This window comes from Neltuma alba, unplaced genomic scaffold (assembly GCF_004799145.2).
Source record: "Neltuma alba isolate B1F8T4 unplaced genomic scaffold, ASM479914v2 tig00012579_pilon, whole genome shotgun sequence".
NCBI classification, from domain to species: Eukaryota; Viridiplantae; Streptophyta; class Magnoliopsida; order Fabales; family Fabaceae; genus Neltuma; species Neltuma alba.
In genome coordinates this window covers 1-127173 of record NW_021637031.1, presented here as the reverse complement: position 1 = coordinate 127173, position 127173 = coordinate 1, and the positions used below count along the sequence as shown (strand labels likewise).

Here is a 127173-nt window from a genome sequence, read left to right as displayed (position 1 = left end):
CAAACACGTGCCACGTTAGTAATTTTTACAAAAGCAACAATTTTTAAAAAAACACCTAACTAATTTTTTAAATATTTATAAATTGGCCATGTAATTATTATATTTAGTGCAGAAAAAAAATTTTTTAAGCATATATTTTTTAGCCGTCGTTCTTGGGAGAAATGTACTTGAGTTTGGAGAACCACAAGAAGACATTTTGAGACTTGAGAGAGAGTTTTGATATAGCTCACCAGCTTCTGAATTTGGGAACTCAAGCTTTTTGACTAATTAATGAGGTGGTTGGCTCTTTACCTTCAAATTAAACTAATATTCCATACTTAAAAAAATAGATCAAATCTAAAATTTTACAAAAAATTACTAACGAGAACAGGATATATTGCTTAGTTGTTCTTTATGGGAGAATGACACTTGAAGATTTTGTAAGTAATTTAAGATAACCAAATACCTTAATTTTTGGCAAAATGATACTTCAGGACTCACCAAGAATATAATTTAGGAAGGAATCACTCTAGAATATAAATGTAGTGTAAATTCTAAATACATTTATTGATGCAAAGTATTTTGTATTCTTTATAAGATGAATAACAATGCCAAAAAAAATACTTTCATTCAATGGTATTTTCTTTTGCCTCTATAAAATCTATACATTTTTTAATTATAAATATAAATTAAAGCATTCATTGGGACCATATAAATTAAGAAGACAACAAAATATTTGTATTTATAGTGAGTTGATATGTGCAGAAAAAGTATATTTTGGTTACTAATATTTTACTAAGGATAGAGTTTTATATATATATATATATATATATATATTATCTATAGTATTTTTAGGATAATATAAAACTGTATCTTCCAAATTAATTCAAACATAAATCAATTTATCAAATTGTTAAGTCGATATATCTATGATTCAAATGATAGGGTGCTTGAAGATTTTAACACGCACAGTCACACACACAAGATTGGTGGATTAGTTTTTGGTCCTTAACAAATTGGAGACTTAAATACAATATATATTTTATTATTTTTTTAAAATCAATAGAAAAGTCAATATCGTCGGGGATTATCTCTCAGTCCTCAATTAATTAAAAAGAGAGGCTGATACTTATAGATTTATATTATCTCTGTACATCCAAATGTTATAATCTATCAAGATTTTAATTGATATCATTATTGGCGAGATTTTCTAATTAATATCTTATATTAACAAACCCTAAGTTTAGGATCTCCATAAATATCATATCAAGAAAACAGAATTTCTATAAATAAAGGTCAAGGGAGTGCGACAAGAGAAAAAGAGAGTCTTAGAACAATATAGAGAATAAAGTCAGAATTTGCTAAAAGGAAAACAATAAAGGTATAGTCGCCATCTTTATATTATTTTCTTAGTTGATTTCGTGTGTGTACTCGCAAGCCGCAAGTCATGCGCAATATTATGCTTAGAGAAGAAATTGTGTTAGTTGAAAATATGTGGAAATTTTTATTGCAACCCAGAAACTTGATCGTCTTTAAAGAATTATATTCTTAGAATTCATGATCCTTAAAAATATTAGAAGCCATAGAAGGTCCTCAAATATTATTTTTTCTTCCCTTTTGTTTAATACTTGCTAAAATGACGCATATCAATTAATAGTTTTTATCAGATATTTGATCATGCATAATAAATATAAGATTTTAACACGCAAATCTATTCTCTGCTTTGATTTTCCGTACAAGGTATGGATTTCTTCCCCTGGATTTTGAAAACTAATAAAGGATTTTAGGATTTTCATCTAGAATTTTTTTTTTATCATCAATTTTCATCTAGAAGTTACAATATGATATTATTTTCTTTATTAGGCATGATCAAAGTGATTTGTACTTGGTTATAAGGTATCATATCATTTTTTTTTTTTTTGATAAACATATATGGTGACAAATGTTATTTGTTTACCAATACTTTCTTAATAACTTGGTGTTTATTATCTACTAGTACGCTTTGGATAAAATAAAGTAACACCTTACAAAAATTTAACAAAATCTAAAACAATTTAAAACCAATAAATTTGAGAGGATTTACAAAACTGTAAAATTTAATTGTACAATTTCTTAGTCTTAAATATACTGTATTGCTTGGCTTAGGTTCCTTCTACAGTTGTTTTTCTTCATGTCCGTTTTATTTTTTGGGCTCTTACGTTCTATCTTGTTTTATCTTAAGTAAAGCTCAGTTATTAATTAGTGTATGTATCTTTTTATCAGGTTTAATAAAATTTACCTTTTATAAAATAAAAAAAACCTAATCTTCTTTTATATATTGAGCCAGATTGTTTGCCATACATCAACAAGTAATCAAATAACTATATCAGAGAATAAGAAAATGATTTCATCATATAAGATGCCAACTGGGTGGAGATTCTGTCCAGAAGATCATGAACTCATCAGAGATTATTTACAATAAAGTCATCCAACAACAATTACCTTTCGAAGGCTTAATCGCAGAGTGTGATCTTTATGGAAATGAGAATCCCTGGGAAATCTGGAGAAGGTTTCAGTGAATATGTGGTTAAATCAGTTCACTATGAAGATCTGTACGTATTCACAAAATTGAAGAGAAAGAATGCTGGAGCTAAGAACGTAGAGAGGAAGGTAGGATTAGGGTCTTGGGAAGGAGAAGCTATTGCCAAAGAGATCATAATCAACAATTCTAATAATATGAATCAAAGTGTGGTTTTGGATTCATGAAGAGGTTTCGGTTTGAGAAAGTGGAACTCATCAAGATGGAAATGGATCATGCACGAATATTCTCTTCATCCATCGCTATTTCCTTCTAATTACCTCCATGTGAGTCTTTTCTCATTCAAAGTTTCATTCTCTTAAATATTATTCACTGATCAGCAAAGCTATATTTTTAATCTTTTAACTTTACACAAATTAAAATTCTGTTTTGATGCCTTAATTTTAACGTGAGACAAAGTTTTATATATACTTGCCTCCTTTTTATTTATCATGCCATACTTCAATTTTATATTTCTGTTTCTATTGGAGTTTATACTAACTAATAACATTCTTTTTTTTTGTAATTTACAGATGAAAGATTATGTTGTCTGCAGGATAAGACAAAATTATAGAAATATTAAATTACAAAAGAGAAGAAAAGAGTCTGAAGAAAACCAACAAAAATATCACGAAGAGCAAAAGGATCATAATCAAACAAACAAGAAGATAAGAACAGAGCCAAAAGAAAATATTCAAAGACCAATTTCTACAGGAAAGAAAGATAATCAGAGAATTCCACCGGCCAAGAGCAGGAAGAAGAGACAAACACGTCCATAGATGACTTCTCTTCGTGGTTAGAGGCAAACTTAAGGTATGAAGAATAATAAGGATAATTATTTTGTTATAGAAGTATAAATAGTTAAATTAACTAAATTGTTGGATTTAATTGTAGAAGTTTCAAATTCTCACACACTCTTTTATACATAATTTTAAAAAAATTACTCATATCCAAGATTCTGTGTGCTCTCTCCTTCTTTTTGATTATATTTCCATAATTGTTTTTGCTTATATTATATATATAATATATATATATTTACATAGGTTTTTCTCAAAACAATCATTTCTACATGTAATATTCAGGCACATGCACTTATCGTATTTTTATGATGGAACTTGATGAAAATAATGAAAAAAAATCAAATACGATTTATGGAAAAATCATATCTTTTTATTTATTGAAGTCTCACTTATAAGTTTCCTTAGATAATAAGTTTGAGTATTGATTTAAATTGTTCATGAAAAAATTTTCTTGCGATGTAGTTCTGACGATGATCCGGAAGGGCAGAAAGAAGGAAATTCCTCTCCAACAAATTTGAGTGATGATAAATATTTTAATTTATCAATATCGAATACATTGGATAACGTAGAACTTTTGTGGAAAAGACCCAAGTCTGATGATTTTTTTTCCTGGGCTGACAAATTTTTTAGGTTTGTATATTTATAAAATCATTTTCCCCTACTGCATGTTTTAATATTTATATTTAAAAAATTATCAAAAATCATCTACAGATTTTTTAATTTTATATATTATTATTCGAATTCATGTTGTAAAATTATTACGCACAAACACCATGTTATATTTTTATCTATATATTGTTATTGAATTAATAATGTTTTTTATATGTGATTTTTACAGTGTTGTAAGCTAGGAACAGAATGACACGAGATGTTGCCAGTGTAAAGCACAAGAAGCAGAATTTAAATGTGAATGAATGTGTTGTAACATTATTTTAAGTGAATTTATAGATAATTAGATTATTGAATCTCATGTTGCCTACATTGATTATTGTAAGCCAAATTATTTATAGTATCAAAATATATATTGAAAATTTTCCTCATTTTATATAACATGCTCTCCTTATGATCATAATTTTTACTTAAAAAGCCACATGTAATTCAATTTAAAAAAAAAACAAGAGCCACTTGTAGTTACGAGAGATTCATGTGGCGGAATAAAATTGGAGTCTTACTTTTACTTATATATATAGGCTTTTTTAAAAAAAAAAAAATACAACCAATTTTGCCTGTAATATTCAAGGCAAAAGATTATGCATTCATATTTTTATCATACAACTTGAAGAGAAGTTACAATGAAAAGAATATTTTATAATTTCTTTATTTTTATTTATTTAAATCTCATATATAAGTTTCTTAAATAATACGACTTGAGTATTCCAATAAGATCAAATATTATAATAAATCAATTAAATATATATATATTGAAAATTTCCTCATAATTTTCACGAAAAGATCCACATGTAATTGTGTCCCAGAAAACAAAGAGCCACTGCCCGCTTGTAATTACAGGAGATATACATGTGGCGCAATAAAATTGGAGTTTGGAGTCTTACTTTTACTTATATAATAAACAAAATACATAAACTAACAACAACTAAGTAAGATAGAGGATAATGACAGAACACATATCACTTCAAAATACTTAATTAGCTTGTTAGTAATTCTGTTCAAAAGTTTCAAAATTCATTAAGCAAAAAATTTGTCAAAGGACTTGTAATGTTGGAGAAAATAAGTTTGTAAGTGAATTAGCTACATATCTCACTATATATTTTGCAGGGGGGAAAAACAGTTTTGATGAGAAAAGACAAGGAATTTTCGCCCACCAACTAATTTCGGTGATGAAGAATATTTAAACTTGCATATATCAAGCTGTTCTCAAAACAGAGACTAGTCTTCATGGATAAATTTTTCATTTGACCAAACGGATTTTGCAGGGATAATATGCTTTTAAAGTCATTTGTTTTCTGAAAAACATAGGTTTGGATATTTATTATTTAAGTACCACGAAAATAATCATATGAACATTTTGTATATATTATTATTCAAGTTCATGTTATAAAATTTTTAACATTTACACAACCCCATCCGCATGAATGAATTAGGTTATAAGATTACAATGAAATTTTGAGAATTCTAAAATAGTTAAATGACAATCAACAATAAAAATTGATGTACTGCTTTAAGGTGTGAACTACTTACATGTTTGACCAATATAAATTGATGTTTTACAACACACGTATACATTATTAAATGTCAAGCTCCATACATTGAATATTGTAAGAATAATCATTTGTAATATCAAAATTACATCACTTAAATAAGGGAAAAAATTTAAGTTAAATATATACAAATGATATGTGTGTGTATTTCAGGCTGCTTGTTATGATTTTTTTAATAAAAAACTGATATTATACTTCCAGTCATATTTGAGCAATGTGGAACCTAAACAAAGGCAATTTGCATAATTCTTTTCTTTCTATAATATTAATACTGACAAATATTTATTAGGGTTATTCATGCTCTCTACTCAACCCAACATAATAATAAGTAAATGTATAGATTATACAATTACCTCACTTGGAAGTATTTATTTTACAGAGCAATAAAATCCACTACTAAGGAAAACAAAAGCAAAAGTTTAGCACCAAACCACTCTGTCTTTCACTACTAACACATCAGTTCCTTCTGTTTTCATTTTCATGTAATCCACAGTCCATTTCTCAAATGAGCATTCAACAAAATCATAATAACCGCCATGAATGAGCAGTTCTCCATTGGACACCCTTTCTTCTATCCATGGATAAGTAAGTAGGTTCAATAAGGAATGGTTGAGTGATTCCTGCATAAAATCCACTTGAATCCTTCAGGCTCCATCCGTTTCTTAAGAATTAACATTTTGCAAAGGCTCATTCTATATCACTCAAGAAGTTGATGGAAAACAGAAAACTGTGATGTATAATACGAAAAACAAAGTAATACATTAGCAGATAAACAATTAGACAAATAAATTAAGTCATTCACCTCAACATGCAAGAGCAAATAAATATATGACAACAATAATAAGATTAATCTCACTACTATGTGAGGTTCGTTAATTGTACAACGTCATTAAGATCTATCATCAACTAACTATTAAGATATATCATTCATCAGGGAATGAAGATATTAGACATTATGAATACATTAGCAGAAAAAATATTAGAAATTATAAATTAGGTGATTCACCTAAAGCACATGAAATGTACCTTCTCACAATGCCTGCACCGCTGATCAAAGTCAAGGCCAGAAGCAGCAGTCTCAGTTTTTATTCTAGCATTTTTTCCAGCAACAACCCAGCTTTCTAAGAGGCTAAGGAATAAAAATAACCAAGTAAGAAAATGAAACGTAATTTTGTTTATCACAGAAAGGAAAACAATATTTATATTTATCTAAGTTCAACCTTCCATTTGCATCGTCTTGCATACCCATAAGAGCACGAATTCCCCCGCAGCAGCTGTGACCAATGACTAAGATGTTCTCCACCTACAGTGAGAATAAGTTTTTATCTTTCAGATCAAACAAATATAAAACTATATGTTGTCAGAACAGAAGGTTATATATCTAAAAGCTGAAAAGTCCTCCATGTACATAACACAAAGTCACAAAACCAAGCTACAAGTTTTATTGCAACGTATGGCTTAATGTTATTGCTCAAATCCATTTATGTCGCAAATTTAATAATCATACGCAGATGACCTAACATTGCTGCTACTGTGATATATGTTTCCCCTGCTTCCTTTCACATATTGAGCTCAAAACTTGTCACCCAAGCAGTTCATTGAAGATATAACACAAGATCAACCAGTATTATAACTACGATAATTTTATTTCTCTCATCCTAGGTTGTGAATGGTCCATGAGAATAAAATGAACTCATAATCATAGTTACTCTACATAGCGGATTTCAAGGTTCTCATTGAATTTTGTAATGAACTTAGATAGCTTTACGGCTGGTTTAAGAAATGGAAAAGTAAATAATTAACAGACCAAAGAAACAAAATGTACAGAGATAAATGAATAACACCATTAAAGCTCCCGAATTTATTGGTAATAATGTCTTACTTTCAGTGTGGTCACAGCAAATTCTAGAGCAGCATTTGTCTCCGATGGTCCATTCTGCATCAAGGAATATGGGTAAGACTTTGAGGGAAGGCAGGGTCTACCTCCCAGTGCAACAACAATAATAGTTTCGATGACGTAGGCGTATACCTCGAATGAAGTTACCAAATTAGCAACATTCCGAATCATGAAAGCTTCACCTGGTTGAAATCCCAGAATATATGATGGGCAAACCCTAGAGTCTGCACAAGCAATGACCATGAACTGTTCTTGCAAATGTTAGTCAAGAAAAATTAATTTCACCACAAGACAAATTAAAGCACTTGCCCAAAAAGATAAAGCAAAACACAGTTGAATGCTTAGTCAAAAGGGTGGGGAAAGACACAAGAGTAATTACCTTTGGAAATTGAGCCTGGGCAAGATTTTGGAAATGTTCTAAGTTTCCCCTGCCAGAAAGCAGAAACCAATCTTGAAGAATTTTATTCCATTTATCACTATTAGAAGCAAAACGCTTGTGAACAAGGCAATACTGAAACTTACATGTATTTATTCTTTTTAAAACTTAAGAACCTGTCCTTCAGATCATTAAATAGATCAAGCCCCTTTTCTGCTTCTGTCATAGTTTCTGGATTCTTGTTTTCCTGTTGCTGGTTAAATCCAGGAGGACCCATGGAGGCCTTCAAATCTGAAGTTTTGTTGCTCCTACAAACATAAGAACAATGCAAAAAACGGTTTTACTGGATTTCATCACAATAAGAACAAATCGCTTTGTTATTCTAACTTTGACTTCAAAGTGTTGATACAAAATCCAGAGTAGAATTATAGGTTCAATTAAACCACAAAGAATTAAAATCGAACAATGAAACACCATGGGATCACATTACACACATCAGTATTCAATATAGAATAGTGATTAAGGGTTTTGGTGTTATCATACAGGCATAGATCGCTCAAGTTAAGCGTATCCACATATAAGACACGCCAAGATCAAAAGTCTTATATTCCTTTTCAATCTATGTAATTTACCCATTGTTGAGGGGAGCTTCAAAGTTTTTACAATTTAAGATGAAAAAATGGTAAACAACAACCGATCCATCTACTAATAATTTCCCTCCCGAATGATTTTAACTCAGAGCTATTCTTATAATCAGACAGGTATAAAGATCGTCACCACCAAAGAACCAGGGGATTAGTTAAGAACAACCATTCTAGACATTCCTGTTAAAGTAGATAAAAGGAAGTCAACAGTAAGCAATCTAATAGTAATAATTTCACTTTAAGCAGATACCGAGGGGAAGTTAACCACTAACCTCAAACCCTTCAACAATCTCAAATGGGTGAGCTCGGTTTTCCTTATTTCCAGCTTAAACCTAAAGATCTGCCACAGCAATAGTCGTACAATGAGCTCATTCAGAACAAAAGAGCATCCAGGAGGTAAATCATATAACACAACAGAAATACCCTTGAAGCCCTCAATGTAGCTCCATGAAGCACAATGCAGGAAGAATTGAAGGGTAAGGGTAAAGCAAGGGGCTTGGAGATGGAAACGAAGGGGTCACCTGAAACCGAAATTGGAGCAGCAGAAGCGGTCATATCAGAGAGCCCAAACAAAAATGGGTTCGCTTCTCCTTCAGTACGAATTGAGAATTGAGTGAAATAGTCATGGCAGGGGAATTATTTTAAAGGGTGGATAAAGTAAAGTTTGGATCAGGACGCATCTCCGAGTCGAGTCGTCTCCAACAAAAACGGAGAAATCTAAATTAAGAGGGAAAAGAAGAGAAAAAGTGAGAAAGAAAGACACTTTTGCACCGTAGCTACTTCATTCACCACAAGTTCACCAGAATACCGTGAAGGTGAAGCTTTTTCCTTTTTAGGGTAGTCATTCTCAAATTCGGATTGTCTCTCTCGTCCCACCCTCCTGAGGTACGCGACAAACAATTCAGTTTTCCACCAATCTACCAGTATGTTTCAGTTTCCACTGTTACACTAGTTGATCAGTTTTAATTTTTGATTCGAAGTTGATCAGCAGTATTTTAAAGTACCTTAAATTTGTTTTGGATTCAGATGCAACATATTTTCTGATAGCTCTTCCCCCACCCCCCCCAATGCATATGTATAACCTATTTCTAACCATGTTAAAAAAGTATATTTTTTAATTACATTTTAACAATAAATTTTACAACGAAGGATTAAATTTTTTTAGGCTAAAGTTGAGGCCAAAAAAATTGATGCTATCTTTCCATTTAAAAAATAATTTTTTGTCATTAAAAAATAACAAATAAAAAAACTTAAAATTTAAGGTGTCCAAAAGTTACTGTTACAAAAAAGTAAGTATTTCGTATAAAAAGATGAACCTGTCTTTGGAATATACAGATCAGCACGGCACTATAAGAGGATCACAAGTTCCCATTTGACATTTTGAAAACAACACGCACACAAAGTGACCTTGACTTTTTGTCACAAAATGTAGGCCCCACCCTTTTTTATAATAAAATATAAGCCTTCCAAATGAAAAAAAAGAAGAAGAAAAAACAAAAAGAGTTCAATGGGATAACATTGAATTATTGGGTCATCACCTTTATTAAGTGATTCATATAAAAATAAAACAAAAGTAATAATTTTAGCTTTGGTTAAATGTTACTATTATTAAAGTATCCTTTGATTAAAGACAATCTTATTTACTAATTTACTAATATTGTAATGTGCAGTTGAAGCGCAAGAACATGATATACTATTTATGTAGATTAAAATTGGACTAAGCTACTAAAAGGGATTAAGTTTAATAAAAAAAACTTATTCCACACAATGTGACCAACTAAAATTTTTTATTGTAAGAAGTACTCATATCCAATACTTAATAATATCTCGGATGTCATTGGCTTTAATAAGAGATATCTGTGCTTGGTTTAAAAAAAAAAAAAAAAGACCAAGCTTTCTCTTGCTTTCCTTTTTTTTTTTTTTTGGCTTGTACAAGGTCTAAGTAATACCCAAAAGATATTTAAATAAAAACCAAACCATAATTTTAAAAATAATTTTACGGTATGCGAAATAAATATGTGAAGGAATTTGTCTCAATTTACAGGAAAAAAAAAAAGCTTTTAAAAAGCCCTTTTTATACCTTTTTTTTTCAGTTTCACCAATTTATGCTTCTTCTTGTTTTTTTTTTTTTAAAGGTTCACCAATCCTAAGAGGCACATTCAAATTTTAAGCTTGCATCACGTTTTTATAGGATTACTCAGAACCATTATTCATGCGGCCCGAGATGTGCATTCTGAAACTGACAACTGTGTGACAGTGAAAAACTGAGTACAAGAAAATCCCCCTAATCAAAACAATTAGACAAAAATAACATTAATAGTTACAGACTAAACGAAACTGAAAAATATTTGGAGAGAGAGAGAGCAAACTCTCTCACGTTGAGAGGGTTTGGACCCTGATTATGATCACTGTGCTTCCAACATAAAAGAAGCAGCAATGAACAGATAGAAACAAAGAATCAACTTCCCTAGACAATGAGATTCTGAAACAGGAAGCAATAATTTTCACATCAAGTGATTGTTGGAGAAAATAGTCTTTCAAACAATCAACTCCCAAACTGATTCATTTTCTGCTAATTTTTCCTTTTGATCAAATAAAGGGGACACAATCAGCATTGGGACCTCCTTTCCGATTCATGTACCCAAGTCTCCATTCAACATATTGACAGAAGAAAGCGAATTTTCATGTGATGAAAATAAAAGATATATACAGTACTTTCTAGAGTCATGGGCTCTCTTCTGTTTTTATAAATAATCCCATTACTTAGATCTAATACTTCAGAACTCACTACATGACTATATATCATAAATGCATAGGTAATAATTCAGAATGCAGAACCACCATTAACACATCAACATTTTCTAGAGACCAACAAATAATCCAATCTTGAAAGCGTGTAGCTAGGCCTCAATCAGAACATAAACCCTACAACGTGAATGGAGCTATAAAGTCAATAACATTTATCAACAAATCAGACAATCTCTGGAAGCAAAAAAGAGCACAGAGAAATCAGTGCACAGCATCTCGGGTCATCAATTCACACGTAAACTGAAAAATGCTTCACAAAATGACCAAAGAAACAACACACATAATGAACTCATGATGGATCTAGTAAGTAGCTTTTTGGGTCAGCTAAAGCAAGTAGACCAGTCAAGACATAAGAAAATATGATTCTCCCTTTAGCCATGAGCATTGCGTAACTAACCGAGTACTTAACCTTGGAATAGTCCTAACAGGCCTGGAGGTAGATAATGAGGCAAAGGTAAGAGCATATAATACAATGGAAAAGCATTATATTTAGTAGTAAACCAAGAAATTGCTTCTTCCAATCTTTTCAGTTTCAGGGCATCCATAACTCATCAGACAGATATAAGCAAGATACAGGTCATTTGCATCTCTCAAGAAAACAAAAGCAAAACCTGCAGCCAAGAATACTTCTACAACCACAGAGACGCAGAGAGGGGGGCAGAGAAACACATGTATGCATTAGAAAAATAATTTATAAACTAGATTAGTTAGCACCATCAATATACCAATAAATAATACCTAAATAATCACCAAAAAAATATATATAAGACAATACATAGATGTATCAAGACTGTGATGGTTACATACCGGAGCTAAGAGAATGTGTTATTACAAATTGATGTTTGCATGTAGATACATTCGAAACATAGAATACTTAAGTTGTCATCGGCTATTGAAGCAGATAATGATGGTTCTCGAGGAGAATGGCAATCTAGTATTTCAAAGCACCAATAAGGCTATCAACCAGCTAATATAAACATATAAATTAACTTGTAATGTAAAGGATAATAAAGTTAGATTTTTATCTTCACATGAAGCCCCCATAGTTTATTAGGGAGTGTGTGACTATTAAACTTCAATCACTGATATATATATATATATATATATATTTTTTTTTTTTTTTCCTTTCTGAAAGGTGCAACCTACCTCAGAAAAGGCAACCCAAAAATATTTCAAGAAGTATGCACAAATTGCCGCAAATTATTATAAGATTAACTGGAAGATGATTTGCAGTACTTCTTACTACAGCACTTACAAGCATGCATACAACTACAAATAGCAAAATCTACAACAGTGAACCAAAATACAGGCGGCTTTAAATACTAGTGGCCCTTAACCTTGTCATCTGCCACAACATTGAGAATGGGCAAGCTGTTAAGGAATTCATCAAGACCCTCAAAAAATGCATTCCCTTCTATATTCTCCTCAGCATTTCCAGCCACATTACCATCTCTTACTGCCGGGGCCGGCTCTTCCACCTCATTACTAAACTCCACATTCAAATCCAATTTCCCCAGATTCCCTGCACCCCTTCTTCTCGAGCTATTTGCAGCTTTTTTACTCAACTCCGCCCTCACAGTATTTGGCGCACCAGACCCACCGTCTCCAACCACACCATTTTCTAAATTGGCATGTCCGGACCCACTCTGGCTCCCTCTCCTAGTTCTTTCAGAAAATGCCCTTCTTGCATCACCACCACTAGCATTACCAGAGCTTCTTGCTTTGTTCTTAGCCCTCTTCCTCGCCCTCTCATCCCTCTCTCCCCAGTCAGCATCATCCGAATCATCATCACTTGGCTCAGAAAATTCAATGAATGCAGCAGCAGCTTCATCATCATGATAAACCCAAGGTCCTTTCTGAGATCCCCTTCCTCCTCCTCCTCCTCTCAAAGGGCATGCAAACATTGCAGAAAATGGGTTCCACTTGGAATTAGTCCCACTTATGTCTTTGAAATCCCCTGAAAACCCTAACGGGAAAAACCCCCAACAGCAATAATACGAATCTTTCCCCGCCACCGGCGGCGTCCGCACCTTCACCGCATGAAATCCCCTTCTACAGCTCTGGCACCTTAGAGTACAGTCCTCGTACAACGTCGGGTACTCATACATAACGTAACAGTACGGGCACGCCGTCCAGAAACTCGAACCGGTTTCAGACTCAACCGGGTCGCTCGTCCGAGCTTGCGAGGTCGTCCCCGTCGTCGCAATGTTAGGACTCGGCCTTTGTTCTCCGGCACCAGCCCTCTCTTTGGGCTTCGGGCCCCTCTTCGCCGGAGTTCGCTGCTGCTGCTGTTGCCGCTGAACAAAGGGTGGATTAGGCATCGGAGTTGGGTTCGGAGTCGGAACCGGGTCCGGTGCATGAACCGTTGCCACCGGAACAGTCTGCGGGGGAGGGGCCGCAGGAGGAGGGGCGGTGACCAATCGCAGCTCGTTATCGTACATAGCCTTCTTAGCTGGATTGGAGAGTACAGACCACGCGTCATGAACGAGCGTGAACGCATGGCTAGAAAACGCAAAAGGGTTACGATGAGGGTCAAGGAGGAGAGCGAGACGACGGTACTGGGAGGCGATGTACTCGATATTGTGAGTATAAGGCAGAATCTGAAGGATGCTATACCAATCATGGAGGCCATTGATCTGAGTCTCACCGGCAAGGAGGGTATCGATGACAGCGAGCAGCAACTCAGAAGCGTCAAATGTGGGATCGGACTCACGGGCTCGAACCGCGAAAGACCTAGCCCCGTGCAGATCACGTGCACTGAGGAGCTTATTGGCGGTGTAGAGCCACCGTTCGGCTTCGGCTCTGCTGCCACTATTGTCCATTTCTCGCGGTGGTTTTGCGCTTCGATTGACGGTGTTGTGAGTGCTGATTGTGTGGGGTTTGGGAAGAGATGGGCGAAACTGGAGAGAGAGGAGGGAGGGGTGGGAAGAGAGAGGGTGAGAGCTCGGTTCCGAAATGACGAGGAAGGACAGATAGGAAGGAGGAATTTACTGGGCAGAAAGAAGGGAGGAAGGGTAGGATCCAAGGGTATAATGGTAAATGAAGTGGGGGAGATAGGCGTTGCTGATGCAAAACACTGCCACATTTACAACATGAGGATCTGTGCAAGTGAAGGGAAGGACGAGAGTTGGATACTTCGGTTCAGTGCTCAGTGTTGTGACCGTTGACTTAGGTGTTACTGTGTTGGAATGAAAAGTGTATTTACTATGAAATATTATTATCCTTTACGTATTTTATGACATAAGGGGCATATCCCTTATTCGATTTTAATTATAAAAGATATTTTGACAAATTTATATTGTTTTTTTTTATATAACAAATTTAGATTTGTTTCTATGGATAATATTTTTTTTCTAATTTTTATCACATTTATTTATTTTTTTAACGTGAATGCCTCTTTGCATTCTAATACTCCTTCAGTTCTAAATGTAAGACCCTTATACTAGTGTGTATAAGGGTCTTATATTTAGGGTCGGAAGAGTATTACATTATTAGAAAGTGGGACAAGATGTTTAAGAGTATTTATACTACCTCCCATCATATTTATAAGTTCCAAAGTTAGAGAAAAATGTGATCTATTTTATAAATTTTACTTTTAGTTGTTTTAATATTTAATGAACTTTTTAAAAATTTTATTCTTAATTATTTGTTCTGGGACAAGATCACAACATGTTTAAGAGTATTTATGCTGCCTCCCATCATATTTATAAGTTCCAAAGTTAGAAGAGAATGTGATTCATTTTATCAGTTTTAATTTGAGTTTGTTTTAATATTTGAATTTTTTATAATTTTATTCTTAATTATTTGTTCTATTTTTGTCACATTCTCTCTCATTCCATTTCTCTATATATTATTTTTCATTTTTTCCTCGGTTACTTTAAGGATGGATATAATTAAAAAAAGAAATATATTTTTTACTTATTTATTTTTATTAATTTTTGTTTACACAGATTATTTATTTAAAACTTATAATAAGAATAAGAAAAAGTAATAAAATGATGGTAGCTACAAGTTTATTACTTTTAACTATAATAACTATATTTTTTCTCCAAGGTGTTTTCTATTGTTTTATCAATCAAAGTTGGTTTACTTAATTTTTAATTGAGTAAAAGTTTTAAATTAAATATGAACAAAATTAATGCTTTTAGGATAAAGTTAATAACTTATGGGGACCTGATAAAAAAAAAATTTATAGGAACCTAATTAAAAATCAAATGAAACTATAAAAACTTAGAGATTAATTATCTTTTTTGTAATTAACAACTATCATTCTTTTCTCTTTCCTAGATATAAGCAAATATTTACAAGTTGTTTTAATTTTTATAGCAAATTTCTTATTTTACCCATATTAATTACTTATTCTAATACTAAATATATTTATTATCTCATTTTCCAAACAATTATCTTTTTTCATCACACATTCTCTCTCTTTCATAACTCTATTTATTATAATAATTTTTTGTTCACTTTTTTATACATTCTCTCTTTCATAAATAAGGAGATTTTCGGAAAAAAATTTTCAATTTCTACACATTTAATTATTTTTAACTATTTTTTTTATTTACGTGAGTCTAAGATTAATTATAAAAAGGGAAGCAGGTCGTATAAAAGATAGGGTTAATTAATCTACAAGTCCTTATAGTTTCAATAAATTTTGAATCAGGTCTCTATAGTTTTTTTTCTTTTTATTAGATCCTTATACTTTTACCTTTTTTTAATTAGGTCTTTGTATTTATTTTTTTTTTAATTAAGTCCTTATAATTTCATTAGATTTTTAATCAAGTCCATGTAGTTTTAATTTTTATTTATTAATTAAATATAAGCTTAATTAAATAGATTAATAATGAAATATAAAATATTAATAATTAAATTAAATTAATACTTATGTAATAAAAAAGTAATGGAATTAATTAATTCAGGAAAATTTTTTAGAACAATTAATTTTTTTGCAGAAAAAATTAAAATCATTATAATAATTCAATATCTTTAGAATATTATTGTTTATAAACTAATATTAAATAATATATACTATTTTATGTTTATATAATAGTATTATTAGAATTTATAAAATAAAGAATAAAAAATTCAAGGACTTAATTAAAAATAAGATGAACTTATAAGGACTTGATAAAAAGAAAAATAAATACAAGGACCTAATTAAAAACAGGTAAAAGTATAAGGACCTGATAAAAAGAAAAAAAACTATAAGGACTTAATTTAAAATTTGTTGAAACTATAAGGACTTGCGGATTAATTATCTCTAAAAGATATTTTGACAAATTTAGATTTTTTTAGAGATAATTAATCTCTAGGTCCTTATAATTTCATTTGATTTTTAATTAGGTCTTTATAAAAAAATTTTTATCATGTCTTTTTACTTTCAGGTGTTTTTAATTAGGCCCTTTCATTTTTTTTTTTACCAAGTCCTTATAGTTTACCTTATTTTTTAATTAGGTCCTTTCTAATTTTAAAAAATTTATTTATAAAATTTATTCTTGAAAATTAATTTCATTTTAAATTAATAATTATATAATTGGGCAAAATAATTAATAGAATGATTTTTTTAATTAATAATTAATTAGAATAATCAATTCTAATTGAATATAAATATTTTATACAAAATAGTTAATATAATCATTTAATAATTAATAATTAATTATAGTAATCAATTATAATAAAATGTAATTTATTTATAATTATATTCTAATTTTAAATAATTTTATTATTATAATTTGAATTTTATAATTATAAAAATTAGAATTGAAAAATAATACATATGTTTAACTAAAAATTTAAAAGAATACTAACATAAGATTATTATAATAATTTATTATTTATAAAATATTATTATTTATAGAATAAAGAATAAAAACTACAAGGACCTAATTAAAAATATGATAAAACAAGGACCTGATAAGAAAAAAAATTATAAAGACCTAATTCAAAACATGTGAAATTACAAGGACTTAATAAAAAGAAAAAAAATTTATAAGAACCTGATTAAAAATCAGTTGAAATTATAAAGACTTGAATATTAACTATCCTTTTTTGTTATATGACAAATTTTGACCTAATTCACATTTATTTTTTTACGTGAGTGCCTCCATTTTCACATTACATTATTAGAAGGTGGGACAAGATCACAAGATGTTTAAGAGTATTTATATTGCCTCCCATCATATTTATAAGTTTCAAAGTCAGGAGAAAATGTTATTTATTTTATAAGCTTTAATTTGAGTTTGTTTCAATATTTCATGAATTTTTTTTTACAATTTTATTCTTAATTATTTGTTCTATTTTTTTTGTCACATTCTCTCCCATTTTATTTTCTTATATATTATTTCTCATTTTTTCCTCATTTACTGTAAAAATATATTTGAAAACAGAAATATATTTCTTATTTATTTATTGTTTTACTAATTTTTTGGTTACACAGATTATTTATTTGAAACTTATAATAAAAATAAAAAAGAGCTATAAAATTATGGTAACTACAAATTCATTACTTTTAACTACAATAGCTACACTTTTTCTCCAAGGTGTTTTCTGTTGTTTTATCATTCAATGTTAGTTTACTCAATTAAAAATTGAGTAAAAGTGTTTATTTCATATTCTTGATACTTTTAGGATAAAGTCAATAACTTAAACATTTTCATCTTTTTCTGGTTTTATTAAAGTAGTTAGAAATGCTTTATAATAAAGATGCTTGGAATGTAAATGTATGTCAACGTTGCAGTGCTTATTTATTGAAATTAAAAATTCCTTTTCAAACCATCTATTAAAAAATATGACAAAACTCCATACTTATTCAATCCTCGTTCTAAATTACTTTCGGTATATTTTATCAAAAAAAAATCTTAAATATAATCAACTCTTTATAAAAATTTAATAACTTTTAATTTTAATTTTATATAATATAATAAATTCTCAAAAAATAATTGTATACACCATAATAAATGAAATATAAGATAGTATATTTATATGAAAAATATAGTAATGTAACTTATAGATAAAAGAACAAACATCATCTCTCCTTGACTTATATATAAGACCAAAATAATTATTATCGTTAGGAAAAGAGTGATTAATAAGCAATAAATTGTGATAAGATTCTTTTTCGTCATTATATAATTATTATAGATTTATTGCATAAATGAATAATAAAATACATTTAGTGTTAGCTATTAGCTAAATTATAAATTTGTGCTCTGAACGAGTTTGGTTATTTTTAATTTATAAATAATATAGTTTCATATTATATATGGAGTTAAAAAAGATATCTAGATTTTGTGCCTTGCAAAAGAATAATGCTAATTAGTTAATGAATTATTAATCAATCTTAAAACCTCATTTCAATTGTTTTGCCCCTTAATTAAAAGTAGATTTGGCCACAAATCAGCTCAAATGACGATGATATTGATATTGTTAAAAAAAAAAAAAAAAGTATAAAGTATATTTCAATATTATCATTGTAAAAAAAATTATATTGTCATGATACATGCTAATGAGGTAATTTAGAAAATAAGTCCCTTAAATATCGAGTGCGCATTTGATATAGTAAATTCAAATTAAATTTACAAGGTAAATGCTAGTAAGATTTTTCAAAACTAAATATTTTTAAGAGAAAATAAGACAAAAATGATACTTGAATTTGGAAATGACAAAATAATCATTTGAATTTGTAAAATTCCAATTTAGTCATAAAGTAACCAATTTGACATTTATAAATTTGTTAGAATAACCATATTGCCCTTTATTTTATTTATTATTTTTTTAAAAAAACCAAAACTCCCACTGGCCAGTCACCGGAGCTTCGATGACTGGCCAAAAATTAATCGTCGGAGATCCGATGGCCGAAAACAATTTTTTAAATTTTTTTTACAATTTCAGTATAATGATTAACAACTTTTATAACATTATTAACAATTTTAGTATAACAGTTAATAACAAATTTTTCAGAAAATTCAAAAAGTAGTATTTTTACAACTTCAATAATGCCATTAATAAGTTCTATAACTCTATTAACAATTTTGGTATAACATTTAACAACAAATTTTTTAAAAAATTAAAAAAAATGGCATTCTTACAACTTAAGCAACTATTTTTTTTTTGAAAAATTTTTACAACTTCAATATAACAGTTAATAAGTTTTGTAATACTATTAATAATTTCAATATAGCGGTTAACATGTTAACCGCTAAAGTTGTAAAAACACCAGAGCTCTGACAACCAGCCAGCCAGTGGGGACTTTGGATTTTTTTAAAAATTAATAAATAAAATAAAGGGTAATATAGTCATTTCAGTAAATTTATAAATGTGAAATTGGTCACTTGTAACTAAATTGAGATTTTACAAATTCAAGTGACCATTTTAGTATTTTCAAATTCAAGTGTTATTTTTGTGTCATTTTCTCTATTTTTAATTAAAAAATTGGACAGCTTAGATGTAATTTGAGTTTTATTAAATGTTTATATTTTAGTATTGGTAAGAAATATAAAATGTTAATATAATTTTTAGTTACTTAATTTTGTCTTCATTTTAATTTTGATCTCTCAAGTTTCGAATCATAAGTTTTGGTCTCTTAAATTTTTTCCATTTAAAAATATTGGCTCCTATAACTTAATAAAACCTAGACCATTTTGTCATTTAAGGGATCAAAATCTTTTGAGGAACTAAAACCAAAATAAGAATACGTTTGAGAAATTAAAGATTATATTAACCCAAGTATAAAATATAAACTAAATACAAAATTTTAGTTAAATTCAAATAGAGAACTTTTATTTTTGTTAATAAATAACAAATACACCAATTTAGAGGGTGTTTGGATATAACCAAACCGTGGTTTGGAGAATAGTTTCTGGAGAATAGATTTTGGGGAGAATAGATTTTTGGAAAAATAGATTTTGTGAAAAAGTGATTCTGAGAAGTGAGAATATTTGGATAGTTGTTACCAAAAGCACTTTTTATATGTACAAATTACTAAAAAAGGCATAAGTTACTATGATAATTACAGAAAAAATATATTTTATGATATATTTTAATTTGAAGGAATAAAATTGTTAATAATATATTTTTTTATTAACATAACTAATAATACATTAGATAATATAATTAATAATTAATTAATATGTATATATATTTATAAGATATAAGATTAAATATATTTATAAAAAAATATGTTTATAAAAAAACAACAAGATACATATCCTATAGGCTCTCACACTCTTCCTTTTTTTTCCAAAAACAAAAATTTTTTGCTTTTCCCAAAACATTAGGGTGTGTTTGGGTGACACCCCAAACCATGGTTTGAGGAATAAATCACCCAAAAACCCACCCAAAAACCAAAACCATGGTTTTGGAAAAAGCAAAATTTTTTTGCTTTTGGGAAAAAATGGGAGAGTGTGAGAACCTATAGGATATGTATCTTATTATTTTTTTATAAACATATTTAATTTTATATTTTATAAATATATATACATATTAATTATTTATTAATTATATTATCTTATGTATTATTAATTATGTTGGTAAAAATATATTATTAATAATTTTATTCCTTCAAATTAAAATATATCATAAAATCTATTTTCTGTAATTATCATATTAACTTATGTCTTTTTTTTTAGTAATTTGTATATATAAAAAGTGCTTCTGATAACAATTATCCAAACACTTTCACTTCTCAGAATCTCTTTTTTATAAAATCTATTCTTCACAGAATCTATTCTCCCTAGAATTTATTTTTCAAAATCACTTTTCCAAACCACAATTTGGTTTCATCCAAACACACCCTTAGGGGGTGTTTGGGTTCCAATCCAAACCGTGGTTTGGGGACCCAAACCATGGTTTGGGGACCCAAACCATGGTTTGGAAAAAAATCTCCCAAACACCGTTAAAAAAACTAAAACCATGGTTTTGAGTCAAAACGATGGTTTTGGGAAAAGTAAATTTTTTTTGCTTTTGAAAAAAAAGGGAGTGTGAATTTTTTTGCTTTTGGAAAAGTCAAAACCATATATTATCTTATGTATTATTAATTATGTTCTCCCCCACCCCCTACATATGGTTTTTTTTTTGTTGAAAATAATTATTTAGTTTTCTAAAAACATAATCTTATATTTTATAATTATATATACACATATCAACAATTACCACATCTTGTTTTTAATATAAGACCTCATTTGATTTGTATTTGGTCAAATATAAAACCCCAATCTACTTTATTTCTTATATTTGTCTATCGTTTTTTAAGTTATAACCAATAAACTTGATTAATAGGGATATTGTAGGAAAGGTAACACCTGTTTATTACAAATAACTAACTTAACTTATTTTTTTAATTTACTCAAATTAGTCAACTAACTCTTACATTTACAACTGGATATAGTAATTAATATATGTTTTTATACATTGTTTATTATGTTGGCAAAAAAAAATTAATAAATTTATTATTTCGGTATTTAATGTAGGACTTAATTGGAGATTTAATATTGGTCTTAAATGTAAGATTATTGTTCTGGTCATTAATGTAAAACCTAATTAAAGAGTTAATATATAGACAAGGTCTTAATACCTTCATCAGTAGAATCTTCGTTTCACATGGCTCGACTTTGTGACTCCATAAGAGATCAAATTATTCACTATATACAAGAATAATCATGTCCCTTTTATTTTCTTTTTTCTTTTCAGATAATGTAATGTGTTGTTAAAAAAAAACTATTTGGACAAATATATTTCGTTGCAACCTCTATTATTAAGACAATTAATATGAAATTTTTTTGTGTGGTTATTTAATTTTGTGAAAAAAAATATGGGATTTCATCTTTAAAATTTTTAAGAAATAATAATATTTTTTTGGCAAAGTAAGAACATATTTAATTATTTTATTAATATATATTCACTTTAATTTTTTATTAATTATATTATTTATGTCTTATTTATTATGTGGCCAAAATATATATTATTAACAAATTTATTACTTTAAATAAATATATATTATGAAATATATCTTACATGTAATTATCATTTAAACTTATGTCCTTTTTAATAATTTCTACATATCAAAAAGCACTTCTGACAACAATTATCCAAACACTCTCACTTTATCAGACTCACTTTTTCAGTTCTCTCAAAATCTATTCTCCCCAGAATCTATTCTCCAAAAGTTATTCTCCAAACCATGATTTTGCCTCATCCAAACACCATGGTTTTGGTTTTTTTAAGGGTGTTTGGGTGATTTTTTTCCCAAACCATGGTTTGGGGGGTTATCACCCAAACACCCCCTTAGTTTTACATGAACAAAGCATATGCTTTCATTCTTTAAGCAAGGTGTCAGAGATTTGATTTTTAACCCTCGACTATAAATTTGGGAGGATGGGATTTGCTATTTACCTTTCTATTTGTGGGAGATCACTCTTTTATTATGACCAAGGATATCTCACAAAAAAAAAAAGAAGAAAAATTGTTAAAAAAAATCTCTCATTACAAAATTTATGGTCCAAAAATAATCAAAGGCTTGAGTCGATAAGTGTATGCGATTCATAACACGCACAAAGATATCTAAAACCTCATCCAAGTATAGTAAATAATGTTGCTACTGGGACAACTAGTGATTAATATCTAAACTCTATACATAACTACATATAACAAGATCAAGCCATAGTATTCCCTGTCCTGGACATAGTTGGGAAAATGATATTGAGATCTTGTGAAACACAAAAATACTGTAAAAAAGAAGTCCCATCAAACTTATTAATTAATTAAAAGTCTCAAAATACCTGATTGCAATAAGAAAAAACACGAAAAGACTATATTTTCCCTACCAAAACACATTAGAAAAACAGTGAAAATTGATTTTGAGCCTTATCCCTTTTGCTATTGGCTAGCTCACTCTCCTCCCCAAAATTGGTGCTCCATCTTTGTTCACCATCGTCGTAATTTGTCCGCTGCCGCCCGACCCCTGCGTACCCAATCTTCACTTCAACTGTTTTTCCGATTCTATGTTCTGCTGGTATCAAAGAGCAACCATTTTGGACTGGGCCTGGAATTAAGGGAAGGCTCATGCTCTTTCATCGATCTTAGCTTCGTTTGACACAAGGAATTCTCTCAGGTAGAACTAATGCAATACGAGATTATCACTGATTTGCTGATTTTCGGAGGCACATCTATCTACTGTCCATTAGTGTTTTGATGTAAATAAAAATTGTAATATGTTATCTCCTGTCTTGTCTTTAATATAAGAACTTGTTTGATTTTTATTTTGGTCCTGAATATGAGATCTCAATCTATTTTATTTCTCATATTTATCTATTTTTTTCTCAAGATAGTTATTGTAATAATAGTAGTTCTAGCTAATAATACACTTAATTAGTAAGGATATTTTAGAAAAGACAATAATTAGTTACTACCTCCGGTCCTAATTATAAGACCTAGTTGACTTATTTGAGGAGATTAAGGAAGTAAGTTAAGTTAGTTATTTGTAATAAATAAGTGTTGTCATTCCTAAAATATTCTTACTAATTAAGTTTTTTTGGCTACAACTATCATTATTAGAAGGACTATCTTGGAAAAAAATACAAATATGAGAAACAAAATGGATTGGAGTCTTATAATTAGGACCAAACAAAAAGTCAAACGGGTCTTATATTAAGGATCGGAGGTAGTATTACAAATAACTAACTTAACTGGTTTTCTTAATCTACTCAAATTAGTCAACTAATTTTTATATGAAGCACCGGAGGTAGTATAGGCAGATTATGATGAAGACATTGTTTCTCTAGTGGATGAGGTGTAAAACTAATTATTTAATCGGATGCAAAATGGCAACGGGTAAGGGATTATGAAGTCAGGTTTGAAGGTGTGTGATTGTGTACCTGACTTTTGGCTGCTATGGCTGCTGTTAGGATAACTTCCATCGGAAGATTCTTGCCCCTGATACCATTTAAATATTATTCCATTGATAGTGCTTATGGTTGATGCTGGTTTGATCTTATTTTTCTTTTGCATCGTTATCAGAATTGTTCTCTTGGAATAGCAGCTTGCATATGAATCCCCTGTCTCTACAATCGTGAAGGACTATAGAGTCTATTTCTTTCTATTCTGTGCGCTGTGATTTGCTGACGTTGAGAACAATGTCACCAATTTGTACATAGATTTTTTTTTCATATCAAAAGGCCCATCATCCGTAAATAGGAGAAAGAACTCAATGATTATATTCTACTGCATCCGATTCTAATTAAAAGACTTCGTTTGTAAACTATAAATGAGGTCTTATAATTAGGATCGGAAGTAGTATATCATAATAAATATTAACAATAGTAATGGAGGAAGATCTTCTCCTTAAACTTGGTTGTGAATATTATATCATACTTTTAGTAACAAGACATTGAGAGGTGAAAATGTTTACATTAATAAGTAAAAGTAGCAAAAATGATAACTCATTTTATATCATAATATCATATAAGATTATATCACATTATAATCAAAATGTACTCCTCTGGCTCTTAATATAAGATCCATTTAACTAATTTGATTAGATTAAGGAAGTTAGGTAAGTTAGTTAATTATAAGAAACATGACACGTTTTTCTTAAAATACCATAATCATCTTTCTTAATATTCCTTCTTCCTCTTCTACTTGATTATGGTTGAGGAAGTATTTATAAGGATAATTTAGAGAAAACTGATAAATATGAGAAATGAGTCTTATATTTAGAATCAAAAGCAACTCAATAATTAGGTCATATATTAAGGGTCGAAAGAGTATTATATAGACACATCTAATTTAAAATCATGTCATGACAAATGAGGGTATTTGTAATTAATAACATTATGTTTTTGTCTGCATGTGATAAAGTAAGTATTGACAAATGAAGAGGCAATGAGAATAATTAATAACATTATTCTCAAGAGACTTGAAGATACCAAATTTCTATTCTCAATAATCCCACAATGTCTATTCTCAAGCACTAAGACTCCATCTGGCTATGTAAGAAATCGTAAGTCACAAGAATCCCATGATTTCTGTTTTGGGGTAATAGGAGCTGAGCCCACTTCAGATATTCTGAGCTCCTGGAATTCCTCAGTTTGGCATCTTCATCTCGTCTGCTCTTTCCAAGCGCTTAAATATCCCTTCGATCAGCTCCTTCCTTATTCTTGTGTGAGACTGGTTCAGCATCAAAAGAACGGTTTTTCCTGAGGCTTATTGTGCTTCTCTTTATAGCCCTGTGAATGAATTTCTGAAGTGGTAGCCAGAGTGGAAATCCGTGATGGATTTAAACCATCAGTCACACCATTGCCTTCTGTATTTGACCTCTTCTTCCCCGTTAAATTTTGGCTGACCTTCCTCTCCTGATTGAGTTAAACAGAGTTGTCTCCTCCAGATTCGGAAGAATCATCAATCCCTATTGAGGTCTTTAGCTCCATTCCTTTCTGCCTTGGCTTTGATTCTGGTGGCTCTGATCAATCCCTATTTTATTGTACAATTATATATCTATTTTAGAGGTTTTTGTGATAATAATTGGGTAAAATTGCTGTAAATATATGAAAGATACAATAAAAATAATTAAATGAAATAAATGATAAGAGGAGCTTATTTGCCTATTGTTTTCATAATATTTTTTAAATGGGCTTATCCAGGCGGATGAAAGGTACTTGTGTTTACCCTGATTGCAAGACACTTTGAAGAAATTCGTAGGCCGAAGGTGAAAACATTGATATAAGGCCCAAATATTATTGCTAAGATTGATGGTATGGGAGATTCACGAAGCTTAGAACCTTGAGACTGCAGCTGGGCCAACTTATAACATAGTTACGGCCCATTTAATGATTTTTGAGATTCATATTTTGAGACTCTTGAGTATTCAGTTTAATAATACTTGTAAACAAATTATTGTATTTCAATTTATATTTTGTGTTTGGTGTTTTGCATTCATATATTTTATTCCTCTTATAATTGATTTATATTTTTCTTCAATAGTATTATTTAAGATGCATGGATTATTATATTTTTGGATTGTTCAATAATTATTCTTTTTAGAGAACAAATTATGAAATTAATTTAATTAAATGCTCAACAGTGACTTAATAATTATTCCAGAAGTAACTATAATTTAGAATTCTAGTTATAATTATAATTTAAATAATTAAACTTAAGTAGTGCTTAAGGTTTATATTTAGACCAAGTTAAATCAACTCTATATCTATTTAAACTGTGATAACCACTGATATCTTCCCAAGAAGATTCACCATCATCTTTATTTCTTTCTTTATTTTCATTCTTTATAAAATAAAAATAGAAAAAATATTTCTTTTAATTCCTTTATTTTCTTTAATTGATTTTTTAATACTTAATTGGGAAATCAAATTTGATCCGACTCCACACAAGACAAAACGACCTAAGTTGTACCGTTGTACTATATTAATCTAGAATTAATTTGAATGCGGGGCGCATCACGCTCTCGTCGCAATTGCTGACTGAAACAGATTCTAATTGCCCCCATGGGGAGTCTTTCCAGTTTCCAACAATCATCTTCACAGCATGAATCATGCAACTCATTATCTGAACAGTGGTCCTCTACATCGCTTAATTTTGTCTCCAGTTTTGAAAGTTTCATTACCAGAAGCACATATGCCACAGTTTGCAACAAAGAAATTAGAAGCTGTTCTCACTCCAGGCGGACCTGTGTGAGGGATGACAAGTTATCATAACCAAGCTTCCCAACATCTAAATAGCATACTTCTGAAGAAAGAGAATTGGTATCTGACCCATATTGCACCCATCCGGGTGTTCCCTCAATATCTTTCAAATTTCTGAAACATCTGTTGACACGTCAATTCTAGACTTCTCAGTATGCTCTTTTTGAGTGGCAGGTGAAGAAGCCACAGTCCGAGGAATACTCCGTTTTTTTAATTAACTTCACATTCTGATGATTTTTGCAAGTTACTTTGTGTTGTTTTGCTTGGAATGACACGGAAAGGAAAAGTCTGAGAAGGCCTTTCCTCCACTCATTTTTTCTCAGATATTAACAAATCCACCAATAGAAGGAGGTCATTTTCATTGAGAGAGTGGAGAACCTGGGTTCCATACTTTCGAAAACTGAGAGCCATATCCTCCCTGTCAAACTCAAACTAACTCGTATTATTTACTTAAAGACTCTTTCCCCGCATGGCCATATAATGAATATCATAAAAAGTGGAGAAAAGCTTATAACTATCTACATAAACACTACTCACTTAGTGCATAGCGAATGTGACATTTTTCAAATGAGCTGTAAGGGACTATTGTCTTAACAAACCTGCTTCTCCTTTGGAAGTGAAAACAAAAGATTCTATTTCCTCCCAGAAGGAACTACAAGAAAATGACTTCGGCTCTCCAGAATGGTTCCCTGTCTGTCTCAGTTCAGATCACTCAGGCTCCTTCAATTTACTAGCTCTTTGTCTCCGTTCTAATGACTGAAGCTGTTCAGAATGACTAGCCCTCTATTTCAGATTTGATAACTCAGGCTTTTTATAATGACTAACTGTTTGATCCAAACTCAATAACTCAGGCTCCTTAGCATTAATAACGATCTCATTCCCATGAGCAGTCAAATTATGCGTGTTTCCAACTTTTGCCCTAAATGGCCACCAACTATCAACCCAACCCAGGGAAGTTAGACGTTTCCTGGAAGTATAGCTTTGAGTTTCCCTGCTTCCACCACTGCTGTTTTCGATCACAGATTCAGTGCTTCCACCAGTGTGACAAACTGAATTTTCTGCAACAGTTTGACTTGCATCGCTAGAGCAAAGAATTTCATTCTCCTTAGGAGGCAATTGACTCTTGCTCTTAGCCATATCCTCGGCTTGTTGGACCTCTGGAATCTCTTCCCCACTAAGTTCATGAGATGAGGACATTGAAGCCACGTGATTCAACTCCTTATTATCAACTAATTCCATTGATGGTGCAAAACTGCTTTCAACGGGCGGAGGAGATTTTTTGGGGATGTAACGTGCAAGAAGTCCTTTATCAGGCACTTTCTGAAGCTGTACACGTACCGCTGATAAAAGAAAATGGGTAAACTTTTTATATCCATAGTAATCCTTAGGCAAGCAAATACCAGCTTTTTCCAACTCCGTTCTAAGACATGATAAAGAGATGCCATTCGGATGTGAATTCAATATTTGACGAACCTGCCTCACAACTGCCTTTGGACTAGGATTTAAGTTCAAACCTGAGATGGGTTTTGGGAATTTCTCAATTTGTGAACGTATTCCATCTGAGAAATGGTCTTCAAGAGGTGCATCATGGTGACCGTACCAAGCACCATACAAACCATCAGGAGGATGATTGAAATGTTTCCCATCAAGATTTTCTCCTTTAAGTAATGAATTCCAGCTCCACACTATAGTTGCTACACTGGAGAGAACATTAGAAGTCTTTAAACCAGCGATTAGGATATTGTAGTTATTCATTCTCAGACGATGTAATAATTCAGCAAAATCCCCATCACCAGAAATTAGAAACAAATGTGCCGGAGGAGGATTTTGGGAAACCCAATACATAAGGTCAACAATAAGAGATCTATCCGCCTTATTCTTTCTACCTGCAATCATGTAGTTAGGGGCAAAATAATTTTGAAATGTGAACAAATAATGAACGACAAAAAAAGCACATCCTCATGAGAGCTGCAAGCATAACAGGAGAGATGCAGACAAGGACCAAAACTCCCCTCCTATCTCATTCTCTGACAGCCAAAAGCATGCTATTGTACATTACTTTTTCAATTCAAACTTATGTTTAGCCTCTAAATCAAGACGGGTCAAGAGACTTGTAGGGGGAATCAGCCTGCCAGCTTCAGAATAGCGGAATATCAAAATGATGGATGATTGCCAACTTTTCAATTAAACACAAAGTACAACAACGTACACACCATCTAGATAGTTACATGAAATGATCAGCGTTGAAATATTTATGCTGTGTGTTTCCCACACCCAAATTAAGTTAGGCCAAAAAAAAAAAATGCCAACAAATAAAAGAAACAAGACCAACCTGGTGGAACATGGATGATTTTGATACCAGTAGACGTGAGAGCATCCTGGTTGGCCCTTGTGAGCTGATAAACGTCACCAAATGCCTTAATTTGAAGAGGCCCCATGATCCCTTGGGCTCTAACTGCTTCCATTATGAAGTGAGTAATTCTGAAGGCATTCACATCAGATGGTGGGCTGCAATTCTCAAAATCCCACCATACTGGAACTGGTATATTTCGGGATTTATGATAATGGCGTCTAAGTAGTAATGAGTTATTCAATGAGTGAGGGAAGTGAAAAAATTGACAGAGAAGAGGACGAACTGACAATGAAGGAGAAATGGATGAGAAAATGAAGATACTTTTGGAAAGCATACGTCTGACCATGGCAGGTAAAATCAGAATCAAAATCTTAGAACCTCAAATCATAAAGGAGATAAGTGTGAAAGTGAGAAATAATGAACCAAGTGGGAAGAGTTTGCCCATCCAATCTTCCACCTCGTTCAAAAGATCTTGGCGTCCATGTGAAGCTTTCCTCAAAGAGCCAAGGCTACCTCTGAACTTACATATAGAATCTACCCACGCGGCATAGCAACCATATAAGTGAATTATTAAGTCAACAATCAGAGTAATGAACGGCCATGGTTTAGAAGCACCAAAGAAAGGAAGAAGTCAATGGAGAATGGGAACATAAACATGCGATGAAGAATGTTACCAGTAATAGTTTCTAATAGAATCATCTTCCTGCTCTTCGGTTTTTCATCATGGGTTGGTGTCTCGGGGTTTACCTTGACAAGGACGAAATTGTTTGTAAATTTAGGGGCAAACATATTGGATGCATGACACAACCATACAGAACTTGTAATTATAATAAAAATTTTCAAAAATCTAAATTACTTAGAAAGTCTATTGCCATTAAGACTTTAGTTGATCCAAAGTTTTATAAAACATCCAAAAAAATAGAAAGGTGTACTTCACATTGTCTAGAGTGTTACTGAACAGACACGGAAAGAAAATCTGAAACAGGGGAAGCAGTGCACGGAATTTGTTCCTTACCTCTCCGTGCACAAAGAGGGTAGAGAAGAGGAAGAACAAAGACGCCGAAGTTGATGGAGCCAGTCACCGCCCATGCCGGAGGATGATGATGAACGGAAAACGGCGGGAAGAGTCGGCGTAGAGTGCCCTAGGCCTTATTGCAAGTTCACATTAAAACGCTTATAAATTCCCATTACCTCAATATCACTCTTTTTAATTATATTAAATTTTAAATTTACATTAATTTATATCTTCTCTTATTATTTTTATTAAATATAAGTGCATATAAAAAATATTTAATATTCTTCCGGTCTTAAATATAAAATCTATTTTGTAGTATAATTTACATTACAAAATGAATCTCATATTTAGGACTGGAGGAATACTTTTTTTGCCAACAAATATTTAATACTTTAAAAAATATATTATTGGTGTTTATGAAATAATTTTATGTCCATGGTAATTTTCATTGGACAAATTAATAAAAAGTATTATATTAAACATTTTTACAGCTCTTCGAAAATCCAATACGAACGCCATTTGTTTATCTTTTTTTCCCCAAAAAAAAATATTTTTTTGGTTTTTTTAAAAAAATCAAAACATATATGAAAAAAGAGTTGCTTTTTAATTATTTTGACAAGCTACTTTGGGTGAAAAAAGAAAGAAGTAGGAGAGTGAAGAGAGAAGATGATAGACAAAATATCACATTTTGTGTAAATAACTAAAGAGCAAGAGATTGGGCAGGGAATTGATAAGCAAATACTTAATTTAAGTTTGTTATCTATTTTGTCAAATTTTTCAATCACACATAAGCATGTGCTTTAATATCTTATATAAATATATAATTAAATTTTATTAAATACTCATATTTCAAAAATAATACATATGGCCATATGAGATTGAAGAATTCCAATCTTAACATAATAGATATAAAAAAAAAAACTTGACGTAAATATCATTCAATTAATAACATGCACTTGTCAACCTGAGAGGGAAAATCCCACGGTTAAATCAGTGAAGTAATAAATTAATTTTCTTAATAAATTTAGTCAAAAATTTTAGATGATTTGACTGTTTTTTTTTTTTTTTTTACTAAACCGAGAACCATTTTGAGTTTAAAAGAAATAATAGTCCATTAAATTTATATTTTTTGAACTTGGATTATAAATGACTTGTACATCAATATTCTATATTTATGATTTGAATCGCTGTATTGATCAGTCTGTTTTTAACACCTTAATATGCACTAAATGAATAATTCCAAGCCCAAAGTCCAATTGTCACAAAATTAATAAAGATGTGTGCGTATTTTTTTTATTTTATAATTTAAACAATTTAACAAGAAAAAATTGTAAATAAAGACTCCCAATATATGAAATGATGATTTGGGACTCTCAATTTGAAAAATAACAAATAAAGACCCAATATTATTGCAAATATGAAATCTTAATGAAATGTCTGCAATACTCTTCGGTCAAATTGTAATTTGATTTACTAAAATTTAACATATTGGGAGTTTTTATTTATCATTTTCTCATTTAACAGTTAACACCACTTTAAAGAGACCCCAATCTCTCTGCCTCCTTTATCATCCACTTTCTTATTGTCATCATTAAATCAGTTTAAACAGTTGAGATTTAATTTATATAAAGGTATCATTTTAATATAAATTAAAAAAATAGTATGTAATTAAATAAATTTAAATTAAAAATATTTATCTAAATATTTTCATATTTTATACTTTTATTACAGGAAAAAATTGTAGAAAACAACATTCATAATACTACCCATTTCATGATTATTGTTAAGGCTGTTAATTATGATTATAAGCCATTTTAAAACCTTGATCGTCTTCTAAGACCTCACTCAATTGTTTTTTTCCAGAACAAAGAACAAGAAAAAATGGTATACCAAACTGCCAATTGCTAATAACCGGAAGTTGGATGTTCCTAGGTTCTCCATATCCTCCACGTGATCTCTCTATAAATAAAGTATAATAGTACCTCGGGTTCTAATTACAAGAGCCAGTTGACTAATTTGAAAAAATTAAGAAAGTAAGTTGAGTTAGTTATTTGTCATAAATAGATGTTGTCTTTCCTATAATATCATTGCTAATCAAGTGTATTGACTAGAACTATCATTGTTAAAAGAACTACTTTGGAAAAAAATGTATAAATATAAGAGACAAAGTGGATCGGGGTTTATATTTAGGACTAAAATAAAAGTCAAACAGGATCTTATATTAAGAACTACAGGTAATATATTTTTGCAGATTCAATTCATATTCATAATTTAAAAATAAAAAGGAAAAAATTTAATTAATTATAAATACATACATACAAATCGATTCGAATGAAAAAAATGTATTGGCATATGCATACTCCTAATTAACGCAGTGATACATGTTTAGAAAACAAATGTTTAAATAATTACCTATTCTATTTTTTAATGTAAGTCACTTATAATATATTCTCATACATTAAGAAATTTATTAAATTGAAATTCTTTCTAATAAAAATTAGATAAAAGAAAAATTGAAAAACAAACATTAAATGTACTACAAATGATCTACATTAAGAGTAGAACTTCTCCTTACAGATGACTTGCATTTAAGACCGGGTAATAATTTTATTTGTTGTCCATCACCCAACTCAAAAAACTTACACACATTATACTTATACAAAAGGTTAAACTCACAACTTCTTATATAAATCGAAATTTTTAAAGAGGCATTTAGTGTCAATTAGATCAAGTGACTTTGACATATAAATAACTAATTTGATAGAAAATTTAAAATGAGGTATAGTGCCTCTTTGTTTTTTTTTTTTTGCCTAAAAATGAGTTATATTAATTAATAAGAATCATTTTACAGTACATGCCTATATACAATAATTTATATAATTGATTAGATGCGTGGATTTATTTAATTATATGAAAAGAAATGCACCTAATAATTCCTGCAGCATTAATGCATGCTGCACATTAGAGATTCACGTGGCAACTCAACCCTAACCTAACGCATAAATATATAGGACCAGCTCAGTAATACGTATACTGTCCTCCAACAATAATTTCAAGCTCTTAAATTTATTATTCCCCTCGTTTTTTCCTTTAAAAAAAAAAAAAGCTTCTTATGCCATGACGCTTAATTCTCTTAAATTTGTATCATGCCCTATATTGATTAAGTTAGCCCATTACCACAAAAAACAAAAGGCTTTCTATGTCCTTAATGTATGTTTGTTAAGATAGAAATATGAAAAAAAAAAAGAAGTAATGATTCAAGTGCATTTAAAAATTTTTTAAATAAAAATATTATGTCAAGTTCTAATCAATATGGAAACTTACTTCCGTGATATACATTGTTTTTCATACAAAATTAACGTAGTTATGCTATTCCATGTTGGTTAGAACTTGGAATAACGATTGACATAGATATCAAGCAAATCTATGTTAATTGGAATGGTGATCGACATGGATATTGAGCAAATCTATATCAATTTTTAAAGGAGCCAATATAACTCTGACATTTTATGTTAATTATTGTTAAAAATAATGTAGAAAGAGTCAACCATAGAGTAATGTTTCTATTAAATAAGTTATAACATATTTATAATATATTATCTAAGTTCATTATAGAGACATCCTACATAAATACTCTAATAAGTGCATCAGTAAGAGTTGAGAAATTTATTTTTCCCACTATTCAAGTAACATGGTATCAGAGGCTTCTAAACTTTTCTCTTTTCTTTCCTATCCTTTGCTTTCTTCCTTTCTTCACTCTCTCTCTCGCTTCCTTTCCTTCTACCATGGCCGATGCCTCTTCTTCGTCATCTTCTTCTTCCTCTACCATTGATCAAGCCATTACTTCTATATCCATCCCAATGAGAACCCAGCCTTCATCCTGGTTGTGCCCTCTCTTGATGGTACCAATTACCATAGTTGGGCATGAAGATGGCCTTGTTATCTAAAAGCAAAGTCAAGTTTGTTGACGGTATGATTAGTGCACTGATGTCCACCAATTCTCTCTTTCCAGCATGGGAGTGCTATAACAACCTCATCCAAGGCTGGCTTACGAAGTCTCTGTCACTAACTATAGCCAAAAGTATTCTCTAGTTGGACCGTGCCTCTAAGATTTGGGACAATATCAAATCACGCTATCCTTAGTCATATGTTTTTCAAATTGTTGATCTCCAAGAGGAGATATATAGCTTGAAACAAGGAAGTATGAGTGTGACTGAATATTACATTTAACTCAAGATCTTCTGGGATGAATTGTCAAATGTTAGTCCTTTGAAAGCTTATGATTGTGGATCTACATCTATTGCTCTTCATCATCAAGAAGAATATCACATTACCTGATTCCTTAATGGCTTGAATGAACAATTTTCAGGGATCAAATATTAGATTCTTCTTCTTTCTCTCTTACCATCAGTTAATCATGTTTTTTCACTAGTACTCTAATAAGAAAGGGAGTTTTATCTTGGTTCTGAGTCCAAGATATTATTGACTAAGGGTCCATGACCTTTTCCTTCATCTGGATCAAAGTCGAACAAATAGTGTACCTACTATGGCAAACCACATCACACTGAAAGAACATGCTATCGCAAGCATGGATTCCCACCAGGATTTAAGTTTGGCTTCTCTGGTCACACTATAATGGTGAATCAAATTTCATCCCAAGACTTTGTTTCTGCTTAAGAAATCACTACTACCAAGCCTTTCCCTCTATTAATACAATCAACGGCTTCTATTTTGCCTTAGTTGTCACCAAGATCAATATCAATGTCTTCTTACCTATTGGCTCCTTCTTAAACTTTCTCTTCTATTAATCACTTGTTTACCAATTTTTCTCCTATAATAGGTAACTATAATTCTATTGCCTCTAAAAGTCTGGCTACCTAGATCATTGATCGAGGTGCTACTAACCATGTCTGTTGTTCCTTAGAATTATTTTCTTCTTACAATTCCATTCCTACTATAGGGATAATTGTTCTTTCTTCTGATCTTGTTTTGACAAATATGTTTTATCTTCCTGACTTCTTCTGTAATATCATTTCAGTTTCTAGAATTACTATATCTTTGTATTGTTTTCTAGTTTATGGTGCTTATTTTGTCAAATTCTCTTGTCCGATCCACTGCAGATGATTAGTTTAGCTAAACTCTTTGAAGTGCTTTATCTTCTAAATGCAGAAATGATTGGTTCAACCACACCTTCTCAAATCAATATGACTTCTTCTACCCTAAATTCTACTTCAGCTTCGATCCTATGGTATCTCCTATTGGGCTGCTTTGCCAATTCTACTTTAATTTTACATAAAGTTGTTTCTAAAATTCATTGTATTACTGATTCAGCTATTTGTGATACTTGTCACTTTGCTGAGCAAAAGTGTCTTTCCTTTCTTGTAAGCTCAAGTATTAGCAATAAAATTTTTGATTTTATATATGTTGACATTTGGAACCCATTTCTATACCTTCTGTTTAGAGTCACATATTTTTAAAAATTGTAGATGACTATTCAAGATTTACGTGGTTATTTTTAATGTAATCTAAGTCTGATACTCGTTCGAAACTTAAGAACTTTATTGCTCTTGTTGGGAACTAATTCTCTACTTCTGTGAAAATTCTTAGATCGGATAATGTACTATAATAGATTTTTATAATTCTAAAGGCATTATTCATCAAAAGTCCTATGTTGAGACTCCTCAACATAATGGACTTGCGGAACATAAAATATCAACACATTTTAAATGTGTCTAAAGCTTTGCTTTTTCAATCAAATATTTTGTCTATTGGCGTTTTGTGGTCTTGCATGCTACATAAGATCATCAATAGGTTACCTTCTCTGATATTGCAAAATCATACCCCTTTTGAAAAATTATACACTCAACCTCCCTCTTATTCAGATTTTAAGACTTTTGGTTCTCTTTATTTTGCCCCTACTTTACAACATAGTCGTTCTAAATTTGATTCAAGATCTCAAAAGTGTGTTTTCTTTTGTTTTCCATTTGGTTTTAAAGTCTATATTCTTTTGGATTTGTCCACTAATCAAATTTTCTCTCTCTCAGGATGTTATCTTTTATGAGTTACAATTTCCCTTCAAAGATCTTACAACTTCTTCTGCTGCTCAACCTCATGAACCCATAATCCAATCATTTCCTAGTTTCTTGGATGACATTTCTCCTTCCTTATCTTCCACACAAATTGTTTTGCCTGTTTCTTTATCATCAAATGTTTTCTCCTCACCAAATGTTTCTTCTTTACCACCTATTTTCCCTGCACCTATTTCTCCTATTACACAACCTGCTACCCCTCTTAAACGATCTACAAGACCTCATAATCCCCATCATATCTGCAAGATTATCATTATACTCTAATTTTTGCCACTAATCAATTATCTAGCAAAGGTAATCTTAGCTATGCTCTTTCTTTGGTTCTAACTTATTCTTCTTTTCCTCCCTCCAATAAAAATTTTGTATTGCTTGTTTCTTCTGTCCCTGATCCAAAAACTTATTCATAAAGCTATTAAACATTTACGCTGAAGGGATGCTATGAATGCGAAAATTAAAGCCATTGAGCAAAACCAAACCTATGTTTTAACTCAATCCCTACCTGGTAAAAAAACTATTGGATGCAAATGGGTTTATAAGACCAAGTTTAAAGCCAATAGAGAAATAGAGGTATAAGGCTACGTTAGTTGCCAAAGGCTATACTCAAACTGAAGGCATTGACTATTTTGATGCTTTTTTCCTAGTTGCTAAGCTGACTACATTACATTTATTACTATCTATTGTTGCTACTAAACACTGGTTTTTACATGACTAGATGTGAATAATGCCTTCCTTCATGGGGATTTGTATAAGGAGGTCTATATGGATCTTCCTAAAGGATTTACCTCAACTCAACCAAACCTAGTGTGTAAGTTGTAGAAGTCACTTTATGATCTCACATATGCTAGTCGGCAGTGGTATTCCAAGTTGTCCTTTGCTCTGATCTCATATAGGTACTCTCAATTGGCCTCTAATAACTCTTTATTCTTTAAAGCTTCCTCTGAATCATTCACTATTGTTTTGGTATATGTAGATGATGTGGTTCTTATTGGTAATAATTTGGTAGAGACTAATTTTGTAAAGCAGTAGTTAGATGATGCTTTCACCATTAAGGATTTGGGTTATCCTTGCTAATTACTTGGTTTGGAGCTTGCTAGGACCAAGGATGCTATCTTCTTAAGCCAAAGAAAATTTGCCTTAGAAAAACTCAAAGACAGTGGTTATCTAGCATGTAAGCCAGCATCTTGTCCAATGGATTCCCACCTTAAACTTTCAAAACAAAGGCCAAATACTAGACGATCCCTAAGTTTACAGGAAATTAGTTAGGAGACTACAATATTTGACCACCACACGGCTTGATCTTAGCTTTGCAACCCAACTTATGTTGGCCCCAAGAGATATTCATCTTCAAGCACGACATCGACTTCTTCGTTACATCAAATCACCTCTAGGAGTTGGTATCTTCTTCTCTTCCATTCTAGTTTGAAGTTTCAAAGTTTCAGTGACTCAGACTGGGCTAGCTATATCAATTTAGGGAGATCAGTCACTGGGTTTGCAGTGTTTCTTGGCTCTTCATTAATCTCGTGAAAAGCTAAAAAGCAAGCCATAGCATCTCTGTCTTCCTCAAAAGCAGAATATCATGCTCTAGCTACCACTACTTGTGAATTACAGTGGCTTTTTTATCTCTTGACTGATTTTCATCTTTCTCATATAGAGCCAACCTTGTTGTATTATGACAATCAGTCTACCATTTAGATAGCAGCAAATCCTACTTTCCATGAACGAACCAAGCACATAGAGCTGGATTGCCACCTGGTTCAAAATAAACTATAGGCTAAAGTAATCAAATTGCTCCTTGTCCACTCTATTGATCAGCTCGCAAATGTTTTTACCAAACTATTACATCCCACATTTTTTCATGAGTTAATATCCAAGATTGGCATGAAAAATATTCATGCTCCAACTTGCGGGGTGTCAACCATAGAGTAATGTTTAATGTTCAAATACCCTAAACAAGATTTTATAAAAATGACCAAACTAATTTAAATTATGAGAAGATGCTGAAATTGCTGGGGTCACTTGATTTTGTTGTGGAAGATTTTAATTAGGGTTAGTTGTTTAGGGTGATAATGGTACATACTCACTTTCCTTATTGGGTACTTGCTTCATTTGGTTTCGTAGTTTATACCATGACAAAGACGCTTACTTCGCCTTAATTATTTTGCATCTTTTTTCTGACCAGCAACTTAATTATTTTACATTTGCTTGCATATATAGTTATACCAAAAATTTCATTTTCATTATCTAACCATTTATTACATGCATACCCCACGATAAAGTTTATAATATACGTGCCAACATATTAGCAATTTATATATCACACCAGAAAATTAAATTAAAATAATTAGTTTACATTTCACCAAAAATTAGATAAAACATGAAACTAAAATAGAAGGGTAAATTATACATAACTTCCATGAAGTTTTGTTTTATATGTAAATAACTTCCACGACTTTATAAATTTATAATAAATCCCCTAATATTTTATTCTTTCAAAATAAATTTTACGCCCTTAATTTGTCTGTTATTTTATTTAAAGAGAGGTATTTTAAAAAAAAACACATATTTTATACATAACATTGATAAATAAACAACTTGACTATTTTTTTTAATTTTCATAAATTAGTTAACTAAATTTAATATTTAAAGGATTACAAAATAAGTAGAATAATTTACTGTAAAGTTTTCAAGATTGAAAGGAAAATTATTTTCAGGCTACCCCAATTTTGAGCTGATATTTTCTCTTTCTAGACCCTTCAAGTGTTTGGAGGCAAGTAAGCAACCTACGTGGGGACAATCCAGAAACAGAGGTCTAACTAGAAAGATTAGAAAGCCAAGGACCATATTAAGTGAATGAGCATGAAAGTGGGTCAGTTTTCCAACTGTTTCTGACGATGTAACTATTTGGCAGTGAATAAGAATAATAACACTACGTACCCACCGATACTCTCAACTGCATTTGACGCCATTTATAACTTGTGCTGCTGAGCGGCACCTTTATTGATGAAGTAAAAGTTCCATCATTCTTTTGTGAGGCATTTCCCGGGAAAAGGTAAGTCATAAACCCTCCAGTTTATTTTTTTTTTTTTCATGTTTTACTTGATGCATAGAGAGAGTTTTGTAATTATTGAAAAAGAAAGAAAGATAATTTTTAAGATATTTGGTGACAATTGTATTAGATTCAATTAATTCTAGAAAGATATAAAAATGCATCGAATCTACTTTTACCAAAAAGTGAACTTGATAGATAAGTTCTTGAGGACACCCAAATTGCAAATATTAATAGATCAAATCAATTGTGAAGTAGACATATAACATAAGCATACAAGATATTTTGACATTCTTGGATGATTATTTATAATTGACTCAATTTATCATCATCATTATCATCTTCATCATATTCTTTGAATCAGGCATATCTAAAAGTTTTCATTATTCAATATGCATTAAGTGCTGTCTTTACAATTAATTTAGACGACATATCATTAATAATGCAAATTTTTCTTGGCAAACCTCTCCTATGTTAGCCTATAAAACCAAAGGGCAGGGTTCTTGCCTCACCACCATACCCAATCCTCAGACTTTCCATTTGGCTTAACTTTCTTCCCGTTTCCCATACCCAAAATGGCTGCTTCTTCTTCTTCTACTCGTTTGCTTATCATAGCTCTCTTCGTTGCTGTGTCTTTCTGCAGCATCTGCAGAGTGGAAGCCATTGGCAACAGAAAACTTCTGGCTCCATCAATTCCTGGCTTTGGTAACACCCCCCTAAATTTTCCTCCTTTTCCACCAATCACTGAGTGGCCCGAGTACAGATTGCCGCCGCCAATTTTCACGCTTCCCAACACACCCTTTGTTCCCAATGTTCCTTCCTCCTCCCGACCTGCCTCAACCACTACTACCCCCTGAGGTTAATTTGGTAACTCTGCGTTCCTCTGTGGACTTTCCATGGCATTCTCTAGCTTGCATGCATGCTAATGGGTAGCAAAATAAAGGCTCTCGTACAAGCTTGCTCTTCATGTCTACTTCTCTGTTTGCTTTTCTTTCTCTCTTTCTGGTGCAGCTCTTGGAGTTGATCTTGCAGAACCTGGTTGTGTCCAATCTGTTTTCCGTTTCTCGTGAACATTGTATGAGCATGAGAAGAAATATTACTGATGATATATTTATATATTTAGTAGATTTCATGCGCGTGTGAAGTACCAGTCTTATAAAGTGCCAGGTCTAGAAGATATAATCACATACTCTAATTCTCAAATCTCTAAAAGGGATTGAAAGGAATAGCTGAGAGTATTTGCCTATAATTTTATACAGAAATAATCTTATGGCCAGGACGAACACATTCTATGAAGGCTTGCATATATAATACATAGATAGACATACAGAAGCATGACCCAGTCTAAAATCACAGATAGCTCTGCATTTTCGCAGCCAGGACTTGGATCCCGATGCGAGAAAAAAAAAAAAAAGAAAGAAAAGAAAAGAAAGGAAGCTTAAACTTATTGCCGTATGCAAAATCCAGCTTGACTGGTGCTCAAGCTGAGCATCACAAATGCAAGATGGCCATTCATTTTTTGTTTTCGTTTTTCCTGTGGTTTTCATGCTGAGATGCAGAGAACACTCTATAGTGTGGACAGGCATACACATTATTAACAATAACAGAACTTGAACATACCTAAGCTTAACACTGCAATTATAGGCCGCAACTTGCCAACAATTCAAGCATTTACATTGTGGACAGACACCCCACACATCAGCAGTTTATTGCACACTTCTTTGCTATAAAGCCTGGTTTAATGTCCTGCTATTACTTTTTCAATTTAGAGAAAAATGTTATGTTCACGCTTCTACCCTTCTAGTATATCAGTCTTTTTCAAAATAGATACCCAACTTCAGCTTGCAGCTCGTGCTCCGGATGGCTTATTTGTTATAAAAAGTCAGAATCCAGAGTGTAACGAGCCGAGCTTATTGCAATTCTGGCAAGTGGCAATAAAGGCAGAATATACACAGACGCAACAGGAGAACCGTGCAATTCCACTAGAGACAGAACAGAGCATATCATGCAGGGAAATGGATACTTCAATTTCATAGTTATTATAACTGACTTCACAGTGCAGAGCATTTTGTGCAGGGCAATCAAATTTTCCCATAACCAAAATTGGCATATAGTGATGGAATGATGCTCAAGATCTGTAGAAACAAGGAAAGGAAAACATACATAGATATAGAAGGCCTAAGATATAAAAATTCAAAATTTATTCTTCAATATTAAGTTTATATAAACTGATCTAATATATCAGTCTACAAACTCCAACCATCTCTCTTATTACATCACAAAATTCAAGGTATCTAGCTGCCTTCATATTTTGGGTCAGCTGTAACCAAATGATATGCTATAACCAATGCAAAAATGAAAATGCCAATGTAGTTGGCAATAAATCCCAAGGCTTGATCATCAATCATCTCTTACTTCCTGGAGGAGATACAAATAATTTAATCAGAAAGAATTAATCACCAGAATCAGTAGCATGATAAATACAAATAATATTACATTTTCACGTATCATGGCGTGATTTTCAATTCTTGCTACATAAAAAATTGCCCAAAACAAACAGGATACCCGAGTCAAGAAAGTACACATCAAACATCAAGGTCTAAAAGGAAAGAGAGTATTTCGCTTTGAATGGACATGTTAAAGATATTGTAACAAATAGCCAGTACAAGGTTAATCCAAAATTATGGCTTCACAAAGACTAATAAATAACTAGATATCATTTTCTCAAGCAATATACAGGAGGAATAATAACATAAAAGTTACTCAAATATTATATTAATCTTTCTAGCATTGAAATCCTATTAAAATATGACAAATATTTTTAAAAAATAAATAATAAAGTTGCCAGGAACCAGAGAAGAACCATAAACTTTTGCATAGCGCAACACTCTACAGATTTTATATTTACACTGATGAATGTAAGATGCAAAAACAGAGTAGTAGGGCAGGGGGTAAGCGACATTTGGGTGGGAAAAACAAAGAAAGGAAAATCCAGAGAAAGGGGTAGGAAAAAAATAATAAATATGAAGTGCAAAGTGAACATTAGCAGAACCCTACTCACCCAAGGCTGCTGGAAACCCACAAATCATCTAAAATGACCCAAGAATTTAGCATTATTAATACAAATATTATATCCCCCCCCCAAAAAAAAAAAAAACACACACACACACACCCACCAAAAAAAAAAAACTTACAACTAGATTTCTCAATAATAAGTTCATGAATCTCCACTTCCATTCAGGTTACACTACATCAGTTAACCGTATTTAATACTCATCGGTTGCTTTCTAGTGAGAGTAAATTAGTAGGCCGCGCAAGTCATAACAGATAAAATATAACCATGAATCCAAACAACAAGGCAGTTCTGTAGCAATACTTCACATCACACAATTATTGATCCCAATGCAAGCAGAGCATTAAAAAGGGTGAGAAACTGAACAAGAAAGTTACAGATTTTTCAGATGCATCAATGTTCCTCAGAATTTATCAGCAATAACGAATTTGATCTACTCCCGAAAGCAATCATAATTAAAACCCTAGAAATTGTTTGGCAAAATGCCCAAAATTCTTTATGGAAACAAAATGCCCAAAATTCTTTGTGGAAACAGACTACAAAGATCAGGAACCGAAAGAATGACAGTGAATAACAATGTGGGGAGGATTGTTGAAAGATGTCACCTTTAGTCCTTGAACAGATTTCTTCTGTGAGATCTGGAGTTTCCGCTGTCGTGTTTTCAGCACTGGGACTGGATCTTCAGCTTTAGGAAGTGTGACGAACACGAACTTACCATGTGTTTAACGCAGGTGACAAATAAAACGTCGTCGTTAGCTTGGAAAGTTGAGAATTATTTGTGAAAACTAATTTGCACGTCCATGATTAAACATGTTAGGGTGGAAAAAAATACTATCAAAGACATTAGTCCTTAATTAATACTAAAATCTTTTAATACGCTAATCTTTTTTTCGTGATGGATCCAACACCTTAATCTTTATTTTATTTTTTTTCATATTTTCAGTATCTTAATATTATTTTTTTTAGTTGGATCCATCACCCTCATTTGTAGATAATGTACTAAAAATAAGATTACAATACTGATATACCTGGAGAATAAGATATAGGGAAAATGCAAGTTCCGTCAAAAATATATTTTACTACCTCCGGTCTTAATTATAAGAGACAGTTGACTAATTTGAGGAGATTAAGGAAGTAAGTTGAGTTAGTTATTTGTCCTAAATAGGTGTTGTCTTTCCTAAAATATCCTTGCTAATCAAGTGTATTGACTAGAACTATAATTATTAGAAGGACTATTTTGAAAAAAATTGAATAAATATGAGAGATAAAGCGAATTGGGATATTATATTTATAACTAAAATAAAAATCAAACAGAGTCTTATATTAAAGACCGGAGGTAATATTTTAAACACTGTCACGGGGACCATAATTTAGTGTTGAAGCCCGGAAACGCTGAACAAGGGGAAGTCAAATCGTCGGTGGAGCAAGATTCACTCTTCCCATTTTCTGAACTACCAGCATCCAAGGGCCCTAATCTTCCAAGTGGCAGAGTTCATTTGTCCTCCAAATCTCTAGTACTCGATTCTAGGCAGAGTTTTTCATTTATTTGTTCTCAAATTCCTTATATGTTAATGTTATGTGTGTGTGTTTATATTTGTATATAGTGAGGAATTCTATCCCTGGATACTAAGAAGGAAAATATTTTTATTTGCAATTCTCTTTAAAGTATTTTTACTATTGAGCTTCACATCATTAATTAATTCTTTTAAAAATATCACATCATATCTTGATAACATACAAAAATGACAAACCAAAATATATAAGACTTGTCCTTATTGTAATCCAACAAAAAAAAAACCAACACTATTATTGGTTTCTCTTCTACTTTTTCATGTCCACCGCTTCAGTTGATGTGACCGAAGCACCTTTCGCTGGATCAGCATGGAAATATCATCATCAAAAAGAAAGCAAGAACTATAAAGAAAGAAGAGGGGCCAAAAAAAAAAAAAAAAGGATCCTTTTTATTTATTTATAAGACTTGTCACATCATTTTTTGCGCCATTACATAACACAGACAATAGAACAAGGTCAACTACATCCACATTACACTCCTAATTATCCCCCACCCACAACTTCAAATTCAAACCCCAGAAACATAAACAAACACAGAACAATAACCAACAAACCCCCCATGTAAATATTGCAAAATTCATATCAGAGAAACACCCCATTCTGCAGGTTAATACTAATCAAGCCCCGTTCATACATAAATATGACAATTTGGTCACATACTCATGTTGCATCATGTTATGTTCTGTGCTTCTGATATGGTATCTGAGTCTTTGGATTAGTCTGTCAACCCCACCATTGATGGACTGCAACTCCTTCATCTCTCAGTCTTCCGTACAAAGCTAAGCACTCCCAATATGCTCTGTGATTATTCTTCCTCCTCCCAGACTTCCACCACTCATTCTTACACTCTAGAAACAACTCATCCGCTATGCAAATTGTTCTCTTTTTTATCATCTCCTCCACTACCTCTGCTTCTGCCTTCATCACCACAAAGTTTTCCTCCTCCACATTCTTAGTTAACCAAGCAGAAACATCAGTTTGGGAAACAGACTGGTCTTTTGGTTTGATTTCCAGACTGTGAATCTCGAAATGCTGACTCTTTGGGTAGTTCTTTTTGAACCATTCAATTGTGACTTTGTTTTCTTGAGGCAGACCTACACCGATGAAGACTCTTCGCTTGTAGCCGTCAAGAGAATTACCCATCAAGTTGGGTAGGTACTTGATTTTCTTCAAGTACTTGTTGGATTTCACTAGAGATTTTTTTGGCGGCTCAAGAAAGACATCTTCAAGACCATTTAGAACCACCTTCTTGGAAACTGTTTCCAATTGGCAAAGCTTTCTCTTTGATGAAGGTTCAGGGCCAGTTTTCTTCAATACAACTATGATAGAACTGTAGGTACGGAGATACACAACTCTGTAATTTGGTTTCTCTTTGAAAGCATTTGACGGGTTAGTGCCTAATGGAAGAGCCACAATGCCATCAGATTTCAGAATGCGATCGACGAATTCAGCATCTTCAGAGGCAGAAATGAACACAAAATCATATGACTCATTTGGGATTGAGATTTTTCTCTCCAAATCAGAGTCCAAAACCACTTCAACTTCATTGTTGAATGGAATAACATCAACAAATCCATTTGGAGGGGTTATAACAAGAGCCTTATCGTCCTTTCTGAGAAGGCCTTCATCAGCCAAATCATTAAGGAGGAAGTTCAGTAGCACACCATTGATCGAAGGAGGCTCAGTATCAAACTTAGGATAGACTGATGAATGCGAAAAATCTGATGGAGAAGAAGACAATCCCTTGAGAACGGAACCCAAGAAAGGCAACGTGACAAGAGCCATAGCCAAAAACAGTGAACGAGACATAATGCGCAAGATCTGTACATCAGGAATCTTTACCACTAACACAGTATCAGAATTCAAAGGAATTCTTGGTCCAACACGAGAGCACTTGATCTTACTCCCATTCTTGGGTTTATTATACCCATAAACCATCTCCATTTCCTTCATGCGACGATTAACTCCTAACCCACCGAACAAAACCCTTTTAAAAAAATTGCGAGTATGGATGTACAAGAAGTTCAAGATAGGGTCAATTCGCAGCAAAAGGGACAGCCCAGATGCAGAAATCGAAAGAAATTGCCACAAACGAAGGAAAAAGAAACTAAGCCTACGATTCCTCAAAATTTATCGAACCTTTTTATCGAGTGCAAAATCCAGAGGCTGTGTGGTTCCCACCCACGAGTGCGACTCTTGCACTTTGCTTTCTACACCACAAGAACATCAATTGCTTCATCCTCTCGACGTCCATTAACCCTCCAAATCCAGATCAGGTTGGGATTCCAGACTCACCAAAGAAGAAGAAGAAGAAGAAGAAGACAATTATGTGAATACTGGTTCGTGAAGGATTGTGACGGAGACAATTATACGAAAAGACGAAACGGATCAAAATTCGAAAGGAACGCACTGGTGAGGTTACGGGTTGGGGTGTTGCAAGAAAATATTTGCTTAATATAGCCATTAATTAATAATTAATTACGTGTAAAATATAATTTTGGTTTACATATTGAGGCCGTTAAGGAGGAAATTTATCACAACTGCTTTTCCGTGTTTTCTTTTAAGCCCAAAGCGTAATTATTTTTAAGTACTCTTCTAATATAGGGTGGAGGGAGAGTTTGTTTTTCTCATCGCATGTTATTAAATTTTTTATATGAACATATAATTATTTATTATTTATGTAAACAAACCATTAAAATATACTCTCTTAATATATGACCTAATTCTTTAGTTGGTTTTGATCCTAAATATAAGACTTATTTCTCATATTTATCAATTTTTTCTAAATTACCCCTATAGATACTCCCTCAACCATAATTAAATAGAAGAGGGAGATGGGGTATTAAAAAAGATGATTATAGTGTTTTAGGAAAAATATGTCACTTTTCTTATAATTAACTAACTTACCTAACTTTCTTAATCTAATCAAGTTAGTTAAATGGGTCTTATATTAAGGATCGGAGGAGTAGTATATAAGTTTAAGTACAAAGTTAAGAAGTTACTAAATTTTAAGTTAATGAAATTTATGAGTTTGCTTGGTTCAATTTCAGTCAAATATATTGAAAATGCTTTATATATAATATTAAAGTAATTCTTAAGTGTTCGTGATTAATTTTAGGAAAAAATAATGTTTTGATTTCTATAATGTTGACTTAGTTATTTCATTTTGACATGGTACAATTTAATTTTTTAGTTTTGGTTTGGTTAAAGGTGAATTCTTGAACTTTAACTTATTTATTTATTTTTTTGGTCTATTTAAATCTAATAACAAATGGCATTATGGAAGGATGAATCATTAATATTATGCTTATAATGAAATCACATTAAAATATAAAATTGAAAAAGTAAATTCACAAGATCAAATTAAACCAATTAAAAATAACGTATAACAATGAGTGGATTAAATCATTATTCATGTCTCTTATAATGATCTGGAGGTGAAACTCCTGTTTTTGGTATTATGTTGCTTTCATCATAATTATTCAACGTATAACTATTCAAAAACATGCTCATGATTCATGATAATCCTTTTGCTTTTGATTTATCCTCATGGGTCAGCATCAGTTGGTTCCTTAACCTAACTATTTCAACCCTTAAATCTCTAGGTTGCTGAGTTTCACTTCATTATGCTTTATTTTATCTTATAAACAAATCATTTTCTAAAAAAAAAAACATAATATATAATTTTATAATGATTTAACTAAGTTTTATACATTATTTGCACCCAAATGGACTCTAAGATGGAATAAATTGACTTAAAGGCTAAATCTATTATTTTGTAACGCCAATTGTGCCAGATACTTCTCCAGTCCTTAATATAATACCCACTTAACTAATTTGAATAGATTAAGGATGTTAGTTAAATTAGTTAATATGATTTTTTTTCTAAAACACCCTAAGCATCTTTTTTATTTTCTTCCTCTCTCTCCTACTTGATTAGTATTGAGAGACCCTTAAATATAGTTAATTTGGGAAAAAAAAAGTTGCTAATTATATAAAATAAGTCTTACATTTAGGACCAACATCAACTCTCTAATTAAGTCCTATATTAAGAATCGGATGAGTACTCTATAAACTTATTAGTGTTAACCTTATGCAGAATTCATTAATGTGACAAATTTATTGATGTAGCGAATTAGGCTTGTTGGATTAAGTGGTAAAAGACTCAACACTTCTTAAATAAACTAAAAAATACAATCCTAGTAGCTAGAGAAAACTATGTTAGGAGAGCTCAAATCTAAATTAGTCAATTACCACACTCAAATCTTCGTTTTTTTTTTCTGCTCTGTTTTAGGAATTAATTAAATTACTTTAGAGAATTTTGGTTGCAAACACTAATTGTTCTATTCTCTTTTTTAATGTTGAGCCTCATATCTAGTTTTATTTAAGCTCAGTGGCTTGATCACATTGGACTACTTGGTGCTTGTTAGGTGCACCCATCGCATTTAGATTGATTGTGTAGTTTGGTAAGCATTCAAAGAGGACATTACGGTCTGCCAAGCAACAAGTCAGCAATTCAGACAAATGGCATTGATTGAAGGTGAATCAAACAATTGTTATCAGATCAGTAACATGTTGTTTGTTGTTGCACTTGTTTTCTTTGTGCTATTTCCATGTTCAAGATACCTCTGCTTGATTAAAAAAGGGATCTTTATCTGTTTTTTTCTTTTTTGGGGGGTTACCTGTAACTTTTCAGTCTGCTGATTTCTGCGTCCTATATTATTCAATGGAGATGCTTGTTAAATCCTGAGAAATACTTGTTTTAAAGAGGAAATATCATCAATCAAGCTTCAACCCTATTCTTTATAGTTCTCTTCTCCTAAATTTTTTACTTTTCAGGCTGGATTTTTTGGTGATATGTTTAAGCATGTAAGTAGATTGATTCTGCAGCATTTTGCTTAGTAGTTGTCCGTTTTAATCCTTTGTTCCTGAATATCTGATATCAGAATATGCCATATAACATATCCTGGTTTGTATTTTAAAATGACCAAATCCTCTATTACAGTAGAAAGTAGAAACACATACAAGTGGAGCCATCCAAATTCTATGTTTTGCAGAACAAAATTACTTCTTTTTTCCCCCCACTTTAACCACTAAGGTGATGACTGATAAGACAGGGGTGTTATACAGGCTTGGCTTCCCTCTTGATCAGGGTCCAGTTTCTGCTGCTAAGTTCACTTAAGCTTGAGACGTTAACGTGGGATTAATTTGATATGGGTCAAGTCTACTGAATTAAAACATAGTTTAGCAGAAGAGTATCGTGAGAATCAAACAGTTGATGAAGTTAAAAGAAACCTGCGAGTATGTCATTGACATAATGTGTTCTGATACGAAAACTCTGAAAAAAAGTGAATTCAATGGCCGATGACATTCAAATTTCGTAGAAAAAAGCATTTCAAAAAAAGCAGACATTGTTGGTCACTTGGTTGCCAATGAGGAAGTGATCTGAAAAGGTTTTGTTCAATTCAACTCAGTTATTATGGCAGAAAATTTTGAATTCTTCAAAGATTATTGTTTTTTTTTTTTTTAATTTTTTTTCTCTCATCATCATCATCCTCAAGGAACAAAAGCAGTGACAGATCTTAGAAAGGGGGACCATAATCATTATCTCTCAACTTTGGTGAGGAAAAAGATTATAAAGTTCACGGATGGATCATATTGAAGATGACAATGGTGGGGCTAGAACATAGCGTATGCAAATGGGAGGACACGTTGAAAGATCTGTTGATTGAAATGCATTCTTGTTAGGTAAGGGGTCCCACTTTTCACCCTTTCATTTCATTCTTGATTTTGTGGCACTTGTATTCTTAACCTGCATCCCCCTCCAGAGAAAGAAGAGGTGGGAGGTGGGTCCCTTATCCCTCCATGGGAAAAGAGGATCCAATGAGCAATGAAGAGAGAGAAGAAGCAGGGGGTGTGCTTCATTGGAGTGTAAAAATTTCATAAGCATGACATTAGAGAGAGATAGAAAGATAAAAGTGGATTCACCTTTGTTTGCATATAATATTACCCATGTCAACTCAGAGAGTGTTTAGATAGAAATCAAACCATGATTTTTAAAAATAATTTTACAGTATACAAAGTAAACATGTGGAAAAATTTATCTCGATTTATGAAAAAATAATTTTTAAAAAAACTTTTGTCTAATACCAAACGCCTTTTTAGTCTCATTTACATATTGTATTTCCTTACATGGATTTAATCAAATTGGTTTCATATCGGGATGCCATTTATAAGTTTATAGAGCTCTCTCTTCTAATAAACTGACCTTTTAAAATAAAATGTTCCTTTGAATTTGTGTGCTCATTAGACTATACTAGGTTAGTTGGGCTATCAAGTTACTCGAACATCCTTAATTCTCATGAAAGGAAGCCTCACTCTTCTTTTCTTTTTAGTTTTTATCTCTCACTCATTTTTCTAGTTGTGGGGCTAGTGCCATGCTGGCATAAATTCAAAAGCACAAGAGTTTTTGGGGCACGTTTCTACATGAGATGAAGGGGCCTCTTCATGGTTTGCAATATCAAGTTAAGGCGACTTTGATTTAATGTCAAGGGTGAATTAAAGGGATTTTGTGCTTTCTAGGTCTCATTTTCCAGTTGTTTTTTTTTTCATGCAATGAATAGTACGTATGGATAATTAGGATGTAAATGCTAGGCTATCTCTCTTATTTTAGTTTACCTCATTCCAATCGAAGTTACAAAAGATGTCTACTAAAAGCAAAAGAAAAATGATAAAAAAAGGTGAAAATTATTAAATCGCAAATCAGGTTTTATTTAGTATTGATAACACTGAATTTGGCATTTAGTAATTTTCAGCTTCTTTTTTGTTATTATTGCAAAAACAAATTAATTGTGGATTAAAAATTTTGAAATTCAATTGTGAAAGAAATTTATTCATCTCTCGAAAGACTTTTTCATAAAAAAAATTTTTTTTTTCCGAATTTGCAGTCATATTTAATTAAAAATCGGAAGAAAGACGCATAAATGTATCCCAGAGCTATGACAGAATCTCAAAATGACATAAACGCTCACTAATGCAAAAAATAAAAAATGATTTAGATCAATTGAAATAGATTTCTAGACTGATTTTAAAACTAATATAGATGAGATCGATTTAAAAAGTATAACAAGTATTTTCTAGATTGATTCCTAAGTCAAGTTTAGAAAGTCATATTTTTTTAGACTTTGGTGTTGCCACAAGTGTAAAAATTATGATTTAGACCAGATGTGATCATATGAGTCTGATTTTAGACAGATTGTGGTCATAACTGGTCCAAAATGCCATAGTTTTTAGTTTTTAATTAAACTTTGTAGCAAAATTATTTAATTTTGAAATCTGAAAAATAAAAAAATGAAATGACAACCATAATTTACCAAGTAACAATTTTAACTCATGAAATAACAATAACATAACTAATTTAATAAACATTGCTTCCATGACAAAAATAATTTAACAAGTAACAATTTCAACTTATTAAATGACAAGTATATATGATAGTGAGAGCAATTTTGAGAGTAATTAGATTATTTCACAAAAAAAGAAATTTAATTTCAGAAGAGTTTCTAGAAAGTTTATAAAATGAGTCCATTTTAAAAATGCCCAAATGTCATTTTCGCAGTTTCATAATCTGAGTGCACGATTGTGATGATTTGGTCAAATATTTGTGTCGTGGTCTGGCTGCTTTCCCTTACACACATGACGGGGAATTTAAGTGACAAGATTTTTTTTTTTTTTTACTAGGCATGCACGCGCGCACACACATATATGTGTGTGTACGCGCGGGCTTTTGACAATTTTATTTAAGGTCGGGAAGAAGGGGAGGGTGAGAAAAAAATTTAATGAGTTTGATTTAAAAAATTTAAAAAAATAGGTTAAAAGCTTTTAATTAATTATTATTACTCTTTTATATTATATCTTTTCTTTATTAAAATTTTAAAACCCTGTTTCTTTAATTTTTTAAATCCAGCTTATTAAAATCTTTCCTCTCCTCCTCTCCCTCTACTTCCTTCAAACCAAACAAGCACTTAAGATAATATCTGAGGGACTAACTCTTCCTGTCAGGCCCAATCATTATTGGTTAAGTAATACAATTTTGAATTAAATAAATTATATGAAAATAAAATACAACTTACTGATCAACAAAAAAAAAAAATTCCTCCTGTTTGCCATTTGTTAATATACTGTGGGATGAATTGACTAATCCTGAATTATTAGTTTCTTAGGGGCAATAATTTTGTTTGGCCAATAGGTACAATTATTATAATGTAGGGTCTACCAAGTCTTCACTTTTTTTTTCTTTTTCTTTTTTGAGAGCTTTGGAATAACATAAGTAATGGGGTCTTATAATGTGAACATATAATTATGAAGAATTATTTGGCATTTAGCATGATAATAAACAGTATTTGGTGCTTCTTGAAAAATTGATTTGAAGGCCCTCCTATGTTCTATCTTTCATTGCATAGGAATAACAAAGGAAATTTAGTTGCACCTTTTCAAAAGTTTATGCAAATTTTTTTTGTTATTATACATACAAATTTTGAGATAAGTCGATAATGAAAAGAGAAGTTCAATTTTCTAAAAAGTCAAACTGTTGTGAATCAAAACTCACTCACTAGAAAAGGGGCAGAGGTTGACGAATAAAAATATTAATAATATTAACAAGTACATTTTAAAATGTTTATTAAATCAAAATAATATAACTTTATTAAAGTTAAAATTTTGAGAATATAGTAACATTAAAACCATAATAACATTGAGGTGGAGTTAATTTCTTTTGACGTATCTAAAAGTTTTAAGAAAATTACTATTACTTGTACATATATAATTAAAGTACACCAAAAAAAAATATGACAAATGGAATATATTTTCCTCCGCAAGGCACGTTTGGCAGGAGGGAAAGGAACTTCAAGAAAAGAAGAAAGAAAAAAAATGTCTATTAATATGCTTGTTAAGACATAATATCTCTTTTATTGAAATGACCATTTTCACCAAATATGCGATGTCTTTCCTTGATATAGCTAAGGAAAGATCACTCCCTTCTATTAGGAATTATAATGTGAAAGATGAATATAATACTACTATACTATTAATCTTAAAATCTCATTTGTAGACTATAAATGAGGTCTTATGCTACAAACGAAGTCTTATATTTAAAACCAGAGGTAATACTTTTTATGTAGTTTATGACCATATATCTCTTTTGTTATAAAAGATATTTGTGTCATTTAGATATTTGCCTTCCATTTTTTATGTTCAAATATTTTTGTTTTTCATCCACTTCAAACACGTAAATTGCTTCTAAGGAAAGCCCATTTTTCATTTTTCATTCCGATTCCTAACTTAAAAACACTGCCATTGTCCCAAGTGCAAACTATATTTCAATTTTTTAACTTCAATTCCTCTTCATATTTTCTTTTTTGTCACCAAGCACATTGTCAAAAGCCAGACTCAACCATTTTGCTTCTCTTAATTAATGCACATTTTGTCATATGGAAGGCCACACTCTGCAAAATTATACAGTGATTCAAGTATAATTGGAAAACATGAAGAAGATATAATTTACATTTATGGTAAATCACAATGATCCTATGATTCAGCTATAAGAATTCAAAGAAGCCACTATGAAAGAAAAAGGAATCAGATGTGACAGAAGGGAAGAAAAGGATCCAAAACCCAGAGAGACCATAAGAATCATCATATAATAAAACTGAGAATTCTCGTCTTTCAGGATATTGAGTTTCTCCACCTTCTATGAACCTTTATGTTGTTTGGTTCTGGTGGAGCTGGAATCTGCTGTCCAACATCATGACTCTCAGCATTTGACAATCTCGTAAGCTTGCTCAGCTTTTTCCAACCACTGCTCCAAGCTGAACTTTGTTTTGGCTTCACCATCTTATCATACTGTTTCTGCAGATTTTCCATGTCATTTTGAAGCTCCAAGTACTTGGCTTTCATGCTCTCAAGCTCAAACTTCAGCGCGTTAATGTCCTTTTTCGCAGCTGTCCATCCTTCTTGGAATGATTGTGGTGTCCCTTCTAGAAGTGTTTTTCGGTTCATGATCATTGGCTGGTAGTAGTGAGGTTCCATGTCATCTCCGAGAGATGTATGGGCTAATGCATTGCTTATCTTTACCTGTTCACAGAATAAGACTTGCACCACTACCCTTAATGGAAGCCTTTCGTTTTGTGCAGCATGCATACAGGCATCAATGGAGAGTTTCTGACAGTCCATTATGCGACAGAGCCGCTTCCTTTCGTGCTCAGAAAGTGCTGGATGTGCCTGTTAATTCCCCCCCCCCCAACAGATAAGCAGTTCAGTATATAAAAGCCATATTGCAATTATGAGCAAACACAAATCAATTAAAAGTTCCTCAAAATCTCAGCTTCTCATGATGATAGTCATTAGCTAACCGTGGAATGACCTATGAAGCATCAAAACTTCAGAAAAAGAATAGTTGGATCTGTGTCTGCCGCATGCTTCGTCTATAAAACAACGTGACACTTTACACTGCGTTTGGAAGCTTTAAAATTAGTTCTGTAGCCTTGTTTATGTTCATGTTTAGGTCAATGCTTCTCAAGAAATGACTGTTTATGTCTCAAATCAATAACAGTTTTATTCTCAAAGTGATGTATAAATTTACTTATCAAACTTGAATGGTAAGATGCATATAGTTTGTTGGTTTACTGAAATTTGATGTCCAAAGAGTAAGTATAGGCTCCTTGTCTGATTTCTCATGGAAACAAGAATTAATTACCTTAAGATAGGAATCAATTGCTCTGTAAAGTCCATCATCACAGGTCCTTGCTGACTCAGGCAAGGCTTCTGCAAGTGCCTGAAATTTTGTGAGGGAAAGGTTTCTATCTTTGGATACCTCTGTAAGATAACTATCAACAAGTCTTGCCACTCTTGTCTTGGCATTGATGTTACCAGCCGCATTCTTGTTTGAAAATGACAGCCGAGGGGGACTCGAATTCTCAGTTACTTCTTGAACAAGAAAATGCTCTAGTAACCTCTGAACAAGATCCACATCATACATGGTCTCACTTTTACCATAAGAAGGAATCAGAAGATCAGCCAGTGTAGCTTGCTCAAATTGCATTCCCACTCTTTTCTCTAATTCAGTTATTAATGCTGGTGCAACTTTTAGCATGTTTGCTATGTTCAATAGCCTAAGAAGGAAGCTGCATGAAACACTGTCCTTCTGTGGTGGAATTATGCTGATGAGGCTCTCAATGATCATCCTTTGATCTTTAGCCTGAAGACTGCTTGAAGAGTCATCCCTGGCTCCGGCCACAATCATATGAAGTCCGCCTTTCCAGCTACCGCCGCCACCAACACTACTACTATCACTTACACTGTAGTTGCTTGATTCATCTCCAGCTGTTGTTATGTCACTTATCAATCCTGGTAGCCATTTGGTACCATAATGCATTATTGCAGCTCCAATCAATTCAAATCTCATACCCTTTACCTTGATAGCAGTGATGACTCTAACAAAGTGATCAATCCTAAGGATTGAAACATCTTCAAACCACCAATCAGGAGGAACCTGATGATTCCCACTAGGGCTTGAATCTTTCATGCCATTCCATTTTGGGCTAGTAACCTTAGGGTGTCTTCCAGTATATGCCCACCTTATTCCTTTTGGGTTGGCACAAGCTTTCCAAGCTATGGACTCGCTGCATCTTCGAACAATCTGAAGGTTCTCCGCCCATGGCGAGAGCTTCTCACAGCTCTTCAGCACAACTATGGAATCTCTCCAAGAAGACAAAACCACATAGCTAAGAAATGCTTCAGTTTTGAATATGAGATTGCCTTCTTCTAGGTCCTCAGTCATTTCTAGATACTCAGCAGCACATCTTAGGCCTGAAATATTGCCTGCTGTTAATTCAACAGCAATTCCATAGCAGAATTTAGCTGCAAGTGCAAAAGCCTCAGCTCCACCAGGCAAATCTTCCATAGTTATCTTATTCAAGTCCGGATCGCGCCATTCATTCACGATTCTGTTTAGCTTTCCGCATCTTGACAGCAAAGGATACTTCCACAGAGCCAAAAAGGAGAGAGAGAGAGAAAAGGTCTCAGAATTTGACAGCAACAAATCGTCACTATATTTATTTACTTTTCTACTTTGTCTTCCAAGTAGTATTTGATCTATTTGCATAAAAACAAAGAATAAAAGGATTTAAAGTTGTTCAAAGTTGAAAAAAACAAGCTACCTTGTGTAAGTGGAAGTTAACTTCTCCAATTAGAACAAGAAAGTCACTTGGTACATCAGTATCAACATACCTACAAACAAAATGAAGACACTAAATGTTCAAACAGCTATTTATGATCATCAAAATCTTCTGTAGTCCTTCTCAACCCGAGTTGTTCAAGATTGAAAGGTGGATAAATCAATGGTTTTGACAATACACCACAAAGCTAGAAAAAAAAACACAGAAGATTTTGCAGATTGACACACCAAGAGTGGCCTCTTCGCTGAATCCCATCAGTCTTGACCCGTTGATTGGTTGAAGTGAGAAGGCCAGACCCATATTCCCTTGCTGAAGCTGACTCGCTCTCCGATTCCCACATGCTGAAACCGAGATTTTCCCAGAATGTTACTGTGCTGGATTTTCCAGGGGAAGCAGCTCTGAATCAGGAAAAGTGAACGGAGACAATCAAGAGTAAGAAGAAGATAGAAGAGGAAACAAAACCCACATGGGGTGGTGGTTGGAATTATCTTGAAATTGTCGGCTTCTTGAAGCAAATTTGAAGATCTATCTTGGACATGTTCCTGGGGATAAAACTTGGGTTTGTGATTTCTTTCAACTCTGAAAATTCATGGAATAACCAGAAGATATCATTTCGTTTGAGTAAGATGACAGTTTGTTATAATGATATGACCCATACATGTCTATAAAAGAAAAAGCACCTTCCTTTTTACCTTGTTTTTCTTTTCTTTTGTTTTTCTTCCCTAATTTATTGCAATCCCGATGCTTTCTTCCATGAACAGAATCAGTGAAAGCCGATTTCCAATGACATGTTTGGCCCTTTTGGTTTCTTTTTTGATGAAAACCATAATCAGGAATTTATCACTCCATCATCAATGAAGTCACTATCAAGTGGTAAAACAGAAAAAGTACTCATAAGTAGCTTGATCTCACTATCAGTATTAGAGCAAGGGGCCAAATTTTGAGAAATTAAGTACATCTAATTTAAATTTATTTTGTAAGAAACTTAAAAATTCAATTTTTAAAAAAAAAGACTCTAAGTAAAAGTTATCATTTACATTTCATGAAGTTACAATTTGATCTTATAAATGTTGTACAAATATTTACTCTTTTATTTTTTATAAATACCAATTCATTTTTGCGACGTGTATTGGACTTGACCAATCTAGTAGTTAAAATTTGTTAACATAAGTTTTCTAATCCACAAGACTCGAAGTTGAGATAGTATTAAGAAAGGAAAGGAACATACAACCACGAAAAAGTTGACCTTTTTTTTTTTTTAAAAGGTGTTTTTATCCAAAAAGTATTTATAAATAAAAAAATACGCAGTGAAATAAAGACATTAATATCTCATGCTCAATTCGGTAAAGATTTTCAACATATTTTATAATATAATACGCTCTACCTATAGCATTAATTTTTTTCACCTGGCATCCGTAACTAACTATAAAACTTTTTATGCTGGTCAAAACTATAAAACTTTTTAACTAGTTAACTAAACTTTTCTAATTAAATTTATGAATTTTATTGAGGATTACTTTTTACAATAAATAAATAATTTTAATTAACTTTATTAATCGATGTAAAATTGCTATTAGATGTTTATATATAACAACAGGGGGGAGTATATAATTTATTAAAAAAAAAAAGACGTTACTAATGATGCCATCGGGAGCTCAATTTTTTTAATCAAAATTTGCCTTCTTTTTTAGCCCATAATTAAAATAAGCCTTCTTTAAACGGAAATGGTTTTTTTTTTTTTTTTGCCAACAAATGTGCATGGGGAATAGACGATATTAATGAAGCAGAAAAATGCAAACCAAGTGATTTAAAATTATATACTAAAAATATTTTTTTAAAAAAAGCTTTGTTTTATTTAAAATTATGGATTATTTCCAACTCGTTTTCTGGGACATTTTTCACAGAGAAATTAATGCAAGCAATCTGAAACAAGTATAAAATCTATCTGGACTGCTATTTCATTGAAGACTGTAGTTATCACATCAACGTACGTGCATGAGGGCCATGGAATATGGAATATTGCAAATAGAATTATTAATTATTAATATTATTATTCTTATTAAATGAAATAAAAAATACAAACGAAAAAAAGGTTACCATCCCATTTATTGCATGTGGACTCTCCCCTCCAGTAGTTACGCGACAATCTCATTTAATTTGATGTAACACTTCAATTAATTTTCCATACCTCATCCTCATCCTGCTAAAAATAAAAATATATAAAAAAACCCTCATTATATTTTGGATAAATATATACCATTTCAGTATTATTTATAGGTGTCTTCCAATATATTTTATCAGAATCAATAAAAGTCTTAACATTTATTAAATCTATCTAAAAATTTAATATGCCTCCAACTTTTTTCTTTTATTCAGGTAAAAAAACATTTTTCTTTTATCAAAATAAGTTTGCAACTTTGCAACTATCAAATATACCTATTTTGAATCAAATAATATATACCAACGATGAAGGGTAAAATGAGAAGCTAGTGATAAAAATAATTAATGACATGCCTTATAATTAATTTATTCAAGGTACTTCTGTATGAAATAAAAATTAAATAATATAAGATATTTTTGTTCTCCCTTTGACATGTCACCCTTTAGAGGTAATTTGGGGTCCCTTTGTTTTTTTTTTTTTGGGACACATTTTGATATGTGTTACACAAGGTACCAAAAACTGAACCAATTATATATCACCGAAAGCAATAATTCAAGGGTCAGCCATCCAAATTAAGATTAATTTTGAATTAAATCGGTAATTTAGAATAATATAATATAATTTAAAATTTACAAAAATAATTTATGTATAACTTTGAAAAAAGTAATGTCTAAATAAAAAGATATTAATTAACAAATAATAGAATATTTATATCTAAACCACACATAATCAATCAAAAGATTTAATAAAGCACAAATATAATGAGCTACTGTTTTTTTAAATTTAAAATAATATTGTTTTAAGCTTAATAGCGGAAGAGAAAAATAAATAAAATCCAATTCGATCAAGTGATCGAAAATCCTCAGTCAGTAGAAAACCAATTCACTGGTTTAACCAGCCAAACCAGGTTGGGTTTGGCTACCATGACATTACACCAAGAGAGTTGTATTTCTTTCTATATACAGACATGTTTCTACACGAATTCTTAAGGGAAAAAAAAAATTCAATTGTATGTTACTCCTCCGGTCCTTATTATAAGACCCAATTTGACTTTTTATTTGGTCCTAATTATAAGACCCAATCCATTTTGTCTCTTAAATTTATGCATTTTTTTCTAAGATAATCCTTCTAATAATGATAGTTTTAGCCAATATACTTAATTAGCAAGGATATTTTAGGAATAACAACACTTATTTATTATAAATAACCAACTTAACTTGCTTCCTTAATCTCCTCAAATAAGTCAATTGGGTCTTATAATTAGGACCGGAAGAGTATATAGTAATATATTGACATTTAATATTGATTGATATAACACATGGTTTTCTGGTATTGCATATACGATTTGATGTAAAGATAAAAATCACCATCTACGACTCTGTATTTTTTATCCAAATTTATTTTTAAATTTCACTTTAATTTGTTTTCAGACATTTTGGAACCGAGGTTTTCTTTGAATTATACATATAAATATAAAATCTCAAAATAATTTACAAGTTTTATATTTCCTTGCCCAGAATATATGAATGATTAGTAGACCAGTACCAATATTGGACCTCCATTTTAACTTTTCATGAGCCATGAGCCTAGGCTTAGCCATGTCCTATTGTCCTTTGCCTTTGATGTGTGATGCAATTATCCCCACATGTCTGGTCGCCGTGAGCCACACCCTTATGAATTGTATAACCAAGCTTGGATCTTTCTGTGCCATTTGTTGTTTTTGTATGCCAAAAGAGACGTATCATCCGGCATGTATGCCTTTAATATAGAGAAAATGACACAAAAAAGATCGCAGAAATAGAAAAACTACGTACAGAGACCGGTTTATAAAAATTATTATCAAAATCCACATTATTATTGTTAAAACCTATACTAATGTTGTCAACGGTCCTTATTTATAATTTTCCTATTTTGCGGTCCTTTTTTTTTGCCATTTTCCCTTTAATATGGTTTTATATATTAAAGTTAGATACTTAATAATACCCCATGTCTTTAATATAAAAATTAGTTTGACATTTAATTTGATTATAAATATAAGATCCCAATTTACTGTATCTCTCATATTTATCCATTTTTCTCAAAGTAGTTCTTGTAGTAGTTACACATGGTAAATATTTCATCAAATAGTAATTCTAGTTAATACATATCATTAGCAAGAGTATTTTAAGAAAGACAACACGTATTTATCACAAATAATTAACTTAACTAATCTTGTTAATCTATTTAAATTAGTCAACTAACTCTTATATTAAGAACAGGAGCTAACATATAGAAATAATGAAAATTTAATTTACAAAGACAACGAAAAATAGTTCGGCTCATTACTTGTAAAAAAAAAATTATATGTTGCTTTTCCTACAACAGTCCCTTTAATAATTTGCATTAGGATTACCTTCATTGATTCAAATCATCTTTAATATATACAATTAATAAGATAATCTAGGCAGAAAATATAAATTTAAAAAACAAAGTGAATTAGTATTTTATATTTGGAATTAAAACAAACTTCTCAGTTAACTTTTATATTTAAGATTAAAAGATGTATCATGTATAGGTCCGATTGATTTTTTTTTTAAAAAAAAAAATCTTGGGAACCAAAATGAAGGCACATATTATTCCCTTTCATTTCTATAAGAGAAAAAAAGGCCACGGTCCGCACGAGTGCCAAAAAGTTGAATTATTGTGTAATTGACTGGAATTTGGAAGCAAACTAAACATCAATCTTTTTTGAAATATCGGCGTACGTAAAGAAAGCCAAGGAACGCAAGTCTTATACACTAACATAAACCGGCGTTTTTGAGATATAAATTGGACGGTTCAGATTTGACTGGAGAGATAATTGCAAGTTACGAGCTGCAGAGGATCCAATTCCAGTCATCAATGGAGAAGGAAAAAGGCAACATGCATTAAGATCCAAAAGAATTTATTCCGGTTAATACTATTGCTAGTCCTTATAATTTAATTAAATTTTAGTTTTAATTCCTGTAATTTCAAATAATTGATTTTGATCTTTATAATTCCACAATCTTTTGGCCTGAGTTTAATGAACAGTCCATATATTTTTAATAAGTCAAAATATATGTAAAGACCAACAATTATATTAAGCCAAATAATTCTAAATGCTACTTCTGAATTATCATAAAAATATGAAAAATTTGAAGGCTCTCCACATGCAAGATGACAGTTGGCAGCAGCAGCATAAAATTGAGGAGCAATGGAAGCTTACATCTCAACAAATCAATGCAAAACTGTCACCCAATTCCAACCCGTAGGATACATGTTGAAGATGGATCAATGAACTGCAAATGAAAATAATATATAAATACATTCTCTTCTTCATGTCAGCACAAGATTAATCTGAAATCTACAAACTGTTTGACGCTCGGATCACATTTATTAATGTCAACAGAACTATCAATTTAGTCAATTATTTTCCGAATTGAGCTTCTTCTGGATGAGAATTCTATTGAAGTTGTCAGCTATTTCAGTCAACCCCATGTCTGTAAATGCACCTATAAGCTTTTCACAGGCATGCACGTCAAAATCTGTGTCTGTAGATTGCGTCCATTGATCAATAACTTCTGCTGCTTCTTCCATGTGACCTAGCATCAGATATGAAGAAAGAATGCATATATAATTCCTGCTAAGCATTTTCTGTTTAGTCATTCTGAGGGATTTCCATATCTGATCGATTTTATCCTTACTTCCCAATCCGGCATATTGTATGATTAGGAAGTCATAGGTAATCCATTCTCTTTGGGTGATCCTTTTCTCAGGTTCGACAAGTGAGTTGGAGCTTGCATTATCAAGATGCCCCACAGTAACGTATACATTGGCGAGGTCAGCATATCTCTTCCAACTTTCATTAGAACCAGCATCATGACTCATTTCATGGAGTATCCTTTTAACTTCATCAATATTAAGAGTAGCAGCACAAGAACTAATCCACAAATTGTAAGTGAAGATATCTGGTAAAACCTTCTGCTGTTTTAGATCTTCAACAACCAATGGGACCTTTTCAACCTGCCCAACTGACATGTATAGAGTCATCATTTCATTGTACATGAGGGCATTAAAAGACAGGTTTGAATTTTTTATCCTTTGATAAAGCTCCTCAGCCTTTTCAGTGAATTTGGCTCCTGCATATGAATGAAGGAGGGCAGTATAGGTTTCGCTTGTCTTTGCAGAGAGAGGTAGGCCCTCAAAATAGCGCTCCGCAGCATCAATGCCAAAAACTTTGGTCATAAGGTCTATGCGGATTGCATAGTCGGAGTCTGATAACTCGTATTCTTCATGGGTAACCATCCATTCAGATATCTGCAATCATCAATAGTCAGTAAGTACTCAGTCAGTTAGCATTCAGATCATATTCCAAAACTAAAACATTATAGAAAATCAGATCTGTGATCTCCAATTGCCAAGTCAGATTTCATGACATCTGGTAATCATGAAAAGAAGCTGATGATACAAATTTGGAAAGACCCTGAAAACTCACAACTTAACTACCAGCCTTTGGAGGATTTGACCCTGAAAAGCCAGAACTTAACTACCAGCCTTTGGAGGATTTGAGGTTGAGAAGAACAGAGATAATGCACGGAAGAGAGCTTGACACAGAGACAAATCAGGTATTTTTTCTTTTCTTTTTTGGATTTCAAGCTAGTATAGTTCTAAAATTCTTGCCCCTCCTGATAGTTATATAGTTTATTCATATATTTCCTTTCTCTTCAGTGTTGTGTTTCTCCTTATACTTACCTTGCTGCAGGACTTGAACAACTTAGAAGTTTATACATGGTAAAAGCTATAATCATGAAGATGTAGAACTCAACATGCCATATCTTTGGCAGAGTCAATATGGGGAGGAAAAAAGGGTTCTTTCTTGGGTTACACTGATGTGTAATTGTAAATAAATTTATATATTTTAAAGAGTAGGTAAACGGTTACTAGACGTTAGTCATTTAGGACAAAGTTTCTGTTGTATTTCTATTTAAGTTTGTAAGGATAGCATTATGAGTTGACCTATGGCATTATAAATACACAACAAGGATACCCAAATGTATGACTGATTACCGTATTAATGAAAGTGCACTATTCAGCCTATGTACTCTTGTCCCCTTCTGTTCCTCTACAATTCTACAGTTTCTGTTTCCTTCTGGTTTTCCTAATTTCCATCTTCTGCTACCTACCTTCTGTTCCCCCTAAAACTCTTTCTTTCTCCTCAAAATATTATTTTTCAACTACATACACATGGAATGCCTAGAGTTAGGCATGACAATTAGGTCATATTTATAGTTCCTGCCAGAGGAATGTGGAGGAGGAAAATGAGAAAAGAATGCAAATTACTAAACCTGAGATCCTAAATCATTACTATTTCATGGTTTTGCCAGAAAACAGCATCAACATATAAACATTACTATCAATCCAATCACAAATGGGAGGATTGAACACGAATACGAGATAGCATAACTCAACTATACTAATTAAAGACCACTTAAAATCTAAGGCTTTTCTCATAAATATACCCGCCATATTGAAAATTTGGTCATCAAAGTCTCCAGAATCACATCTGGAATCTTCTTTCGTGCTAACATAGGAAATAAAACTAGATAGTGAAACGGCCCAGGCATTATATGTAACAAATCAGACAGTTTCAAGAATATTCATTGAAGGAAGTTAACAAGATGGAGTAAAAGATTCATGCACGAATCTTCCAAAAGCCTTGGACCCATACCAAGGCTAGGGCAAACCAAGAGCCTACATGAGCGGGAGTGTGTTGGCACTTGGCATGGAGCCGCGATAGCAAAATAGATTGGCCATTTATTTAGACTATTGTAGACATTAAACACCTGTATGGGAGAGGAAGGGAGGAGTGTTGGTGTGGAGGTGGGTATATTGACACGAGACGTGGGCAATACAAATACAAAATTCTGATAAAAAGACTGACCCTTAATTCAAAAGTGACAATCATACCCGGGAAATCCACAAAACGATTTCTAAGTGCCCCTAATAGACCTATAGTGCCCATGTAGAGCTTCTGAAGATTAAACCTATAAAACCCAGTTCTTCATTATTATTAAATTCCCCCCAGTTTCATGACAGATATGTATCATACTAGAAAATGATCCGGAGAAGGACCAAACCTCCAATGCGTGTTTGTAACGTTGAGATTTTCTGAGTTCTCTGGAAATTTCCCGAAGCTCGGACCCCGAAATGTGATTGCCTTCGCTGACCCATTTCTGAAGAACATTGGTGGCGCTTCGCTTTGGTAGCCTCAGCCTGAACAGTCTGCTCCTCAGGTCGTCGTCACCCTCCGAAGAGTTTGAAGTCTCTTCCACAAGATCAGTTCCCAACGCTCGCGAAGAGAGAAATCTAGAGATATTCGCTCCACTGACGATAGACAGTGAACGATAATTGCCACTGACAATCCCATTATTTCGAAACCACCTATAACAAACACCCGTTGGGTGAGTTCGATAGGGAATCTAGAGAAAAATCCCAATCAGTTTGGTCAATTAGAAAATTCAATCAGACAATCGAAGTTCAGAAGTTTAGAACTTGCATATTCCTGAGTCCAAGGATTGGAAGACTCAGCTTTGCGAAATATATGAATTGGGAAAAACCCGGGGGGGGGGGGGCTTCGAAATCGAATAGATACATAGGTGAAGACCCAGGGAAATTGTGAGTTATACTTCATTCATCGTCTTTTTTATGCGAACCAAACAGAGCATCTGGGAAAATTGAGTGCTGAGTACAAGCAGTATTGCTTACTGTCTGAGAGTGAAGGCCATGGAGCGAGAAGCCATTGGCGCTGTTCCTTCTCGGTTGAGCTTGATGCAGCCCAGTGATGTAAAAGACCGTGCTGCTATGTGCGCGTAATTTCTAGGACTCTTTTTTTTTTTTTAAGAAGTTGAAATTGTTGCCCAAAAAAAAAAGTTGAAATAGGGAATGGAAGAAAAGAGGACAGAAATAGGGGAGGGAAGAACATGGCTTCATTGGCTTGTTTATGGGATGTTTGGATAGAAACTAAACTATGGTTTCAGAAGTGTTTTTACGGATTACGAAGTAAATATGTAGATAAGGTTATCTCATTTTGCAGAAAAATATTTCTGAAACCGCAGTTTTGAGAATGCTAAACACCTCCTAATTAGTTTGTTACAATAATTCCATGAGAGAGAGTTATGACAGTAATAACTTTCATTTGTGCCCCATGAAGTCGGCCGAAAGAATTTTGTGCCCCATAAAAAATTATATTTTCTCCTATTAAAAATTACACTGCCATACAAGTTAATATATCTATTAAATTAAATGTTATTTATAGAGATAATGCCGATTCAAAAAGTAAGCCTGTTTGGGACTTGATAGAACCTGTACAAGACCGCACTCGGGGGCCAAAATCGGGCCAAATGCGTAATTCACTTTAAGCTGGGGGAGGTAGTTTTTTCAAGTGGCAGTTGGGTTCAGGATCGTTGGAAATTGTCAGAATAATAATTTTCTCTCATTCTTCCCATTATTCTCTCATTATTTAATGAAACTCATGCACATTTTGACAATTTTACAATCTAAACTTACTTTTATTCAATCATAATCTAAACAATTTTTTACCTAATCTAACTTTTACAAAACAATTTTTATAAAATTCAATCCAAACATAATTCATATTACCTAATTTAATTTTTACCCAATCTCACTTTTCTAAAAATCAAATTGTAAATAAGTTACTTTTCTATTACTAATCCAAACAAACCCTGTATAAGTTTTGTAGTGTTTCTTTAGTATTTAATTTTATAAATTTCATTATCATATTAATTTAATAAATATTTATAATTGTATTTTTTAAAAAAGTTATGTTATCTTTTCTTAAATATAAGAACTAGATAATTAATTTATAAAAATTAAAAAAATTAGTTAAATTAATTATTTGTAATAAATGTACATTGATTTTTATAAAATCATCTATTTAATCATTTGTGGTATCAACTATCTTTATTAATGAAAATTCCTTTTAGTACGTGCAATTAACATGATCATTTGGAGATAAAGCAAGAACAAGGCATTACATTTAAGATTAAAGTAAACCCTTCAATCAATTGTCATATGTAGGATGAGAGGGAGTAAATTTACCGAAAGAAATTTCTGGGTAAAAAACTTGAAACCTTGTCAAGTTTGTTACTCCAAAAAAACAGACACTGAGACTAATAATGCCATGTGGCTAAGACATTCATAGGAAGAAAAGGTTTGCTAATTTTCAAGCAGTTGATAGATGAGAATTACAGACAAACACACACATTTTGATACATATAATCACTCATATCTTACAGAGTACATTAATTGCTTATGGTAGATGGTTGGTTCTGCAAGGTGATCTATGTCAGAATGCGAACGTGGTCCAATGCACTCTTCTTATCGAGTGAATTTGATTGATAAAGTTCAAAGAATTGCCTATATGTCAATGAAGTGTAGGCCGGTGGGTGAGTTTCACTGACAAGCTCAGGTGCTGGGCCGACAAGTTGGTCAAATGATGGGCCATTTGCTGTCACCATTGACATCCTTGTAGCGTTGCTGTACAGTACTGCTCTATGCACATTGCTCTTGTACTTCCCATTACTCACAATCTAAACCAAAAAATGTCACAATAAGTTCAAGTCAAATATGAATGAACTATTAATTAAGTGTCTTAGATTTCAAGGGACTTCCATCATATTTGTCTTTGTTATGTGTAATAAGCAGAAGTCCTTGGAGAACCATACCCCAAATCTTTCCAATAAGGACCCTTGGCAAGCAGCTCTCCCTGATTGGCCAGTTCTCAACAAAAGTACCATTATAATGAGAATAAGTCTTTGAAATAACCACATCCTGAAAACCAGCCATTGGAATCGATAGCCTAAGACCTCATAAGGCGCTTACTTTAAGATAACTTTCCTAATATGGGACTGATAACAGTATACTATATGTATGCAGATATTATATGTATGTTGATGATGATAATAGTAGCAAAAAGGTACCTCTAGAAGATCAGCAGTGTTAACCATTAGAGCATTGGGAGGAGCATTCAGTTTGACCCAATTGCCATTATGCAACGTCTGAAGGCCGTGGATGCCATTTTCTGAGACTATAGAGAGGAAGCCATAATCAGAGTGAGGATGGAGCCCCAACGCAAGTTCAGGCTCTGGGCATGGAGGGTACAGATTTGCAATGAATACTTGAAAGCTGGACTCCATATTCATTGCCTTACTTATGTAGTTTGGTTCCAATCCCAAACTTTCTGACACACCTTTCAATAATTCCCTTATGATTTCTCTGATTCTTTTCAAATACTCAAATGCAGCATCACTGTAGCATCAAGAACTGATGTCAGAAGAGGGATGGCAGATTAAGAATACAAGATTAAAAAGAAAACCTAACTGTTGGATCTATTGCAATAAGATAACCACTCCAACATGGCAATGAAAATAATGATTTAAAAGTTGTAAATTCATATATGAATGGCTACTACGACTGATCAATAATACTAGCTCCGGTCCTAAATATAAGAGCTAGTTGATTAATTTGAGTAGATTAAGAAAATAAGTTAAGTTAGTTATTTATAATAAATAGATGTCTTTCCTAAAATATCTTTACTAATCAAATTTATTAGCTAAAACTACTATTATTAGAAGGACTATTTTGAAAAAAAAAAAATGAATAAATATGAAAGACAAAGTGAGTTGGAGTCTTATATCTAAGATCAGAATAAAAGTCAAACAAGGTTTTATATTAAGGACTGGAGGGAGTATATCAATACATAATGTTGAATGTCCTTGATTGCTGCAGTATTCATCAGTCATAAGCTCATCTCAAACTCAATGCATAAAAAGGGGGCCTACATCTAGCTAAAAGTTAAATTTTTTGGGTGGCATCTTGCATACCTAAATCCAGCAGGTTTATGGGGGAAATGGAAGTCTGGATGCACAAAGACTTTGAGAAAATCCCTCCAGCAGTGTACCTGTTCTACAGCAGTATTGAAACTAGAGCCATATCTTATAGGATCAAAAATGTGCTTCCCTTGAAACTCTTTCTTTTCTTCATCTGAGAGATCGAAAAATCCTTTCACCCCTTTCATCATGCTGTTTATCAGGCTTTCTGGCATACCATGATTGATCAACTACACAAAATGAACTTCAGTAATCAATTCTTTACGTAAATAGAATAGTGAATTAACCAGAATAACACGCACATCAGTTTAATCTCCTTACACCAATTCAACCCCTCTCATTCTTTCAACTAAGATTTATCTCTTTATGCACATGCTTTTGCTAGTTTTCTAATTCAAGTGATGAAAAAAAATTAAGTCCAAGGACCAACAAGTTGATACAGTGCAAAAGAGTAGAACAATTCTGTTTCTGCAAAAGTTAAGTCAGTGAAGTAGATTTTTTTCTTCCTTTTTTACCAAGAAGCAGCCCCATTCTTCACAAGCCTGGCCAAGATCTTGGATGGCTTTGCACCTTTGTTTGGGATTGCCCGAGCAAAGGAGAGAAAAGTCGATGATGGGAATTGCGTCTTCTGATGAGTCCAGAACTGAAAAATCATGAAGATTTTTTGAGGCAAAAGAGGAAGGTATAGAATTGAGGCCAGATTCAGACAATGATTTGACAGTGACTGCTTTGGTTGAATGGACAGGAGGTTGTGCTGAGAAATCACTGGCAATAGTAATTGTTGCAGCCATGGATTTTTGGTAAGAGTAATGTCAGGGGCAAAGAGATGCAGAGAACCAAATAAAGAGCCAGAGAATGAATTGGTGTGACGCTATTTGTAAGCGTTCACATCTTTGTATAGGCCTTATGAAGGGATAAGATGAGTGTAAAATAGACAAGTTACAATTCAGAAAATATTTGTGATGCAGCTACGGCCAGCTCCCAGCTGTTGATTCATGCACTGTCTTGGGCTTGCCGGGCTGATATTCAATGTAAAGACAAGGTGGGAAAACTAAGATTCTCTGGATAAAGTATAAGTGGACCATCTTCTGCTGCATGGTCAATACTGGAGGATTGACTTTTAGGGATGGCGGGTTGAGAATATAAGACTAAAACAGGGGGGAAAAAACCCAGCTTTTGGATCTATTAAGAAAGCTAGAGTACACTGCTGCTTTATGCAGATTGCTCTTTTACTGTCCATTATGTAAACAAAACATACCTATAGAGAAATATGCTTCAAATGCTTATCTATTTCACCTGAAAATAGAGGGAGTGTGTGTGTGTGTGTGTGGAAGATGGACATAGGTAATTATGGCTTATTGAAAGCCTATTAACATAGTCTATCCTACACAACTTATCACCAAACTTTAGTATATTTAATGCGTTCTGATTTAATTCCTTCAGCTAAATCAAGAACGACATTCTAAAGTCTGTGGAAAATTTTAATTTTAATTTTTGAAATATTTATAACTTGTTGATGAATGTCAGAATAATAGTAAATGTAAACATTAAGATTTTGCGCTGTATATATTCTGATTAAAAATTTGTCAGGGTATTTTGAGTTCTTTCTTCCCCCTTTTTTCTATTATCATAAAGAAGAAACACAGATGAGGTTCTCGGAAAATGTGTGTAGTTCTATAAAAAAAATGTGTGAAAGAGGAACAAAATACTCAATGTTCTTGACAAAAGTTGAAACAAACATAGAACATTGTCCATGAAATTTCGCCCAAAGTGACATTATTGCAGAAGTGGACAGGGCAGGAATGGTAAAATATGTTGATGAATTTTTTATCAAAAAACAGAAATATGTTGATGAATCTTTTTTCTTAATCTGGATAATGCACCAAATAAATAGCGGAATAATCAAGGGCATCAAAATATAATAAATGTTAAAATAAGAATAATTATGCTGTATTCCGATCTGTGCCCATGTCATTGCCTTTTAGCTCGACAACAGGAAGTGTATATCCTGAAGAATCCAGAACTAAAATATCATGAAGATTTTTGCAGGCAAAAGAGGATGGCAAAGAAGTAAGGCCAGATTCAGAAAATAATTTGATAGTATGGTTACTTTGCTTGAAGGGATGGAAGAATGTTCTGAGATATCAGTAGCCATAGTAAATGTTGCAGCCATGGATTTTGGATAAGAGTAATAAGAAGCAAGCAAGGCAGAGAGAGAATGATAGAATTGAAGCACCATCTCTAATCAGCAAAGCTATTTCACCCGTTTCATGTAAAAGACAAATAGAGGCAGTAAGCTTTTCTGCATGAAGAATACGTGGGCGTTTTTTCTGCTACTCTGTCCCTACTTCTAAATTGGCCTTTTCTCGTATGTTTAAAAGACAAATTTGCACTTATGATAATGTTCTTATTTATATAGTACTACCTCCGATCCTAATTATAAAAGCTAGTTGACTAATTTGAGAAGATTAATGAAATAAGTTAAATTAGTTATTTATAATAAATAAGTATTGTCTTTCCTAAAATATCCTTACTAATCAAGTGTATTGGCTAGAACTATTATTATTAGAAAGACTATTTTAGAAAAAATGAATAAATATGAGAAACAAAATAGATTGGGGTCTTATATTTAGAGCCAAAGTAAAAGTCAAACGAAGCCTTATATTAAAGATAGAAGGTAGTACATGACAAACCAAAATATTTGCTTTCATTCTCAATCATTATAACTTGGGTCTAATAAATTTTACCTGTGAAATGATATAATAAATATTTAGAATTTTATTTCTTTTATGATTTTAATATTGACCTCAAATAAAAATTTCACTCTTATTAACTAAATTTTTTGGGTTTGTTGTCACTAGCATAGATATAATTAAGAGAGAATTATGTCTAAAGATCACATTCACAAATCTTTTATCTTAAAGACCGTTAATAATCCTTACTCATTGTTTCACTAGTAAATTTGTATTGTACAAATGGTAAATATCGTTAAATATCTTCTCAATTATAAATTTGCTTTATGCGAATGATAAGCACTCATAGTTCAACTAGTAAATTTTAATTATGTGAGCAGTAAATTTGAGGGCCTTCTTAATAATTAACTTGTAAAAACAATTCCCCTGAAATTAACTATGGCGTTGAGGGCAAGTATATAATATAAATAATACGATTTTCACAATTGAACCCCATGAATTATCACAAACTAAAGCATTTTTTTTTTGTCCTAATACAACATCCAAAGCGTACACTCAAAACAGAAGGCCTCAACACTTCCATAGACCCCAATGTCAATTTTGAAGACGCGCACTTACAATGACGTATGGGATTTCATTTCATTGACAAAAAAGCTTTGCTAATTCAGAATCAAACATATTTTATACAGAATGATTGATGCTTGGTTTGTGCAGAATGATCTCAGATGGAATGCGTAAATGTTCCAAGACAGTTTCCCTATCAAATGAGGTTGATTGTTGCAGTGCATAGAACTCTTTGTATGTCATTGAAGTGTAGGCTGGTGGGTGAATTTCATCCACAAGCTCTGGTGCTGGGCTGATCAGCTGGTCTAGAGATGGTCCATCTATAGTCACCATTGATATCCTTGTGATGTCGATGTACAATATTGCTCTATGCACATTGCTCTTGTACTTCCCATTAATCTGTATCTTCACAAAACATACCAAAGGAAGTTCTAGTCAAATACAAGGATTAGCTAACAGGAGTCTTAGACTTCAAGAAACATACTCCTCTGGTCCTAAATATAAGACTCTTATACTGGTATATATGAAGTTCATATATTTAGGACCGAAGGAGTATATGTTTATTTTAGGTATATTATATTGTATGTTTTCATCAAGATGGGAATGAGAGGAGAAGAATAGAACCTCTAGCAGATCCCCAGTGTTTACCATTAGAGCATTGGGAGGAGCATTCACTTTTACCCACTTGCCTTTATGCAGAGTCTGAAGGCCACCACTGATATTTTCTGCGACTGTAGTGAGCAAACCATGATCAGAGTGAGGAAGAAGCCCCAAAGCATGTTCTGGCTCTGGACATGGAGGGTACAGATTGGCAATGAAGACTTGGAAGCTTGATTCCCTATTCGTGGCCTTATATATGTAGTTTGGTTCTAATCCAAAACTTTCTGATACACCTTTCAACAGTTCCCATGTGATTTCTCTCATTAATTTGAAGTACTCAAATGCAGTATCACTGTAGCATCAAGAAGTGATATCAGAAAATGGGATGGCAGATGAAGAATAGAAATTTAGAGAGAAGCATCATGCATAGACACAAACACACACACACACACACCTAAACCCTGCAGGTTTATGAGGGAAGTGGAACTCAGGATGGACAAAGACTTTCAAAAAATCTCTCCAGCTTTTTACCTCTGTAGTGCTATTCATGCTCGCGCCACACTTGCTGGGGTCAGAAAGATGCTTCCCGTGAAACTCTGTCTTTTCTTCATCTGAAAGATTGAAAAATCCTTTTACCCCTTCCATCATTCTGTTTATCACACTTGCTGGGAAACTATGGCTGATCAGCTACAAAATCATGGAGTTCAGCACTCAATTCATGACATAAATAGAAGAGTGAATTATATATAAGCTGGTCTGTAGATTTCTTACCAAGAAGCAGCCCCATTCTTCACAAGCTTGGCCAAGATCTTGGATGGCTTTGCACCTTTGTTGAGAACTGGAGGAGGCAAGGAGAGAGAAATCAATAATGGGAAATGAGTCTTCGGATGAGTCCAGGATTGGACGATCATTGACATATTTCCAGACATAAGAGGAATGTAAAGAGGTAAGGCCAGATTCAGATAATGATTTGATAGTGGTTATTTTGGTTTGATGCGTAGAACACTTTGCTGAGAAATCAGAAGTTGCTGCCTCCATGGATTTTGCAGAGGAGTAAGTAATGTGAGAAGCAAAGAATGCAGAGAACCCCCCCCCCCGGGGGGGGAGATGGTGCACCGCGTCTAATAAACAAATATATTTCATTTTTTTCATGTAAAGACAAGTGGGAACAGTGAGATATTGACATATTTCTGGTAATAGTAATATAGTACGATTTGCTTTTGGTGTCGTCTTTCAATCTGTGAAATGATTTAAATCAAACTCTCACAGGGATATTTCCTATTGCAGCTGTTAATGCTATGACTTCTAAAGCAGATAACAACCTTAAACATCTGCTTGATCAAAATAAATCTACGTGGGTCCTTTCATTCTCAATTATTCCTTTTTATCATGTTTCTCAAGTTTTGATTTTGTACATGAAAGTAAGCATCTTGAAAGCCAGTGTTGTTTTTCTCTTTATAATTTTCTCCATTTTACAGATAATCTGTGGTATGTTTGAACTGTTTGAGCAATTTTCATAGGATAATTTTCCGGCTACAACTTTTTCCTTCGTATGATATAATTCTAGGTGATATGCTTATGAAAATGGGTCAAGGCTTAGAAGACAAATGCTTCAAGGACAGTCATCTTCCTAAGCTATACACTAGGATAACCCTGTTCCTACCTAGTACCTAAACCAAACAAAAATCCCAAGCATTGTATGTCATGTTTACATGTTATATACTGATGGAACCAACAACTACTCACAAAACTTGTTGTTCTTTCCCCTTACAAGGAGCCCATAATTTACTATTCAGCATCAGAGGTAATGAATAGACAATCCACTTGTAATGCTTTAAGCAGACACAATTGCACTGAGATATGCAGCTTGATCAATTTCACTGGTAATATAGAGTAATCAGTCAATTTTCAAAACAACGAAGAAAAATCTAAACCTTCCCGCATATGTTGATTTTCATAAAATCCTCTATATAATCATTTGTGGTATAAACTACCTTTATTAATGAAAATTCCTTTTAGTATGCGCAATTGACATGATCATTTGGAGAAAAATATGCAAATTTTTGAGATAAAGCAAGAACAAGGCATTACATTTAAGATTAAAGTAAACCCTTCAATCAATTGTTATATGTAGGATGAGAGGGAGTAATATTTACCGAAAGAAATTTCTGGGTAAAAAACTTGAAACCTTGTCAAGTTTGTTACCCCAAAAAAACAGACACTGAGACTAATAATGCCATGTGGCTAAGAAATTCATAAGAAGAAAAGGTTTACTAATTTTCAAGCAGTTGATGGATGAGAATTACAGACAAACACACACATACACACACATTTTGATACATATAATCACTCATATCTTACAGAGTACATTAATTGCTTATGGTAGATGGTTGGTTCTGCAAAGTGATCTATGTCGGAATGTGAACGCGGTCCAATGCACTCTTCTTATCAAGTGAATTTGATTGATGAAGTTCATAGAATTGCCTATACGTCAATGAAGTGTAGGCCGGTGGGTGAGTTTCATTGACAAGCTCTGGTGCTGGGCCGACAAGTTGGTCAAATGATGGGCCATTTGCTGTCACCATTGATATCCTGGTAGCATTGCTGTACAGTACTGCTCTATGCACATTGCTCTTGTACTTCCCATTACTCACAATCTAAACCAAAAAATATCACACTAAGTTCAAGTCAAATATGAATGAACTATTAATTAAGTGTCTTAGATTTCAAGGGACTTTCATCATATTTGTCTTTTTTATATGTAATGAGTACAAGTTCTTGGGAGAACCATGCCCCAAACCTTTCCAATCAGGACCCTTGGCAACTAGCACTCTCTGATTAGCCGGGCGCACAAAGTCTTTTGGGGAATCACATCCTAAAAACTAGCTGTAGGAATTGTAGATCTCAAGGCCATATAAGGCCCCTACTTTAAGATACTTCGCGATATGGGACTCATGACAGTGTATTATATGTGTACAGATATTATGTGTATGTTGATGGTGATGATAGTAGCAAAAAGGTACCTCTAGAAGATCAGCAGTGTTAACCATTAGAGCATTGGGAGGAGCTTTCAGTTTGACCCAATTGCCATTGTGCAAAGTCTGAAGGCCATTGATGCCATTTTCTGAGAGTATAGTGAGGAAGCCATGATCAGAGTGAGGATGGATCCCCACAGCAAGTTCAGGCTCTGGGCATGGAGGGTACAGATTTGCAACGAACACTTGAAAGCTGGACTCCATATTCATAGCCTTACTTATGTAGTTTGGTTCCAATCCCAAACTTTCGGACACACCTTTCAATAATTCCCTTATGACTTCTCTGATTCTTTTGAAATACTCAAATGCAGCGTCACTGTAGCATCAAGAACTGATGTCAGAAGAGGGATGGCAGATTAAGAATACAAGATTAAAAAGAAAACCTAACTTTTGGATCTATTGTAATAAGATAACCAGTACAACATGGCAATGAAAATAATGATTTAAAAGTTGTAAATTCATATATGAATGATTACTGCTACTGATCAATAATACTACCTCCGGTCCTAAATATAAGAGCTAGTTGATTAATTTAATTAAATTAAGAAATTAAGTTAAGTTAGTTATTTGTAATAAATAGGTGTTGTCTTTTCTAAAATATCCTTACTAATCAAGTTTATTGGCTAGAACGACCATTGTTAAAAGGAATATAGTAGAAAAAAATGAATAAATATGAGAGACAAAGTAAGTTGGGGTCTTATATTTAGGACCAAAATAAAAGTCAAACAATATGTTATATTAAGGACTAGAGGGAGTATATCAATACATGATGTTGAATGTCCTTGAATGCTGTAGTGTCCATAAGTCATAAGCTCATCTCAAACTCAATGCATAAAAAGGGGGCCTACATCTAGCTAAAAGTTAAATTTTTTGGGTGGCATCTTGCATACCTAAATCCAGCAGGTTTATGGGGGAAATGGAAGTCTGGATGCACAAAGACTTTGAGAAAATCCCTCCAGCAGTGTACCTGTTCTACAGCAGTATTGAAACTAGAGCCATATCTTATAGGATCAAAAATGTGCTTCCCTTGAAACTCTTTCTTTTCCTCATCTGAAAGATCGAAAAATCCTTTCACCCCTTCCATCATGCTGTTTATCAGGCTTTCTGGCATACCATGATTGATCAACTACACAAAATGAACTTCAGTAATCAATTCTTTACGTAAATAGAAAAGTGAATTAACCAGAATAACATTCACATCAGTTTAATCTCCTCACACCAATTCAACTTCTCTCATTCTTTCAACTAATATTATCTCTTTATGCACATGCTTGTGCTAGTTTTCTAATTCAAGTGGTGAAAAAAATTAGTCTAAGGACCAATCTAATGCGCAAGTCATCTTTCCGGAGTTAACAAGTTGATACAGTGCAAAAGAGAAGAACAATTCTGTTTCTGCAAAAGCTAGTTAAGTCAGTGGAGTAGATTTTTTCCCCCCTTTTTTACCAGGAAGCAGCCCCATTCTTCACAAGCCTGGCCAAGATCTTGGATGGCTTTGCACCTTTGTTTGGGATTGCCGGAGGAAAGGAGAGAAAAGTCGATGATGGGAATTGCGTCTTCTGATGAGTCCAGAACTGAAAGATCATGAAGATTTTTTGAGGCAAAAGAGGAAGGTATAGAGTTGAGGCCAGATTCAGACAATGATTTGATAGTGACTGCTTTGGTTGAATGGACAGGAGGTTGTTCTGAGAAATCACTGGCAATAGTAATTGTTGCAGCCATGGATTTTTGGTAAGAGTAATGTCAGGGGCAAAGAGATGCAGAGAACCAAATAATAAGCCAGAGAATGAATTGGTGTGACGCTACTTGTAAGCGTTGACATCTTTGTATAGGCCTTGTGAAAGGATAAGGATGAGTGTAAAATAGACAAATTACAATTCAGAAAATCTTTGTGATGCAGCTACGGCCAGCTCCCAGGTGTATATTCATGCACTGTCTTGGGCCTTGCTGGGCTGATATTCAATGTAAAGACAAGGTGGGAACAGTAAGATTGTTTGGATAAAGTATAAGTGGACCATGTTCTGCTGCATGGTCAATACTGGAGGATTGACTTTTAGGGATGGCGGATTGAGAATATAAGACTAAAAGAAGGGGAAAAAACCCAGCTTTTGGATCTATTAAGAAAGCTAGAGTACACTGCTGCTTTATGCAGATTGTTCTTTTACTGTCCATTATCTAAACAAAACAGACCTTTAGAGAAATATGCTTCAAATGCTTATCTATTTCACCTGAAAATGGAGGGAGTGTGTGTGTGTGTTTGGAAGATGGACATAGGTAATTATGGCTTATTGAAAGCCTATTAACATAGCCTATCCTACACAACTTATCACCAAACTTTAGTATATTTAATGCGTTCTGATTTAATTCCTTCAGCTAAATCAAGAACGACATTCTAAAGGTCTGTGGAAAATTTTAATTTTAATTTTTGAAATATTTATAACTCGTTGATGAATGTCAGAATAATAGTAAATGTAAACAGTAAGATTTTGCTCTGTACATATTATAATTAAAAATTTGTAAGGGTATTTTGAGTTCCCCCCCCCCCCATTATCATAAAGAAGAAACGTAGATCAGGTTCTTGGAAAATGTGTGTAGTTCTATAAAAAAAAAAAGTGTGAAACAGGAACAAAATACTATATTTCTTGACAAAAATTGAAGCAAACATAGAACAATGTCTATGAAATTTCCCACAAAGTGACATTATTGCAGAAGTAGACAAGGCTGTAATGGTAAAATATGCAGATGATTTTTTTATCAAAAAAACAGAAATATGTTGATGAATCTTTTTTCTTAATCTGGATAATGCACCAAATAAATAGCGGAATAACCAAGGGCATCAAAATATAATATATGTTAAAATAAGAATAATTATGCTGTATTCCGATCTGTGCCCATGTCGTTGGCTTTTAGCTCAACAACAGGAAGTGTATATTCTGAAGAATCCAGAACTAAAATATCATGAAGATTTTTGCAGGCAAAAGAGGATGGCAAAGAAGTAAGGCCAGATTCAGACAAATAGAGACGGTAAGCTTTTCTGCATGAGGAGTACGTGGACGTTTTTTTCCTGCTACTATGTCCCTACTTCTAAATTGGCCTTTTCTCGCATGTTTAAAAGACAAATTTGCACTTCTGATAATGTTCTTATTTATATAGTACTACCTCCATTCCCAATTATAAGAGCTAGTTGATTAATTTGAGGAGATTAATGAAATAAGTTAAATCAGTTATTTGTAATAAATAAGTGTTATCTTTCCTAAAATATCCTTGCTAATCAAATGTACTGGCTAGAACTATTATTATTAGAAAGACTACTTTAGGAAAAATATATATAAATATGAAAGACAAAATAAATTGATATTTTATATTTAAGATCAAAATAAAAGTCAAACGAGATATTATATTAAAGTTCGAAAGTAGTACATGACAATCCAAAATATTTGCTTTCGTTCTCAACCATTATAACTTAGGTTTAATATATTTTATCTGGGAAATGATATAATAAATATTTAAAACTGTATTTCTTTGATGATTTTAATATTAACCTCAAATAAAAATTTCACTCTTATTAACTAAATTTTTTGTGTTCGTTGTCACTAGCATAGATATAATTAAGAGAGAATTATATCTAAAGATCACATTCACAAATCTTTTATTCTTAAAGACTGTTAGTAATTCTTACTCATTGTTTCACTAGTAAAACAAATGGTAAATATTGTTAAATATCTTCTCAATTATAAATTTGCTTTATGCGAATGATAAGTACTCATAGTTCAACTAGTAAATTTTAATTATGTGAGCAGTAAATTTGAGGGCCTTCTTAATAATTAACTTGTAAAAACAATTCCCCTGAGATTAACTATGGCGTTGAGGGCAAGTATATAATATAAATAATACGATTTTCACAATTGAACCCCATGAATTATCACAAACTAAAGCATTATTTTTTTGGTCCTAATACAACATCCAAAGCGTACGCTCAAAACAGAAGGCCTGAACACTTCCATAGACCCCAATGTCAATTTTGAAGACGCGCACTCACAATGACGTATGGGATTTCATTTCATTGACAAAAAAGCTTTGCTAATTCAGAATCAAACATATTTTATACAGAATGATTGATGCTTGGTTTGTGCAGAATGATCTAAGATGGAATGCGTAAATGGTCCAAGACAGTTTCCCTATCAAATGAGGTTGATTGTTGCAGCGCATAGAACTCTTTGTATGTTATTGAAGTGTAGGCTGGTGGGTGAGTTTCATCCACAAGCTCTGGTGCTGGGCTGATCAGTTGATCTGTAGATGGTCCATCTATGGTCACCATTGATGTCCTTGTAGTATTGATGTGCAATACTGCTCTGTGCACATTGCTCTTGTACTTCCCATTAGTCAGTATCTTCAAAAAACATACCAAAGGAAGTTCAAGTCAAATACATGGATTAGCCAGTAGGAGTCTCAGAATTCAAGAAACATCCAATATGTTTATTTTAGGCGTATTATATTGCATATTGTCATCATGATGGGAATGAGAGGAGAAGAATAGAACCTCTAGCAGATCCCCAGTGTTGACCATAAGAGCATTGGGAGGAGCATTCACTTTTACCCACTTGCTATTATGCAGAGTCTGAAGGCCACCACTGATATTTTCTGCGACTATAGTGAGCAAACCATGATCAGAGTGAGGAAGAAGCCCCAAAGCATGTTCTGGCTCTGGACATGGAGGGTACAGATTGGCAATGAAGACTTGGAAGCTTGATTCCCTATTCGTGGCCTTATATATGTAGTTTGGTTCTAATCCCAAACTTTCTGATACACCATTCAACAGTTCCCATGTGATTTCTCCCATTAATTTGAAGTACTCAAATGCAGTATCACTGTAGCATCAAGAAGTGATATCAGAAAATGGGATGGCAGATCAAGAATAGAAATTTAGAGAGCATCATGCATTTATATACCTAAACCCTGCCGGTTTATGAGGGAAGTGGAACTCAGGATGGACAAAGACTTTCAAAAAATCTCTCCAGCTTTTTACCTCTGTAGTATTATTCATGCTGGAGCCACACTTGATGGGGTCAGAAAGATGCTTCCCCTGAAACTCTCTCTTTTCTTCATCTGAAAGATTGAAAAATCCTTTTACCCCTTCCATCATTCTGTTTATCAGACTTACTGGGAAACTATGGTTGATCAGCTACAAAATCATGGAGTTCAGTACTCAATTCATGACATAGATAGAAGAGTGAATTATATATAATCTGGTCTGTAGATTTCTTACCAAGAAGCAGCCCCATTCTTCACAAGCTTGGCCAAGATCTTGGATGGCTTTGCACCTTTGTTGAGAATTAGAGGAGGCAAGGAGAGAGAAATCAATAATGGGAAATGAGTCTTCTGATGAGTCCAGGATTGGACGATCATTGATGTGTTTCCAGACATAAGAGGAAGGTAAAGAGGTAAGGCCAGATTCAGATAATGATTTGATAGTGGTTACTTTGGTTTGATGCGTAGAAGACTCTGCTGAGAAATCAGAAGTTGCTGCCGCCATGGATTTTGCAGAGGTGTAAGTAATGTGAGAAGCAAAGAATTCCCATTGCTTCTAATAAACAAATATATGTCATTTTTTTCATGTAAAGACAAGTGGGAACAGTAAGATATTGACATATTTCTGGTAATAGTAATATTGTAGTATTAGCTTTTGGTGTCATCTTTCAATCTGTGAAATTTTTTTGAATCAAACTCTTACTAGGATATTTCCTAGTGCAGCTGTTAATGCTATGACTTCTAAAGCAGATAACAACCTTAAACCTCTACTTAATCAAAATAAATCTATTTAGGTCCTTTCATTCTCAATTATTCCATTTTATTATGTTTCTTAAGTTTTGATTCTGTACATGAAAGTAAGCATCTTAAAAGCCAGTGTTGTTTTTCTCTTTATAATTTTCTCCATTTTACGGACAATCTGTGGTGTGTTTGAACTGCTTGAGCAATTTTCATAGGATAATTTTCCGGCTGCAACTTTTTCCTTTGGATGAGATAATTCTAGGTGACATGCTTCTGAAAATGGGTCAAGGCCTAGAAAACAAATGCTTCAAAGACAGTCATCCTCCTAAGCTATACACAAGGATAACCCTGCTCCTACCTAGTACCTAAACCAAACAAAAATCCCAGGCATTGTATGTCGTGGTTACATGTTACATACAGATGGAACCAATTCTTTCCACTTACAAGTAGCCCATAATTTACCATTCAGTATCAGAGGTAGTGAATAGACAATCCACTTATAATGCTTCAAGCAGAAACAATTGCACTGAGATATGCAGCTTGATCAATTTCACTGGTAATATAGAGTAATCAGTCAATTTTCAAAACAATGAAGAAAAATTTAAACTTTCTCGCATATAGTATCAATTTCTCAAGAAGGCCAAGAAAACCCATCCGATCAGGTGGTGAGAACTCTTAACAGAAAAATCACACATAGACACTACAGAACAACAATCACATCAATAAACAGAACTTCAAAATTGGATGATGAAGCCTAGCCGGCCAGGGGAAAGTGGTTTAATGAATCATTTTCTATGACGTAGTATTAAACAAAGTTGATTTTTTTAGCTGTGTGGTTGAGTTAGTTTGATCAATTTCACCGCTAATATAATACTTTAGCTCTTAATAACCACAAATTAATGATTAAGCTTTTATATTAAGGAGGCCAAAAGAATATTTAATATGATGACTCATTCGAATATCATCAATAACACTCCCAGATGTTTTATAGCATATGATGTGCTTGCTTTTATTTCGCTTACTAATGGGTAGCAGTTGAGACTAATTACAACATTAGCAATAAATGACGATATGGTCTACCATATTTCTGCTGCCACACACACACACACACACACACCCCTAAAATATCAGTAATTAATAAACCCTGGCCAGCTACTTTGTTAGTGGACTACTTCGGCCTATATATATATATATGCATATAAAGTTGAAGATTTAATTTGCATGAATGACACTATACGCGGCTTTACTGTTTCTGGGCACGTCGTATTTAATGCATAGCCCACATGTTCCACTCTTACACCGTAGCTTGATGCTGTATGTGCCACCTGCTTGGATGGACGCAATTGTTTGGTTTAATGAACCATGAAGATGCATGGACTATAATAAGACATGTAGTGCCACAGTGTTTAATAATGACTTACTCGTTTGATAATCTCATCTGTAAAATCTCTTTTATGTCTGTCTAAAGAAATTAAAGAAACATAGCACAGTAAAGAATTTTTCGATTTGGACATTGTTTTGCCCTGCAGTTTTGCCTGCTTAAGTCTAAACTCGATCTTTTTTGCCTTTGGGTGCAACAATAATATTGTAGGATTTGCTTTTGGTGTCATCTTTCAATCTGTGGAATTATTTAAATGAAACTCTTACGAGGATGTTTCCCATTGCAGCCGTTAATGCTATGACTTCTAAAGCAGATAACAACCTTAAACATCTGCTTAATCAAAATAAGTCTACATGGGTCCTTTCATTTCAGTTATTCCATTTTATTATGTTTCTTAAGTTTTGATTCTGTACATGAAATTAAGCATCTTAAAAGCCAGTTTTGTTTTTCTCTTTATAATTTTCCCTATCTTTCATATAATCTGTGGTATGTTTGAACTGTTTGAGCAATTTTCATAAGATGATTTTCCGGCTACAACTTTTTCCTTTGGATGAGAAAATTCTGGGTGATATGCTTATGAAAATGGGTCAAGTCCTAGAAGACAAATGCTTCAAGGACAGTCATCTTCCTAAGCTATACACAAGGATAACCCTGCTCCTACCTAGTACCTAAACCAAACAAAAATCCCAAACATTGTATGTCATGTTTACATGTTATATACGGCTGGAACGAACAACTTCTCACAAAACTCGTTGTTCTTTCCCCTTACAAGTAGCCCATTGTTTACTACTCAGCATCCGAGGTAGTGAACAGAGAATCCACTTATATTGCTTTAAGCAGACACAATTGCACTCTGAGATATGCAGCTCGATCACCTTCACTGGTAACATAGAGTAATCAGTCAATTTTCAGAACAATGAAGAAAAATTTAAACTCTCAAGAAGGCTAAGAAAACGCATCCGACCAGGTAGTGAGAATTCTAACAGCAAAATCATACCTAGATGCACAGTACTGAATAACAATCACATCAATAAATTACAGAACTTCAAAATTGGATGATGAAGCCTAGCCGGCCGGGGGTAAGGGGTTTAATTAATCATTTCCTATGACGTAGTATTAAACAAAAGTTGATTTTTTTTTTGGGGGGGGGGGTTGAGTTCAGTTTGATCAATTTCACCGCTTATTTAGGACTTTAGCTCTTAATATCCACAAACTAATGATTAAGCTTTTATATTAAGGAGGCGAAAAGAATATTTAATATGATGAGCCAGATTCGAATATTATCAATAACACTCCCAAATGCCTGGCAAAAAATAAAATAAAACAACACTCCCAAATGTTCTGTAGCACAAGTCCTAGTAGTGATGTCGCTGTGATGTGCTTGCTTTTATTTCGCTTATTAATAGGTTAGGTAGTACTTGAGGTTAATTGCAACACTAGCAATATAATAAATGACGATATGGCCTACCATACTTCTGATTCCACACATACATACATATATATGTATGTATATATTCCTACGAAATCAGTAATTAACAAGCCCTGGCTAGCTACTTTGTTAAAAGTGGACTACTTCAGCCGACATATATTTATATATAAAGCTGAAGATTTGATTTGCATGAATGACACTGTTCGTGGCTTTAGTGTTTCTGGACACGTCGTACAATGCAAAGTCCACGTTTCACTCTTACAACTGAGCTTAGTGCTGTATGTGCCACCTGCTCTGGATCGACACAGTTGACTGTGAATGAAGTTGTTTGGTTTAATTAACTGTGAATGAAGATGCATGGACTATTATTATAAGACAAGTAGTGCCAGAGTCTTTAATGACTTCCTCGTTTGATGATCTCACGTGAAAATCTCTTGTATTTATGTCTATTTGAAGAAATTAAAGAAACATAGTAAAGTGAAGAATATTTGTGAATTTGGACATTGTTTTGCACTGCAGTTTTGCTTGCTTAAGTCTAAACTCAATCCTTTGCGCCTTCTCGGTGCAATGTTGGAATGTCCGGAGAAAAGAATATTCCCAATAATCCAATCAAAACACAACTCGAAACATCACAGTGGTTACTCCAAGAGATAAGACACTGTTAGCTAGGGTTTTTAATACAAGAGCTAAATACTGTAAAATCAAAATAATTAGTTGAGTTGATTATTTATAATAAATATATATTGATTTTTTAAACTGTGATCTTTAACTATGTATATCAGAACCATCCTTGATTAAGAGCTGCACCTCAAAATATATGTAGGGCCTGTTTGAAATATAATAGCTTATAAGTAACTTTTTAATCTTGATTTATGGAATAAGTATATTAAAAATTTGTCTAGACTCACATGAAATTACTTATTATAAGCACTTAAAATAAGCAGATACAAACACGCCAATAATCAATAGGGAATCCTTTAGGCAAAAAAATTACTCCTCTCACTACAAAAAAAATATGCTTTTAGCGACGGAATTTTTTATTTAGCGACGGAAATTGTTTTGTCACTAATTCCTTTATCTCTAATTGATTAGCAACGGAATTTCTAATTTCTTTGTCGCTAATTTTTTACAGAAATTTGTGACGGAAAAATTCCGTCACTAATCCGTCGCTAACCTGATTTTTTAAAAAAACAAAAATAAAATGCCACGTGGCACCTCTACCAATTGTCACGTCATCACTAGGGACTACCTCCACGTGTCACTGCCACCTCACCTCTGCTTGCCATGTGTGCGCCACGTGTCGCCACCACATAATTTCCTCCTCAAAGTGACTTCTCCATGGCTTGCACTAGGGGTAGAAACAAGCCAGGCAGCCTGTCAGGGGCCTGCGGCCTGGCCTGTTTTACAGAAAAGACAGGCTCAGGCCTGTTTGAAGACTTGTTTAAGTTAACAAGCCAGGCTTAGGCCTTCTAAAAGGCCTATTAAGCCTGTTAGGCCGGCTTGGGCCTTTTAGAAATTTATAATTAGAATATATAAAAAAAATTAGTTAATGGTACTGTTAATATGCTCTTTAATTTATTTTTTAATTTTAATATATAGTTAATAGCTTAGTCCTTCCTTAGATTTTGAAATAAAAATTTAAAATAAAAATATCAATAAATAATATGATCTTTAAATCTTAAAAATATAAATAAAATAGGAAAGAAAAATTTTGTTCCAAGAATGATTGATTAATTAACTTATGTATTATGTTAATTAAATTATGATGCTCTCTTTATTCATTGTAAAATTAATAGTTTTTTCTCTTAATTTATTTGTCTTAATTTTTTTTTTGTACTTAAACATAGTTTTGTCCCAAATTTTAACATACAATTAGAACTAGTTTTCAATAATATCCTTATAAATTGTAATTAAGATTTAAAACAGTACTTATGATACTAAAATTTAAATAAAAGATAAGACTAAAAAATTAATTATTATGTATGCTTTTTTAATTTTAGCTTTTTCCTAAAAATATTATTGTAATTTGAATTTTTTTAAAATACAGGCTTTTTAACAAGCTTCAGACCAGGCCAAGCCTTTACACAGGCCAGGCTCAGGCTGAAGGATAAGCATATAATAGGCCACAAGCCAAGCTCAGGTCTATAAAGCAAGCCTAGCCTGTTAAGAGTAAGGCCTGACCTGCCTTGGTCTATTTTCACCCTTAGCTTGAACCTAGGACCTTCTCTGTGTGCACGTGTAGCTTTACTAGTTGAGCTGCAATGAACCTGTTGACTTATTATGTAAAATTATATATATATAAAATATTATTTTACAGAAAAAATTATATATACATATATATTATTAAAAACTAAAAATATACTATATGCTAATTTTAATCATAACTATTTTAATGAAAAAATAATTTTTAAATATTTGTTTTACTATTTTTTAAAAAATATTTTTAATATAATTTTAATTTCTAACGACACTAATTTTGAATTTTAAATCATAAATAATTTTTTATAAATATTTTTTAAGTTTTTTTAATTAACATTGATAAGATATACAATTTAATTAAAAGAAAATCATTTATAATTAGTCAAAAAATCTTGTTATTCAAAAAATAACTACTATAATAACATTTAATAAATTATTCTATATAAAAAATTAAATGATTTGAATAGATTGTGATAAACAGTATTCTCCTACTTGTATATATATCCTATGTAATTTATTTTCTTAAAATTTTTTGTATATACCATTTGTTTTTGTATTAAAGACTAAAATCAATATATATCATGAGTATTAATTATATTGTGATTAAATTTTATTGTTTAATGATTGAAATTCAAAATTCACTTTAATATTAGTTTGCATTCATATAAATTCATTTTTTGGTTTTGAATTTCTATCATATATTATATATTTCAATATATTTTACATATGATAAAATTATTTCTTTCTTAAATCAGTTTGTATAAGAAAGTTATTAATATTCTTATTATTTTTTTTAATTATTATTAATAATCAAGAGGAATTTATTTTAACAAAATATAAACAAGTTTTCTAAGAAATTATCTTTCTATTTTCAGTATATACATAATAATGACATGAATGATAATGATATCTTTATTAACACCAACTCCACAAATATATCAATTTATTTTATAATTAAAAATGTTTTTAAATCATTATATTCTTAATTGTTATTATATAAATTTTTGTAAGATTATAATTTAAAATAACAAAATTGAAAATTAGTGACGGATTAGTGACGGAATTGCAATAAAATAGAATTAGCGACGAAATTAGTGACAAAAACTTTTGTGACAAACAATTTAGCAACGGAAATTTCTGACGGAAAAAATTCCATCGCTAATTCTGTCGCTAAATATTTATTGACGGATTTTCTAACGGATTAGCGACGAAATTTGCGACGGAAAAAAATTCTATCGCTAATCTATCGAAAAAATTAGTGACCGAATTTCCATCGCAATTTCGTCAAAAATTAGCAACGAAATTTTTTTCTGTCGCAAATTAGCAATGAAATTTTTTTCTGTTGCTAATCAGCTATTTTTTTGTAGTGTCTGGTCCTTAATATAAGACCTATTTAACTAATTTGATTAGATTAAAAAATTTAGGTAAATTAATTAATTATAAGAAATATGACATGTTTCCTAAAACATCATAATCATCTTTCTTAATATTCTCCTTCCCTCTTTTACTTAATTATGGTTTAGGGAGTATGCATAAGGATAATTTAGAAAAAATTGATAAATATAATAAATAAGTCTTATATTTAGGACTAAAATCAATTCAATAATTAAGTCATATATTAAGGACCGGAGGAGTATAAATTTGGGAAACAAATTAAATTGAGATCTTATATTTAGAATAAAAGCGAACTCTTACTCTAACCGCTACATTAAGGTGGGGAGGTAGTACAATAATATGCTTCTTTGTTTTTTTACCAGTACAATAATATGCTTCTTCAACAAGAATAGGTCCTCGTTTTCATCTCCGAATAAGGTTCCTATAGTCGATGCTCTTAGGAGCCAGCTGTGTTGTTTTCTCCGTCCTCCTTCTCTATCCATCCACCTCTCCTTTTTGTAATTTTACATTTCCTACTTGCCATTAAGAAGAAGAGAAGCAACCCTAATCATCATCATCTTCAAAACACTACCAATGATGTGTTCTCTTCCTTCTTCACCGCCACCACCATCTGATAACAATTTCCATTCCGATCATATCTGCCTTGTGTTCTGCCCAAGAGAGCCAGCCTCAAATGGCAGCGTCACCAACTGGATAGAGCTTTTCAATCCATCCACCAACACTTGGACCCATGTCGGATCCATTCCCGGCCTCAGGGATGACCAAGTTTTAAAAGGCTTCGCTATGGTTTCGTTGGGAGACACTGTTTATATAATCGGCGGCCAAGTTTGTCACAAGGAGAGGGTCCACGTGTCCGATGACACAGCCGACTGGGTTGACGTGGGCATCCAGGTTGTACCTACGGTTCTACGTTACGACTTCCGAAGCAGCCAGTGGATGAGTTGTTCACCACTACGTGTGGCTAGGTATGACTTTGCATGCACAGTTTGTGAGGGTAAAATCTACGCGGCAGGGGGGAAGTCCACGCCGGCGTGCGCCCGCGGGATCTCGTCGGCCGAGATGTACGACCCGAACACCGACACGTGGACGCCCTTGCCGAATTTGCACATCTTGAGGTACAAGAGTGTGGGTGTGACGTGGCAAGGGAAAGTGCATATGATTGGAGGGTTTGCCGAGAGAGAGGACTCTGACCGGACGGTGCCGAGCCTCGTGGAGAGAAGCTCGGCTGAGGTGTACGACACGGAGGCGAACAGGTGGGAGCTGAAGGCGGGGATGTGGCAGTTAGATGTGCCACCTAATCAGATCGTGGCGGTGAATGAGATGCTTTTAAGCTCAGGAGACTGCTTAAATGCATGGAAAGGACAGATTGAAGCATTTGATGGGAGGCTTTGGAATGAAGTCGATGGGTCCCACAAGCCAAGTCTTTCAACGTTAGAGGCAGAACAGAGACGTTACCTAACAATGGCAGCCATAGGGAGGGAGTTGTATTTCCTGGGAGGGTATTACGGGAAAGGAAGAACGATGTGTATTGTTCATGTATTTGACACGTCAGCAACAACAGGGGAAGAAGCATGGAGGAGCTTTGAGCCGATGGAAATGGAGGGTGAGAGAGAGCTTTGCAGCCATTGCTGTGTTGTGAAGCTCTCCTGATGATGAGCTTATTGATGATCGAAGAAACTAATTAACACATTATATTTATCAATGCTTAATGCGATTAATCAATGCTTGGCGCCGTAATGTGAGTTTAAGCAACTATTTGTTTCAGTAAATTTTGAATTAACTAGTTGCATTAAATTTAACCACATAATTTTTTTCTTTAAAATTATGGATTCGTTGCCATTAACTTATCTTTATTACAGAGGTTGCCATGTCAAATTAATACTCCTCCGGTCTTTAATATAAGACCTAATTTTTGAATTAGTTTTGATTCTAAATATAAGACCTATTTCTTATATTTATCAATTTTCTCTAAATTATCTCTATGGATATTCTCTCAACCATAATCAAGTAGAAGAGAGAGCGAGGTATTAAGAAAGATGATTGTGGTGTTTTAGGAAAAAAGTGTTACTTTTCTTATAATTAACTAATTTACCTAACTTCCTTAATCTAATCAAATTAGTTAAATAAGTCTTATATTAAGAACTGGAAGAGTAGAAAACATCTCTTAACCTACATGGTATCCTAGCTATATGGTATCTTTGTGTAGTCTAATCATTTTATAATAATTATATATTGGAAAAACCCCGCCTTCAACATGCCCTTTAACCTTTTAATTCTTTGGGGGAAAAAAATCCCTCTCGTGCCTCAGATTATCAAAGTGAAGTGACCTTCCAGTCTTATTTTCTGTTTTGTCTTTTAAGGGGAAAAAACCTTATCTGTGTTTTCTGGATAACCATCAGATTTTTTTAAAAAAATGGACAGTGAAGGACTGTGATTTGTACGCAGTGTTTTTGTCAAGTTTCAACACCATTGTAGAAACCGACCAGTATAAAATGTGAGATTTTTTTGGGGGAAAAAGTTTTAAAGACTTTCTAGAGAGAGAGAGAGTGAAAAAGAGAGAGGAAAGATTAGATAAGATTACAAGAATGTGATGTGTGTTTTGTGAATAACCGTCAGATTTACAAATGGACGGTGACAAATCATGATCTGTGTGCGTTGTTTTCGTTTTAATGCCTTCTTACACAAGTGGTAAAACTAACCCATCTAAAATGTGAGTAAAATTTCTAAAAAAAAAATTTAGATTTTATACACCGATTACTTTTTCTTTTTAACGGCACAGAAGGCGAGTAAAATAATTACCACCTCCGATCCTAATTATAAGAACTAATTGACTAATTTGAAAAGATTAAGAAAAGAAGTTAAGTTAGTTATTCGTAATAAATATGTATTTTTTTCCTAAAATATCCTTACTAATCAAGTGTATTAGCTAGAAAAATTATTGTTAGAAAGATTATTTTAAAAAAAAATACATAAATATGATAGACAAAATAGGTTAGGGTCTTATATTTAGAATCAAAATAAAAGTCAAACAAGACCTTATATTAAGGATAAGAAGTAATATCTTCTAAAAAATTGACTTTCTACGCTGATTAAAATAGCTGGCATAAAAATTCTAATACAACAACAACTTATTAATAAAAATATCACCCCGCCTTTTTATCTTTTAACAATATTATTATATTAACTAGTGTTATCACGCTTCACTTGATTAGCTTGGTATATTTTCATTTGTTGGTGAAGTAAATGAGTCAATAATGAGTATGTCTAAGAAAATGGTTTTTGGTACTATATTATCCAATATCTATGGTGCTTTTGTGAATTCTATTATCAGGTACCCAAACAACAGACTAATTTAATTCAGGATTTGTGGTTGCCCGTTCTATCACATGTGTCTCTTCTAAAGCTCAAATCTGAAAACCAGAAGATCCAACAGGGTGTGCTGCCCCACCAACTTTGTGTTGGCCTATCAAGATAATGCTTGAGCTGACATGACTGAAAAATTAGTATTGAAATGGTTGTCGTGAAAGTTAAGGAACCAGATTTGGTTTTGAAAAGTTAGTTGTTTTTGCTGATGATATTTTTGGACTGCTCCGAGAACCTTTTTTAATATCTTGTCGGATAGTTATCATAACACTCCTTTCAGTCTAGCAAGAGGTTAAATTTAATCTTGAATACAAAATCTTACTTGATCTCCCCTATTTATTTTTAAATTACTTTATCTAACTTATAATGTTAAATAAGAATATTTTAAACAAAACGAATACCACATTAGCTAAGTTAACTAATTTTTCTCGTTTTCTTAATTTGCTAAAATTAATTAAATGGTTTTTATATTAAGGATGAAATGAGGTATTCAAGGTTATATTTAAGTATTACAAAGATTGATATGATATAACACCAAAAAATTTTCTGAGACTGTACAAGACAGAGAATTCACAAGCTATATTAGAGAACAGGGGAAAGACTTACAGAGCTTGTGCTTGAAGAACAGGGGAAACAAGAATGAAGAGAATCATTAACTGATAAAAAGATAGAGCAAAAAACAAGGAATATATGGAGATCAAAAGCATGATAAGACTGAGACGTTGAAGATAAAATCCTACTGAGATACTCAACAATGAAAAAGATGAGGAAACTGCTGATAAGAATTATGAAAAGTCACATACACAACAACACCACAGAGTAGCCTTATCTTATTAAGTGAAGTATGATCAATTAATGACAAATAGTGTTTCATATCTAAGAGAGAAAAATAGATGAAACTGCTAATGATTAAAAAAAGGGGAGGGAAAAAGAAAATTAAAGAGAACACAGCAGACCACTTGATTAAAATATCCAAAAAATTTAGTTACTGTTGAAATAAGACGTGTTGTAATGATTATTTTACTGATGTATCTTTCTTTTTCTTTTGTTTTGCCCGACAATCACGCTTGTGAAAATCTATGGTACGCTGAGTATGTAACCTTAGGGTGTTTCCTTCGGTTTCTGAATTTGAGCACACAAACTAAACTGTCAATGATATTTATTGAATTTGCCGGTTGAGATGCCTAACTTTTACCTAAGCATTTGACTTACACTCTCGTTTCATTTAATCTGATTGTTCTTGCTTCCAAAGAGTTTTGCCACTACCACAAGATTCCATTAAAAACATGACAATCACTAATAATCCTCCGCCGGAACATAATGTTTCATGCCTGGAGATCAAAACTTCGTGCCAGAAGATTCAAGAAACACTTTCAGGATACACAGTAGAATCATCACTTGGAGTTTGGAAAAATGGCTAATTAGAGTGTGAATTTTGGCTCTAGAAAACAAAGATAATCATGGAATTATATCATAAATTTAAACACAGCTCCATGAAACAAAATTTGGCAACGGTATTATAAACCTCACTTGTATGAGTAACTTTTGGTTTCTGCTATTATACACTTCAGCCATCATACGGGCTTAACTTGATGCGACAAGGAATAAGCTTACAACTTTAAATCTCTCATCTTGTTGAGAGTTTTAACACAGACATTTCAGTTTCTCGGTACATGTCTGGATTGAGGAACATCAACAACGAAAAATAAAACATTTCTGTAATTCTGTCCGCTTTTGTTTCATTTCTCTCTCATTCCAAGCATGTGCTGCGAGGAACTATACCTGACATGGAAGGCCAAAATCATCAAAAGCTTCTAATAGGAACACTTGGCTTCCTCTGGCTTCGACTGTACCAAGAATGTACAAGTTTCCCGTTGTAGGAACGAGATCTCTTCATTGAAGTGCCTGCAACAATCTGAAGAGACTTCATCCTGAAGGAAGAAGAACCACTTTTGGAAACCCTCTTTGAGGAAGATGAAGATGATCCTACTGAAGATACAGCAGTATTAGTAATAGCAAGAACACGATTGATCTTCTCTACAGCTGAAGAATCCAGAGACACAGATCTTCTTCTTGGCTGCAAATTCCCCACTTCCTCTTCATCTGCAGTTTCTCTCCTTCCCCCTCCTCCTTCTTCCTCATCTCTAGTTCTCAATTCACCATCACTGTTCTCCACAACCCCACTATTTTCACTTCCATTTTCAACTGTTTCCATCTGGCGTTCTTCTGAATCAGTCGAAGCAACAACATTTGGCTCCGGCGAGGCGAAAACCGTGGCGGGGTTTGTAACAATCGGAGCTCGGCACATGGGACAGTTGGTGTGAGATCGAAGCCAGGTATCAATACAGGGGAGATGAAAAGCGTGATTACACTTGGGCAAAAGCCTGAGATTCTCGTCTTCTTCAAACTCACTCAAACAAACAGAGCACTCTGTTCCTTCAATCAACCCTTCCCCTTTCTTATATTTACACACGGTAATCGCAGAAATGATCGATTGCTGAAGACCAGGGGTTCGAATATACCATATGGGATGGTCAACCACAGGGCCCTGTTCCTCATCGAGAAAATCCCCCCGCTGATCTTCCTCCGTCTCTGAATTCCTTCTCCTGAACCAGCCGGAGAGGAATCTCCGGTAGACGGCGAAGCAGAGGAGGGCGAAGAAAGCGGCGGCGAGAACAGCGATAACGACGGTCAACCAGGTGGAGATCTTGTGGTGGATTTTGTGGAGATCATCGTAATCGACATCGTCATCGACGGCCACGGGAGTAGGTGGGGGGTAGTAAATCGGAGGCTCGATGGAGCACTGGACTCGGCAAGACTTGCAATTGGAGGGTAAACAAGGAGGGGAATCTTTCATGTTGCAGTAAAGATAGCAGATTTCTTCGAGAATCTTCCGGTGACGGAGCCCCATGGTAGAGAGAAAGCATCAAAGAGGGCACATCAGTGGATTGAGGAAGACGGAGCTCTTGGTTTCGTTGAAAGGTAAGAACTTTGAAAATGGGGTGTCTGTGAGCGTTCTCGTAGTATTTGCGCGTTGATTGTTTGACTTTAAAGTTCGCTTGAGGTTTCATCTTCAATGGCGGCTGACGTCGGTGGATTTGGGCCCACTTGTCCTAATCTCTTTCTTCTCGGCCCAAATCCAAATGCTATATTGCCACCTAAAAGTGATTTTTCTTTTCTGGCCCCTTACGTTTTAAGCCTATTCACCGTTATCATGTGAGGGTTTGGCATTCTATAGGAGTAATTAAAAAAAAAAAATTCAAGCAAATTGAGATGAAATTATTCTTATATATTTGTCTTAAACTTTATAAAATAACTTCTAAAAAACTAATCCAAACACAGCACAGAGTAACCAAAGAGTAGAGTCTAATGGAAGAAATTAACCCCCCATAACTAATATTCGAATCTCTAATAAGAAAAATATTTAATGAGTATGATTTAAAAATTTGAAATAGTGGGGTTAAAAGTTTTAAATTAATTTTTTTTTACTCTTTTAACTTACATCTTCTCCTTATTAAAATTTTATAACCCTTTTTTTTAAAATTGAACTCATTAAAAAAAATTTTAATTTCCCTTCGTTTCCCTCATACCTGAGTGGCCCTAATCTTGTGTATATCTCAACTTGTGTGCCTCTAAGGTTAATTATAAATTTATAATGAACATAGTTTAATTATTTAAAGAAATCAAATTAATCATATGTTTCAAAACAAAGTAAATTTTTAAAGACTTTAGAAAAGGTTGAAGTTTATTTACTATCATGGAAACTTCTTCTTGTCCTTGATACATGAACTAAACAATTAATTTGTAAGTATTTAAAAATTAATTAAATTAATTATTCGTGTATTTACTTTTTTTAAATATCTTTTTTAATCATTTGCTTTGGAACTTGGTAGATGCCCTTTAGTATGAGTAACGAATAAGAATAGTCCGATAAAAAAATATTACTACATCTCATTTTGAATATAAGAGTTAATTTGTATCTACACTACAAACTAACTATTATATTTAAGACCGGAGATAACACAAAATTTGCAAGATGAAATAAATTAAATTTTTAATTTAGAATCAAAATAGACCTCCTAACTAATTTCCATATTTAAAATAAGAATTAGTGTATTAAAAAATATGAGACGGTGCAATTCACTCAAAAAGCCTTTGTAGGTAAGAATTAATTACTTGACAAGTGCTAATCTTTCTTTTTAATCCTAACAAGTTTTAATCCTCTATTGATTACTGAATAATTCAACGTAGTGGTTGGGAAGGGAAGCTCATCCCAAAGTTCATAAATCAATTAAAAAATTAATTGTGTGGAAAGAAAAGTAAATGCATTTTCTTAGTGAGACAAAAATTGAGAAAATGTCAAAAGATGTACGCCACTTGAATTTATATATATGTACACACACACACACACATATATATATAAACATTGGATGATAGTGATGGAAACAAGACTTTTTCACAAACACTTGGAAGAAGAAGCAAAGTTGAACGTTTGAGTGCTCCAAAAACAAGTGACAGAAAACTATAAATAAATTAGAACCACAAAGTGTTTGTCGTTGGTGAATTGGTGAGATGTATTGTGTAAAACGATAAGGTTCTCTAATGTGTCCCGCGGAACATATGCATTTGACTTTCTCAAACTTTCATTTTAATTTAATAATAATACATGTACCTATGATGTAGATTGATAATGATGAATCTTTGTCGGTGTTTACAAATTATTATTGCATATAGCTTAAGTGATTGTCATGAGCTGTTTACAACTACAAAGGAGTTATGAAGTGTCCTTGTACTTTTATGAAATTCGTTGGGACTTTCTAACCATTTTTTAAAGGTTTTTCTTTTTTAGGTGTAAGATTGTGAAATTGACCCCTCTTTAATTATCATGAATGTTTGAGTTTCTTCTGATAGGTGAAGAGCAATACAAAAAAAACAGAAGATTTTTATGAAATCTGTCTATAAATGAGTATTTACAATTTCCTTTTAACGATTGCTCAATTAATAATATTTTTAGTTTTGATTATACACTCTCTTCTATGTCTAATATGGGAACCCTAAATAGTAAATATAAGATTCTAAGATACTTTATTTTTATATTTATTATTATTTTCTAAATTAATTAACTTAAATAATAAACTGAAACGTAATTTAATATTACTCTACTCAAGAATATTTCAAGAAAAATTATTTCATATTTATTATAACGAAAGAGTTTCTTTAATTGCATTAATTTATCCAATTAAATAAGCATCCCTTTTACTAACCACCGTAATGAGTATATAATACTCTATAAAGGAGACTTCATGTTTAAAAAATAAAGAGAAAACCATTTTTTATGGTTAATTTTTTTAAAAAAAAATTGTCTTCAAATAGTAAAACTGAAAAAGAGGGAATCTTGGAAAAATCAACGATTTTTTTGCCTAGAATAATCAATTATTAATTCATGAAAACGACAATTTTATTAAAAAATTCAACTTTATCCTAAAAATGTAAGGCTTCACATAATAATGTGTATTAAAACACATACAAAAGGGTTTTAAATAAAATAATCATGTGAAAATTTTAAGGGTAAAGAGTGCCGCAAAGAGAGACCAAAAAAAAAATGCACATCTTAATTTGATTGAAAAAATACATTAAATATATAACTTCAAGCTTTTCCTTGTCACAAATTAATTGCATATAATCTACTTAAAAAATTATTGCCTTAAGTCCTTAATATAAGATCTCATTTAACTTTTATTTTGGTCCTAATTATAAGACCCTAATCCACTTTGTCTTCTGTATTTGTATATTTTTTTCAAGGTAATCCATCTAATAATAGTAGTTCTAGCCAATAAATTTGATTAACAAAGACATTTTAGGAAAGACAACACCTATTTATTACAAATAACTAACTTAACTTATTTCTTTAATCTCTTCAAATTAGTCAACTAGCTCTTATAATTAGAATCGGAGGTAATATCAAAGAAGAAGGCTATGAATGTAAGAAAGAGGAATATATACTACCTTCGGTTCTAATTATAAGAGCTAGTTGACTCATTTGAGAAGATTAAGAAAATAAGTAAATTTGGTTATTTGTAATAAATAGGTGTTGTCTTTCTTAAAATATCTTTGCTAATCAAATGTATTGGTTAGAACTATCATTATTAGAAGGACTAACTTGAAAAAAAAAAATATGAGAGACAAAATAGATTGGAGTCTTATAATTATGATTAAAATAAAAATGAAATGAGGTCTTGGATCAAGAACCAGAGGTAGTATTTATTTAATTACCAGTCCTACATCATTCTCTCTCCGATTACATTATCCGCAAAATTATAGCTGACTTTAAATACAAGACCCTGTGTGTGTAGAGGCTCCTCATCGTTGGACTTCGCTAGGCCTAAACCCAAGTTTTCTGGGCCTTGGAGTCACTTGGACCAAACCCAAAAACATCAGGCCTAAAGAAAATGAGGGGCCCATTTTTGAGTTCAGGCCCAAGCCCAAATGAGAAAATCAATTGCACAAACAAAAAACTTAGAGGGCGTTTGGGTAGAAACAAAACCATGATTTTAAAAATATTTTTACAATATTTAAAGTAAATATGTGAATGAATTTGTCTCAATTTGTAGAAAAAATGCTTTTTAAAAGTGATTATTGAGCAATCCAAATACTCATTTAGTACATAGATGTTACTCTTTCCACCAAAAGAAAAGGTAAAACTCATCCATTTCATGTGTCTCTTGAATGACTTAAGAATAAACTACTTTGTTTGACCAATCATATGAACGAACAAATCAACAAGGAAACGAGAGTCGGGAAGTTTGAGATTGGCTTGCCTTCAAACCCAGAAGGTTGTAACTTACAAGGAAACACAAATGACGGGTCGCTTAACGTTTGCTTTGCTTGGAGTAACCAAATTCATATCAGGAAAAAGAAAAAAATCCCACCTGTTTTTCCTCCCTAATTTCCCTCCTTTTTCCTTCATTTTCTAGTCAGATAAACACAAAAGTTGGAATCTTTATAAGCTGATGATTCGATTCTGACTTCTGTCACAGACATCCCCCGTTCGTCTTTTTCTCCTCTTACCTCGAACACCGTGAAGAAGAAATCAAAGTGATGCTGACCATATCATCCAGAGGTTCCTGGCTGAATCAGAATTTCAGACATGTTCTTCAGATTCTAAGCACCACAAGAAACAGCAGATTTGAATCCAACTATGAAAGATTTCAAAGAAGCAGTTTAATAATATCAGGATCAAAATTTGGAAGTGGGTATTGGATGCATCCTGGTGTTAACTTTTTCAGCACCAACAGAAGCACAAGTTCTGATTCAAATGGGTAAAAAAGGATATTCACCAAAGTTTTTGATTTTGTTTTGTCACCTCCAGATAAATCTGAATCTTGAGTCTCTGTTCTGAATTTGAAGGGCAAAGAGTGTCAACGTTCAACCACCAGTGACTTCTTCTGCAAGCTTCAGGTTCTCCGGCTGGTATTGAATTTCTGAAAGAAAAGACTAGTTCATTACTTGAATCTGTGAATGTTATGTTATGATTATGGATACAGGAATATAATCATTTGGTTGTATTTAATTCATAAACTTGCAGGCTGAGATGGGTTTTTGGTTCTGTGCTTTCCTTCTTGCTAGCTCTCAGTAATAATTGGCAAAAACTGAGAAGAATAGAAGGTATACTTTGCTTTTACATTTTCTTACATTCATCCCCTCAATGCCTGGCTTTTGGATTATCTTATGTCACAAAATAGCAGTCATTCTTTTTAAGTAACTGCACCCATTTCTTTATGTATTATACAAAATTTGATGAATGAGACTTATTGTATTTATAACTATGCATATAAATATGGATTCTATCACTTTACAATATGGATTGATTTGAAGAATATAAATGGTTAAGTTGGGCACTTTGCAACATGGCAGTGCTACAAAGAGAGAGATAAATATATGGGATATGCAACATATAGGGTCTACTCATCTTATATGCCTATCTCTCTTCTTGCAACATCGTGCTGTTACAACAGAGATTTAAGATCCCCTATATATATATATTTGTTTATCATTATTATTGGATTGATTGGAGAATATAGAAGATTAAGTTGGGGAGAATATAATGTTGGGATAAAACAGGAGAGGCAGAGATGGTGGTGGAAGGTGTGGAGAAGGTGGCAAATGTGGTGGAGAAGGTGGCAACAGTGGCGGAGGAGGTGGCAGAAGATGTTTCTGAGAATCTTTCTGATGAGAGTAACCTCAAAAATGCAGCTTTGGTGGTTGAAAATATATCAAAACAAGCTGCTCATGATGCTCATCTCACCCAAGACTTCCTTCACAAGGTACTTGATTATATATATTGAAATATTCATAATTACTTGATAATCTGGATTTTTTAAACATCGAGTTCTTTATAGGATGAAATTGTATGATTAAATAATATGGATTTGATTTTTCTCCAACACAATTAGAATCCTAGTTTGTCTGTTTTCAATCAATTTAACAGTTGCCATCAAACAAAAACTGATTATCAATTGAAAAATTGATGATTGATTTGGTTCGCGGACATTAAATATATCTTTCATAGGGGATATGAAGAAGAATATTTTGAGATTAATTTAAGAATTACTTACCCACATTACATTATAATTAATGATTTTATCTATAATTTAATTTTCATCTCTTAACTTTGCAAAAATTTAGCTGTAATCCTTTAATGTTATATAAGGTTTTAATTTGATCTCTTAATTTTATAATGTATTTTTTCAGTCCTCTAGCCTTAACATCTTTATTAGTTTTTTTTTTTTTTGCCAACCTTATTAATTCCAAATGATGATTTTTTTTTACATCAATTATTAATTTTCTTTAAAACTAAACTAATATGTCAAAATTTAAAAATGTTTTATCAACGTTTAAAATTTTAATATCAACATTTTTTGTTATAACATTAAAATTGAAGAACTGAAAATATATTTTATAAAATTGAAATACCAAAATATGAAACTTTATGTGAATGATTAAATATATACTTTTGCCACTAAATTTTTATGCTGAATTTATCTTTTTAACTATTTTATATTCTTATGTTTATTTGGCAAAAAAAACCATTTTATGATGAAGAGTTGAATATTTTGGATATCATTAATTTTTGGAATATAATGAAACGCAGGTTGATGAAGTGAAGAACGACCTGGATGATCTAGAGTCCTTTGTGGAACCCATTATTGACAAGATCTCAAACAAACAATCCAGCTCAAAGTGATTCAATTCTATTTATTTTATTCATTTGTTGTTCGGTATTATTTGTTGAGTCATGAGTGAAAGAAAAAAAATGTTATCATTGGGGGAAAAAAAACAAAAATGACAAAAAAAATTTGAAAATTGCACCATTCCAATTCAAGCACCTAAAATGTCAAAATCCTAAGGAAAAAAGTGATGCATGATCTGGTATTTTACAAATATAGTCAAATAACTAAAATATTCCTAGTATCAAAACTTTTTTTAAAAAAAAAAAGTTATCAAACTTGTCATTTTCAATATATTTTTTGTCATTAGTTATTCAACACTTATCATTGTCAGCTTACAATTTATTAATAAATAACTTGTTATTATTAGTATATTTCTTATCATTTGCTGTTTAATACTTGCTATTGTTACTTCACAACTTGTTAATAAACTTTGTAATACATGGACAGTTTTTCATTTAACTACATTTGTAAAATACCAGATCATGCATCACTTTCTTTTTGAGGATTTCGACCTCTTAGGTGTCTGAATTGGAATATTATAATTTTTAATTTCTTTTTATGTCATTTTTTAAAAAAAATTGTATATATATATTGTACATAAGATATAGAAGATAATCTTGTTGTAATAAAAGTTTCTTTTAATACGCAAATTCACTAATTGACAGCAAAATGAAATTGGCAACGGATCATTATATTTTGGGAAAAAGTTTTTGCTTCATCTATTTACTTTGTTAATACTGAACTTTCCGTATTATTTTGCAATTGATGTATTTGTGTGTGTATTTTTAAGTTTGCGGAACTCTTTGTCCAAAAGTACGAATAACAATACTAATTCTAAATTTGAAATCTTTTCCCAACTTCTAAATTTGAAATATATGGGTTATTAGGATATTTCTTCAAGGTAATTCAGCTGATTGCTTAGCATTAAAAAAAAATGTAATAATGCGTTTTATTATTTGTATTTTTATTCAGGAGAATAAACAGACATGCTCAAAATACACAATCATTTTTTTAGGATATGGTTCTCTAAATTTACGTTAATGTTTGTAGCACTTCAGATTTATAAAATGTATTTTCAGGCTATTAATATTATTGTAGTTAATCCTATTAACCGAAAATGCTGACTCTATAGATTTAAAGGGCGACCCTGCAATTAAATTTTAAAAGAATAATTAAAATTTATTTCTTTAATATAATATTTTTTTATATTTTGAAAGATAAGTTATTCATATGGAAAGTTTAGATGAGATGACATGCATCTTCATTAAATTGTAATTTAAAGAATTTTCAATTTACAAACTTTAAATCAGATATTAGAGTCATCATTTTTTTATTAATGGGAATAACAAGCTAACATTAAAAATCTAAAAATTTATTCTATAAATTTGGAGAATAAATTAAAATTTAATGTAAATTTGGAGAATTAAACATATATTTTAATTTTTTTAATTTCTTTGTTTTTTTTTTGTTTTATTCCATTCAACTTATCTATTGGCCCGGATGGAATACGTTTGAATTTCGGATAAAATGTCATTTTCCACACACAAAAACAGGTTATATCACATTATTATTAATTTATAATTATTAACACTAATATAACATTATTTAATTAGTCATATTTTTATTTTTTTTAATCAGACGGTAAGAGAGATGGTTTTTTCCTCTAAATTCAATTTCTTAACTTTTACATTGAATAATATTTAAGGCATTCTCACAAAAATTAGATTACGAAATCGGATTCCCATTTTATTTTCCTTTTTAGCGCATATTTACTTTCTTGTCTTATTTGTAAAACAGAAAGAAATGAATATAAAAAACTTAATCAAAGTATTTTTCAAAAGTTATCACTGATCAATATCATCTACAGTGGATATTGATGGAAGTATGATCCATATCTTTCTAAATCTTTTTTTTATATTTTTTTTACCCATAAAACACGCAAAAGAAATTGAAAGAGCAATTGAAGATAATAGAAGGTATGGTTTAATTAATTGGAAAAATACTTGATATCACGGATTTTTTCTCTTTTTAAATTAAATGGTCTAGTTTTATCTTAGACGTGGGATTCATCTACGCAAATAAATGTTGACCAGATTTTTTTTTGAAGTTATGAATGTCATATTTAGTATATAAATATTAAAATTAAAGATATTTGAATATATCTTGTAAATCAATATTTAGCATATACAGATGACACATTGAGAATCATTATATATCATCAAATATATTTACATATTTAGGATAAGAACTTCCTTTTTCTTTTTCTTTTTCACCTCAACATATATGATAAGAACTAAATTAACATTTGGTCCTTTAATTTTGTATAAGATTTTAATTTGTTCCTTTAACTTTAAAAAGTATATATTTGTTCCTTTAATTCTAAAATCATTAAGTTTTAATGACGATTTTTTACAACAATTATGGATGTTTTAAATTAAAAATTAAACTTAATATGTTAGTATTTGAGAATATTTTATCAACATTTAAGATCATAATATCATTATGTTTTGAAAAAAAATTTCGGACTAAAAAACAAAAAAGTATATTTTTTAAAGTTGACGGATCAAATTAAAGTTTTGTACAAAGTTAAAGGACCAAATATATACTCTAACTTTTTTTCCAATCTTATATTCACCGTTTTGGCTGGAAAAAAAAATCTTATATTCACGGTTCGATCATTATTTTCGAATTGTGCGATATTTAAATGAGGAAATTTGCCGAAAAACCCCATCACAAAATTTACTGCTTGAGATGGGTAATTTTCAGTAAGACTTTTCAGCAGATTTTACTTTCAAATCTTTGAATTAGGGGGTGAATATTCTAGTTTTATAGTATCAAGCTCATTAACTGCCTTGTCTATTTCTTCCGGAACCACAATAATGAATCCGTGATAATCTAAGCTATTTGGTGGTTAATCAAATAAATTTAAATTAATTAATTTTGCAAAATTGAATGTCTAAAGAAACGAGAAGATAAGTAAAATGGATTAGAATCTGTTCAAGATTTGAGAGGAGACGACGGATCTTTTTTGCCCCTTCAGCTATGCTTGCTTAATTAATTACATTTTCGGGGGTTAAGAGATCAAAATTAGAACAAATATTTTATAAAATAAGATGCATAGAATATCATCAGTCACACCGTATAAAAGCTCGGATCAACGAGTATGAGAAATAAACACCACGATCAAAATTAAATGAAGAAAACTGAATAATCTAAACACTGATCAACCAAAAAGTGGTGAGTAACGTCTAGGAGCTACACAATGCGGCGCTTTACATGACCAAAGCGACGGCAGCGATGCCAAAGGCAACAGATCCGGCGACGGCAAAGCGATTCGTAGCAGCGCTGTTCTCAGTAGGTGCCGGAGCCTCAGAAGGAGGCATGGAGATCGACGTAGGAGTATCGGCGGCGGGAGATGGAGCTGGAGAAGGAGAAGGAGATGATGCAGTAGGCGAGGGAGGAGAGCTTCCACTCGTCGGAGATGGAGAAGAAGCCGGTGGAATCGTCGTTGAAGACGGAGGAGAGGCACGCGACGGAGATTTCTTCGGTGAAGGAGTCGTCGCTACCTTGGGAGACGAGGCCGGAGACTGCGCGACTGCAGAGAAGACGCACAGAGCCGCCATGAACATCATCAGAATCACAGTGTTCGCGCGAGCCATTCTCAGAGACGAGGAAAGAATAAGAGAAAACAGAGAATCAGAGCGAGAGAAGAAGAAAGAATTAGAAGCACTGACACTGAGGTAGTGAGAATGAAGCGAGAAAGAACAGAGGGGGAGTATTTATAATCAGGCGGAACAAACGGAAACGCGTGTGTGGGGATATGAATTACCGTTGGATCGCGTGATTTGCGATCGGCACGCAGTGGCAGGTAGATCAAACGGTGCGTTTCTCAAAGCGAGCGCGTGGGGCAATGATGAGAGAAAAAGGCCAGTTGGGTGAATCGCCAACGTCCACGTGGACAAGGACGAGGGAGAACCGTCGGATGAAATAAGGGGAGTGGGGTACGGGGCAACGGTCAAGAAATTGGGAAAAGTGAAAGAAAGTTGGGAGGATCACACCAAAACCAAAATACACCTTAAATAGAATTTTTTAGCATTTACTTTCGTTGCCAAATCATCACCTTACCTTATATTTTTATTATAATAATTAGTTAACTAATTTAAATAAATTAAAAAATTAGTAAAATTAGTTATTTATAATAAATAGGTATTATATTTTTTAAAATATATTTGTTAATTATGTGTATTACTTAAAATTATCATTTGATAAAATATTTAATTTGTGTAACTATTACAAAAACTATCTAAAAAAATAAATTAATATGATAGAAACAATAAATTGAGATATTATATTTATAATTAAATTGAATGTCAAATAGTATTATTTTTTAAAAAAAAACAAAGAGGAAAAAAGAACTCCATCCGCTTAGTTGCCTGCCACTGATATTTTGAAGAAAAGTTAGAGTTAAATTTTAAGTGTTAATGATGATTTAAACATTAATCATTATTTCATTTTAAAAAATAAAATTTTTAATTATATGCAATAATAACAAAGTTTAAACAACAACAATTAGTATTTTGTAAAATTAGGGTTGAGGTTTGAGTATTATTGGTGATCTGTACAGATGAATAACTACTTCACTTTAAGAAATAATAATTTTAATTAATGCCGGTAAAAAATAATTTTAATTAATGAAAAAAATCATCAGTCTTTGAAAACAGTAATTGTTAGTGCGGATCAGAGGCCAATAATGGAGAAATTTGTTTAAACAAAAAGACTTAATCTCACATAAAGTTTTAGGGACTGCAATAGGAATAAAATATTTCGAAGAGATCAATTGATGATATACTAATTTCGTTGGTCCTATCTTTATTCCACAAAAGAAGGTGTGGGATCCACGAAGGTGGGATTGTCTCTGCGGTGTTTGGAAGAATTAAGAGGAAACGAGTAGTCTTCCTTGAGCGGGATGAGAACGTTAATCACGGGGCGGCGACTTCTTTGCAGTTTTAGCCTGTAGAAATAGGTGTCATCTTTTTAAAATTATTCTTACTAATCAAATATATTAGTTAAAATTATCATTATTATAGAGATTATATTAAAAAAGTAAATAAATATGAGAGATAAATTATATTAGAATATTATATTTATGATCAAAATAAAAATCAAACTAACCAACGGGGATTGATCCAAGTGGTAAGCGGCTTGGTACCGCTTAAGCGAAGTCTCGGATTCGAGCCTCAGCATATGCAAAAATCCCTGTTGGAAGACTTACCCACCATAGCCAAGTACGCGACATGGGTCGTGTAACGATCTATTTTTTTTTTTTTAGGATTTAAATTATATGGGTATGAGATAAATTAATAATAAAAATTTAGTAGTACTGTGTAGATTGTAAATCATAATATTTGTGATATACATATAAATTATGAAAGGATAATAAAAAAAATATTATATATAAATATACTTTAAAAAAATATTAAAAAAAAATAAAATAAAATAGGCAAGTGGGTGGCACGTGGGCCACCCACCGCCTGTTGGTGGGAGGGGGGGTTAACTCCCCTGTTTGGGCCGTGGCTAATATATATATATAAAAAAAAATAGTATAGCAAGGCATTTCAAGTGGGGGTCACGTGTAACCCCCACTTTCAAACACTCCTTCTCCCCTTTTTCCGCGTCGTCCACTTCCCCTGGTTCGTGCCGCTCCGCCATCACCGAACAGTAAGCGTGAGTGAGTGAGTGTGAGGAATAGAAGGGGGTTTGCTTGGGGATTCCTTTGGGATTTTTCTGGTAAGTTATTCCCATCCTCTCTTTTTTTTTTATTTACCTTATTCTTTTATTTTCCTTAGCTAATGGCAGAAGAATGAATATTTTAGGGCTTGTTAGATTTTTAATCTTTGAGGCTTCTAACTCATTTTGATGATATTAATGGAGCTTATGGGGTTAGAATAGAAGCCTTATGACTTAGATTTTTAGTTGATGGTTGATTTGAGGCAATGTGAGTTAGGGATTGGTTGGGAAATTGTGATTTGTATTAATGATGATATTAATTTCGAAATTTATCTCTTAGTTGAGTTCACTTGAGGTTATATTGAGGATCCAATGCTTAAACTTTAAGGATTGTTGTTGAAATAGTAATGTTGATGATTCTTGGAGAGACTTTAATTAGTGGAAGTTGGGTGTTTGGAGGAAATTGAGGAAAATATTCTAAGTTATTGATTCTAATAAGTGGGAAATGATTAATGGAAGAAGGGAATATGATTTTAATAATGATTGAAGGCATAGTTGATATATGCTTATTTTTCTAAGAGTTAAAATAAGCACTTTTTGGAGATTTTTAGATGACTTGAAAGAAATATTCTTATTAATGATGTGAATGAGAGAAATAGGTTAGGAAGTATTAGGAATTGTCACTTGGAGGAATAGATGAATTATTATTTTTCTAAAGATAATTTTTTAAGCAAACCAATTATGGGGATTTAGTTAATAAACTATTTTAATGCTATATTAATTAGTCTTTTTATATTAATATATGTTTATCAATTTATTATTGTAGAGTAAGCTTGGTTTGGGCTCTTGGGTTTGAATCCTCCTACTTTTAGTTCTTGTGTCAAGAACTTGAGGTAACCACTTTCTAATTTACTTTGTATGCTTGTTGATGTGATTATAAGCATGTGTTGATATTATAAATGTTCTCAATATGTGTTATAGTGGTTTCTGTATGAAAAGTAATTTATATATCTATATCAAGATTTAAGTTTTGATAAATTTATTAGTTAAGTGGGCATGAATTATTTCATCTTATGAATATCTTGTTAATGTTGAATAAATTTGATTATTGAATATGAGAATACTTTATGGATATGAAATTGTGTGGAATTGGATGGTTGGATTGGGCTGTGTTGGTTGTGCTGAAATGTAGTTGTGGGAGGTCTGATTATTTATACCACGTGGTATAGCCGCCACTTGGCGCCCAGTGGTTGGCATTAACATTCTTAGGGCCCTCGGTATCACCCTTCCTTTGGCCGGGTCAAGGGTCAGCCCAAGGGACATGACACCTTTCCATATTCCAAGGAAAGGGAACCCATGGTCCGATATGAGCTCTGTAACTTTTGGCCGAGTTACACCTCATTATTGGAGAGCTTGGTGCAGTCTTGTAAAAAAGATGAATCCTGTTATGTGTGAATAGCCCATGGGTTCTGTCAGAGGTTACAAGGAGGTTATAAGGATGATTGATGAAGTTCAATGCATGCAAGTTACTTTTTGAATTATTATATATTGTTTTCTGTAAAGATGTTTAACTTATATGTTATTTGAAGTTGTACTTTGCCCGCTTAGCTATCTTGTAATCACTCCCTGGATACCTGTTGAATTGGAATTGTGGTTACTGGGTCAATTTGACTCACCCCGTGGTTATTTAACATTTTTCAGGCGAGGGTTCAGGTGTTGGTCCCAAGGGGAAGGTGTCCGAGGCTTGAGTTTCCTTTCCACTCTGTATAGCCTCTATTTTGATATACATGTTTTTGACTGATGTATATTGCCAAACTTTAGGGCCTTTTTGTTTTAGTTAACATTATCATAGCCTTTCCGCTGCATTCTAGACTTGTACTATTGGGCGGAGCCCTTTTTGGTCATATGTGATCGTTATTTTGATTGCAATTGATAATGGGCAGTAGTGGTAGTTATTTTGGTGGACTTCAATGTCCTAGCCCATTTACAATGGGTCTTAATTGTAGTTGAGATTTCAGAGTATTGCTGATGGATTTGATATATACATGGAAAATCAAATGTTGATCCTTTCTGATTTGATTAACTATCTTTACTATTCTAGAACAGTAACTACTACCTCGTTAAAGATTTGAATTGTTATTGACTATGGTAGATTTCTATTTGATTAGGTTTGTCCTTCCTACCATGGTTAGCCTTTTAAAGCAATTATCGTTTTGAAAATGATTATTTACCATGAATTACGGGGGTTGTTACAGGTCGGATCCAGATGTAATCGAAGTAAAGTTCCGATAAACTGAATGGACAAACAAAATAAAAATAAAAATCAAACTAGCTCTTAAATTAAAAACTGGACATAATATTAAAGAAATACTACGTTTAATTCTAATTATAAGAACTCATTTACAAACTATAAATGAGATCTTATAATTATGACCGAAAATAGTATTATGCATAAGAAAGTCAAATGTTATCGTGTTCTATTCTAGAGTTAATATAATTTTTTATATTTTAAATTTGTCATTATTTTGGTTTTAGTTTTTCAAGTTTTAAATCATAAGTTTTAGTTTTATAAGGGGCAAAATGACCAGAATTTTTATTAGATTATAGGGATTAATATTATAAATAAAAAGAAACCTGAGAGAACAAAACTAAAACGAAGGCAAGTTTTAAAGACAAAAAATTAAATTAACTCTATATTCTAATAATATAAAAACTCCCCACTAAATAAGAACTTTTGAATTTGATGTCACTTATAATTTTAAAAAATTAAATATTTACATGATTAAGGTATAAATTTGTCATAAACCTTTTTCATTTAGGAACGTTGTACTCGAAAGTTTTTCGCTATATAAATTTATCTTGAAAGCTTAAAATCACAACAATATTATTACTATCGTTAAAAATATTAATGGTTGGTGTGACTTTTTACTTTATAAACAAATTTTGCATATTAACCCAATATTTAAATGTTTAAAGCTTCACAGGGTCCAATACTTTTACCTGCAACCGTATGGCTCTTCCTGTATAAAATGTAAATGAATATCTGATGAGATTATGCTGTAACAAAAAGTAGGTGCATGATATCCCACATCTTATAATTAAATGTGGGATTTATTACTTTACCTTTTCCCCCTCGATGTATCAATGTATCTCTCTTCAAATACATCATCTACGTTCATTTCGCAAATGCATAGGATTTGGGTCCAATGCTCCACATTTTCTCGTATGTGAAAGTAATTGCATTATTTTCAAAGAATTAAAACATTATTTATATCTATAATCATACGAAGTTGTTGTCAGCGGCAAATTGCCCTAGTTGTAATGTCATCTGCTATACTTAGAAAAGGTTTCAAATATATCTTCTAAAAGCAATATAAATATTTGGCCAAAAAGAGTAAGAGAAAGAAAGTTATTTTTTTTTTTTTTAACTTTATAAGAGAAATTTCACCTTACTAGATAGTGGTGATCCTGACACTATAAATAAGGGACGTTTTACTCAATTTCTTCTTATCCCAGTCTTAAACTTTTTTTATTATCTCTTTTCCCTCTTATTCTTTATTGTTCTTTCGGTGTATGTAGTATGCCAACTATTTAAGTTATAATAATGTAAATCCTAAGTGAGTATTTTTCCCCAAATTACACTTTGGTCAATTAGAGTTACTACCTCTGCTTTTCTAAGGGTTTGGAGAAAATTGTAATCAATAGGATTTTCCTAATCCTCCCTTCCTGAAAGGAAGAACGTGAAATTTCTTTTTTTTTTTTCCGTAAGGACCAGGAGATTTGATTTAGCCATAAAAAGAATAAAATGCTAATTATAAAATATAAGTTGCAATATAAATTACAAGACAATCTAGATTTTATTATTAATTTACATTATAAACTAAATTTTATAATTGGAATATGAAGCAGTATATTGTGAGCCCAATTAGTATACATGAATATCTCTTGTAGTTAAGAAAAGCGAAATTATAATTCAATTTTTCAAAAATAATATTTTTAAAAAAAAGTTAGAAGGCCCTTCTTGAGGGGTCGTCAAATTGACAATGTGAAGCGGAGAAGTGAGGTCAAAAGAGATAATTATTGTAAGTGTCGTGGCTCTTTCCCTTTAGACCATGTGATGGTGGGCTAGGTCTTGTTTGGAAGCGACCAAAAAAGTATGAATTCCCTATAAATATAATATTAATATTACGCTTTTCATGGTACAAGCAAAGGCAGAACGCAAAAGTGAAACCAAATTCACACCCCCTCCTTACGTTTCAAAAGTTAATTCATTTAATTTTTCCTGGAAAAATAAAAAAAAGAAAAGAAAAAAGCATTAGTTTTAAAGTGCCAAACAAAGCAGTCTAAAGTAAATTTTGTCCTGTCCTTCTCATTACAAAACTAAAGCTAGTATTTGTCCCACTGTGGCTCCATGACCCTCGCTTTCCTTTTGCTCTTCCCACTCCACAAGAATCGGAAGAAGTTTGCTTCTTGGTTAAGAATTAAAAATAATATTCATAGCCAACAACGTTGAATTTTAAGAATAATCTTAAAATTAATATCCATTCAATTCCTTAGACTAACTTAAATATTCACCCATTAGGAGCATATTAATGTTATTTAGTCCAAGTTTTAAGATGAGTAATGAAAAAGATGAATAATGAATTCCCCTATAAGATCAAAATATTTGTTGGTAATTTATATATATGATATTACAATTTGAGTTTTGATTTAAAAAAAAGACTAATTTTATTTATTTATTTATTTATATAAAAACTAATTTAAACTAGAGTATATGTACAAGAAATAATAAATTAAAAAATTACTTAAACTAATTATTTATAATAAATATGTGTTGTCTTTCAAAATAATTTTATTTATCAATTTGATAAAAATTTTATCTAACTATTATAGAAAACTAACTTAAAAAATATATCAATATAAAAATAAAATAAATTATAATCTTATATTTAAATTAGTCCGGCAAAACAAAAATATTTAGATTATATTTTCTTTTATATTCTATCTTGCTAAATCTATGGAGGCTTTTTTCTTTCATGCTTTTCCTTTCTCTATGGATGAACATTATTGATTTCTTTTCTATAGCATACTTTTAACACATCATTGAAATTTCTTTTGTGTTTTGGTAAAGTTCAATCTGTATGCGAATTGCGCTCAACAATATGATTTCATCACATATTACGCGTGAACAATCACCACGAAAATGTCAAATGCTGTAATATAAATTATATACTCTTCCAGTTTTTAATATAAGATCCATTTATCTAATTTGATTAGATTAAAGAAGTTAGGTAAGTTAATTAATTATAAAAAATGTGACATATTTTTCTTCAAACACCATAATTAACATCCTAATCATTTTTCTTAATACCCCATCACTATTTTCTACTTGATTATAGTTGAGAGAGTATTATAAGGATAATTTAAAAAAAATTAATAAATATAATAAGTAAGTTTTATATTTAGAACCAAAACCTATTTAATAATTGAGTCATATATTAAGAACTAAAGGAGTATAAAGCAACAAAAGAAAATTGTATACTAAATGACAAAAAATCCAACAGAAAATATTATTCATGCTAATAATAAGTAGAATACAAAGTAAAATAATTAAATGAATAAATCGTCTCGCCAGAACTCTCTATATAATGCAGGCGTAAAAAAAAAAAAAGAATTTAAGACTCTCGATTCAGCAAAGATTCCATAATCCCTCTACACCAGCAAAGCGGCTGCGAGAATCACCACGGCGGCGGATCCGGTGACGCTGAATCTGTTCAAAACGGCACTGCTGGTAGCCGGAGCAGGTGCGGCTTCCGATCCTGATGGGTTGGCAGCAATCGAAGTGGGAGAGTTGGACGGGGTAGAAGCCGGAGTAGAAGCAGGTGACCCAGAGGGAGATGTGGGAGGAGAAGGAGGAGAGTTGACAGTAGCCGGTGTAGGAGCAGTAGCAGATCCACTCTGAGCGGGAGGAGAAGCCATCGGTGAGTTTGCTGATGGTGTCGCTGCCATGGGAGACGGAGCCATCGCCTTCCGTGGAGCAGCCATTGGCGACTTCGCCGGTGAAGAAGCCGGAGATTGTTGAGCCATTGTCGAGCTCATCAACAAAGCGGCAACTAGCATCAACACAATTCCGTACCTTGCCATTGTAGAATTAGAGAGAGATGGAGAAATTCTAAGAACCGAAATTGTACAAAGAGAGACAGAGAAAGAGAAAGCAAATGCGTCAGAGAGTTCAAACGTTTAAGCTTGAGTAATGCTGCTAGGTTATCAAAATCTGAGTTGTGGGGTGGAGACGAAGGGCTTGACGGGTATTTATAGGAGGAGAAACGCGAGGAGATGTGATTTCAGCCGTTGAAGAAAGAAAAATAGCATCACGATCATCTCGAGGTTAATCTAACGGTCTGTATTGACTGTTCAAAGTGTGAAAGAAAGGAAACGCGTATGAGAAAGTGACAGGGGGAACGAGCGGGTCCAAGCTGTTATTTGGGGAGTGCTTTTAGGCTGGGGCTACAGCTGTAAATGAATCGTGAGCGTACACGTGGTCTGAAAGCGGAGAAGGTTAGATGAGGGAGGGTGCGTGTGAAAAGTGGCAACGGTCGAATATGGACGTGTTCTATTTATGAAAAGGAGGAAAAGAACAGGAAGTAAAAGTCGACAATTTTTGAAGACTTCTACGGCGAAAACGGTACCGAACAACCGCGTGACACTGCGGGGACCACGTCGTCCTTCAAAGGGTCTAGATTCTTCTACTAGCCGTTGCTAAAAAATGGTGAAAATAATATAAAAAAAGACCAACTCTCATGTATTTAATTTTATTATTTTGCCAGCACTTATATATTTAATTTTAATCACGTTAAATAATTAATCAAGTAATATTTTTTCCAAAACCTTTTATTTTGATTTTTAATTTAATATCTTAACTTTTAAGTAAATGTATTTTTTTAAATCTCTAATTTAGTTATTTTAGTTTGAAATTTGAAAATTCCAAAGTTTACAATAAACATTTTCAATTTAAGTAGTTTTTAATTCAATTCTTATTATAAGCGTATCTTAATCATTATTCACATAAATTAATAACTTTTTTCATCTTTTGTATTTTTTCTTTATAACTTAGAGTATATTTGAATCATTTTGGGTTTGAGACTAAGCTCTGTTGAGCAGAGTGCGTTAAGGTTAAAACCTTCTCAACAAATACTTTTTTTTTAGGTTCAAATTTATATTCTTTTCATTATGTTTGTATTTAACTATGTACCTTAGGTTGCATGAAAGTTTATAAATTTATAAACGGTAAACGTGCGGTTTTACCTTCATTTTATTTCTCAAGTAAGCCTAATATCTCAATTTTTTCAATGGCACAATTTTAGTTATATTTTTTTTGTGAAATTTTACCTGTGATCTTATTTTTAAAATACAGCACTAAAATGTTGAAATATTAGATATACCTAAGAATAAAATCAGCAGTAAAATTACATATGTATCCATTTCTAAATTATAAGTATTCAATTATAAATTCATAAGTATTTTCAGTTCAAACAAAATTGTAATTTTTTTCAAAACACAAGAATCACACTAAAAGTTGACATACGTGAATCATAACCACCTCCTCTCCCCGTTATTTTTTTTATACTTATAATTTCTCATAAATTATACACATACATGCTTAGCTTTTTTCTAAAATTAAGGAGGCATACGGTAAAAGTTTGAAATCATAAATGAGATGGAATTCACAACTTCACAATGCACACGCAATATATGTGTGTGTATACTCCTCTAGATTTTAATAATTGTTGAGTTAGTTTTGGTCCTAAATAAGACCCATTTCTTATATTTATTAATTTTCTCTAAATTACCCTTATGGATACTCCCTCAACCATAATCAAGTAGAAGAGAAAGAGAGGGTATTAAGAAAAATAATTATAATATTTTAGAAAAAACGTATCACATTTCTTATAATTAACTAACTTACCTAATTTTTTAATATAATTAATTAGTTAAATGAATCTTATATTAAGAATACGAGAAGTATGAAATTTTCATTCCATTTGTTTAGTTTTTCACATTAAGATATATACAGACAGGATTCTGAGCCGGAAAAAAAGTATACTGGATTCTGAGAACAGCTAAAATAAATTATTAATTGAGGATATGTGTCGCCTTAATTAAAGGGGAAAGCGTCAGAATAATGGAAAAGGATTGAGCCTCCAATTTAGAAATGGTAAAGCCAAGACTCGGTTTTGGTTGGCATCCCACTTTACAGGAAACAAAGACTGCGCTGGCAACCTGTCCAAGAGTAGGGTCAATTAATTACTAATTATAAGAGAAAATCACCAAAAAAAACCATAAAATTTTAAAAATTGCAGATAAGGATCTATTTATAAAAATTGACCAAAACTTATATTATTATTGTCAAAACTCATAATAATATTATTACAGGTTCTTGTTTGTAATTTTTTAAATTTCACAGTTTTTTTGTGATTTTTTCTAATTATAAACTACTCATATAATGTATATAAAAATATAATATAATCTTTTCTAATTTAATAATTCAATTATATTTTTATTCACTGGGCTTGCACCCCAATACATTATGTCATTATCCATAACTCACTAATCTTGAGGCTTATTATCTTATAAATTATCAATCATTTATCCAGATAATATTATCAAGAAAACCTGGAAGAAAAAAATAATACTACCTCCGATCCTAATTATAAGACCCAATTGACTTATTTGAGGAGATTAAAGAAGTAAGTTAAGTTAGTTATTTGTAATAAATAAGTATTGTCATTCTTAAAATATCCTTGCTAATTAAGTGTATTGGCTAGAACTATCATTATTAGAAGGACTATCTTGGAAAAATATATATAAATATGAGAGACAAAATGGATTGGGGTCTTATAATTAGGACCAAATAAAAAGTCAAACGGAGTCTTATATTAAGGACCTAGAGCTGGGAATCAGGGCCGGCCCGACCCTTCAGGGCTGGCGGGCTTAAAAGGGCTGGCCCTCCAGGATTTGAATTTTAAAAATACCCTAATTTGCTAGGCCCGGCCCTTAAGCTACAGGGTCAGGGCCGGCCCGCGGGCTTTTGGCCCGTTTAAGAAAAAATACTATTTTTTATATTTATCATATTTTTTATAAAAATATAAAAATAAACCAATGAAATTATTAATAAAAGATATAAATATGAATAAAATTAAGTCACAAATATAAATATCATCATATATAAATATTCATCAACATCTAAGAACATCTAAAACATTCATTAATAAGATAACAACATCTAAAAGTTTTATCTATAATGCAATTGTGCAATAAATAAACACTATCATTAATCTTTTGAAACTTCATCATCACTATAATTAATTACTTTTCTTCATAAGTATACTTTTTTTTCGTAACAAAAATATCAAGTTTTTCTTCTTTATAAGAATTTTATTTTTAAATTTTGCAATCTATATATTATTTTACTTTAATGTGAGAAACATTGCTGTTGAAACTCATGAATTTCTAATTCAAATTATAGAATCACAAGTTATATAAGTATAAAAATATTCTATTATCAAATATATATAGTTTAAAAATATCAACGCATATAATATAAATCAAATCATTATTAAAGTCCAAATTAACCCATTTTTTTAAAATTTAATTGGATAAATTATTATCTAAAACTAAATTTACTTTTAAAATGATAATAATAACTAAATATTTGAAATATTATTAACAATGTAAAAAATTAATAACATTAATATTATATAAAAAAATTTTAAAAAAAATATAAAAGGGCTTAAAAGGGCCAGCCCGCGGCCCTCCAGGGCCGGCCCTTTTAAGCCATCGGCCCTCCAGGACTTATTTTTCATTTTAAGAGAAAAATATCAAACCCGACCCTCATAATTTCAGGGCCTAAAAGGGCCGGCCCGACGGGCTCGACCCGTTTTCCCGGCTCTATAAGGACCGGAGCGGAGGTAGTAATTGGGAAAGCATGCTGGCATAGCTTGTTCCTCTGATCAACTCCACCACGTATCATCATGATCATTTCAACGACTTTTTTTTTGGGATTATATTATCCTATCTTCTGTTTTTAATATAAAAATTAATTTGAGTTTTAATTTAGTCCTAAATATAATATTTAAATTTGTTTTTTATATTTATTTATTTATTTAATATAATTCTTATAATAGTTGTGAATGTTAAATGTTTCATCAAATGATGATTTTAGCTAATACACATGATTAGTAAGAATATTTTAAGAAAAATGATACCGGTTTATTAAAAATAACTAATTTAACTAATTTTTTTATCTCTTCAAATTAATCAATTAGGTATTATATTAAGGATCAGTACCACCCTAATTTTAAAAGACAAATTGTATTTAAAAAAAAAACCCATATGTATCAAATGATTTACAAGATAATACTTAGATTAAGTTTTTTACATACGTCAAGTTCTACAATTACAGTGCTGCGCAAAACATGCTATTCCATTTTTATTAATGGCAATAGTTATGCAATACAGTACAGCAAGACTGAACTTGCAGAGGCATTTTCGTCTCTAGCCCAGATTTTTAAACAGTAACCTATCATTTGCAAGTGATCAGAAAAAGAATACTACCGCGTGAGTGTTTCAGACAACCCAAAAATATTTGTGAAAAGTATTTTTCTGAAAATCAAAATAAATTCTTCTATATATTTATTTCGCATACATACAGTAAAAATATCTTTAAAACTATGGTTTTACTTCATCCCAAACACTCCTTACAACTTACATGTAATTCCAGGTTGGATACTCTACAATCATTGAATGAACAAATGGGATGCAATGAGAGAGAGATGGAAAGGAATTTTTTTTTTGACCTGAAAAGAGAGGAAGGTGAATTAAGCAGCGCAACAAAGGGTGTTCATCAAGCTTGCTAGCCCGGTATGCCCGTCCGAACCCGTAAGAAAATGGCCCTGCCCAGCCCGGACAAAAAATAGTCCAAAGAAAAATGACATTTTTGGGCTGGGCATATTATGGGCAGGGCAGGGCTGCGGGCATGGTATACTGCCCTGCCTATTTGGCCCTGCCCGTGATATATATATATTTATAATTCTTTTTTTTTTGCCAAAAATACTTATAATGATATAATATATATAATAATATATATTATTCTCCCCTCTTTCATTTGCCATAGATACATTTAGTGGTATGCGTAATTCTTCCTTCTTAGTATCTTTTTAATTTTTTTTAATTTGGTTTAGTATCTTTTAGTTTGTTTTTATTGTTGGTTGTCTTGTAAAGATGTAAAAGCAAGCTCACTTTAGTATTATATTAAAAGATATATCAATTTAAGATAAAGCAAAGTTATTGATTTGTTGAATTTATTGTTTATTTAAGTATTTATTTCTTTATAGTTGTTATAAGATACCATCACTTTAACTAAAAAATTTCACCAAGGTATCACTATTTGGGCTTGGAAGCCCGCCCTGCCCAGCCCGTTATTGCCTAGCCCGAAAATGGTTAGGACTTTTGTGGGCAGGGCAGGACAACGGGCTGCATTTTGCAGCCCGCTCATTTTTCGGGCTGGGCATCGGGCAGGGGGCATGCCCTGCCCATGAACACCCCTAAGCGCAACCATTCTCTAGAGATTTAGCTTCTAGTTTTTTAAGTATTGGTGGATAAATGACTATTTTACCTTTAAAAAAAAAATACTACCACCAGTCTTTAATATAAAACTTTATTTAACTTTTATTTTGATCCTAGATATAATATCTCAATCTATTTTGTCTCTCATATTTATATATATTTTTCTAAGATAGCCTTTCTAATAATAGTAGTTCTAACCAGTATCACTGTGTTCCTCATTATAAGTCACTTGTATCCCAAACCCGCAAATCAAAAAGTATATTAAATTAACCAGTTTTTTTCACATTTACCGTTATTAAAAGTTGAGAGAGAGGGAAGGAGGAAAGGGACAGATTGTACGAGAAATGAAAAGTTGAGAGAGAGATAGAGTGTTTAAAGGAGAAGAACGTGTTTCGAGGAGTTATTATTTAGACTTAAATTAATTAATTTTTATTAAATTAATAGGGTAAAATTAGAAAAAGATCATTAATTATACTACAAGTGATTTATGTTTTGAAATAAACTTTTGAGGTACAAATGATCTATAATAAAGTACAGAGTGGTACACTAAATTAGCAAGGATAGTTAAAAACAACAACACATATTTATTACAAATAATTAATTTAACTTATTTTATTAATTTTTTAAAATTAATCAACTAACTATTATACTCCCTCCGTTCCTTATTATAAGAGACATTTGATACTTATGACATGTTCCTATATATAAGAGACACTTAAAAGTTGTCTCTACTTTTTTGTGTTGATTTCCTATTTCACCCATATTTATTGTCTCCAACTCACATTCTCTCTCCTTCTCACTTCTCTTTCTTTTAATAATTTACCATTGTTCTCTTTCATGCTCTCTCCTTATTAATGAGGGCATTTTTGAAAAAAAAATTATACTTTTTACATATTAATTTTTCTTAACTAATTTTAACTTTTTTTTTATCAACATAATTCGGTTATTCGTCTCTTATAATAAGAAACGGAGGGAGTATTTAACACTAGAGGTAATAATAACTTTGCTGACATAAAGAACAACAATTTAAGGAGTGACAGCTATTTTCTTGAAGTTCAACGTCTATGATTTTAAGTGCTGGTGGATTAATGACCACCACACTTAAAAGTGCAGGAGTAATTGATCCGCCAACATTTAAAAACCCAGAAACTAAATTTCAATACAACATTTTCCAACGCTTAAGTTGTTGTCGTCATTTCGTATAACTAAAGTTGTTTTTTTTTTTTTCTTAAGTAGTTACTGATCCACTACCACTTAAAAATTCTAGAAGTTGAATTTTAAGAGAGTGGTTGTTGCTGTTTAAGTTATTACTACCTCTTTTGACCAAAAAAAAAAAAGTTATTACTACCTCCGGTACTTAATATAAGATCTCATTTGATTTTTATATTGATACTATATATATGACTCAAATCTACATATTGTCTTTTATATTTATGCATTTTTTTTCTAAGATTGCCCTTCTAATAATAGTAGTTCTAGTTAATATAGTTTATTAGCAAGGATATTTTAGAAAATGCAATATTTATTTATTAGGGAAAGTTAGGCAGAAGGACCTAAAAAAATTAGTATTTATTAAGAGGGATCTTAAAAATTGTAATTAATTTGAAAGACCAAAAATTAAAATAAAATTTTACAATTACCAAATTATCCCTTATCAAATCTCTACATTATCTCCAACACCTTCCTATCTCAATTTGACGATTAGTTATCAAATTTCTCTCTCTCTCTCTCTCTTGTTGTATCTCTTTCTTATGCTCCCAAAGTTTCTATCAATAGCAATTGTCTCTTTGTAAATTCACAACAAAGAAGACAAATTAAAAGGAATATACCAACAAACTATTTATTGGATGGTTCGTATATTCTGAACATTATTTTTCCTCCTTTAATTTATTTGTACTAAATGTTTTTCTCATTTTCTCGTGGCCTCTATCGTATTGTTCAATCCGTGAACTATTCATATGTATATGTTTCACATCCAATTTTATTACAATATATTGCATGCAAATCCAGATGAAAACGAACTAACACAGTGATGATAAAATAGGTAGTTGATCTGCTCACGACATTTTGTGCAATTATATATCCAGGTTCAAGTTGAGTTTCATGGTGATGGAGACAATGTAGAAGATAAGATCTTGGGTAGCTAAGTAGCTTCAATGATTGACATCACTCATAGGATATATACTTTGCTAAAGTGAACTTTTAACTTTTTAATGCTTTCTTTGTTGCTTGATTTACTTGATATTAACCATATATTTTTGAAACCTATACCCGTTGAGCATCAGTTTGATGTCATAATATTTGGTTTAACTTTTCTTAGTAATGCAATTATATTGTTCAAATTTCCTTATTAAGTTAATGAGGAGTTGTAATTACTTAAATTTTAATTCGTTAGTATCCTGATTTGCTAATATTTGATTAAAAACATCCAATATAAAGACTTTTTGGATGAATATAAAAGTATATATTTGTACCTCCATTCAATCCCAACTATACATACATATAAACACAGTCATGCTACCTATACAAAGCCTCTTAGATGAATATAAATATAGTTCTTTCTCTTGACCAAAATATGAAAATCAGGTAAATACTACCATTTTGTAACTCGAGCTTCACTAATAATTTTTCCAACCTCATCAGAATGAGGGGCAAAATCACAGTCACGCAAGCTGAATTTTTCCAACCTCATCGGAATGATAGGCTAGTAGATGTAGATATGAATGACTGAAAAATAGGACTCTATTTTTTTTTGTTAATTGCTGTATTCAGTTTTTAATTTTAATGGATAAATTTATATTTCAATTGATAACTAATAATCAAATATTGAGATGAGTGTTGGAGATAATATAAGAATTTGGCTCGGGATAATTTTCTAGTTGTAAATTCATATTTTAATTTTTGGTCCTTCAAATTAATTACGATTTTTAAGATCCCTCTTAATAAATACTAATTTGTTTAGGTCCTTCTCCTCAATTTTTCCTATTTATTATAAATAACTAATTTAACTTATTTTCTTAATCTCTTCAAATTAGTCAATTAGATCTTATAATTAGGACCGAAGGTAATACTATCATTTTACATAACTAAAATTATTATTTCTTAAAATGAAGGAGTCCTAGATCTTTCAAAACTCAAAATCCTAGAAGTTGAATTTCGAGAAAGTAACTGTTATTACTTGAAATCATTTCACATGACTAAAGTTATTAATCATAAAAGTAAACTATTATTTTCATATATATTAAAAATTAAAAATTATCTTATATAATATTTTGCATTACCTCTGATTTTTAATATAAGAACTAGTTGACTAATTTGAATAGATTAAAAAAATTAGTTAAATTAGTTATTTGTAATAAATAGATATTGTTTTTCTTAAAATATCACTGCTAATCAAGTGTATTGATTAGAATTACTATTATTACAAAGACTATTTTTAAAAAAATAAATAAATATGAGAGATAAAGTAGATTAAGATCTTATATTTAAGATCAAAATAAAAATCAAATGAGTTTTTATATTAAACAGCGGAGGTAATATTATGTTACTAAGAAGTGTTGGTCGTCTACTGATTTTTTGGGAACCAAAAGGTGATGTGATCACATCCCATCTTAGCCACCGAGTTTCGAGCTATGGTGGTGATTTAGGAACGGAGGAGGCTTTTTTTTTTTTTTTTTTTTTTTTTTTAGCAATTAGGTCATTTCACAAAAGAACTTAATTCCAAAATAGTCCCCAGGACTTCATAGGAATTAAGCTATTTTGAAGGGCCATTTTTGGATTCCCACATATTGGTACTCTTTCTCCAAGTGCACCCTCATTATGAAGTCATAAACTTCCCAGTTCACAATCATGTTCGGAGAAGCCTATGAATCAGATGAGTCTGCTGGATGAGTCAGATGAATCAGATTTGTTAAATCATAAGCACAATGTTCTTTCTCATTACATAGACTTATTATCAAACAACTCCAGACATCTTATATTCCTTCTTCCTCTTGTGCTTTGTATCCGACGCTATATATATTATATGGTAGGGAACACAGGTTTATGATGAGCCAGAAACAACTTTAGATTCACCAACTTTAACCTCATCACCAATGCTACCTTCTTGACTGTTCAATCGGCTGGTAAATTCTAAGCCATAAACATGTCCCATTTTCACACGTTTGGTCTCCAAGTATCTCTTATTATCCTTTGTGATCAGAGTTAATAATGGGATCCTACCAGAAACTTCCAAACCGTAACCCTTTAATCCACTATATTTTGCTGGATTGTTTGTCATCAGCTTCATGGATTTAACACCCAAGTCCCTCAGTATCTGCAAGCACAATATCAGCATTTCTGTCAAATACTTTATCCCTACCAGTGTGACTGACTATCAACTGCTGATACTATTTGAACTGAAAATGTATTATCATTATTATTACTCAACAATATTTGGCACCTCCACCAAAAGTAAAAGAGCAATGAGTTTCAGGTTCAATTAAAACGTGTAGATGTTTTTCTCAACTCAAACTATCTCTTCCATATTAGCATGTTATAATTTAACTGAAGAGCCTCAGATTTTAATGCAGTTCAGACATGAGCTTTAAGGTCAAACGGTCATGGAACAAGAAAGGCTAGAATTTTATATGTTGCCCCAGATAACAAGTTACCAGTATGCAGCCCCAATCATTGGAAGAACTATGTCAAGTGAGAGGCTGAATGAGCATAATATAATGTCAAATACTGAAGCAATTGCCAATCACTTTAATGACCTTATAGCCTAGTGGCATGAGAGCTCTCCCATAAGTGGAAGATTGCAGGTTTGACCTTGTTTGTAACTTCAAATTGTTAATGTTTGCCCCTTAACCCCCGACCCCAAAAAAAAGAAAAAGAAAAAGAAAATACTGAAGCAGTTATGTTAAGTACCTGTGCTCCAATGCCATACTCCCTTGAGTCAACAGGCAAACCTAACTCCTCATTGGCTTCAACAGTATCGCGTCCATCATCCTGTAGGCTATAAGCGCGAAGCTTATGGCCTAATCCAATGCCTCTTCCTTCATGCCCTCGTAGATATACAAGGACACCCCTCCCAGCGGCCTCAATATGTTTCATGGCATGTGCAAGCTGATTTCCACAGTCACATCTGGCAGATGCAAATATGTCTCCCGTGAGACATTCTGAATGTACCCTCACAAGAACATCTTGTCCGTCTCCAATATCACCCTGTTAAATAATAAGAACAGTTAAAACTCAAATTCCATTAAATGTTTACTGCTGAATAATGGAGAAATCAAATGTCAAAAACTTGGACATAATTGTTTGAAGAGCTTGGGTGGCGAATTGTAATAGCTCAAATTGATTTCTTTTAGCCAGGTAGACCAGAATTGCAAAAATCAAATTTAGGTGAGTCTGTATTGTTGAACATATCAAAATCACTCTTTGCAGGAGCATGTAACACTGTCATACAGCCATCTAATCCAGTTAAACCGAAATAGAAGCATGGCCACACCTTAACCATTGCGATATGCTCAATCCCATCTAAAAGCGATCTGTAACAGTATGCTGCAAATGGACCCCACATCGTAGGAATTCGTGCAACAGACACAAGTTCCACCAATTTATCTCTCTTCCTTCTATACCTGCAAAGATATCATGTGTTAATATATTCACTGCATAACTAAATAAGCAACAAAAGAACCCAGAAAGTTGAAACCTTTGCCTGCAAGCTAAAATAAAGAACAAAAGAAATAGAAGGCAACTTGACCCGACAAAACATAAGCAATGGTATACTAAAAAATAGAACGAGTAAAGAAGAAAGCAACCACATAGAAGGTTTATAATAAAGATGACTGAAAAGAAATTAGCTTAGTTAAGCAATGGTATCCTGAAAAATAGGTAATACCCAAGGATTCATTGCTGATTATGTAGCAAGGCATTAGTCAGAAAATTAAAGCAGCAGATAACATAGAATTTAGCTTATGATATGTAAACACATACCTTATTAAGTCAGCAATGGAAACAATTTTCAAATTCTCGCGCTCAGCAAACTGCCGAAGCTTTGGCAATCTAGCCATGGACCCATCTTCATCTACAACTTCACAAAGAACCCCAACAGGATCCAAACCAGCAAGTACCGCTAGATCAACAGAAGCTTCTGTGTGTCCAGCTCTTTTCAAGACCCCTCCTTCCCTGTATTGTAGAGGGAAAATATGGCCTGGACGATTAAAATCACCTGGTTTTGAATCTCTCGATGCAAGAGCCAAAACTGTTGTTGCTCTATCATGAGCTGAAACCCCAGTGGTGGTACCATGCTTAGCATCCTACAAAATTAGCGCAAATCATTAAATCCTGCTGCAACAAAACAGGTGATGAAATTTCTGTCATCCTTATTGTCTAGATGTGATTATAATACATACTGACAAATGTCTGTTATGCACTTGGAACTAAAATTCATGATGTCTAACGAGCTTACAATTAGATGCAAAATGCAAATAATAGTAGATGAAACAATTGTGAATTGTCATGATAAAGTTCAATTCTCATCGGGTGGAGAAATGTTATCAATGCATGACCCTGATGAGAGACATATGCATGATTAATACCAATTGTACAGATGCCTGTAAACAAATAACATACCACCGTCACAGTGAATGCCGTGCACATTTTCTCTTCATTATGCTTATTGTTCACCATCAAAGGTAGTTGTAACCTATCCAGATCTTCCTCTTTCATGCTTACACAAACTATCCCAGTTCCATGCTTCACAATAAAAGCCATAGCCTCAGGTGTTGCCAATTGTGCAGCCATAATCAAGTCCCCTTCATTTTCTCTGTCCTCATCATCTACAACCAATACCATCTGCACAAAAGCAAAACTTTTAACATCATTGACCTCCACAGCCATAATAAAAGCGAGAGACTGAGACAGAGTGAGAAAAAATAATCAACCTTTCCCTCGCGAATGTCTTCTATTGCCTCAGGAATGGAAGCAAATCCTTTTGTTGGCCTATCCAAATCAAATTCATTATTGTCAACGGAAAAGCCATTGGTTGTTACCACTTTGTCTGCTACCAGTGCTCCAAATGCTATTTCATCAGGTTGTACCTCAAGTCCAACTGATTCATGGCCATTTGAATAAGAAAGAAGATCACCTCCTCCAGAGATCAATGTTGCTTTAGGTATACTAACACCATTGTCACTTGGAGAAAATTTAGAATTCAGATTTGCAAAAGGTAAATCGGATCTGTGTCCATTTACAAAATATGAATTCACACTGTGCAATCTATTAAACAATTTGGACTGCTTACATGCCCTGCATAGAACAGAAGATCGCAAGTTTTAATTGGTAGTGATGATATCCAAACATTAACCAACATGTGATAGAGCAACGGAAAAAATGAGCCGAAAGTCACAAAATTATGGACACAAGGGCATGATGAGCAGCTGTTCAAACTACATAAACCAGCCCACACAGCCAGTGCAAGGTTCAGTAAATTCAAGGGCTAGGAGAAAAAGTTAAAACTTCGTAAGACATAGCTTTACATTTTTCTCCTATCACAGGGTATGGAATACTACAGGCAAAGAATGGTGGCCCAGAAACTGAGAAAAATCACAACAAAAGAAGAACACAAGACCAAACTACCTAGTTCTTACTTTTTGTATCCCACTTCCTCTCTCCTCACCCACGCCTTTTGAGTATCCCTCCCTTATATCATTGGAACTTCAAAAGCTTTTCACTTCAAATTATTCAAATCTTCAACCAAATCCAAGCAATAAGTCATCCAATTACACTGGTGAATAACTCATCGCATAGTATATGACATCCGCAACAACTGAAAATTATCGTAAAATCTTAATTTTTCAACGCAATACGTAAGGAATTTTCAGATGCCAATTAATTATGGAGTCTGGACGTATAGTTTCCACTTCCAGAATTCAATAACGCCAGCGATCAAATGCAAATTCGGCCTCGAGTTGTGAACAGGTTGAAGTCAACTAATCTGTGCAGTTACATTGTTAAGTGTCCTTTCAAGTGGAGACCAAATATGAGCTCCTGGGCATAAATTATGAGCTCGAGATTAAGATTAAATTTAAACGTAACAAGTTGGGTAGAGAAGCTTTCTGTTCCAGCATTTGGTATTCTAAACTTAAACCTCAAAAGGGGGAGGGGGTGTAATAAATTCTCTATTCAACATCATGCTACCAATCATGCATTCACTATCAATTTTCTGGCACTGAAATTTGTTCCCTCGACATCAAGTTATATATTTTCTTTTTGAAACAGAAAAAACGCATACCCAGATAAAGAATCATTCAATACAAGTAAGATCTCACGCATATTGTGGATCACGGAAATCAAAATGGTTTCCAATAATTGATCGCAGAATTGAAAATATATCACGCTAAGACGTAAATGAAGATTTCAGATAAACGAAGTTGACACGGAATCCAAAACATTCTAAGACTACTCAAACAAGCAATTACCAGAGAACCAATCCATGATACGCCAAACCCAACTGGCTAAAAGGAGAAAGAAGGAAACTTGGAAACGGAAGAGAAAATATACCGTGGGCATGAGAGAGCAGACGTTGGAGAATAAGAGAGATTAAAAGAAGCCATTGATGTTTGGAGAAGATTACAGCTGCAATTGCAGTCTTCCTATTATAGTGATTTCCTGGTTGTATACGTGTGTGTGTATATATATGTTTGAACACCGAAGAAAGAAGAAAATGAAGCAACATGGAGGAAGCAGCCAGGAACAGAGGCATGGTCTGCAGCGCGCGGTTGACAATATTATAATACCCCACCTGGTCGTGTACGTGAGAGAATTTATCATGATTCTGGAAACTAACTTGTCCCAAACGTACGTCAAAAAAAAAAAAATGTCCCAAACTTTTAATATTATTTTTCTTTTTTTTACCAGCAATATTATTTTTCATTTTGCCCCCTCTCTTTCTACCAAAAAAAAAAGGATGTTTATGAAAAATACGTTTTCTTTTTTAATAATTTTTTATTTACTTAATTGGGTTATTTGTATCGGAAAAATGTACAAGCAAGAACCAAACTTTTCAATAATTTTTATCATTTTGTCTAATAATAATATGATGTGCTGGTCCCAAAAAAAAAAGGATGATGTGTGCCTTACTCAAGGTTTGGTACGTCACACATGGAGGCAGACTTCTTGTTGGATAATAATGACCGGGGACTGTATTAAAATATCAATAATTTCTATTTTAAATATAAAAGTTACATAATGAATTTATAAATTTTTTAAAAATTATCTAAGTTAATTATGTGTAATAAATATATATTTATTTCTCCACAATACTCTCTTTAACTACTATCCTATTAATGGAAAACTTGACTTGGGAAAATTTATAAATCTGGAAGACAAAATGAATTAAAATTTTATATTTAAAATCAAAATAAACCCTATCTGACTTTTATATTTAGGACTAAGAATGTGCTACCTCCTGTTCTTACTATAAGAGTTTGAAAACTAATTTAGAAATATTAAAAAAATTAGTTAAATTAGTTATTTATAATAAATAGATGTTATATTTCTTAAAATACTGTTATTAATTATGTATATTGGAATAACTCTTGATGGAAGTTCCTTAATATACGCAATCACCAAAGAGATTACTTCAGAGAAAAATAGATAAATACTAAAGATAAAATAGATGAGAGTCATATATTTAGACCAAATTTAATCTCCAACTAACTCTTATATTAAAGACCGGAGTTAGCATCAAATAAAATA

General features: G+C 32.4%; 16 protein-coding genes and 1 pseudogene across 20 annotated transcripts; 2 read left to right on the top strand and 15 right to left on the bottom strand.

The window, feature by feature from the left end:
- Positions 1 to 5904: 5904 nt before the first annotated feature.
- On the bottom strand, positions 5905 to 9439 carry LOC114728885 (beta carbonic anhydrase 5, chloroplastic-like). The gene is made up of 9 exons (XM_028915843.1): positions 8896 to 9439; positions 8745 to 8812; positions 7975 to 8136; positions 7832 to 7880; positions 7585 to 7698; positions 7438 to 7491; positions 6776 to 6858; positions 6582 to 6684; positions 5905 to 6175 (listed from the first exon to the last, which is right to left on the bottom strand). The coding sequence occupies exons 1-9, from the start codon at positions 9025 to 9027 to the stop codon at positions 5975 to 5977; spliced, it is 966 nt and encodes a 321-aa protein (XP_028771676.1). The 5' UTR covers positions 9028 to 9439; the 3' UTR covers positions 5905 to 5974.
- Positions 9440 to 10618: 1179 nt separating this feature from the next.
- Positions 10619 to 14110, bottom strand: LOC114728877 (uncharacterized). 2 transcript variants are annotated; one of them, XM_028915835.1, is made up of 2 exons: positions 12618 to 14110; positions 10619 to 10718 (listed from the first exon to the last, which is right to left on the bottom strand). In XM_028915835.1, the coding sequence occupies exons 1-2, from the start codon at positions 14100 to 14102 to the stop codon at positions 10683 to 10685; spliced, it is 1521 nt and encodes a 506-aa protein (XP_028771668.1). In that variant the 5' UTR covers positions 14103 to 14110; the 3' UTR covers positions 10619 to 10682. The 2 variants fall into 2 exon arrangements, with proteins under 2 accessions (XP_028771668.1, XP_028771669.1); XM_028915836.1 differs by lacking the exon at positions 10619 to 10718 and adding an exon at positions 10866 to 10954.
- Positions 14111 to 26784: 12674 nt separating this feature from the next.
- Positions 26785 to 30329, bottom strand: LOC114728880 (uncharacterized; annotated as a pseudogene).
- Positions 30330 to 41659: 11330 nt separating this feature from the next.
- LOC114728873 (dolichyl-diphosphooligosaccharide--protein glycosyltransferase subunit 4A-like) lies at positions 41660 to 43238 on the bottom strand. The gene is made up of 2 exons (XM_028915830.1): positions 43154 to 43238; positions 41660 to 41893 (listed from the first exon to the last, which is right to left on the bottom strand). Exon 2 carries the CDS (start codon positions 41881 to 41883, stop codon positions 41770 to 41772), a length of 114 nt encoding a protein of 37 aa, XP_028771663.1. The 5' UTR covers positions 41884 to 41893; positions 43154 to 43238; the 3' UTR covers positions 41660 to 41769.
- A 1252-nt stretch (positions 43239 to 44490) lies between these two features.
- LOC114728882 (uncharacterized) lies at positions 44491 to 46517 on the bottom strand. Its single transcript, XM_028915839.1, has one exon. The coding sequence runs from the start codon at positions 46071 to 46073 to the stop codon at positions 44844 to 44846; it is 1230 nt and encodes a 409-aa protein (XP_028771672.1). The 5' UTR covers positions 46074 to 46517; the 3' UTR covers positions 44491 to 44843.
- Positions 46518 to 53599: 7082 nt separating this feature from the next.
- On the bottom strand, positions 53600 to 56974 carry LOC114728871 (root phototropism protein 3). Of its 3 annotated transcripts, none has more exons than XM_028915828.1 (5): positions 56820 to 56974; positions 56581 to 56727; positions 56336 to 56405; positions 54874 to 56157; positions 53600 to 54398 (listed from the first exon to the last, which is right to left on the bottom strand). In XM_028915828.1, the coding sequence occupies exons 2-5, from the start codon at positions 56691 to 56693 to the stop codon at positions 53844 to 53846; spliced, it is 2022 nt and encodes a 673-aa protein (XP_028771661.1). In that variant the 5' UTR covers positions 56694 to 56727; positions 56820 to 56974; the 3' UTR covers positions 53600 to 53843. The 3 variants fall into 3 exon arrangements, with proteins under 3 accessions (XP_028771661.1, XP_028771662.1, XP_028771660.1); XM_028915829.1 differs by having other exon boundaries at positions 56581 to 56694; XM_028915827.1 differs by having other exon boundaries at positions 56581 to 56974.
- A 4727-nt stretch (positions 56975 to 61701) lies between these two features.
- Positions 61702 to 65342, bottom strand: LOC114728887 (pentatricopeptide repeat-containing protein At5g09450, mitochondrial). The gene is made up of 3 exons (XM_028915845.1): positions 65280 to 65342; positions 64652 to 64955; positions 61702 to 62831 (listed from the first exon to the last, which is right to left on the bottom strand). The coding sequence occupies exons 1-3, from the start codon at positions 65312 to 65314 to the stop codon at positions 61938 to 61940; spliced, it is 1233 nt and encodes a 410-aa protein (XP_028771678.1). The 5' UTR covers positions 65315 to 65342; the 3' UTR covers positions 61702 to 61937.
- A 1386-nt stretch (positions 65343 to 66728) lies between these two features.
- LOC114728869 (protein DMR6-LIKE OXYGENASE 2) lies at positions 66729 to 69392 on the bottom strand. The gene is made up of 4 exons (XM_028915825.1): positions 68938 to 69392; positions 68417 to 68652; positions 67514 to 67841; positions 66729 to 67123 (listed from the first exon to the last, which is right to left on the bottom strand). Exons 1-4 carry the CDS (start codon positions 69211 to 69213, stop codon positions 66875 to 66877), a joined length of 1089 nt encoding a protein of 362 aa, XP_028771658.1. The 5' UTR covers positions 69214 to 69392; the 3' UTR covers positions 66729 to 66874.
- Positions 69393 to 71796: 2404 nt separating this feature from the next.
- LOC114728879 (protein DMR6-LIKE OXYGENASE 2) lies at positions 71797 to 73317 on the bottom strand. The gene is made up of 4 exons (XM_028915838.1): positions 73051 to 73317; positions 72734 to 72966; positions 72304 to 72631; positions 71797 to 72084 (listed from the first exon to the last, which is right to left on the bottom strand). Exons 1-4 carry the CDS (start codon positions 73315 to 73317, stop codon positions 71797 to 71799), a joined length of 1116 nt encoding a protein of 371 aa, XP_028771671.1.
- Positions 73318 to 74504: 1187 nt separating this feature from the next.
- LOC114728870 (protein DMR6-LIKE OXYGENASE 1) lies at positions 74505 to 77091 on the bottom strand. Its single transcript, XM_028915826.1, has 4 exons — positions 76758 to 77091; positions 76205 to 76440; positions 75303 to 75630; positions 74505 to 74936 (listed from the first exon to the last, which is right to left on the bottom strand). Exons 1-4 carry the CDS (start codon positions 77031 to 77033, stop codon positions 74688 to 74690), a joined length of 1089 nt encoding a protein of 362 aa, XP_028771659.1. The 5' UTR covers positions 77034 to 77091; the 3' UTR covers positions 74505 to 74687.
- Positions 77092 to 79306: 2215 nt separating this feature from the next.
- On the bottom strand, positions 79307 to 80844 carry LOC114728875 (protein DMR6-LIKE OXYGENASE 2-like). Its single transcript, XM_028915833.1, has 4 exons — positions 80578 to 80844; positions 80261 to 80493; positions 79852 to 80179; positions 79307 to 79701 (listed from the first exon to the last, which is right to left on the bottom strand). The coding sequence occupies exons 1-4, from the start codon at positions 80842 to 80844 to the stop codon at positions 79453 to 79455; spliced, it is 1077 nt and encodes a 358-aa protein (XP_028771666.1). The 3' UTR covers positions 79307 to 79452.
- Positions 80845 to 88060: 7216 nt separating this feature from the next.
- On the top strand, positions 88061 to 89134 carry LOC114728878 (F-box/kelch-repeat protein SKIP30-like). Its single transcript, XM_028915837.1, has one exon. It carries the CDS (start codon positions 88061 to 88063, stop codon positions 89132 to 89134), a length of 1074 nt encoding a protein of 357 aa, XP_028771670.1.
- A 3165-nt stretch (positions 89135 to 92299) lies between these two features.
- On the bottom strand, positions 92300 to 93815 carry LOC114728876 (RING-H2 finger protein ATL54). Its single transcript, XM_028915834.1, has one exon. The coding sequence runs from the start codon at positions 93756 to 93758 to the stop codon at positions 92652 to 92654; it is 1107 nt and encodes a 368-aa protein (XP_028771667.1). The 5' UTR covers positions 93759 to 93815; the 3' UTR covers positions 92300 to 92651.
- A 4088-nt stretch (positions 93816 to 97903) lies between these two features.
- LOC114728874 (uncharacterized) lies at positions 97904 to 100115 on the top strand. Of its 2 annotated transcripts, none has more exons than XM_028915832.1 (5): positions 97904 to 98166; positions 98255 to 98305; positions 98433 to 98512; positions 98969 to 99171; positions 99999 to 100115. In XM_028915832.1, the coding sequence occupies exons 1-5, from the start codon at positions 97946 to 97948 to the stop codon at positions 100089 to 100091; spliced, it is 648 nt and encodes a 215-aa protein (XP_028771665.1). In that variant the 5' UTR covers positions 97904 to 97945; the 3' UTR covers positions 100092 to 100115. The 2 variants fall into 2 exon arrangements, with proteins under 2 accessions (XP_028771665.1, XP_028771664.1); XM_028915831.1 differs by having other exon boundaries at positions 98255 to 98317.
- Positions 100116 to 103176: 3061 nt separating this feature from the next.
- LOC114728884 (lysine-rich arabinogalactan protein 19-like) lies at positions 103177 to 103773 on the bottom strand. Its single transcript, XM_028915841.1, has one exon. The coding sequence runs from the start codon at positions 103734 to 103736 to the stop codon at positions 103350 to 103352; it is 387 nt and encodes a 128-aa protein (XP_028771674.1). The 5' UTR covers positions 103737 to 103773; the 3' UTR covers positions 103177 to 103349.
- Positions 103774 to 111346: 7573 nt separating this feature from the next.
- LOC114728883 (classical arabinogalactan protein 1-like) lies at positions 111347 to 112082 on the bottom strand. The gene has a single exon (XM_028915840.1). The coding sequence runs from the start codon at positions 111946 to 111948 to the stop codon at positions 111517 to 111519; it is 432 nt and encodes a 143-aa protein (XP_028771673.1). The 5' UTR covers positions 111949 to 112082; the 3' UTR covers positions 111347 to 111516.
- Positions 112083 to 121335: 9253 nt separating this feature from the next.
- Positions 121336 to 126057, bottom strand: LOC114728886 (bifunctional riboflavin biosynthesis protein RIBA 1, chloroplastic-like). Its single transcript, XM_028915844.1, has 7 exons — positions 125977 to 126057; positions 124359 to 124722; positions 124048 to 124269; positions 123409 to 123731; positions 122921 to 123050; positions 122338 to 122634; positions 121336 to 121744 (listed from the first exon to the last, which is right to left on the bottom strand). Exons 1-7 carry the CDS (start codon positions 126027 to 126029, stop codon positions 121472 to 121474), a joined length of 1662 nt encoding a protein of 553 aa, XP_028771677.1. The 5' UTR covers positions 126030 to 126057; the 3' UTR covers positions 121336 to 121471.
- Between the last annotated feature and the right edge of the window lie 1116 nt (positions 126058 to 127173).

Coding starts and splice junctions, on each gene's coding strand:
- LOC114728885 (XM_028915843.1), bottom strand. CDS start 9,027: ATGACCGCTTCTGCTGCTCCAATTTCGGTTTCAGGTGACCCCTTCGTT. Junction 7,492..7,584: donor ATTTGGTAACTTCATTCGAG/GTATACGCCTAC, acceptor TCCTTGATGCAG/AATGGACCATCGGAGACAAA. Junction 6,685..6,775: donor CAAGACGATGCAAATGGAAG/GTTGAACTTAGA, acceptor TTTATTCCTTAG/CCTCTTAGAAAGCTGGGTTG.
- LOC114728877 (XM_028915835.1), bottom strand. CDS start 14,102: ATGGACAATAGTGGCAGCAGAGCCGAAGCCGAACGGTGGCTCTACACC. Junction 10,719..12,617: donor ATGTTGTGGCAGATGACAAG/GTTAAGGGCCAC, acceptor ACTGTCACACAG/TTGTCAGTTTCAGAATGCAC.
- LOC114728873 (XM_028915830.1), bottom strand. CDS start 41,883: ATGATTGATGATCAAGCCTTGGGATTTATTGCCAACTACATTGGCATT.
- LOC114728882 (XM_028915839.1), bottom strand. CDS start 46,073: ATGAAGGAAATGGAGATGGTTTATGGGTATAATAAACCCAAGAATGGG.
- LOC114728871 (XM_028915827.1), bottom strand. CDS start 56,693: ATGTGGGAATCGGAGAGCGAGTCAGCTTCAGCAAGGGAATATGGGTCT. Junction 56,158..56,335: donor TTAACTTCCACTTACACAAG/GTAGCTTGTTTT, acceptor GCTCTGTGGAAG/TATCCTTTGCTGTCAAGATG. Junction 54,399..54,873: donor CAATTGATTCCTATCTTAAG/GTAATTAATTCT, acceptor GGGAATTAACAG/GCACATCCAGCACTTTCTGA.
- LOC114728887 (XM_028915845.1), bottom strand. CDS start 65,314: ATGGCTTCTCGCTCCATGGCCTTCACTCTCAGACA. Junction 64,956..65,279: donor ATGGCCTTCACTCTCAGACA/GTAAGCAATACT, acceptor TGTTTGTTATAG/GTGGTTTCGAAATAATGGGA. Junction 62,832..64,651: donor GTTACAAACACGCATTGGAG/GTTTGGTCCTTC, acceptor TGATGATTGCAG/ATATCTGAATGGATGGTTAC.
- LOC114728869 (XM_028915825.1), bottom strand. CDS start 69,213: ATGGCTGCAACAATTACTATTGCCAGTGATTTCTCAGCACAACCTCCT. Junction 68,653..68,937: donor AAGAATGGGGCTGCTTCTTG/GTAAAAAAGGAA, acceptor CATTTTGTGTAG/TTGATCAATCATGGTATGCC. Junction 67,124..67,513: donor ACACTGCTGATCTTCTAGAG/GTACCTTTTTGC, acceptor TTTTTGGTTTAG/ATTGTGAGTAATGGGAAGTA.
- LOC114728879 (XM_028915838.1), bottom strand. CDS start 73,317: ATGGAGGCAGCAACTTCTGATTTCTCAGCAAAGTGTTCTACGCATCAA. Junction 72,967..73,050: donor AAGAATGGGGCTGCTTCTTG/GTAAGAAATCTA, acceptor ATGATTTTGTAG/CTGATCAGCCATAGTTTCCC. Junction 72,632..72,733: donor CATAAACCTGCAGGGTTTAG/GTGTGTGTGTGT, acceptor TTGATGCTACAG/TGATACTGCATTTGAGTACT.
- LOC114728870 (XM_028915826.1), bottom strand. CDS start 77,033: ATGGCTGCAACAATTACTATTGCCAGTGATTTCTCAGAACAACCTCCT. Junction 75,631..76,204: donor CATAAACCTGCTGGATTTAG/GTATGCAAGATG, acceptor TTGATGCTACAG/TGACGCTGCATTTGAGTATT. Junction 74,937..75,302: donor ACACTGCTGATCTTCTAGAG/GTACCTTTTTGC, acceptor TTTTTGGTTTAG/ATTGTGAGTAATGGGAAGTA.
- LOC114728875 (XM_028915833.1), bottom strand. CDS start 80,844: ATGGCGGCAGCAACTTCTGATTTCTCAGCAGAGTCTTCTACGCATCAA. Junction 80,494..80,577: donor AAGAATGGGGCTGCTTCTTG/GTAAGAAATCTA, acceptor ATGATTTTGTAG/CTGATCAACCATAGTTTCCC. Junction 80,180..80,260: donor CATAAACCGGCAGGGTTTAG/GTATATAAATGC, acceptor TTGATGCTACAG/TGATACTGCATTTGAGTACT.
- LOC114728878 (XM_028915837.1), top strand. CDS start 88,061: ATGTGTTCTCTTCCTTCTTCACCGCCACCACCATCTGATAACAATTTC.
- LOC114728876 (XM_028915834.1), bottom strand. CDS start 93,758: ATGGGGCTCCGTCACCGGAAGATTCTCGAAGAAATCTGCTATCTTTAC.
- LOC114728874 (XM_028915831.1), top strand. CDS start 97,946: ATGCTGACCATATCATCCAGAGGTTCCTGGCTGAATCAGAATTTCAGA. Junction 98,318..98,432: donor AGCTTCAGGTTCTCCGGCTG/GTATTGAATTTC, acceptor ATAAACTTGCAG/GCTGAGATGGGTTTTTGGTT. Junction 98,513..98,968: donor AAAACTGAGAAGAATAGAAG/GTATACTTTGCT, acceptor GGGATAAAACAG/GAGAGGCAGAGATGGTGGTG.
- LOC114728884 (XM_028915841.1), bottom strand. CDS start 103,736: ATGGCTCGCGCGAACACTGTGATTCTGATGATGTTCATGGCGGCTCTG.
- LOC114728883 (XM_028915840.1), bottom strand. CDS start 111,948: ATGGCAAGGTACGGAATTGTGTTGATGCTAGTTGCCGCTTTGTTGATG.
- LOC114728886 (XM_028915844.1), bottom strand. CDS start 126,029: ATGGCTTCTTTTAATCTCTCTTATTCTCCAACGTCTGCTCTCTCATGC. Junction 124,270..124,358: donor AAGACATTCGCGAGGGAAAG/GTTGATTATTTT, acceptor GCTTTTGTGCAG/ATGGTATTGGTTGTAGATGA. Junction 123,732..124,047: donor CGGCATTCACTGTGACGGTG/GTATGTTATTTG, acceptor CTAATTTTGTAG/GATGCTAAGCATGGTACCAC.